The 119,387-nt window shown below is 43.5% G+C and overlaps 3 protein-coding genes across 19 annotated transcripts; 1 reads left to right on the forward strand and 2 right to left on the reverse strand.

Annotated features, from left to right (window-relative positions):
* Positions 1-7,306: 7,306 nt before the first annotated feature.
* SMC1A (structural maintenance of chromosomes 1A) lies at positions 7,307-55,375 on the reverse strand. Of its 16 annotated transcripts, none has more exons than XR_014075775.1 (27): positions 55,208-55,375; positions 46,937-47,125; positions 46,713-46,825; positions 45,410-45,613; positions 45,078-45,316; positions 44,260-44,518; positions 44,037-44,177; positions 42,340-42,422; positions 41,978-42,185; positions 40,828-41,013; positions 40,555-40,734; positions 40,310-40,456; positions 40,072-40,209; positions 38,964-39,084; positions 38,763-38,865; positions 35,651-35,792; positions 33,181-33,326; positions 32,936-33,089; positions 31,683-31,793; positions 23,160-23,316; positions 22,620-22,774; positions 22,357-22,508; positions 21,182-21,251; positions 20,786-20,896; positions 19,149-20,365; positions 8,523-8,655; positions 7,307-7,918 (listed from the first exon to the last, which is right to left on the reverse strand). XR_014075775.1 is itself a non-coding variant. In XM_081565438.1 (26 exons), the coding sequence occupies exons 1-25, from the start codon at positions 55,314-55,316 to the stop codon at positions 8,557-8,559; spliced, it is 3,717 nt and encodes a 1,238-aa protein (XP_081421564.1). In that variant the 5' UTR covers positions 55,317-55,375; the 3' UTR covers positions 7,307-7,918; positions 8,523-8,556. The 16 variants fall into 16 exon arrangements, 13 of the variants coding, with proteins under 13 accessions (XP_081421564.1, XP_081421565.1, XP_081421571.1 ...); XR_014075776.1 differs by having other exon boundaries at positions 41,978-42,181; positions 42,336-42,422; XM_081565438.1 differs by lacking the exon at positions 19,149-20,365.
* A 220-nt stretch (positions 55,376-55,595) lies between these two features.
* RIBC1 (RIB43A domain with coiled-coils 1) lies at positions 55,596-69,559 on the forward strand. The gene is made up of 8 exons (XM_081565450.1): positions 55,596-55,729; positions 56,061-56,132; positions 62,087-62,203; positions 63,270-63,351; positions 63,557-63,901; positions 68,297-68,415; positions 68,802-69,196; positions 69,313-69,559. Exons 2-8 carry the CDS (start codon positions 56,124-56,126, stop codon positions 69,392-69,394), a joined length of 1,149 nt encoding a protein of 382 aa, XP_081421576.1. The 5' UTR covers positions 55,596-55,729; positions 56,061-56,123; the 3' UTR covers positions 69,395-69,559.
* A 148-nt stretch (positions 69,560-69,707) lies between these two features.
* Positions 69,708-71,998, reverse strand: HSD17B10 (hydroxysteroid 17-beta dehydrogenase 10). 2 transcript variants are annotated; one of them, XM_081565453.1, is made up of 6 exons: positions 71,955-71,998; positions 71,456-71,620; positions 70,683-70,847; positions 70,434-70,562; positions 70,273-70,354; positions 69,708-70,046 (listed from the first exon to the last, which is right to left on the reverse strand). In XM_081565453.1, exons 1-6 carry the CDS (start codon positions 71,979-71,981, stop codon positions 69,856-69,858), a joined length of 759 nt encoding a protein of 252 aa, XP_081421579.1. In that variant the 5' UTR covers positions 71,982-71,998; the 3' UTR covers positions 69,708-69,855. The 2 variants fall into 2 exon arrangements, with proteins under 2 accessions (XP_081421579.1, XP_081421577.1); XM_081565451.1 differs by having other exon boundaries at positions 70,246-70,354.
* Positions 71,999-119,387: the final 47,389 nt, after the last annotated feature.

Here is a 119,387-nt window from a genome sequence, read left to right on the forward strand (position 1 = left end):
TATTAAATCGATGGGCTGAGAGGTTTAGGGAAATATGCTAATAGATTTATGAATGAACTGATGTAGCAAATATTAAGGCTGGGAGCTTTTCAAGTGAACAAAAAACCTAAGCAATTATTAAATACAGGAACACAAAAAAGGCCAAAATAATCCAGGTAATTATAGTACATTTCTTGGCTCTGTAGCAACTATGGATTTACTAGGAATTGGGATACAAACAAACTGGAAGGGAGGGAAAGTATGAATGTATGTGTGGAGAGGGATAAAACCCTTTTCTACCATAACGAGATGTCAAAACGTAATGTCTCCAATTGCTAAGAAATAGTAGCATATTATTAGAGAAATGAAGTCAAAACTACAATGAGGTATCACCTCACACCAGTCAGAATAGCCATCATCAAAAAATCTACAACCACTATGGAGAACAGTATGGAGATTTCTTAAAAATCTAGGAATGAAACTACCATGTGACCCAGCAATCCCACTACTGGGCAAATACCCTGAGAAAACCATAATTGAAAAAGACACATGTACCCCTATGTTCAATGCAGCACTATTTACAATAGCCAGGACATGGAAGCAACCTAGATGCTCATCAACAGATGAATGGATAAATAAGTTGTGGTACATATATACAATGGATTACTACTCAGCCATAAAAAGGAACAAATTAGAATCAGTTGAACTGAGTTGGATGGACCTAGAGCCTGTTATACAGAGTGCAGTAACTCATAAATACAAATACCATATATTAATGCACATAGATAGAATCTAGAAAAATCATACAGATGAACCTATCTGCAGGGCAGCAATGGAGACACAGACAAAGAGAACAGACTTGTGGACACAGTGGGGGAAGGAGAGAGTGGGACAAATTAAGAGAGTAGCATTGAAATATATACATAATTGTGTATAAAATAGGTAGCTAGTAGGAAGTTGCTACTAATATATAACACAAGGAGCCTAGCCTGGTGTTCTGTGATGACCTAAAGGGGAAGGATGGGGGTGGGGGAGGAAGGCTCAAAAGGGAGGGGATATATGTGTAATTATGGCTGATTTGTTTCATGGCAGAAATCAACACAACACTATAAAGCAATTATTCTCCAATTAAAATTTAAAAAAATAGTAGCATAAGTACCTTCCTTAGAAATGTGGTGGTCATTCAGTTAAAAATCCTTTCAGCTACAAGTAACAAAAAACCCAACTTATAGTGGCTTAAACAAATACATTATTTTAGTATTTTCACTTATTTATTTGGCTGTGCTACATCTTAGCTGTAGCATATGGGATGTTTGATCTTCGTTGCAGCATGTGGAATCTTTAGCTATGGCATGTGAACTCTTAGTTGGGACATGTGGAATCTAGTTCCTGGGCCAGGGCCCCCTGCATTGGGAGTGCAGAGTCTTAGCCACTGGACCACCAGAAAAGTTCCTATTTATTTATTTTTAAAGAAGTCAACTTATTATTAACAGAAGTGCCATGCCAGGGTTCAGCTGCTCAATGATGCCATCAAGGATCCAGGCTCTTTCTAACTTTTTCTTCCTTAACGTGTGGTGTCTACATTCTCATGTTCATCCTTTCATGATCACAAGATTGCTGTCACGGCTTCAAGCAGCACAATTATATTCAAGGTAGAAAAAAGAAGGGGACATTGTGTGTCTCAGGAAAACAAGAGCCTTTCAAAAGGCCGCCAGCAAATGTCATGGTCATAACTGGGACACATGGCCATCTCTCTAGCTGCAGGGGAGGCTAAGAAATTATCTGGCTCTTCAGCCTCTGAATGGGAGATGACAAGGGAGAAGAGGGGTTTGGAGTAGTAAATGCCAGAAGGAAAAGCCAAAGACTGGTAAAATAAAGTAGTTACCTCTAGGGAGCAGGACTTGAAGAAGGAAGGAGTGGGACAGGATATTGCTGGGTTTTTTTTATGAGATCTTTAGCATTGTTTTGTTTTTTAATTATGTAAAGTATTAATATTACTTTGATGAAAATAAAACCTTAGAAATAAAATGTTATGGTTTCTACAAAACAAAAACATTTGAGAAATAAAAGCTGGTAGTTGCTTTCTGTCTCCAGAGAGAAAAGGACATCAATTAGCCTTAGAAGCTAACGAGCCAGAATTGGCTCTTTATTGGACTAAGGTATCTTGGGTGTCCACCCACTGATCTGACAGAAAATTGTGCCATCACTATTAACCTGAATGTGGCTGTTGGAAATCACTACAGCACTATGTAGCAGTTACATGGGTTAACTGTGGTTAGACAGTCTTGGTGCAATTTCCTGTCTGCCATTTATTAGCTTTGTGACCTTGTGCAATAGACACCTGGGAAACTCACTTTCCTTCTTTATGAAATGAAGGTAATTCAAGAGCCTGGTACTGAGTAAGCACTCAGCAAATGTTATCTACTGCGATACAATGTTAAGTGTTCTGAGCAGTGATGTAATTTGGGTGTACTTTAACAGTATTATACTTCTACTGAGTTCATTTTTTTATCCTATTCATGGGCTTCGACTGGACTATCCCTGAAAATTATTATTTGTTCCTGAGAGATGTGTGTGCATAGCCTTTGCTCACAGAAGATATGTAGTATGAACTATCAAGAACTGTTCAGGCTTAGATTGCTGTTGGCTCCTGTTGGAAGAAAGACGGTAAAAAGGAACTAGGCTCGATTATTTCCACTACATATATTGTTATTTAACTTTAAAAACAACCCACCCTGTGAAATGTGCTGCTGACTACTGTGATTGCCTTGTATAGGCCACATGGATCAGGTCACCACTGCAGGAAGTAGGTGTGAGAATGTTCCATAAAGAAAAAGGATATGGGGAGTGCTATGCTGGCACAGGAAGTACGGTTGACCTGGGAGTGAGGAACAGAACAATGACCTCCTCTCTCTGATGTCAAGGTGAGAGCTGAAGATCTGGACTTCAGGAAGGGAGCATATGGCCAAAAATCATCCAGTTGGTGGATAATCTTTCCCACATGAGGTATCAGGTAGGGACATCCAATAAGTGGCTCCCTCCTGAGGGGCGTAGGTGACATTCTTTTGGAGAGGTAATATCTAGTATCCATTTAGTTTTCCTTTCTGGCTTGGTAATTATCATCTGTTATTCCCAAGATTCTGATAAAGTTCTATTAAGCACACATACAGAGAAGATATTGCATCCATTTAAAAAAAGATACTATGAAAAAGGCATCTTTGGAGACTAAGAAAGAGTACTTAGAAATTTTAAATGACTGCCAAAAATGAAAGAGTTCAATAGAAGATAAAGCCAGGAAAATGTCCCAGAATGCAGAACAAAAAAGGAAAGACACGGAAAATATGAGAGAAAATAAAGACAAAGACAATGACCCAGGAGGTCCAAAATCCAACTAACAGGACATCTAGGAAGGGAACAGGGAAAATAAACGAGAGAAAATTTGCAAAGAAATAAAGCTGATTTCTTGGAGGAGGGGCATATGAGTCTTCAGGTTGAAAAGGCCCAACTACCAGGTGCCCAGTAAAACAGATGGGGGAAAAAACACATTTTGGGGGTCATCATTGTAATATTTCAAAACACTAACGATGACCCTATATGTGAGACAGCAAAAGAGACACAGATGTAAAGAATAGACTTTTAGACTCTGTGGGAGAAGGTGAGGGCGGGATGATTTGAGAGAATAGCAGTGAAACATGTATATTACCATATGTGACACAGATCGCCAGTCCAGGTTTGATGCATGAGACAGGGTGCTCAGGGCCAGTGCACTGGGATGACCCTGAGGGATGGGATGGGGAGGGAAGTGGGAGGGGGGTTCAGGATGGGGGACACGTGTACACCCATGGCTGATTCATGTGAATGTATGGCAAAAACCACTATAATATTGTAAAGTAATTAGCCTCCAATTAAAATAAATTAATTTACAAAAAAAGATCAAAAGACAATTATAAGCAATTATATGCCAAAAAATAGCTTAACGTAGAAGAAATGAATACATTCCTAGAAACATACAACCTACCAAGATTAGATCTTGAAGAAATAGAAATTCTGAACAGATCTGTAACTACTGAGAAGACTGAATCAGTAATCAAAAACCTCCCAACAAAGAAAAACAGAGAACAACATGGCTCCAATGATGATTTCTACCAATATTTAAAAAACAAGTCAATATATCTCAAACAGTTCCAAAAAAACAGAAGAAGAGGGAGCACATCCAAATTATCAAAAACAAAACAAAATCAAAAGGAACAAATGTCATTGGAGAAATTGGAACTCATGCACACTGTTGATGGGAATGCAAAATGGTATAGCTGCTATGGGAAACAGTATGGACAGTCCTCAAAAATTCCAAAATAGAATTATCATATGATCCGGCAAGCTCACTACTGGGCACTTATCCAAAGAATTTCAGTCAACATCTTCAATAAATATTGGCACTCCAGCATTCATTGTAGCACTATTCACAATAGCCAAGGTATGGAAACAACCTAAATGTCCACTGATAGATAAGCCAATAAAGAAAATGCTGCATATACATACAGTGAATACTATTCAACCTTAAAAAAGTAAATCTGAAATATGTGACAGCATGGATGAACCTTGAGAACATTATTCTAAGTGAAATAAGCCATCACAGAAAAACAAATACTGCACAATTCTACTTATATGAGTATCAGAAATACTCAAATGCATAGAAACAAAGAGTGGAATTATGGTTTTCAGGGACTGGTGGGATGGGGGTAAACAGGGAATTATTAATCAATGGGCATAAAAGTTTTAGTCAAGTAAGAGAAATAAGCTCTAAATATATGGTTATACAACACTGTAATTATAGTCAACAATATATACTTCAAAATTTATCAAGAGGGTTGATCTCATGTTGTGTTGTTACCCCCCACACACACATACACACACACAGTAAAATAGAGGCTATACATACTCTGCAGCCCAGAAATCCCACTTCTAAGTATGTTTCCTAGTGAATTCTCCATGTATATGAAGAATCATTTACAAGAATGTTTACTGTAGCATTATTTATAGTAGTAAAAACCTATAAACAACCTGAATGATCACCAGGGAGAGAATGTCTATGGAATGCTGTGTGGCAATTCATATGAAAAAACTAGAAAATTTGTATTAGTATGAGTAGATTCTAAAATTAATGTTAATTTAAAGAATATTATTGCAATGTTTTGCACAAAAGTGTTTTCAAAAAAAAAAAAAAGTATGAAGGAAAAAAACATAAGCTTCCAGAATTAGGGAAAACAAGCCTTCAACAGAAATTGAGAACCCGACTTCCAATTAGCAACACTACATGCTAAAAGCAGTACTTACAAAATTTAGAGGTAAACTGTTTCTTAATATAGAATTCTAAAGACAAACTATCATTCAAATATAAAGGTAAAATAACGCTACATTTTCAGATATGCCAAGACCACAAAATTTACCTTCTTAGAAAGTTACTTGAGAATGTCTTCCAAGAAAATATATGACGTATCAGTCAGCATTGTTGAGTGCAAGTGACAGAAGCTGCCTCTAGTTAACTTAAGCAGAAGAGGGACTTATTGCAAGGTCATTTTTGTAGCTCACAGAAGTCTGGAGAATAGGGCAGGAGAAGCCACAGCTAAGGCCACACCGTGGGGACAACTGGGTCCGAATGCTATGGGCACTGCAAGCCTGGCTGCTCTGACCCCTGGACATCATCCTATCATCACATGCCACTGAAGACAAACTCTTATCATCTGTCTGTTCTCATTTATTTGTGGTCAACTTTAGGATTATGTTAATCATGTTCTTCAGTCCATGGCATATTATTTTCTTCAGTCCATTCAAGGCCCCTCTTTTGCTTGATTTCATTGTAGTATTATTTTTCCCTGTCAGTTCCCAACCCCGCCCCCATTCTCCTGCCCACCTCAGTAAGTGACTCTAGTGTATGTCACGTATACACACTTCCAACGCATCTTCCATAGATCTACTTACATACATGCACATCTATGATATTATAGTGTTGTTTTACATTTACACAAATGGTAAATTTGTGCTATAAACCTCATTCTCTTTATCTTTTCCATTCAACACTAGGTTTTAGAGACCTATGTGGCTACATGTAAATTCAACTATTTTCTTTTTATTGTTTTATGTATTCCACCCTATGAATATATCACAGTTTGCTTATCCAGTCCCATGGTAATGGTCACCTGGATTGCTTCCAATTCTTCATTACCATAAACAATGCTGGTTTCCTCGATGGCTTGGTGGTAAAGAGTCCTCCTGCAATGCAGGAGATGCAAAAGATGCAGTTCGATCTCTGGGTCGGGAAGATCCCCTGGAGAAGGAAATGGCAACCCACTCCAGTATTCTTGCCTGGGAAATCCCATGGACAGAGGAGCCTGGTAGACTACAGTCCATGGGTTGCAAGGAGTTGGACGTGACTGAGCGACTAAGCAAGCAAGCAAGCATAACAATGCTGCAACAAACCACCTCAACTATATTTCCCTAATGACCTGTGTTAAGTATTCTCTGGAATATATACCCAGGAGTCAAATTGCTGGGTTGTAGGGTATACACATCCTCTACAGGAGGTACTGCCAAACTACTCTCTGGAACACCTGTACCATTTTACACTCCACCCACAGTTTTCTTTTCCTCTCATCATCATCAGTGCTTTGATGATATCTGACTTTCTCCACGTTGCCATTCTTGTATTGATTTCTCAATGTTATTTTCATTTCTCTAATTATTTGCAGAGTTGAAAATCTCTTAATGTATTCAAGTTTCCCCTTGTGTTAATTCAAGTTTTTCCTTCTGTTAATTACTCATTTCCTTTTCCCATTTTCCTCTTGGATTTACCATCTTCTTTTTCTAGTTATTAATCTTTTGTCAGTTTTACATATTGCAAACATATTCTCCTAATATGTCATCCACTTGTTAATCTTATATATTCCTGTCTCCTTTGTGTTGTTCACGCTGGATTCAAAGCTATGAATAGAGTATTTGGTCCTTGCTGCCTGGTGGGCAGGGAAAGGAAGTCTAACCACCTTTGGTTTCCATAGAGGAAGTGGGGGCCTGCCTCTCATTGAGACTCACACCAAGAGGAATCCCCCCAAACAGGATGAAGATTTAAATACTAGGCAGCCAATAGAGTTCATTCCTTTGGTTATCCAACATCCACATATACCTTTCATCCCAGATTTACTCTAAAAGTATGCTTTCACAATATAGTGCCTCATATAACCAAAAAACACACATTCCTTCTCTAAAGGGAGACAGCAACAATATGTTATAATGCTTTCATGTGCAAGCAATATAAAACCCAACTCAAACTGGCTTAAATAATAAATGCAATTTATTGGCTCACTTAACTGACAGGTCCATAGGCAGGGAAGACTTCAGGCCTGGTATGATCAGGAATATGGATCCATTTCTCTGTAATTCTCTTGGCTCTGCCTTCTCCATTTGTCAGCTCCATTCTCAGGTAAGCCTTCCACATGCTCAAAAGATGGCTAACAACAGCAATCAGACTACATACTTCTTTGTTCATGTCCAAGGAAAGACAGCTATATCTTCCCTCAAAATCTGAACAAAAGTTTCAGTGATTGGATCATTTCTGAACCAATCATCACTGTGATAATGTGGGAGATTACTCAGATTGGTTTATATCAACAGTTCTATACCTAGAACTGGCAATGGGGTCAATTCCACTCAAATTGCACAGCTGTTAATACAATGGGGGAGGAGAGGAATGGATGGTGGAGAACAACTACAAAGGCCACTACAAAGGAGTAAACTAACAAAGAGGAAGATATAAGGTCCAGGAAAGATTGGGTCCAACCCAGAAGAGTAATGAAGGGACGTCCCAGGATGACAGTTGTGCTGCAGGCCTACAGAGCAACCAGTCCAAATTGGAGCAGGAAGACGGAGGGCTCCAGGAGGAAGGTATCTGGGGAAAAAGGGGATTCAAATGATTTTATACTTTCCTTAAGAATTTGGAACAACTTAAGAAGGAGATAAAGTCAGACAACGCAAGGAAAAAAGAAAGGCAATTAGAAACTCCAGGAAAAAACAAAAACTGTATAAGAAAAGAAATGTAATCCTAGGACACTGGAGCATTAGGAACAACATTTACATAATCATAACAACATAAACACTTTATTGACTTTAAACTTTTAGAATGACCTGTTAGCAAAGTATAGATGATTTAATTTTGGTTATAGAACAGAATGTAAATATTATTAATCTTGTTAATATAAAAGTATAAATGAGAGAATTTGAGAGATTGAAAGAGGGAGCATAAATCTATTATTTAAAGGTACAAAGGTAAGAAATAGAGGACATATAATTAATGACATGTCTATATATTGGGGGCATGGGAGGAGGGCAGTTGGTGGTATTAATAGCAGGAAGTAACAGATAATGTCTAAAAGTGGTAAGTTGCAAATAGAAAAAATTGTATATTATTTAAAGATATGAAGATTATCAGAAAAGTAAAAAATAAACAGTTATAAGTAGACTAGTAGATTTCTAGGACAAGATGGCAGACTTACCACATGTTTATCTCCACTCCCACCTGAAACCTTGCTAAAATAATAGTAAAGGAATAAAAAAAAGTATAAAAACACAATGATGAAGAGAATGTCCGTCAGGAGCAGGTCCATCAGCGAAAGAGATTCCAAATGTCTGGAAGATAGGAAGAAAATGGAGGATTGATGACTGATAAAGCATGGTGGAGGAAGCCACAGCCTGGAGTATGCATGGAGGTGATTCCACTGAGGAGGAGTTGATCTTTCTGTGCAGTAGCCTGGAGTGAGTCTTAACAATGCCAGGTATGATATAGAGTATGAGTGAGATGTTGGTACGAGTGAGATGTTGGTCTGAAAACAGGGTGATAAATTGGGAAGCTGTATATTGAACTGTTAACCCACCCCTCTGTGTACAATTCACAGTAGCTAGGTGTCTACCCATTAGGCAAAACCAGACATTTCTTATCTACAGCAATTGAACAAGCTCAGAGAAAGATCTTTGTGTTTTGGCGCAACATAGTAGTCAAGCTATTTTCCAATCATTCTAAAGGTAAGCCACCAGTCACGTAGCCCTGTACCCCATACACAGAGCTTTGAATCCAATTTTATTGCTGTGTTCTTAAATATGAGCAAACCACTATACATTACCAGGGATCTGAGAAAAGATTACAAATTGAAAGAGACCAAAATAAGCAAATGGGGAAAAAACAAATCCCAAAGGAAATAAATATTTCAAAGAACACAATGAAATATAAAAATACCTCTATTACTCCAAGAGAGATTCAAGATAATAGTACATCCATTAAACAAGTACAGGGTGCTATAAGAAAAGATAACATGAATGGATATTTGGACATTTTAAAATGTGATTGGAAAAATGAAGAGAAATGTAGGGCTTTCCTGGTGGTCCAGTGATTAAGAATCTGCCTGCCAATGCAGGGGACACAGGTTCCATCCCTAGTCTGGGAAGATCCCACATGCTGCGTGGCAACCAAGCCTATGCACCAAAATTGCTAAGCCTGTGCTCTAGAGCCGGTGAACCACAACTACTGAACCCACATGCCTAGAGAAGCCTGTGCGTTGCAACTAGAGAGCAGCCCCCATTTACAACAACTAGAGGAAGCCCACATGGGACAACAAAGACCCAATGCAAGAAGGAAGAAAGGGAGAGAAAAAAGAAGAAAGGAAGTAAGAAGAAGGAAAGAAAAGAAATGCAAGAGAAGAGTTGGAAAATAAAGTTAAATCTTCTTCCAGAAAGTAAACAAAAACAAAGGGAGAAAGAAAACTAGGTAGGGGAGAGGGAAGGAGGTAGGAAGTGTGGCAGCAGTAGAGAGAACAGATAAAAATACAAAAGATAAATTCAGAAGGTCTAACATTCCACTTTAATGAGTTCCAGGCGAGAACAACAAAAACAGAAAAGAGGAACGTATCAAAGAATTTGATCAAAGAATATGAGAATTTCCCAGAATTAAAGAATTTCAAAATGAAGAGGCCTAACCAATGACCAATGCAATGAATGACAAATCCCCAAACTTAAAACACCTAATTAGGAAATTTTAAAATACCACAAATACAGTTTTCAAAAAATTACTATTTAAAGAGGAGAGTGAACGGAGTAGAAGTACTTTTCCCTATTCCTCTCCTCAAGGATAGCTAAAATCCTGGGACATTACATATAAACATAAGACTGAGAGGTGAAGAGAAGGCCAACCTGCTGAGGACCTCAGTAGCAGAGGAGCAACGTGGTGATTTCCCTTGGTTTCCTTTTTGTCTCACATATCTTAGACTTGGTGCTGGATAAGATGGTAATTAGATAATAACCATTCTACTCCAGCCAAACACCACAGGAAAAACTGTAGTCCCACCAGCAAAGGCCAAGTGGGGAGCCTAGACTTCTACCTTTGCTAGCTATAAAGAGTAACTCTTCCCCTCCTCACTAGGGTAGTGTTTGGGAAGGCTGAGTGGGGAGCCAGAACTCCCACCCTCATCTAAGAGTAATGAGGAAACCCTCCCTCTGTGGTATGAACAGACACTGAGTGGGGATACTGGACTTCCATGCCCATCTGATAGTAACAAGTAACAAGACACTGCTGGAACAGTGTCTGAGGAGGCAAGGTAAAACAAGATATTTAAATAATCCTCATATTTAACACAATACCTAAAATTCCAAGGTTTCAACAGAAAATCACTCATCATACCATGAACCAAGAAAATCTCAATTTGAATGAGAAAAGACACTCAACAGACTCAACACCATTATGACAGAGATGTTAAAAATCATCTGACAAGGGTTTTTAAGGAGCCCCATCATAAAAATGCCTTAATGAACAATAAGGAATATGCTTAAAACAAGTGAAAAAATACAAATTGTCAGTAAAGAAATAGAAGATATAAAGAAGAATCAAATGGAAATTTTAGAACTGAAAAATACAATAACCCAAACCAAATGGATGGATGGCAAAAAAAGGGGGACAGAGGAGACAATCAGTTAACTGGAATATAGAACAACAGAAATTACCCAATCTGGAATAAGAGAGAAAATAGACTAGGAAAAAAGTGAACAGAGCCTCAGGGACCTGCGACACTATAAGAAAAAAATCTAACATTCATGTCTTTGAGGTCCCAGAAAGAAGAAATAAATGAGTTAATTTCATAAGAGCAACGAGACTTCAAAGTTCTGTGGGAAAATGGTGTTGAATCTCAAACTTTAGGGGACATCCCTGGTGATCCAGTGGTTAAGACTCTGTGCTTTCACTGCAGGGGGCATGAATTCAATCCCTGGTCAGGGAACTAATATCCTAATATCCTGCGAATGCCTCAAGGTACAGCCACAAAACCACAATCAATCAATCAAACAAACAAAAAAAGCCTAAAAGAAATGAAACTTTGTATCCAAGCATAAGAATGGAATACAGTATCCAGGAAGTCTATCTCCTATACAACCTTTCTGAGAAGTTACTTGAGGATGTATACTATCAAAACAATGGAAAAAAACAGACACAACAAAAACCCTGGGAACCACCAGTAAATAGTCATGTAACCAAGAAAAGCTGTGAAGGAAAGTTCCAAAATGACAGTCATGCATCAGGCCTGGAGAACAACTAGTCCAGATTTGAGAAAGGGATGGAGGGCTCCAAGAAGGTCTTTTATGTTTGGGGGGCGGTAGACTTTATGTACCTAATGTAATAGAGATTTTTGAAAAGAAAAAATGGAATATATGAAAAAGTAAAATAGTGAACGAGAAACAGAATTAGAAACTTCCAAAAAAATGAAAAACTGCTACAAGGAAAAAATTATAAAAGTACATTGATTGGCTCTGCAATGAACAATATTTACAGTCATATTAATAATAACTGTTTATTGCTTCTAAACTGTTAGGATCAAACTATAGACAACACACACAGAAAAAGCCTTAATCATGATTACAGAATAGAATTCAATGTTACCAACTTTGATATATAAAAGACCAGATGACAGAAGTTGAGAGGTTGAACAGTGGGGAAGAAGGCAAATAGGGAAGGTATTCTCATTTAACAAAGTTCTGGTTCAGAAAAATGGTCTCTCGCTCATGGAACAAGGAATCGGTGTTGCTTAAATTCAGAAAAGTTATCTAATAGAGAAACTAAATCATATTAAAAACAGGAAGGACAAGAGTTGAACTTGGTGTAAATTATCTAAATCCTCATCTGTCATAGCAGAACATAAAAGACACATCATATGGCATATTATTTTGAAGTGGAGATAACAATCAGAAGAAATAACTAAAAGTAGATGCTAATAACAAGATGGTAGATGTCCGACTCTTTGCAACCCCATGGACTATACAGCCCACGGAATTCTCCAAGCCAGAATACTGGAGTGGGTAGCCGTTCCCTTCTCCAGGGGATCTTCCCAACCCTGGTATCAAACCCAGGTCTCCAACATTGCAGGCGGATTCTTTACCAGCTGAGCCACAAGGGAAGCCCAAGAATACTGGAGTGGGTAGCCTATCCCTTCTCCAGGGTATCTTCCTGACCCAGGAATCGAACCAGGGTCTCCTGCATTGCAGGCAGATTTTTTACCAACTGAGCTGTCATGCAGGGAAGCCCCTCAGAAAAGTTATCTAACAGAGACACTAAATCATATTAGAAGTAGGAAAGACAAGTGTTGAACTTGATGTAAATTATCTAAATCCTCATCTGTCATAGCAGGACATGAAAGACACATCATATGGCATATTATTTAGATATGGAAATAACAATCAGAAGAAATAACTAAAAGTGGATGCTAATAACAAGATGGTGGAGTAGGGATGGGGGCATGTGGGTCAGTTCTCTTTTTTGGTACTGATTTATTGATTCATTTTCTGAACAATGTGTATGCATTACTTCTATTTTAAAATGAACATGTATTTAAAATCAATTTTTAAAGAACAGAAAAAGGACATTCCTGCCCACCACTTCCTCCCTCCCCCCCAAATCCCCTTGTTCCTGGCAGACCTAGTGGCAACAGAATATATAAATCTTTGAGAAACCTTGCAGTCACCCTTCCTACCTCTCCCTTAAATGTAGCTTTACTGCAGTCAAACTGGAATATTTGTTAACCCAGACTTGCCATACTTGCTTGGAAAAAATATTACTCCTTATCTCCATTAGTTGGAATCTTCCCTATTGATCAAGACTTAGCTCAAATTCCACCTCCTCCAAAATCTTCCTTGGTCCACTGGCAGAACTTCCTCCCTTCTCAGTAACTCCCAAGTATTCATTCATGCCTCTAATTATGACACATGCATGTTCTTTATTCAAATGTTATTTATGTCAATGTTTCATGCCCCCAACCATCCTTCATACCAGCTATTAGAGTCATCTTCCTAAAATACCAATCTGTCACTTCCCTGCTTCAATCCCTTCTTTGGTTTCCTATTGCCCATAGAATGAAAGCTAAGTTTGATTGCCTGGCTTCCACCATTTCTTCCACTGCTCCCCCCAAAATCCATGTGCTCTCACACTATTTATCTTTCTTAGGCAGTTCTGTTGGCAATATTCTTTCCTCCGTTTCTACATGGTAAACAGAAATTCTTCCTTTAAGACGTCAAGTGCCCCCTTCTCTATTAAGGCTTTCCTGAAAACTCCCTCCATCCCACCCCACCCCAGGAAGAACCACCTAATGGTCATATTCTCTACTCTGCCTCATCTACACTTGTCGATCATTTGTCACAGTTGGTGTACGTATCTGCTTAATTATCTGAGCCCCCAGAACTGAATTCCTGGAGTTTAGGGAATATATCTTATCTACAGAATCAAGCACAGAGCTTGACATGCTGCAGGAGCTCAATATATGCTGAATGAATGCATGGCAAAGTGATGACCAAGTGAATACTGGAAAGAACAAATGAGCAAATGCTTATACTATTGCATGAATGATAATAAGCGAATGAATGAGTTATCTAGGAAGTAATGAATAAATGAATGACTGGATGAGAAAAAGTAGCCAATGAGTAAGTGAATGAAAAGTTCCCGTGCCAGTGAGGGTGTGAGAAGAATGAATTTCCACCTGTGTTTTGGTTCAAACCTGCCTGTAAGACCTTCTGCCCTATTCTCCACCCATCTAAAGTGCACACCACAGTGTTAACCTTTTTTTAGATTACAAGGAACAGACACACTCAGCTTAGTGATGGAGATTTATTGAAGCATTCACAGGGAAATAAGGAAGACAAAAACAGCTACACAGGCAGCCTCACAGAACAGAAACTTGAAAATGGTTCATGATCCAAAGCAGCGCTAGAGCCTGGCTTATCTTGTCACCCCCTCAGCTGCAGGCATCTGTTGCTCCCTTCTCTAGTGCTTCTCAAAATGGTGACTCAACTTCTTTCTGGCAGTGTTTATACTCCTCCTACTGCCACTGACTACCTTCTCTCTGCTCCCCTCCACGCCAGCCCATGGCCTTTGGGGCACAGCTTCTGGGTCTCCTGGCTCCTGCAGCTTCCTGGCTTCTGGGGCTTCAGTTCCAATTAACTGGGGGCTTCTCTGTGCTGCAACTTCTGCTTGCCTGGTCTATCCTGCTGCCTCTTTGATTCTTGGTGCCTCACTGCCACACGGTTGCAGCTACCTTGGGGTTCTTGCAGTCTCATTGCTTCTGCTGCCTCATGGATCTTGTCTGTTCAAGCCTTCTGCTGCTTCGTGGATCTCACAGATTCAGGGTTTGGTCTCATGGTTTCTGTTCCTCTAGACTACTGCTACATCGTGGCTCCTATTGCTTCATGGCTTCTGTGTCTTTTTGGCCCATTGTCTTGCTGCTTCATGGCTTCTGCTACCTGTGGCCCCACATTCTCCCATGCCTCATGGTTTTTGCAGCTTTCTCCTTGTTTTTGCTATTCAGTTTCTGACATCCCTCATCCACCACGTCTGCCTTGCTCAATTCTAATTGTTCTCTTCTGAATGCCTCACCTTCAGCCTCCCTGCAAAAGGGTCTGATTGTTTCATACATTTGCCATCTCATACAGGCCATGGCTAGGAGGTAGAGTTCTTACATCAGTCCACCTAACAGGCCACCGTCCAGCTTAGAGACTGGCTGTCCATGAGTAAGATACTATCCCAACTTTGTCATCTGTGGCCATGATTGTGAGGTCACATGGTACAGAGCATGGCAACTCATGCTTAAGAAACCCCTTAAAAGGGACTGTGGTCACGGCAGGTTTGCTGAGGGCTTCCAAAAGGGAGCAGTGTAACTGGCAAGCTTCTTGTTCGCCTGTCCAGTACCAGTGACCTTCAAAGGCCAACCTTCTCCTTGGCCTTTTCTGCCTGTTCTGATCTGCAATGGGAGAAATCAAGGATCTAGGGGCAATGTGGAAAGGGAACTTAGGTTCCAGTTCTGGCTCCTACATTTCCTAGTAGTGGGGCCTTAGGCAAGTTCCTTCCCCACTGAGAGCCTCAGGAGGGGACTGGACGAAGTCTGTAGGTTCCCTTACAGGTCTGGTGTTTTGAGTATCTCCCTTTAGGTTACTGTATAAGGGATGTAAATCTTATCTGGGGAAGCCCTCAAAAACATCTGAGGTAGGAAAGAGGGAGTCAGAGTCCCACCTTGGAAGGGCACAGGAGGTGCTTAGCCAAGATTTATTGAACTCAATGAATGAATCAATGGCTGGGGAGGAGGGGGAGACCACACAGCACACAGAGAATGTTTACTTAACTTGAGGAATTTCAATTGCTGAGGAAGCTAGAAGGAGATTCTGATTCAGATGGATGATGATGAAGGAGAATGATTGGGACAGAGTAGGAATCTTGGCTATTAACAAGCATTCATTCTATCCTCCCAGTCACACTTCACATCCAATAATCAGTCACCAAGTCTGCTTCATTTCTTCCTTTAATGGCTCACACCTTATCATCTCCAATCCAGTCCCACTGCCCTTGTCCTTCAGTAGCCTAGTATTTTCAATAGTTCCCTAACTAATCTGTCTCCATTTTCTCTTTCACACATGCATTCATTCATTCAAAAACTATTTTTTGGATGCCTGTTTGGGGTCAGGCACTGTGCTTTTTGCCGGGGGTATACTAGTAGCAAGATAGCCCCACACCCACCCCTGTGGTGCTTACAGCTTATTTGGAGAGATAAAACAGGCAAATATAAAACAGTGTGAGAATTGAACTGGGAAAATAAGGGAGCATATAGCTTGAGCATCTAACCTAACCTGCTTCCACACTGGCTAGCCAGAAAGGGGTTTGTTTCTTATCTAGTCTCCCCTGCTCTCTCCAACCCACAGTTCCCAAACCTGGCTATACCTTAGTTACATCCTCACATTTATAAGCTCTCCAGATCCTGAGGCCCCCACTCAGTTATGGAAACTCACTTTTTAGGGGGGGGGTGTCGTCTAGGATGTACCATGTGTTTCTGGTATACAGCCAGTTAGGGAACCAAACTGTTCTATGAGGTAAATCTGTTCTATAGCCAGGCTCTTAGAACTCTCTTCAAATCTGCTTCCTGACTACCTCTCCAACTTCACTTTCTGCTACTTTTCCCCAGCCCAGGAAACCTTATGGCTCAGTATTTCTGAACTGGTGGGCTGTTTCTTGACCGCAGGTCTTGTGCATACTGTTCCCACTACCTGGAAATCCCTTCCAACTCAACTGGCTAATTCCTACCAGCCCTTCGACACTCAGCTCAGGTTTCATCTCCTAGACTAGAGGATGTCTTCCTTGAACCTCTACCTAAGCTCGATGCCGTTCCATGCTCCTGTCATAGCGCTGATCACACTGTTTTATGAATTGCCTCCCCAACTAGACACTGAGTTCCTCAAGAACAGGATAAAGATTTGATTCATGTTTGTGTCCCCAGACTAAGGCTACTAGGTCCAGAACATAAGGGAAACAACCTAGTGTCCTCCAACTAGCCCTAGGGATTTCACTCAGGTCCACCTGGCTCTTGGAAACACACCACAGTGTCCGCTCTTCTGGGCACAGCCTGCACTGAGCGTGTGTTGCCTTGTGATGATAGGAAGCAGTGTGACACAAGAGAAAGCACTGGGCAAACAGAGGAGATCCTAGTTGAAATCTAGGCTCTGCAATGTAACCACTGGGATCTCAGACAAGTCATCTCACCTCTCTGAGCCTCAGGATTTAAATCCTTTGTAACACTTGTGTTCCTATGTGCCAGGGCCTTAGCCTGAGGCAATTCATGTAATGCTTTCTACCTCATGAGGTAGGGATTAGTTACCCAGATTATCATCCACACCTACTGAATTAGATTTCCAGGCATGGGACATGGCAGTGCAGCAAGGAACTGCTGCTTTTTCTTTTCATTATAAGCCCTTCTGTATTATTTTCTAACTGGTGTATATATTGCTTTGATTCTTAAAAAGGAAAAAGAAGGAGTTCACTGGTGGCCTAGTGGTCAGGATTCCGGGCTTTCACTACCACGGCCCAGGTTCAATCCCTGGTTGGGGAACTGAGATCCTGAAAGCCACACAGTGCAGACAGAAAAAAAAAAGGAAAAGAAAAAGCTTCACAGGTGATTCCAGTGAACAGCCAAGGTTGATAACCACCCTCACAATGGAGAAAACACAAGACTGAATTGGAGGGCCTGGGTTCAAACTTTCACTGCTACCTGGCAGCTGGGTTACTTCACCTACCTGGGCCTCAGTCTCCTCATCTGTAAAGTGGGAAGAATAGCAATTACTACCTTTAAAGGTCTGTGATGACCTAGATGTCAGCCAAATTGCTTCAGAATAATCTTCCTTACATGGCTGCAAGGTAGGTGTATATTATCTCCTTTCCTTCGTGAGGAAACTGAGGCTCAGGGAGGTGAACTAACGGACTCAAGTTTCTGCAGCTAGGGTTTGAACCAGGGTGACTCCCAAATTGTGCTTTTCCACATATGCCAGCATTTCCCAAATTATGGCACACACACCACAACTGGTATGTGATTTCTTTGGTTGAACACAGATAAATTTATTTTGTTTTGATAGTTGTCCCTTTTAATAAGTATTAGAAAATACATACTTAGCACATAAAACCCATTGTTTCACGGTCATCGCTACTTAGGATGAAACTAAAGTAGATAATAATATTAGACCTAAGACAATCTCAAGAAAAATACTGGGTAAATAGTACAGGAGGGCAATTTGGAAGTATCTATTAAAAACAAAAGTATAAATAGCCTATGACTCTGCAGTTCAATTTCTAGGAATCGACCCTAGGTAAGTTTTCACACACACACACACACACACACACACACATGCTCCTGCTTAGCATCCTATAAAAGCAAAAACAGAAAACAGTCTATCACATGCTGCTGCTGCTGCGTCGCTTCAGTCGTGTCCGACTCTGTGCGACCCCATAGACGGAAGCCCACCAGGCTCCGCTGTCCCTGGGATTCTCCAGGCAAGAACACTGGAGTGGGTTGCCATTTCCTTCTCCAATGCATGAGAGTGAAAAGTGAAAGTGAAGTCGCTCAGTCGTGTCTGACTCTTCGCGACCCCATGGACTGCAGCCTACCAGGCTCTTCTGTCCATGGGATTTTCCAGGCAAGAGTACTGGAGTGGGGTGCCATTGCCTTCTCCCTATCACATGAGAAATGGGTAAATAAAATGTGGTAGAGTCACATAATGGCAATCTACCTAACAATTACAAAGGATGAACTGCTTCTACATTTAGCAACATGCATAGATCTCAAAAATATAGCTAAGCAAAGAAAGAAAACTGCAGAATGAGTCAATATATCATCTGCATAAAACACAATATATTCAATGAATTCACATGTACAAGTCTTAAAGTTAAGATGGATGTACAACAGACATTACAGCAATTAAGATGGGATGGGGGAATGGTAGTTGAATGACTACCATTATTTGCAACAATCTAATTTCTTAAAAACAAAATTCATTCATTATTTGGGTAATTACAATTGATTAAACTTTTAAAAAACAAAAATGTAGTATATAGATAAGGACACGGTGATGGTCTGATAGTATATGTGAAGAAACAAAGACTGATCTCATGGCAGCACAGAGCTGCCTCTGCAACTAACAGTTATTTCCCAAAGGGAACATCACATGCATTCAGCCAGGATGTGGCCCAGGCTACCTCTCCCCTACCTCCTCACAACCCAGGTTGAGATCTAGGCACTCAGTTATACGTGATTTAAGCTATAGGGTTCCTTAGGCCCTCCACTTACCAGGTAAACCCCATCAATGGCCTGGAACTTTTCCAATAACCAGAGCATTCAGCATCTCCCAAATCTGGAGGCTCCTTCTGTCCTTAACAATTGGGATCAGAAGCCGTCAGGCGTTAGGCATGTGAAGACTTGTATTCTGAGGTGTTGGCACACACTGGGCTCTAAGCAAGGATAAGGCCTCCAGTGAGGAGTTTGACATCATTAAATCCTATGAGGTAGGTAAATACTGTTAGCCCCCCGTTTTATAAATGAGGAAACTGAGGCACAGAAAGGTCAAATGACTTGCTCAGTGTCAAACTAGAAAGTAATAAAAAATGGGACTAGAACTGTCCCCAGAGCCCAGGCTCTGCTCCTAGTACCCAACCAAATCCTACCAACTTAAGGTCCAGCTCAAAAGTGACCTCCGGAAAGCCTGGAGGTGATCGTTCTCTTTTCAAATTCAAAGCACTCATACCTGATTCAGCTAACCACAGGAACTCATGAACTAGCATCTTCCTAGTAGGAGGGTAGAGATCATGTCTGACTCAGTTCTGTATTCCTAGCATAGTGTCTGACAAACAGGTGTTCAGTGTGTGTCTGATGAACACACAAAATGAATGAAAACATGAATGAGGGCGGTTTCACGTAACTGCCTGAATCATACGAGGTCCAGAATACTTCTGCCCAGTTCCGGGGTGCTGTCATACTAAGCTCTCTTGGAATCAAATTCAGCCTAGGCTCCTTCTAAAATGGGTCTCTAATATCTTTATTATTTTGCAAGCACATCCACATGCACACACATATACACACACATACATACCCACACACAAGCAAAATGCAAGGGGGCCCAAAGGACCCATGATTATGGATGATGGGAGGAGGTCTGGAAGGGAGGAAAGGGGGATGGACAGATGGCCCTGTTCAGCTCAGCTCAGCACCTCCTTCCAGAGGCCAGGATGCTCCCTGAAGCTCAGGAATTTTTTGCTCCAGAACTAACATCACTTCTGTTCCTCTTCGTGCTTGATAGCAGTGCCTAAATCCCATGATTATACCGAACAGGGACAGGAAGTAGGGGAAGGTTGGGAACCAAATATCCAGAGATTGGGAGAAGGGCAGCTTAAGGATCCAGACAGGGCAGGAGGGCAGAACTACTGCTACTGCTCATTGGGGTTGGGGTTGGCATCTGGGTACTTGGTGAGGTCGAAGGTCAGGACTTTGCTGATCACACAGTCCCCTTGCTGAAGGAGGAGGGAGAAAAAGAAAAATAAAATTGTAAGGAGAGAATTAAGAGGGGTCTAGTGCCCTAGGACTGGGGAGCCTCAAACCCTCCTCCCTACATACCTGCCCAAAGCCCAGGCTCTGGTTCTCTGGGTGTGAGATTTGCTCAGTCCCATGTGCCTTCTCTACCTGCCTATTTCTGCACTTTTGTCCTTTTCTCTGTCTGGGTGCCTCTGCCTTGCCTTTTTACCTCTCTCCAAATCCAATGGCCCTGCCCAGCTGGGCTGGTAAGCCTCCAGGACAGGGCTCCAACAAGGCTGTTCATGAACTGAGTCCCTATGCTCCCCCACCCTCCATGCCCCTCCACTGCAGCCTTCCCTTCCTGCCCTGGGGAGTCAGGCAGGGAGTGGGGGCTGGCTCCTGAGCCAGGCCCGCCCTACCTCAGGGTAGACTCCAATGAGGCTCTCAGCCTTGGTGTAGAACTCCTCCTTGAGAGAAATGACGATGGCCTGGAAGTTGCAAGTCGACTGCTCCTTGATGTAATTTGCCACCTGTGGGAGGGGCCGCCGAGCACTTAGTAGGGCTGAAGCCCTAACACTCCCTGGCTTATACAATCAGAACCAGAGGCAGGTGGGGTAGGGTAGGGGGTGGAAGGTTGGGGGAAGAGAGGCTGAGAGGAGGCTACTGACTAGTACAGTGTGGATGACCCTCGGCCCAGCCTCCCGGGCACAGAGAACAGGCGGCAGGAACGGCTAGGGCACACTCAGGAGTTGTTCCCTGAAACCCAGCCCCGACTTGGGGGCCTCTTTCCCGGGCCCCACTTTCCTTGCACCCACCTTGCCAATGTTGGTGTTATCCAGGGCAGCATCGATCTCATCCAGGACGAAGAAAGGGGCTGGCTTGTAGCTGGGAGGGAACCGGTAGGTAAGCTGATACTGATGGGAGCAGAGGCAGGGCATGACAGCCCTAGAGCCCATCACACAGGTTGGCACCCCCTTCCATTCCTTCAGAGACTAAAAACCCCAGGTCTGAATGTTGCCTGAGTCCCTAAAGGCCAGTACACCAACTGAACTCTCCTTTGTATCCATCTCTGCGCTCCACGATTCCGCAGAACCAAAAGACATGGTCCTCTCTGGAGTGTCCAGGTTGGTTGAGGAGATAAAGCTGTCCTAGGCTCTGGTCATACTGATCAAGCTACCTGGAGGTCGATCCCCATCTACCCACTCACACCATGTCTCCCTGTCTCTGTGCATGTTGTATCCTCTGCCTTGGAATGCCTACTGGTCTCCCTGGCTAACTTCTACTTATCCTTTGCATTTCCTGCTCAAGTGTCACCTGCCCTTGAAAGCCTTTCTTGGATACCCACACCCTCCCAGATTGGGTTGGTGGCTTTCCTCTGTGTGTCCAACAACACGCACGCTCACCCAGTTACAACATTTAGCTCACTGTCTGTTTATACATCTGGCTTCCACTAGACCATGAGCTCCTCGAGGACAGAAACCATGTCTGACTCATCTGTGTCCCTAATCCCCCAACAGGGTCTGGTAAATAGCAGCCATCAAGAAATGCTCACTGACTGACGCTGTACAATCAAGCACTAAGTTGTAGGGGGAGTCAGATTCAAGTACTGTTGTGATTTAGGAAGGAGAGGTCAGGGTATGCCATAGTGGTTGAAGCAGGCTTCCTAGAGGAACAGGAGGAGGAGAATGCAACGTGAAGGGGTGGTAGGTGATGGCCAAGCTAGATTTGCATGAAAAGGGCTTATGATCCAGCAATCATGTGAGCAAAAGCTTGGAGGTGGGACTGAATACATGCAGGGGAGGACATGCTGAATGGATGAAGGTGGATTGGGAAGACAAGTCCGGGAAACCAAGGACAGATATGCTGCAGTTGCAATCCAGTACACCAGATCATATTCACCTCTGCAGATCTATGCATATCCTTGGACCCCAGAGCACAGGTGGCCTCAGCACAGTCTCCATCAACTGCCCTGCAGGGGACACAGCCTTACCTGTGGATGGCAAAGAGCAGAGCCAGAGCTGCAACTGTTTTCTCCCCCCCTGACAAGTTGTCCATGGGTCGGAAGCGTTTGCCAGGAGCCACACAGTTGTAGTTTATGCCATCCAAGTAGGGCTCCTCAGGGTTCTCAGGGCCCAGGAATGCCTAGGGGGAAAGGAGATGGGTCAGGTCTAGATGGGGATGAGGACAGGAAGCCTAGAGGGAAGGTCAAATGAGGATGGGTAGGGGCCAGTTGGGCCAGGGGCTCCAGCCTACCTGAGCACTGCTGTTACGGGACAGGGCCTTGTAGATCTCATCAATGTTAGTGGCAACCGATTCAAAACAGGCATTGAAGCGGTCAAAGCGTTCCTTCTTGATCTGTTCAAATGCTTGCTTGGCTTTCTTGGCTCGCTTTCGGGCCGCCTCAAATTCTACCACAAGGGAAAGACAGGCGACCCCTCAGTACCCAGGCTCTGCCAAGGCTGAGAACCATGCTCCGGCAAAAACAAGTGACAATACACAGAGCAGGGACATCCCACAGGGAGAGGAATGCCTGGGGACGGGCCCAGGAAGACAATTCCACTATCACCTGTGTCCAGTGGGCTGGTCACATGCTGTGTGACCGCAGGCAGGTCATTCATTCTCTAAACCTCAGCAGTTGTCTACTCTAAAACAGATGTGATAATCCCTACTACTTGGGAGTTTTGAGTAGGAAAGCAGGTAAAAACAGGAGCTGTTGGTATGTACAATAGGCCCCTGCCATACCTCCAGACTCCTGCCTTCATCTTAGGCCTGAGTAAAAAAAGAAACTCTTACCGTCTGAGGTCTCTTGGAACTTGTCTCGGACACTTTCCAGCTTTTCCATGGCCTTCATGTTGGGGGCAGCAATACGCTGGAGCACACTCTGCTGCTCATTCAGCTTCTGCTGCAGCGTGTTCATCTCCTGCTTGATCTCCTCCTCAGCCTGGGCATCCTGCAAAGCCCAGGCCCAGCAGCATTAAGAAGGGCCAGGCCCCTACAGAGATACCTGATCCAGCGGGGGCCTGCTCCCATGCAGAAGGCAGGTTCTTTTTCCTAACCCTGCTCCTCTCATCAGATCCTGACCAAAGTAACCATTTTCCACTGTTGCTAGAAATTACAGGCTCATGAGAAAATCATCTCTAGCCCTTCCCCTTTGGACTGCAAGGGGATCAAACCAGTCAATGCTAAAGAAAATCAACCCTGAACATTCACTGGAAAGACTGATGCTGAAGCTGAGGCTCCAATACTTTGGCCACCTGATGCAAAGAGCTGACTCATTGGAAAAGATCCTGATGCTGGGAAAAATAGAAGGCAGGAGGAGAACGGGATGACAGAGGACAAGATGGCATCACCGACTCAATGGACATGAGTTTGAACAAGCTCCGGGAAATGGTGAAGGACAGGGAAGCCTGGCATGCTGCAATCCATGGGGATGCAAAGGAGTCGGACACAACTGAGCGTCTGAACAACAACAATAAAGCCCTTCTCCCAGGCCCTGTCAACCTCTCCATCTCTCAGCTGATGGTGCCCCTCTCTGGCTCTCAGCCAAGGTCATGAGTGAGCACCATCTCATGGTGACCTACAGGCTCCCACAGAGGCTGGTCTGGACTCCATTTACAGCTCTACAACGAATAACACAAGGCACATTTTCTGCTCAGATCACTACACCTGAGCAAATTCCACTTGAACTTGGTTTTAAGTCTTATGGATACTGCAATGCATATCTGGGCTTGTGCCTTTCTGTCACTTTTAGTCAACAAATATTACTAAATGCCTTCCAACACCAGGCACTGGCCCCTCATATCCCGTGAGCCTGGGCTCCTGTACTCATAGAGCTCATAGAGTAACAGAGGAATGTATATAAGTAAACTATCTCACATGGTAAGTACCCAAACAGTGATAAACGGACAGTGATGGGTCAGTGTGCACTTACTCAGACACGGGCTAGGGAAGGCCTTCAGGAATATTTTTAAGCTCAGGCCTATAGGATGAATGGTGAGAATGGAGAGAAGGAATAGTCTTCTATGCAGACATCACATGTAAAACCAGGCTTTATCCATGGGTTCATTCAAGGAAATCAAAGCAATTCAAAAGAGTAACCAACTTTAATGAACTTCAAAAGCCAAACGGGAATTCCCTGGTGGTCCAATGGTTAGGATTTGGTGTTTTCACCAAATATATATATATATATATATATATATATATATATTTTTTTTTTAAGAAAAGTCTTTGAACATCCCTTTCTCTATATATTGCTATGGAGTGATTCATGGATTCAGTAGAAATAAAATAGGAAAGGTACACAACAGAATGCTATCTTTTATCTAAGAGAGAGAATGTGAATATATTTGCATATAAGTATGTTTGTATTTTAAAAATACAACAACAAAATGATAATCCAAAAACTGAAATGGTCACACATAGAGGGAGGTGGAGTTAGACAAGAAAAGAAGCTAAACTTCTCTTTACATACTTTGTATTATACTTCTGGTTTTAGAATCAAATGAAGAATTTACATAATTATAAAACAAAATTAAGTTGAATCAAAATGTGAAAGCCACTGGGTTAAAAAAGAAATGTTAGGGAAACAAGATATTCACAAGATGCCAAAAAATCACCCTAAAGATTCCTTGTTACTTACAATGGTAAAAGTGTATGGTTAATATTGAGAAATCTGGCAATAGATACCTTAACTGAGGCTCAAACTTAGCATCATGCATAGCAGGACACTGACATGTGCCTCCTGGAATGATGCAATATAAAGTACACAGTAGGGAATTTCCTGGCGGTCTAGTGATTAGGACTCAGCACTTTCACTGGCGTGGCCCAGGTTCAATCCCTGGTCAGGGAACTAAGATTCCACAAATCACTTAGCACAGCCAGGGGCAGGGATGGGGCTGGGGGATAGTATGCAGTGAAATGTTCTTGCCAAAAAATTACTTAACCCAAACCTAACAAGCCTCTAAAACAGTTCAAACTTCCAATTTATAGGAAATACAAGGTTAGGAGGAACAAATTAAGCAGTCATGAAAAGGGAACTAACATATTCATAATGTACATATAACATATATTGTTCTTCAAGACAACATGCAAACTGTTCAAAAGATCAATGTCATGAAAAAGAGTAGGGAGACTGCTCTACATTAAAAGAAAATAACTAACTAAATAAAAGAAACTAAAGAGAATAATCAAAAGCAATGCATGGGTTTGACTGGATTATAGCTAAAAAACTACTACAAAAGATACTAACAACTAGGGAAATTTTAATATGGGTGGAATATTAGATAGCATATGGGTGTTCAACTGTACTATTCTTTCAATTTTCTGTAGGTTTGACAAGCTTCCAAATTAAACTTGGAAAAAATAAAGCAGAATGCTAAAAAGCAAAATCCTTTAAAAACTGAAAGCTAAACAAAAGAAATCTGACTATATACTAAGCTGGTTAAATGCTCAGAAGATCCTTTCAAATCACTTTAAAATATAGGAACAATGTATGCCAAAACAAATACAATATTGTAAAGTTAAAAAAGATAAATAAACTAATAAAAAAAAACAATTTAATGAGGGAAAAAAAAAACAACATAGGAACACACAAAAAAGCAAAAACCAAAAACACTGGAATACAACTGTGCAGCATGCTCAGTAAGCCTTTAGCTTAAGGACCAAAAGAACATCAAGGGAATCTTAAACAGCACTCAGTAATTGAACTGTTACTAATAATATCTTGGTGTGATTTTCTATATACAGGATACACTAAAGTATACTACTTGCTAGAAATCAAGATTTTTAGCAAGAATAATTGGAGACTCAAACATAAAATCAATATTAAACTGTAAAAACTACAAGTTCAATTGGAAGTATCAATATGAACTCATGATAGATTTTTCCTTCAAAATAAAAAGTGTATTTTGTAGCCCAGTCTACTGAAAAGTTCTAGAAACACTGAGCAAGCAGACATGAACATTCCAGTGTCCAGATGGTAGGTGATAAATAATAGCATTCCCCACAAAAAGTCACCGTGCTTATTTAACTTATATGCGGAGTACATCGTGAGAAACACTGGGAAAATACATCACTGACATGGAAAATGCATCAATGGACATGAGTTTGAGTAAACTCCGGGAGTTGGCGATGGACAGGGAGGCCTGGGGTGCTGCAGTCCATGAGGTCGCAAAGAGTCAGACACGACTGAGCAACTGAACTGACAAAAAGAAGTCAGAGCTTCTCAGAGAAATGGCTAATTCCATATCTGGGGTGGAAAAGGTAAAGGATGAGCCTGGATGGACACACCAGAAAGCAAGGAAGATATCAAACGAGTACAAGAGATGTGTCAAAATTATTCAGAAGCCAATTTGAATGAGTCCCCACGGGCCAAAGATGCCAACAACTTCATGCAACAAGAAGGATAATAATCATAAGAGTGCAACACATCAAAAGTTTAAATCTAAAAGTTCATAACAAGATGAAAACAATTCGGTGGCCATATCTTGAGAATGCCAAAGAACTAATTCATCATAAACTGATAAAGAGAAAGAATCCAGCACATATATCTTGCCTTTCCTATACAAAATGCCCCAGGGTAACCAAATAATTGATGAGAGAAAATCTCTCTTTACAGTGTTCTAGCTAATAAAGAAATGATAGAATAAGATGACCATTTTGCAACCCTCGACAAATTATATAATGGGTCTAGGCAATAATCATCATGGCTGCAAGCTACACAAAAAGAGCCACTGACCAGATGTTATAAACCTCTTGATGGAAGTAACGACCTCATTTGAAGCAGTCTTAACCAAATAAACCCCAAAACTTGAATCTAATCAAACCTCTAGATTTGAGCTGTCCAATATACCGGCCAGAAGCCACATATCACTACTGAGCATGAAAAATGCAGCTAGTGTGACTGAGGAACTAAAGTTTTTATTTTACTGAATGTTAGATAATTTAAACTTAAAAACTGATAATTCAGTTACTATGAAACTTCGTATGTGGTTCTCCATTTTCAATTGTAAATTTTAGGAGGTCTAAACACAGATCAAGTATTTTTGAAGAAAATTTAGCATCCAAATGGAGATGTGCTAGAAGCGTAAAACAGATAATGAATTCTGAAAACTCAGTACAGAGAGATGGTCAAATATCTCATCAATAAATTTTATAATGTTTACCATTGAAATGTTAATTCTTTTGTATATACTGGGTTAAACAAAATATAGTATTAAAATTAATTTCACTCTTTAAAAGTTACACATGTGAGTCATACTATATCTGTATTTAACAGCACTGATCAACATCTAACTACCCAGTTACAGGAACTACAGGGTCTAGCAGAACTCATTTTTTTGCTTTATTCTGGGGCGATATTTTAAAAACCACAGGACATAATCAACAGTATAGAACGCAGAAAATCCTTCAGGAGAAATAAGCAAATTTCTTCAACAATAATAAATATTGTAGAGAAAAATAAAAATAGACAGGAGGAACTTTTGGATTAAATGAGACTTAAGAGACATCATCAACCAATCACTAAATCAATTATCTGTTTCTTTCATTTTACTTGACTCTCAATTCAAACAAGCAAAGAGTGTGTGTGTGTGTATAACAATCCGGGAAATGTGAATACTAATCATATTAATATTAATGAATTATATAATATAACTCCAATGTTAAGCTATTGGGTTTTTGGTATGATAATTCTAAATATTTTTAAGAATTTTCTCTTATAGAGATATATTCTGAAATATTTACAATACAAATGAAATGACATGGTGTCCAGAATTTACTTTTAAATATCCTGGGGGTGGGGAGGGCAGAGAGGATGGCTTGTATGGGGGTGCACATGAAACAAGTTTGGCCATGAGTAGATAACTGCTGAAACTGGTGATGGCCATGAGGCAGCACTGTACTATTTTACTTATGCATATGAAGTTTTCCGTAATAAAAACCTAGAAATAAGAACAGCAAAAATCAACGTGAAGTGGCTCCCAATGGCCAAGAATGGGATAATACGAATATCAAAAAGAAAAATGACTCCAAATAGACTGAAAAATACCAAAATACATTTAAGCACTTAAGTTCATAAAAAATATAAATTAGAAACCTTACTGGTCACCTTTAAAGGTTGTAAGGACAACCAACTCTAAAAGCTGATAAATAAAGGCAAAGAATTAAGTATTTATCCTACCTTTTCTGTACTAACTGTATTTCAAAAGAACTAAACAGTTGATGTGAGAAAATTTTTAGAAATCCAATTAATAAACATAGGAGGAATGAAAAAAAGCAGAAAATTACCATTTTGCAGCCCTTAATAGATATAGGCAATGATCATTTGTTAATGACTACTAAAACCTGCTGTGAAAGGATAGGGAACTTTATAAAATTGATGGGGCTAAAAACACCTTAACCTGGTGATCATGATTGTTTTTCCTTTTTTAACTTTACATTATGTAAATCTTGAAACATTCACAAAAATGCAGATAATGATAAAATGAACCCCCATGTACCTATTATCAGCTTCAATAACTATCAACTCATGGCCAATACACTGCCATCTACACCCAATTCCTTTCTATATTCAATTATTTTCAAGTAAATCTCAGACATTTCATCCATAAATAATTTCAGTATGTATTTATAAAACAGGGATTCTGAATCTCAGCACTAATATTTTGGGCCAGATGATTTGTTGTGGGTAGTGTCCCTTGTATACTGTAGGATGTTTAGCAGCATCACTGGTGTCTACCCACTAGATACTGGTAGTAACCTCTGTCCTAATTGTGACAAGCAGGTATGAAAAGAATATCTCCAGACATTACCAAATGTCCCCTGGGTAAGCAAAATCTACCCCACCCATTGAGAACCACTGTTATAAAACTAAGAACACTTTTACCACAATACCATTATCACCTAGAAATATTAACAGCAATTCCTGAACATCCATCATAAACTATCTGGACAGTGTTCAAATCATCCTGATCATGCTATGTAAAAAAATTTTTTACAGGTTTTTCAAACCAGGTTCCAAATAAGGTGCCCACATTACACTTGGTTGTGTCTCTTACTTCTCATTTAATCTATAAATTCCCCTGCCTCTCTTTTCTTTGCAACGGATTCAAGGGAGAGAGACAAATTCTAACTGGTTGATTTGTCTCATAAGTCTATAAAAGTTCTCCCTTTCTGTTTATTTCTTTCTTCCCATTTATTTATGGAAGAGACCAGGCCTTTTGTCCTTTTGAGTTTCCCATAGTCTGGATTTAGTTAACTGTATCCCTGTGCTTTATTTAACATGCTCTTCTGGCATCAGTGTTTCATATAATTGGTGGATATAAAAGCTTAATATTTCATAGGTAATGTTGTGTATTCATCAAATCTTATCACTACAAAGACAGAACTGATATTCAATGTCTACTGATGTGATGCAAAAGGAAGTTTACAGGTACACAGCACCACCTATGATATATTCTTGCCAAAAATAAAAAATAAACCTGAATCCAATCAAACCATAGATTTACCAATCAGTTTATAGGAAACACAGGGATGGAAGAACATGTTAAATAACACCATGGGACACAATCAGTCAAATTCAGAGTATAGAAAAATTGTACAAGACCAATGACCCACTTTGTTTTTTTGGGCTCCAAAATCACTGCAGATGGTGACTGCAGCCATGAAATTAATGCTTACTCCTTGGAAGGAAAGTTATGACCAACCCAGACAGCATATTAAAAAGCAGAGACATTACTTTGTCCACAAAGGTCCGTCTAGTCAAGGCTATGGTTTTTCTGGTAGTCATGTATGGATGTGACAGTTGGACTATAAAGAAAGTTGAGCACCGAAGAACTGATGCTTTTGAACTGTGGTGTTGGAGAAGACTCTTGAGTCTCTTGGACTGTAAGGAGATCCAACTAGTCCATCCTAAAGGAGATCAGTCCTGGGTATTCATTGGAAGGACTGATGTTGAAGCTGAAACTCCAATACTTTGGCCACCTCATGCGAAGAGCTGACTCATTTGAAAAGACCCTGATGCTGGGAAAGATTGAGGGCAGGAGGAGAAGGGGACAAGAGAGGATGAGATGGTTGGATGGCATCACCGACTCAATGGACATGGGTTTGGGTAGACTCTGGCAGTTGGTGATAGACAGGGAGGCCTGGCGTGCTGCAGTTCATGGGGTCACAAAGAGTTGGACACGACTGAGTGACTGAACTGAACTGAATGACCCACTTTCTATCATAAAGTGGAAGAAAAAAATAAAAAGGGATAAAAAAATGTTATAGACCTTAAGAGACCAATTTTGGACCTCACTTGGACCTCACCTGAATCCTGATTTAAAAACACAAACATTTTTTAAAAAGATATTTATGGGACATTCCTGGAAATCTAAACATTTATTGACTATTGGATGACACTGCAGTCAGTGCTAATTTTTTGGTATGCTATTGTGGCTACATTTTTAAAAAAAGAATCCTGCCAGAGATATATACTGAGGTAATTATGAATGAAATACGTAGAATTTGATTTTAAATGTGCCAATTAGGAGGGGGAAGGGTATTAAAAACAGGATTGACCATATGCTGCTAATTATTGAAGCTGAATGATTGGTACCTGGGGTTCATTATATCTCTCTACTTCCGTATCTGTTTGAAAGTTTCCATAATAAATTTTTAAATATCAAGTTCCCCTGGCTATAATGATAGCTTGGAAAGCATCAGAAACTATTCAGGTGGCTCCTGTAGTAGCCCATGTGAGAGGTGAAAGCAGCCTGCAACAGATTACAGCACAAACAGAGAAAAGAAGAATTCAGTAGACATTTGGAAGGTAGAATCAACAAGGCTTGCTAATTCATTAAATATGCAAAGTGAGAGTCAAGGACATTGAAGAGGCAGATTTGGGGAGGAAGGCTGGGGTTTGAGTTACCTGTGGGACCTAGCATGGAGATAGCAGCCGAAGTCCTGGGAGAGGAGATATGAAGGATGAGAACCCCACATAAGGAAAGGATGCCTGGGATAGAGCCCTAAGGAATCCCCAAAGTTTATCTGTTCTCTGTACAGGAGCTTGTTCTCCATGTATCTAGGCTGAGTTGTGTACACAGGTGGAAGGGGAAGACTGGTAATAGGCAGGGACGGGGGCAGCTGGGAGGGGGGTAGAAGATGTGCCTGTGTCTGGTGTGCATATGAGGGGAGACCCTAGATCACAACTCCACCCCCCCTTGCCAGCTCGCCCTTCTTTCCAGACACGGTCTGTCTCCACAGGGCCCCCAGATGGGCTGACCCTCTCTCTGGACAGCTGGGAGGCTGTCCCCACCGCCCGAGGCTGAACCTCACCTTCAGATCCTCACACAGGTCGCCGTAGTCAATCTCGATGAGAGCCTCTCGTGCATAGATATTGGAAGTCCGTTGGGAGCCACTCACTGAATCCTCCCCTTGGGAGCTACCCTGCAATGGTGAGAGGGAGAGTCAAATGCAGCTGACTGGCTGTAAGAGTACTCCTCTAGAGGGGGCTGGAGAGGGGGGCTTCTTGGCAGCCTTTGAGAAGCACCTCGATAGAAAGCACTTGTCGCAGAAAGAAGAGCAGCTTTGATGGCAGAAAGACCTGAGTTCAAAACTGGGCTCTACCACTGACTAATGGTGTGACCCTGGGCAAGACATGCTGTTGCTTGAATCCTCATTTAAACACACAAACCCTCATCTGTAACATGAGACCATGCCTGCCTGGCAAGGCTGTGCTTAGGATTAGAAGTAGTTATATCGTGTGCTACCATGATGCCTGGCACACTGCCAGTGTTCAGAAGATTTTTCTGAATTAAATGGAAATGTTTGGGAAGAAAGGAGGGAGAAAGACATGTGGGACTGAGATACATGTTCAGGTCAAAGACAAGATATCCGAGACCTCCTCTCAGTTAACAGTCCAGCCCCCTTGCTATCAATCAAGCCTCACTTTCAGTGGATAAAATGCCTTGGCTCTTCTATTGGCTTGTGTCTTTCCCTTTCCCATAACTGTGCTTCATCACCTTTGCGGTGCTGCTGTCCCTTACCCAACCCTCTCCTGACCAACCTCTCTCACTGCAGCTAAGTTACCATCCTTCAGGGCCCACAACTTCCATCTTCTTTTGCTCTTGGGATGAGACGGTTAGGTAGCATCACCAACTCAATAGACATGAATCTGAGCGAACTCTGGGAGACAGTGAAGGACAGAGAAGCCTGACATGCTGCAGTCCATGGGGTCGCAAAGAGTCGGACATGACTGAGTGACTGAACAACAACCAATATCCATCACCTGCTGGAACTATCTTAGCTCAAGTCCCTGAGGTTCATGAATGATTTCCTCTTCTCCTGGCTTACCTCCTTCTCCACCTACTGACAAACACCCTACCCCCAACAACTGCCCTCTCACATCAAGGCTATCACCTTTCACCTCACCTGTCTTCACCCTGCCTCATCTCCTCTGCATCCCTCCTTTTGTCACTCACCACCCTCACCCACCATCCTTCTCTCTCTCACCTGCCCTCCCTGGCCACCTTCACCCCCCATCCCTGGTTATGTTGTTCACAGCCCACACCCACCACCATGATACTCACCTCTTCCTGACTAATATCATCCATGGTGCCCTTAGACAGTGGCAACTTGATGTCCTGCATCTTGCAGGCCTGTAGCAGGTTGTGGCGGTCACTGCGCTTCTGTTCAAGCTTGGTCTCAATGGCTGTCACCTCCTTCTGTAAATGGGTCATTTCCCTAAGAAGATTCAGGGAGATAGGTGAGATCCAAATCCGGCAAGCTGCCCATACTACGTACTTCCCCCAAGCCCAGACCTGAACCCACTCACTTGTTGGCGCCCCCCAGTTTCTTACGAATCTCCTCCATCTCGTGGTTCTTGTCATTCACCTCTGACTTCTTGGCCAGGTGCTGGTTCTTCAGGTCTTGTAGCTGGGCCATGGTCTCATCTATGATCTTCATATGTCTTTGCTCCTCCTAGGCCCAGCAGGGGGAACAGGACAAGAAGTGAAGGCTTTCCCTCCGCTCCCACTGGAATGGAATGGAATCTTCTCCCTCTGTGCCCACCCTTTCTACCAGGTAGTTTGTTGGAATCTATCTTCAATGAGCTCTGCTTTTACAAACCCCCATCACTCCTCTGGCTTCTTTTACCTTTTTCCAAATTATTTTGTTGACCTCTCCCCAACCCCAATATACAAACTGCCTGCTGTAGAAATGTTCAAAGTATAAAAAAGTATGAAGTAGGAGGGAAAAAAGAAATTACTTGAAATACCACCAGGCAGAGGTAACCAATTAACATTTAGCCTATCACCTCCCAATATTACTTATGGACAAAGTCAATATAGTTGAGACTAAATTATAATTAAAAGTCTATATTCTGACTTAATGTCATTTAAGCATCTTTTTCACATCAACACTACAGTCACGAGCGACAACAACATCAATGTTTTTAAAAAGCATAATACTGTATGTTTTCCATGAGTACACATATAAGAGGACTTCCTTTGTGGCTCAGCTGGTAAAGAATCTGCCTGCATTGAAGGAGACCTGGGTTCAATCCCTGGGTTCAGAAGGTCGCTGGAAAAGGGAAAGGTTACCACTCCAGTATTCTGACCTGGAGAATTCCATGGACTGTATAGTCCATGGGGTCACAAAGAGTCAGACATGACTGAATGACTTTCACTTTTCACACATATAAGAATGTAATTAATGCCTATAAAGTCTGGAAGAATATACTCTAGATGAGACTGGCCCTAGGAAGAGTAAAAGGACTGAGATTGAGAGTGGTCAGTCAATGGGGATTATAATCTTACTTATTATGTTGTTTTGTTTTTTAAGGAGAACGTTTTCACTTTGATCTGAAAGTCACAGAAGGGGATATATCTGCAATGCATTAAGAAATAATATGCATACAGAGAGTGCAAATGCTAATACAGCAAATAATGATTGATGAATCTTGGTGACAGGTAGATGGGAGTTCTTAGTACTAGTTTTGCAGCTTTCTGCTAAATTTAAAATGATTTCAAAATAGCCAAAAAGAAATATATGATTCTGGATCATCTACATGTCTACCTACTCCTGCCCCAGGATTTTACTACCCAATCTCTATTTGCATTGAAGATTGCAGTGACACCAACGAGGACTACTTCAATCATGAGGGTTTAATGGAGGAAAAAAACCCAACAAAACCATACAACCAACAACAAACAAAGGCAGACATAAAACTCAAATGATGTACTTAAGCCAAGTGAGAATCAAATCACCTCAGGTAGGGATGTTGCAAGGAACAAAAGTTTCACAGCATTTAGGGAATTCCCTGGTGGTCCAATGGTTGACTCCACACTGCCAGTGCAAGGGGCCCGGGTTCAATTCCTGGCCAGGGAACTAGATCCCAAGTGCCACAACTAAAGATCCTGCATGCCCTAACTAAGACCTGGTGTAGCCAAAGAAATTTTTTTAAAAATGTTCCACAGGAATTTAAAGAGAACGGGTGTGGGTAAATGAGTCATCAAATAACCAGTGGAACAGGCATGCTTGACTCAAAGAAACTGAGCCATGGCCGTCAGCACAGGCACACTGTGAAAAGGAACTCAGTTTCAGCAAAACACCATCACCTGTTGCAATGAGTTACTGTGGTTAATTATAAAATTAATTTGGAAGTTTGTCCTGGCTTTTTGGTTAAGTGGTACGTTTGTACATATTTAACATTAAGGATATTTTAAGCCAACATGAATCTTTAAAAGAGGTCAGTATATTACTCAAATTTGAAACTATTAAACTACACAAATACTTACATGAATGTAGCATAATTTGCTTCAATCCTAATTCCCAGGAGACACAGGACAGTTTCCTATATGGAACTATAAATATTTGTCACTAATTATCAACCTGTGTGCACAAAGCTATGCCAACACTTTGGATCTCCTTGGGTATTAGTGAGTTAGGAGAAATGTATTCTGAAGACTCTCAATGGATGCTGCCATATGGCCTAAGAATGCTGGTCTTGTGCAACATGGCTAGTATCCTTTTTTTTTTTTTAATCTTGAGTGACGTGATAAGAAACAAATTACATGTAATTATTGTTTTAATTTGCATTCCTTTGAGTTCTACTAAGGCTCAGTTATGGATATGTGTTTATGGGTTATTGGATCTCTCCTTTAACTGTTGATGCCACTCATTTTTTTTCTCCCTATTTAGGTCTTGGTGTTTTTCTTATTTAGAGGAGGGCTTTATAAATGATGGATATTATCTCTTCCAATTTTTTCTCCTAGTTTTTAGTTTTTCATGTTCTCCTTTCTTACCTTCTTGAGCTTTTCTATCTCATTTTCATCTTTTTTCACTGTCTGCTCCCACATGTGTACTTTATCCTGGTCCTCCTTCAGTTGGTTCTTTTCAAAATCCAACTGGATACCCAAACGAGTCTTCTGATTCTCAAACTCCAAACTGTGGGGAGAAAGGAGAACTAGGCCTAGGGCACAGGGACTCAGTTACTGCTGAATATAAGTCACCACTGAGCTCATCCACATAGATCCACATAAAACTGTCCCCTCAAGTTACAGAACTAAGTTCCCTGGCCTAGCTTTGTAGGTATGGCAGAAGGCAGAGGAGATAGGACCAAACTCTATTAATCTTCCTTTAAACACTGGAGCCCTCCCCCGACAAGTTCCTAGAAGCAGATATAAAAAGGTCCACCTCAATCCACCAGCTATGTTAATTCCTATTTATTAAGCTTCTGTGTAGTTTACATACATTACCTCTAATCCTCTAATGAATAGCTCTACAAGTAGGCATTATTATCCTAATTTCACAAAAAAAGGAAACTTGGGCCAAGAGGTAAAAGACTTTGCCCAAAGCCATACAGCTAGCAAATGTGAGATCAGATCCCAGTCTAAACACCAAAACCTGGGATTCTTCTCCTATGGCATCCTTACAATATAATGTGGTAGGATAAGAGGATTGGTATCCCAACTCTGCCATTTACTGGTAGTGAATCTCAAGACAAGTAATTATATCTCTTTACCTGTTTTCTCACCTGAAAAATGGAAATAACAATAGTACTTACCTCAGTTATTGGGAGTTAATATGTATAAAGTCTTTAGAACCTTGCCTGGTACACAGTAAGTACTCAATAAATTTTCGTTATCATCACCATCTCCAGGTTGACTGACTGTATTCAGTCCATGGGCTTTGACTCTTTCCAACTATCCCCAAACCCCTGCACATACCTCTGTCCCAAGAGTCCAGAACTTCTACGGGGGCAGAGGTTGGATAGTTAAAAAAAATATGGAGAAAACAGATCCCTGGTAGTTCCCTTCTCCCTAACTCTTTATAAACTAAAAAAGTATGCAACTGGCATACACAGATATTAGCAGGACAGGCAGGGCTAACTTCCAACTGCCCCTCTACCCCCCAATATGGTGTGACAGATGTTGCCAGATGTCATGGTAGCAGCTTAAACCTATTAGTCACTATAATCCAAATAGAATGTAATTAACTCTATAATTTTGAGCTATGCAATTTTAAGTTCAATCTCTTAAGAATGACTCATAAAGCCTTCTGTGATCTGGCCCCTGCTGACCTCTCCAACACCCCCACCTTCCTCCTGACCCCATTTTTCTGCTCCAGACATTCAACACTTTAGTTTACAGAACAAGGCATGCTCTCTCACACCTCTAAGCATGCTGTTCTCACTGCTTGGAACTCCCTTCTGTGTACTGCCTGGCTGGCTAAATCACTCTACAAGTCTCCAGTTCATCACTCCTTGTTCTGTAGAACTTTCCCTGAGGATTGCGAACAGGTTCTTCGTTTCTATTATACTTTGTTGGGTTCCTCCCTTTTGGGTGCAGTTGAGTTAATCATACCCCAGAGTCCACAAAACTTTTATGATCACTGTCTGTACAAGACGTTTCCCTTGTCTTCTTGGGTTCAATCAGGTTTCTACTCCTATTATGTTCCCTACAGTGAGCAAACACACTGAAGTGATGTACATTATATACAGATAGGTAGATGCATACATATGTATATAACCTTAAAGTGCATATACTTATAAAATGTCACTTTTAAATTTACACAAATGTACAGTGTTATAAATTTATCCTTGTTACCGCCTGTAAATCTAGTTCTTGTCTGAACAGAGTATTCCATAGTCTGTACAGTCATCACATTTAACTTGTATTTCCCTGCAGTGACAGCTGTCTACATTGCCATCAACATCCCACTACCACAAGTACGCCAAGATGAACTCTGAATCTGTCTCTTGGAGACCCGGTGGCCAAAACTCTCTGGGATACTGATGCAAGGAGCGGCTTTGCTAAGTCAAGGGGCTCATGCAGACTTATTTTCACCAAATGTTGCTAGGTTGTTTTAATTTGCATTTATCTGATTAGGAATGAGACTGAACATCAACTCACGGTTATCAGCCATTTGAGCTTCTCTTTCCATGAAATGCTATATACGAATACATCCTCGGTCCATTTTTCTACTGGATGTCTAGGTTTTTTTTCTTCTTGTTGATCTACAGTTCTTCGAACATTTTCCTCTGTACTTTCTATCTACCTAAAAAGTACAGCATCATTCTGAAATTGCTAATCTACTTGTTCGTCTCCTCCACTACTCCAAAACTCCCTGAGGACAGGGACAGTCTCTGATTCAATTCTATATCCCTTGAGCCTGGCTTGGGGGTAGGAGACCAATGAATTGTTACAATATGGGTGATGGGCTGACTGAAGCCCAGGATTCAAGGGGTGACCTCCTTCAGAGATACTGTCATGTTCATCTCTCTTACTCATATCTCCCCACTGTTTCCAATACCTAGCACAGGAAAACTTGGCACAAGGTTGGTTGAACAAATGAATAATTAAAGTGGGAAAGAAAAGAGAAACTTGCTTTGTTCTTACTATTCTTCCAACCTAGAACTTTGGCTCTCCTCTCACTCAACACCTATTAGGATAATGACAATAATAAAAGCTAGTATCTATTGGGAGTTCCCTGGGTGGTTCTAGTGGTTAGGCTTTCACTGCTGTAGCCTATTATCTACTGCTCTTAGTAGGTGCTAAGTATCATGCTAAATACTTTATAAGGATTAAGCCCAACCTCTGATCCACCTGACAATCTGAGATAGGTATCATTATTATCCCATCTGACACATAAGGCAATTGGGGCCTAGAGAGGTCACTACTCAAGATAAATGAACCTTGGAGCTGGGATTTTAATCCAGGTAAACCATGTTTAAAGCTGGCACTCTTAATCCCTATACTGCTTCCCTGATGTCCCTGTTCTTTAAAGGTGACTACAATAAAAGTCCATCATTCTAAAAGCTGCTGCTTACCTTATGATGGCATTTGACTCCCCAGATGTCAGGCTAGGGGCTCAAGGATACCTCAATCTCCCCCTTCTACCCAGACTTCCACCTACCGCTTCTTGGCGATTTCATTCTGCCGCTTCACCTTCTCTTCCTCAAACTCCCGGATATTGCGCACACCAATCTCCCGACAAAACTCTTCAAATACCTCATCCTCTACCTAAGAAGAGAAGCAAGGGAGAGAAAGGGCCCTTTGGGTCAGAGTACTGCTTCCAATCCTAGTCCTGCCCGTGCTGGGCAGGTCCATCCTCTACCAACCTGGTTCATCTTCTCCTTTAAGTCTTTCATTTCCCTCTCTCGGCTCTGGATGATTCTCTTGATATCATTGATTCGAGGCCCAAAGTTGGCTAGCTCACTCTCCAGTTTGGACTTTTCCTGTAAGAAATGGAGTTGAGAGGACAAAAGAGACCAGGATCCTTAGAGAAAAGGAGCCAGCCACCCTGTGTGTACCAGTCCCATGGACAAAAAGGGCTAACTCTCCACACACTGAGAACCTGACTTAGCACTGCTCCACTCAAGGCTGCATCATCTCTCACTTGAACCATCATATGGCTTCCTTCCCTGGCCTCCAGTCTGCCAGCTTCAATCCAAAAGGCTGGGCACACAATAAACATTGTTCTTTACAGGTCTACACTTCCCTCATCTATAACCCCTGGGGTCAGGCGTGTCCTGGAATTTAGACTTTTTGATTTTAGAAAAATGATATATATACCACATATTACATAACACCTCCAGAGTGGTCTAGGGAAGCACCCATAATCAAACACATTAATATAGCTAGAAAAGTACCTCCACTCACGGGGACTGAAATATCTGTAGCTCACTTTCAAAACTCAGAAGAAACTCAAATATTTGTTGAATGAATTAATTAGGTAAATAGCACCTAACATTTACTGAACATCCACTTGGTACAAGCAATCAGTCTAAATACTTCACATGTATTAACTCATTCAATCTGTGCAAGGACCCTATAATTCTAACTCCCACTTTACAGATTAAGGTGAAAAAAATGGACACTGAGAGGTTTGTTTTTGTTTGGTGTTTGTTTCGTTCTGTTTTTTGAGTATCTGTAATACATGCATTTGAAAAAGACGTTTCTGGAATATATTTTTCAAAAAACTCTTACAAACCAATATAAAAATGAGCAAAAGATTTGAACATTGAGAGGTTTAGTAACTTGCCTAACGTCATAGAGCCAAGACCTAAACCCCTGACTGTCTAACTCTATGCCATCTATTCCTGGTTTTCAGGAACAGACTGGGAGGAGAGAGGGAAGAGGGACAACTTCCCCACCCCTAGAAAAGCCTAGACCAGGAATGTGAGGATGGCCATTGGTGAACAGGGCTGAAGGTCAGGCCCCACCTGCAGATTAAGGGCCAGATGCCGTGTCTTGGTCTGTTCTAGGTCACTCTGTGAGTACTTGAGCCGCATCTGCAGTCCATGGGCCTGAGACTGCACCTGACGTAGTTCTGCCTCTTTTCGCTTTGCCTTCATCTGCTCCTGAAGTGGACAAGAGGGAAAGGCTAAGGTGGTAAGAAGGTGGCCGGCTGGCCTGGGCTTAGGACCCCCATTCCTAGGGACAGCCCTGCCTGTGGCTTACCTTCAGCTCTTCTGTCAACCGCTCCTTCTTCTCTTTCAACTTGTCTACTGCTTTCTCATCCCAGCGTCGGGCCTTGGCCTTCAGGTCACTGGCCCCACCAGAGATCACCCCTGACTTCTGGAACAGGGTCCCATCCAGTGCCACTGTCTAAATACAGCAGGGAAAAGAGAGAAGGGGGAGAAGCTGAACAAAGGAATCGCCAATACTAAGCCTATCCAGTTACAATGTGGTGAGGGAATCCATACCTTGTGGCGCTGGTGGCCTCCAAAGGCAATGCGGCGGGCATCCTCCACATTGTCACAGACAAGGGCATTGCCACAAGCATACTGCAGGGCCTTTTTGATGTGAGGTGGCTCATAGCGAATCACATCAATCACCAGCTTTGCCCCCTTCAGCTCCCGGAGTTTCTCATCTGTAGGTTTTACCTGTAAGAAAAAGCTTAGTTAAGTGGCTGAACATGGAGGACTAGGAGGAGCAGCCCTCTCACAATGCCCTGACCCCATCACCACCAGCCTCACCTCCAGGTAATCAAGAGGCAAGAAAGTCTCAGGCTCCCCACGCTGCTCCTTGATATACTGAATGCAGTCCCGGCCTGTCTTCTCTGAGTCCACAATAATGGCATCCATGTTCTTACCCAAAACCTTGGTTACTGCAATCTGATACTTCTTTTGTGTGGGCTGGCAGAGGTCAATGAGGCGGCCGTACTAAGGAAAGTCAGAAGAGTGAAGCATGAAGCTTTTGAGAGCTGGCTCAGGAATCCTAATTCCCAGCTTAGAAGGGGGATGGCAGGTCAGAATCTCTATCAGGAGCACAGCCCCCAAACTATGGAAAAAAGGCCTACTCTAGCCCCAGAGCAACAACAACTTCAGGCAGTCATGTCTGAATCCAGAATCATCTTTCTAAACCTCACTTTTACCATTTCACAGACCACTGCCACCGCAGGCATTATGCAACTTAATTGGGTTCCACAAATAAAGAGCACAATAAATGCAACGCACTTGAATCATCCCACACATTACATTTATTGTGTACTTTATTTCTACTATTATTACATCAGCTCCACCTCAGATCATCAGGCATTAGATCCTGGAGGTTGGGGACTCATGATCTATGGAAATCATGAAGAAATATTTGTAGAACCCAATTAAGTTGAACCCAGGGATGGAATTACGGCAACAGAGGGATAATATTCAGGGAATCTGGGAACTCAGGATTTCGTTCAAGAGGCCAAGAGATCTGATAAAACCTAGTAAATGAGCTGACTGTTATATGCCGAAGGAGCTCACACTGAAGCCTGCACAGAGCTATTGATACATTCTGGGAACTTATTCCTGCCCCGCAGCCCCTTCCCTTTCCCAAAGGCCTCCTCAGTTTCTCCACCTCCCATAGAAGAGTGGACACAAGCAAGACAAAACTTTCAGAAAGATACAACTGGTGTGACGAAAAGAACACAAGGTTAAGAGTCAGAACAAGTTGGGTTTGAATTGCAGTTCTTATACATATAAGCTATGCTGTTTTGAGCAAGTCATGTAATCTCTCTGACCCTCAGTTTTCCCCAGTTGTAAAAATGGGATTAGCAATCCTGTCCTCACGGGGCTGCTGGGAAAATTTTCTGACAGTGAGTATGAAAGAAACTGGTCAGGAAATGAGTTCCCTTTCCACTCTTACCACAGAACCAGGGTACAGGCGCTTGATGCTTTCCATAATTTCTGCCTTTCGCTGTTGGCGGCTGCTCTCCTGGCGGTCGATGCGAGCATCCCCCAGCTGCTCCATTACCTGGTTCAGCTCCTTATTGATCTCATCAATACGCCGCTTGGCCATCTCCACCTCCTCTGTCAGCTCCCCCTCTAGTTTCTTCTGTTCCTCTAGAGACTGCCTACAAAGTAAGGAAATACTGGGGTTATCCTGGCTGGCCAGAAAATATTCCTGGCCGAGAGGGACTATGAGGGTCCTTCCTAGGGAGGGGCAGGACAGGTAGGGTTCATAAGAACAGGCCTGGAGGTAAGAGGGGATGTTACAAAGCCACATACTTGCTGGTTGTGATGTATTCCTCTAGTTTCTCAATCCGTTTCTGATTCTCTTCAATCTCCCGAAGCTTTTGCTTGATCTTGGCCTGGGAGAGAGGCAAAGACACTACATCACCATAGGCTGAGCAAATTAAGGCCAAGACCATGGAGCCCTGGCTCATCCCCCATATGCCTACTCATCCTAAGAGCCTAACAATCACAGACAATCTGTCACTAGTATCACTATTAAAAATCGGATGCACAAAACAGCATTCAGTGTGTCTCTGCTAACTGATGGGGCCACCATGGGCCCTATGAGACCCTCTCACAGGTGTTCTACCCAGCCTGGAACACCTTCCTCACCAATCAGGGAGGCTCAAACCAAGACAAAGTAAGGCTTTCTCATCTATAAAACGCAGGTAACCTCCACTTCACAGAATACACATTAAGTGCTTAACATGTATTAGCCACTAATTCTATGTGTGTGTGCACTCAATTGCTCAGTCATTTCCTACTCTTTGCGGCCCCATGGACTCTAGCCTGCCAGGCTCCTCTGTCCATGGACTTTTCCAGGCAAGAATACTGGAGTGCTTTGCCATTTCCTACTCCAGAGGATCTTTCTGACCCAGGGATTGAACCCTTATCTCCTGAATTGGCAGGTGGATTCTTGGGAAGCGCCTAGCTATTAAATACTAATAAAATAGCTATTAATGCCTAATACCTTCTTTTAAACATTTAAAACTGCTTAGTACAATACCTGGAACATTGTAGGCTCTTGGAATATTATAATAATTTTCCATCCTTCCTATTATTTTACTATTATTGTTATTAGGAAGACAGTAAGTGAAGTATACTTGAAAGTGTGGGCTTCTGGGACTTCCCTGGTGGTCCAGTGGCTAGGACTCTATTCTTCCACTGCAGGGGGCGCAGATTCAACCCCTGGTCAGAGAACTAAGATTCCACATGCCACAAGGTGCAGCCAAAAAAAAACCCAAAAAAGTGTGGGCTACACTGCCCAGGTTCATATCCCAGTTCTGCCAGTTAATAACCCTAGGCAGGGACGTCCCTGGTAGTCCTGTGGTTAAGAATTCACCTGCCAATGCAGGGGACAGAGGTTCGATCCCTGGTCCAGAAGATCCCACATGCTGCAGAGCAACTAAGCCCATGTTCCACCGACTACTGAGCCAGCATTCTGGAGCCCAAGAGCCACAACTATTGAAGCCCGTGGGCCCTAGAGCCCGTGCACCGCAAAAAGAGAAGCCACTGCAATGAGAAGCCTGAGCACTGCAACTAGAGAAAGCCTGCAAGCAGCAACTAAGACCCAGGACAGCCAAAAATAAAATAGACAAATAAATAAATCTTTTAAAAGATGACTGCATATATGTAAAAAACAGTGCCTAGCACACAGTAGGAGCTTGCCTTTTGTTGTTTAGTCGCTATGTCCAACTCTTTTGAGATCCAATGGACTGTAGCCCGCCAGGCTCCTCTGTCCATGGAATTTCCCAGGCAAGAATACTAGAATGGGTTGCCATTTACTTCTCCAGGGGAATGTTCCTGACCCAGGGACCAAACCTGTGTCTCCTGCATTGGCAGGCAGATTCTTTACCACTTAGCCACCAGGGAAGCCCCATGCTAGATGTTAACTATGGTCATTACTGTTAAGACTATCGTCACTTCCTTTTGTCTGGACCATCACCTCTAATCCTGTAAGGCATGCCCACCTCTGTCTCTACTTTCTTCCGTTCTTCCAGATCTAGCCGGTCCTGGTCAGCCTTCTGGTCTCGATTGAACTTCTCCAGCTCCTGGGCCAGGGTAGCTGCTCTCTTACTGGCTTCTTCTTTCAAGCGGTGATATTTCTTCACCTGTGTCAGGGACAGGGATGACCAAATCAGTCCTGTCAGCCTAGCAATCTATTTGCCCATCCCCCTACCCCTCAGAGCTTACCTGATTCTCCTCCAGGGTCAAATCTCTGCCCTGACTCTGACTTTCCTCTTCCATCCGTTCCTCAAACTCCTGCCGAGCTTTCTCCACTGACAGCATCTCCTTTTCCAGCTCATCCATGTCACCTTTACGCTTCTTATAATGCTTCTGAGCATTCTGTAGTGACTTTTTGGCTGCTTCCAGCTTCTTGATTTTGTGAGAAGTATTTTCTTTGGCCTTGATGTACTGAGGCCGCTTCTGGTTCAGCTCTGAGTCCTTCTCCCTTTCACCAGAGGGGAGGGGGAACCAATTAGCTCAGTGGGAGAAGGGAGGGTTCCAAGGCTTTTTAATCCAAAGGGGGATTAGGCACTTCCCTTCCAAGCCTCAGGGAAGTGCCTAAAAGAACAGGGCTGATGCCCCACAGATCCTGTGATGGCTTCAGCCTGGCATTCCAGCCACTCTAGAAGGTAAAGCTACCACCCCTGCCTCAACCCTAGCCAGGCCAGACCTCTCGGTAAGAACTCCCAAGAGTACCCTGTGTTCACGTAACTGTTCCCCGTCTGATCTAACCTTTTCAAATTTCTGTCCTTTGAACTTCAAGCTCCAGTTGTCCTCTTCTAGGAAGGGACTATCAGTCACGAGTGGCTTCCCATCACTTCTTCTTGGCAAAGCCACCACCCTTTTCAAGTTCTCCTCTTCTGAGTACCTATCTACACGGAGTCTGAGTACTTAAATACTCTATTTGTCTAACATGCAAGTCAAGAAATGTGCCTGATTCTAGCCAAAGCCAAGTCAAGGGGAAGATGCTTTCCACAAGTCGCAGGCTCAGTCCTGCCACTTACTTGATCTCCTTCTCAATCTGCTGTTGTTCCCGCATCATTTTGCCCAGCTCCTTCTTCTTCTCCTTCAGCTCATCCTCTACCTTGTCCATCCGCTTCTTGTCCTTCTCTATCTCCTTGTTCTTAGAGGCCAGTTCTTTGTTGAGCTTCTCAATTTCCACTTCATTATGATAAAGTTTGAAAAGCTGCAACTGTACCTGAGCTCGCACCACCTCATCCTTCAGGCGCTGGTATCGGTCAGCCTGTGCAAATAGGGGTGTGGAGGCAGGGGTGCATCAGTGAGGCACTGGCTTCATCCTGGCCTCTCAGATCCCAGAGGCAACCTGGCCACCTACCTCTTCTTTTTCTTGTTTGGCCTCCTTGCGTTCAGCTGCGATGTTTTTTTTGCGATGGTAATTAAACTGTGTGTCCTCTTCAGCTTTTACCATTTCCTTTTTTCGCTTGTCATATTCCTGGGCCAGCTCCCCGGAGCGACTGATCTCTTCAAAAAGAGCTGTCCTCTCTTTGGGGTTTTTCATGGCAATAGATTCCACAGCACCCTAGTAAAGGTCAAAACACTCTCCCCACTTAGACACTACTCAGTTCAGTTCCCCTACCCACTCCATCATTCAGAAAATGTTCATTGATCCCTTCCCCACAGCGGGTGCCACATTTCACCACTGAGCTTTGAGGACATCCCCTGCCTTTTAAGGTACATGGGGAACAGAAGAAATAGAAGCAGAGACAACGCCATGTGTTATGTGCAGTGACAGCAGGAGCACATAAAAAGAACTAAATGAAGCTTGAGTGTAGATGGCTGGTAGGGGTATCTATGTGGGAAGGTTTCCCAAAGGTGACAACTGTGTCTGGAAGATGGGGAAAAAACTAAACAAAAAAGTAAGAGAGACGAGGTTATTCCACACAGAGGAAAATTAGTATTGCAAAGTCTGCAGGCCAAAGAAAGCAGGCAAATTTGGGGAACTGTAAAAAGTTTAATTAGGCTGGAGTGCAGGGCTAGAAGAGTATTGGCAGATGAGGGTAGTGAGGTGAGCAAGAGCCAAAGCGGGGCTGTTTCATGAATGACAGGAGTTGGATTTCATGCTAAGGCAATGGTTCTCAAATTTTAGTGTGCATCATAATAACCTGGAGCACCTGGAAAAACACAAACTGCTGGGCCTCACCCCACAGTCTCTGCCCCTATCGGTCTGGGGTAGGGCCTGAGAATGTGCAGTTCTAACATGTCCCCAGTCGATGCCAATCTGGAGACTACAATTTGAGAACTGCCATCAGAAGGCAGTGAGAAATCACTGACATGTTTTAAGAGGAAGGAATATTTGTGCTCTCATAAGATGAATTTTAGGGGATGAACAGGAGGGGGTCAGACTGGAGTCAGGAAGCCCAGTGAGGAAGCTGCTACATTAGTTCAGAGAGAGATGATGAAGCCAGAGATGGAGCAAGTCCAGTGGGGATAGGAAAAAAAGTAGATAACCAACAACTGTTTAAAGTGCCCATCTGAAGAGAAGCCACCACAATGAGAAGACTGCACACCACACAGGCACACACACACGGTAGGTCCTGCTTGCCCAACAAGAGAAAAGCCCAAACAGCAACAAACACCCAACACAGTCAAAAAAAAAAAAAAAAAAAAAAAACGCCCACCTGGAAGACGAGGAAGTTACGAGCTTTGATAAGAATGCCCAACTTCTCTAATTCCTCACTGTACTCATGTAGCTGGACCACTTTGTTGTTGATCTTGTACTCAGAGGAACCTCCTACAAGACAATACATGAGTTAGCCAAGGGTCAGGCCTCCCTCCTACCCCAACAAACTAGTCTAGCCACCCCTGTGGACCCAAGGAGAACCTTGTGGCCAGCCTCACCCACCAACAATGACACGGGCAAACGTGCGGTCCTCAGCACCCTCTTCAGAGTAGACCATGCTGACAAAGGCCCGGTTGGCTGCTGGTTTGCCCACAGGAGCTCCGTGGATCAGGTCCCTTAGGGTCTTTACCCGCAGGTTGCTGGTTTTCTCACCCAACACAAAGCTGATGGCATCCATAAGATTTGACTTACCTAAAGGAGGACATGACAAAGTAGAGGAGGGGAAATAAGGGGAGGGGGGAAAAGGAATAAAAGAGACACTGAGAACAGAAACGCCCTCTAATCACTCAGTGCTTAGACTATCAGGAGGACAAAATACTGCTTTGCCCCTGTAAAGACTAGGCCTGACCAAAGCCCTGGATCAAAGGCTTAGAAAAATAGCTCCTTTGAAGTTACTACTTACAATAGCCAAAAACTAGAACCCCAATTAAGGAAATGATATATTCACAAAATAGATCATTCTACATTTTTTTTTTTTTGGCCTTACTGCAAGGCATGTAGGATCTTAGTTCCCCAACCAGGAAATGAACCCACATTACCTGCATTGGAAGTGCAGGGTCCTAACCACTGGACCACCAGGGAAGTCCTCTACAACCTTTGATGACATGGGAAGATGCCCACAAACAGGAGAAACAAGCATGATACAAAACTCAACACAGTTTGATTTCAACCAAGTTTAAAAACAAACAAACAAAAACACGGGATGAGGGAAGGAGGAAAATGCAGAGCTGTTGTTGGACAAGTATAGTCTTTTGCAAGATAAAAAAGTTCAGAAGACTGGTTGCATAAAAATGTGAATATATTTAACACTACTGAATTGTACACTCAGAAACGGTGAAGATGGTAAATTTTACGTTATGTGTATTTTAACATTTTTAAAAAGGCATGTCTTTATAGTGATACATGAAGTACACAGCATAACTATGAAGTATCTTTCCAAAAATATTCAACCTGAATCTAAACAGACCTTTAGACCTACCCCTCAGTTTATAAGAAATACAGCAGTTAGAGAAACATGGTAAATGACAGCATGAGGAAAACTTTAAGGCAAACACAGAATGTGGAATGTTCTACAAGAAAACTAGTTTGGTCTTTTTAAAAAGTCAGTGTCTTTTGGAGAGGACCATTCCACTGGAGAAGGGCATGGCAAGCCACTTCAGTATTCTTGCCTTGAGAATCCCATGAACAGTATGAAAAGGCAAAAAGAAAGGACACTGAAAGATGAACTCCCCAGGTCGGTAGGTGCCCAATATGCTACTGGAGATCAGTGGAGAAATAACTCCAAAAAGAATGATGGGATGGAGCCAAAGCAAAAAGTATACCCAGCTATGGATGTGACTGGTGACAGAAGCAAAGTCCGATGCTATGAAGAGCAATATTGCATATGAACCTGGAATGTTAGGTCCATGAATCAAGGCAAATTGGAAGTGGTCAAACAGGAGATGGCAAGAGTGAACGTCGACATTCTAGGGATCAGCGAACTAAGATGGACTGGAATGGGTGAATTTAACTCAGATGACCATTATATCTACTACTGTGGGCAGGAATCCCTTAGAAGAAACGGAGTAGCCATGATGGTCAACAAAAGAGTCTGAAATGCAGTACTTGGGTGCAATCTCAAAAATGACAGAATGATCTCTGTTCGTTTCCAAGGCAAACCATTCAATATCACGGTAATCCAAGTTTATGCCCCAATCAGTAATACTGAAGAAGCTGAACTTGAACAGTTCTATGAAGACCTACAAGACCTTTCAGAACTAACACCCTCAAAAGATGTCCTTTTCATTATAGGCGACTGGAATGTAAAAGTAGGAAGTCAGGAAACACCTGGTGTAACAGGCAAATTTGGCCTTGGAGTACAGAATGAAGCAGGGCAAAGGCTAACAGAGTTTTGCCAAGAGAACACATTGGTCGTAGCACACACCCTCTTCCAACAACACAAGAGAAGACTCTACACATGGGCATCACCAGATGGTCAACACTGAAATCAGACTGATTATATTATTTGCAGCCAAAGATGGAGAAGCTCTATACAGTCAGCAAAAACAAGACCGGGAGCTGACTGTGGCTCAGATCGTGAACTCCTTATTGCCAAATTAAGACTTAAATTGAAGAAAGTAGGGAAAACCACTAGACCATTCAGGTATGACCTAAATCAAATCCCTTATGATTATACAGTGGAAGTGACAACTAGATTGAAGGGACTAGACCTGATAGAGTGCCTGATGAACTATGGACAGAGGTTGGCGACACTGTACAGGAGACAGGGATCAAGACCATCCCCATGGAAAAGAAATGCAAAAAAGCAAAACGGTTGTCTGAGGAGGCCTTACAAATAGCTGGGAAAAGAAGAGAAGCGAAAAGCAAAGGAAAAAAGGAAAGATATTCCCATTTGAATGTAGAGTTCCAAAGAATAGCAAGGAGAGATAAGAAAGACTTCCTTAGTGATCAATGCAAACAAATAGAGGAAAAAGACAGAATGGGAAAGACTAGAGATCTCTTCAAGAAAATTAGAGCTACCAAGGGAACATTTCATGCAAAGATGGGCTCAATAAAGGACAGAAATGGTATGGACCTAACAGAAGCAGAAGATATTAAGAAGAGGTGGCAAGAATACACAGAAGAACTGTACAAAAAAGATCTTCACGACCCAGATAATCACGATGGTGTGATCACTCACCTAGAGCCAGACATCCTGGAATGTGAAGTCAAGTGGGCCTTAGAAAGCATCACTACGAACAAAGCTAGTGGAGGTGATGGAATTCCAGTTGAGCTATTTCTGATTCTGAATGATGCTGTGAAAGTGCTGCACTCGATATGCCAGCAAATCTGGAAAACTCAGCAGTGGCCACAGAACTGGAAAAGGTCAGTTTTCATCCCAATCCCAAAGAAAGGCAATGCCAAACAATGCTCAAACTACCGCACAATTGCAGTCATCTCACACGCTAGTAAAGTAATACTCAAAATTTTCCAAGCCAGGCTTCAGCAATACGTGAACTGTGAACTTCCAGATGTTCAAGCTGGTTTTAGAAAAGGCAGAGGAACCGGATATCAAATTGCCAACATCCACTGGATCATTGAAAAAGCAAGAGAGTTCCAGAAAAGCATCTATTTCTGCTTTATTGACTATGCCAAAGCCTTTGACCGTGTGGATCACAATAAACTGTGGAAAATTCTGAAAGAGATGGGAATACCAGACCATCTGACCTGTCTCTTGAGAAACCTGTATGCAGGTCAGGAAGCAACAGTTAGAACTGGACATGGAACAACAGACTGGTTCCAAATAGGAAAAGGAGTACATCAAGGCTGTATATTGTCACCCTGCTTATTTAACTTCTATGCAGAGTACATCATTAGAAACGCTGGGCTGGAAGAAACACAAGCTGGAATCAAGATTGCCGGGAGAAATATCAATAACCTCAGATATGCAGATGACACCACCCTTATGGCAGAAAGTGAAGAAGAACTAAAGAGCCTCTTGATGAAAGTGAAAGAGGAGAGTAAAAAAGTTGGCTTAAAGCTCAACGTTCAGAAAACTAAGATCATGGCATCTGGTCCCATCACTTCATGGCAAATAGATGGGGAAACAGTGCAAACAGTGTCAGACTTTATTTTTTTGGGCTCCAAAATCACTTCAGATGGTGATTGCAGCCATGAAATTAAAAGATGCTTACTCCTTGGAAGGAAGGTTATGACCAACCTAGATAGCATATTTAAAAGCAGAGACATTACTTTGCCAACAAAGGTCCGTCTAGTCAAGGCTATGGTGTTTCCAGTGGTCACGTATGGATGTGAGAGCTGGACGGTAAAGAAAGCTGAGCGCTGCAGAATTGATGCTTTTGAACTGTGGTGTTGGAGAAGACTCTTGAGAGTCCCTTGGATTGTAAGGAGATCAGTACTGGGTGTTCATTGGAAGGACTGAAGTTGAAGCTGAAACTCCAATACTTTGGCCACCTGATGCGAAGAGTTGACTCACTGGAAAAGACCCTAATGCTGGGAAGGATTGGGGGCAGGAGGAGAAGGGGACGACAGAGGATGAGATGGCTAGATGGCATCACCGACCCGATGGACATGGGTTTGGGTATACTCCGGGAGTTGGTGATGGACAGGGAGGCTTGGCGTGCTGCAATTCATGGGGTCGCAAAGAATCGGACACGACTGAGCGACTGAACTGAACTGAGCTTCCCTGGTGGCAGAGTCGGTAAAGAATCTGCCTGCAATGCAGGAGACCTGGGTTTGATCCTTGGGTTGGGAAGATCCCTTAGAAAAGGGAATGGCAATCTAATCCACTATTCTTGCCTGAAAAGTCTATGGACAGAGGAGCCTGGCAGGCTACAGTCCATGGGGTTGCAAAGAGTCAGACACGACTGAGCAACTAACATTTAGTTGACTTTCCTTTCCCTCACCTGGAAAATCTTAAAAACATGACTCATGGGTAAGCAGTGCTTGGCACATAGTTCTCTGTGGGAGTGGTAGCAGCACACATGTGACAGGCACAGGTTGTGATCCTGGCTCTGAGAATTAAGTGTGCAGGTGATGACAAACTGTTGTGCCTCAGTATTCTCATCTATAAAACAAAGATAATGACCCTCCCTCCTAGGGTCACTGTGAGAATTTAAATGTAAAATGTCCCAATAAGTAAAGTACTGATACTTGTCACATAGTGGGTGCTCAATAAATGACAATCCTATCCTATCCAAACCAGGTCTGGACTCTTAGCTTGGTTTCCCTCATCACAGCAGGACTAGCACAACATGCAGATGAGGAGTCAGTCTTTTAGGCAACCCATTTCCAACCTTTGGGCTTCTCCCATGCTCTCCAAGGATGACAAGAACATTACACAATCAAAGGCCTCCCTACCTGCAACCATTCAATATTGTAAACATTTTTATAACATGCATTATGATCTTAACAATGATACAATGTTTCAAGGAATGTCTTCTTTGGGGAACTCCACAGGCCAATGGTGAAGATACCAAAATATATACCATGAATTCAAGACAGAATAAAAGTTAACATGTACCAGGTGTCTAGAGCAGAAATTCACTGAAGGGAATCAAGGAAAGTCTTGTGAGTTGCACACTAAAGAACAGGTAAGGGAGGGTCAGTCAGACCAAGGGTTTTTTTTGGAATACTTGCGCATACAAATTTACCCATGTTGAGGGGACTGAATGCCAAGAGGTGCATCCTGGCTCTTTCCACAGGGGCCACCACACCAAAACCCTAAGAAACTGCAATGGAACTTCAAGCATTAGCCATCTAAGAAGATGGGGGGGAGTGGAGTGGTTTTGCCCCTCCCCCCAGGGGACAATTTGGTAATGTCTAGAGACATTTTTGATTATCACACCTGAGTCATGGGGGGTGGTGCTGTCACCTAGTGGGTAAAAGCTTAGGAAGCCACTAAATATCTTACAATGCACAGGATGGACTCCAGAGCAAAGAATTATCTCACTGGAAATGCCAATAGTGCTGCTATAGAGAAACCCTGCTTAATTGAGAGCGAAATCTAGGCAAGGTCATCAGTTAGAGCTACTTCAACAAGGGCAGTCCCTCAGGCTAGGAAGTGATTTAGCTAGAACACCTCTGAGGTGGAGGAACACAGGAGGATTCCAAAGAGATAGCTAATGCAGGCAGACAGGAGGAATCCTTGGTGTATAATTTAGAGACAGGGAATTTAGGTATGAAATAGAGGCTTCACCTGACTGCCCTTTCTTCCTTTTTCCTTTCCCCCCCAGTTTTAACAAGATTGAACAGTTGAGATATTTCAAATCCTAAAAGATGATGCTGTTAAAGTGCTGCACTCAATATGCCAACAAATTTGGAAAACTCAGCAGGGGCCACGGGATTGGAAAAGGTCAGTTTTCATTCCAATCCCAAAGAAAGGCAATGCCAAAGAATGTGCAAACTACCGCACAATTGCACTCATCTCACATGCTAGCAAAGTAATGCTCAAAATTCTCCAAGCTAGGCTTTAACAGTACATGAATTGAGAACTTCCAGATGTTCAAGCTGGATTTAGAAAAGGCAAAAGGAACCAGAGATCAAATTGCCAACATCTGTTGGATCACAGAAAAAGCAAGAGACTTCCAGAAAAATATCTACCCTTCTTCACTGACTATGCCAAAGCCTTTGACTGTGTGAATCACAACAAACTGTGGAAAATTCTTCAAGAGATAGGAATACCAGACCACCTTATCTGCCTCCTGAGAAATCTGTATGCAGGTCAAGAAGCAACAGTCAGAACCGGAAATATAACAACAGACTGGTTCCAACTTGGGAAAGAGTATGTCAAGGCTGTATATTGTTACCCTGCTTATTTAACTTATATGCAAAGTACATCATGGGCAATACCAGGCTGGATGAAGCACAAGCTAGAATCAAGATTGCTAGGAGAAATATCAATAACCTTAGATACACAGATGACACCACCTTTATGGGAGAAAACGAAGAACTAAAGAGCCTTTTGATGAAAGTGAAAGAGAAAAGTGAAAAAGTTGGCTTAAAACTCAACATTCAAAAAACGAAGATCATGGCATCCGGTCCCATCACTTCATGGCAAATAGATGGGGAGACAATGGAAACAGTGACAGACTTTATTTTGGGGGGCTCCAAAATCACTGCAGATGGTGACTGCAGCGTGAAATTAAAACATGCTTGCTCCTTAGAAGTAAAGCTATGACCAACCTAGACAGCATATTAAAAAGTAGAGACATTATTTGCCAACGTGTAGTCAAAGCTATGTTTCCTGTTAGTACGGTATGGATGCAAGAATAGGGCCATAAAGAAAGCTGAGCACTGAAGAATTGATGCTTTTGAACTGTGGTGTTGGAGAAGACTCTTGAGAGTCCCCTGGACTGCAAGGAGATCAAACCAGTCAATCCTAAAGGAGATCAGTCCTTAATATTCATTGGAAGGACTGATGCTGAGGCTGAAACTCCAATACTTTGGCCACCTGATGCGAAGAACTGACTCACTGGAAAAGACCCAGACCCTGATGCTGGGAAAGATTGAAGGCAAGAGGAGAAGAGGATGACAGAGGATAAGATGGTTGGATAGCATCACCAACTTGATGGACATGAGTTTGAGCAAGCTCAGGGAGTTAGTGATAGACAGGTAAGCCTGGCGTGCTGCAGTCCATGGGGTTGCAAAGAGTCAACAACGACTGAGCGACTGAACTGAACTGACATACAACACTGTATTAGTTTCAGGTGTACAATATGATTCCGTATTTGTAGATATTGCAAAATGGCTGCCCCAGTAAGTTAACATCCGTCACCTCACAGTTAATATTTTTCTTGTGACTTTTTTAAGATCTACTCTTAGCAATTTTGAAATATACAATACAGTACTGTTAACTAAATGACCACTCTTCCTAAAGAGCCGTTCGAGTCACTTATCACATCATCACTTTATTACATCAATCTAATTTCCTGCACAGCACTTATCACAGCCAAAAAATAACTTACTTTTCTCCTTTATTATCGTCTATCCCCTCGAAATATAAGTTCTCTGAAAGCATGGCTTATTCTATTCTCCGCTGTTTCCACAGCACCTTGATTGAATAAATTCTAATAAAGCAGTAAACATTCAATAAATTTGACAAGCTAAAGAGTTCTGACTTTTGACGGTCTCAGAGGTAGGAAAGGGGCGAATTCGAGGCATCCCCACTTCTCAGTTGAGGATGGGGGGTTCAAGACCCCAAGCACTACCGAGACTGGAGCACGGAGTTCGAAATTAAAAAGTGCCCCCTCCAGAGAAGTTTTTAAAAGACAAAAGAAAAAAAAAAAAGGAATTGGAGTGTACCAACGCGAGGCGGGAGGAGGCGCTGGGATGAAGCAGAAGTATACTATTTGGCCCAGAGGCCAGGAGAGGGCCACGAGCGGTCCCACATCTTCCCGATGGTTCAAACAATGTGTGGGAGCCGGATGCAGCTGCGCCGGCGAGGAAATGCGTGGCCCGCGACTGGAAGCCTGCTCCGGACGCGCCACTTCTGGAAGCAGGGGGCAGTGGGCGGGGTAACGTACGCGGCTCGGCCCGTACCACTCAGGCCGGGACGGGGGTCACGCAAAGAGCGGGCAACTGACACCTGGGGAAGAGGTTCGCATCAGAGCACCCGAGGGGGAAAAGCGGGTCCGCATCGAACCCCTTAGAAGGGCAAGGAACCTGCTAGGGTTCGCGACATTTCAGGTTGCAAAGGCTGGGTTGTACTACTCTGCTGCCGGATAGGGGGTCCAGGCTGGGACGTGCGCAGGGCCGCAGCCGGGCTTATCTCACCAGAGCCATTGGGTCCAATGATGGCGGTGAACCTCTGAAATGGTCCGATAATCTGCCGACCCTTGTACGATTTAAAGTTCTCGATCTCAATCAGCTTCAGGAACCCCATGACTGCGGCAGCGCCGCCGGCGCTAAGAAAGGCCGCACCGTTCGCCCGCCAACTGGGATAGCCGGCGCGGGAAACACCGCAGTGCAGGCCGGGCGGACAGCAAACCTCGCGAGAATAAGTCCAGGCCTAACGGGATTTTCGACTTCCGGCGCGGGCGGGAATCAAGGGGCGGGGCATTCGGACTGATGTGGCGGTTTTGATGATCGGTTGCCAAGGCGCGAGGTTACGACTGGCGTTCGGTCCCCGCCTCCTTTTCTTGTTGCTTGGCAATGCAACCTCGTAGTTGAGGAGGCAAGCAGTGCAGTGAGGTGTCTGCAGGTTTGGGGATCCCGGAAAGCTGGCTGACGAGGCCGACCCTTGCTGAGACAAGTCAGAAGTCACAGGAGGGTTATGCCCTCCAGGGCAAGAGGAAGGTGGGAGCTCGGCTGCGGCTTTTGCCTGGCCGGCGGGAAGGGTTCAAACAAGAAAAGGGTCGGGAATTGGAGTGATCCCAGGGAGGGGAGGAAGGAGGGGCCAGCAGGAGGATTCCGTGTTAGAGGAGCTCAAATCTTGCTGAGGGCAGAGTAGGTTGGAATTGGAGTGGGGTGGAGTTATACATGGGATAGGGTGTTAAGGGGGATGGGGTGTGAATGGAGACGAGGGAACTCTGGAGCGACGGGGATGGGATGCAGGCTGGGGAAAACTGTGGCCAGAGGTACTACCCCTATCCCCCCACCCCCGCCTCCCTCCTTTTTCTCCAAGCAGAGTTCAGATACTGCCGCTATAGTCTTGGACCTAACCTGGGAGCTTCACAATTAGGACTCCTTGATGAGAAAGGTATTTTGTGTGAACCCCTGGGAGTCAGGGTCCCTAAGCCTGTGCTCTCCACCTCTTATCCTTCTTCCCTTCCCCCTCTTCTTCTCTCTCTTTTCATGCTTCACTCCCATCCCATTCCCTCCTCTTCATCCCCCCTCTGCCTAGTCCCTTGCTTCCCTTCCTTTGCTCTGTTCTGTCCTCCACCCCTATCAACCGCCCTGTTGCCCTCCTTCCTCTTTCCCCCTCCCCGCCCCTGACCTTTCTGTCCCTTTCCCCTGTTTCCCATCTTTTCTATCCCTCTGCTCCATCCCATCATCCCCCATCACCTTATTACCTGCTCATTACTAAGCCATGACGTTAGCAGTTCAAGAAGCTGTCTGTGGAATCTTCCCCTTCAGTTTGACCTTATATTGTGGTGACAGATGGAATGTAAGCAAGCTGGCGTCAGTGCTTAGACTTAGACATGGAAAGGGTCTGGTGGCTGCTACAGCCATTCCTGTAACTATTTTTTAAACGATGTCTGGAGGCTGGGAAGAGTCTTAGGACAAGTCCAGAAAAGTGAGAAAGCCTGGTTGATGGAATCGAGTAAATGAAGTTCAGTTGGGAGAAACTGGCGTGATCAAGCTGAGGGGATAAAATGACCAAAGGACAGCAATCTCATAATGGACAGGAACTAGAAATCCCATAAATGGAGGAGCCTGGCAGGCTACACCTTGGGGTGGCAAAACAGTCGGACAGGACTTAGCAACTAAACAACAACAGTAACTTCCATTTAAGACGATGAAAGGTAGCTTTTTGGAGAGAAAATCTAATTGTATCCCTACTTCTCACACCATATACAAAATGCAATTCCCAAATAGATTAAAAACTTAAATGAGAAAAGCGAAACTTTAGAAATTTTAGGAGATTATCTTTATCACCTCAGGGGATTTCTTAAATGATAAAAACTTCTGAACTTAAAGGAAAAGATTGGTAAATTTGACTGCATTCAAATTCCTCCAAATTATAACATAAAGTGAAAAGATGATAAGTACACACAAAAAGCTTCTAAAGTATCAATCTGGGTTCTGTGGAGGGTTTGCAGGTGTTCATTTTGTTGTTGTACTTCATAACTTATATGTGTTAACCATTTTCCTCTGTATGTATCGGTTAACATAAATTATTATAAAATAAAGTGAAAACACAGGCCACAAATTGAAGATGTTTGCCACAGGTAAACTAAGAAATGATTGGTGTGCAGAATACATAAGAAACTCTTAAAATTAATAAGAAAAGGACAAACTTTTTTAATGAACAAAAGATATGAATGGGTACTTCACAGAAGAGAAAGAAAAAATGCCCAAAACACACATGAAAAGATGTTGCAACCTCATCAGCAATAAGGAAAATGCCAATTAAAATTGATAATTATAACTTTATACCCACAAGTTGGCAAAAATTGAAAAGTCTGTAACATAAAGTGTTGCTGAGGATGTAGGGTAGCTAGAGTTTATATACGCTATAGTGAAAGTATAAATTGGTGCAGTCTTCTTGGAAAACAACGTTATCTTGTAAAGTTTAAATAGGCTGATGCCCTATGATCCAGCACTTCCACTTCTAGGCATATGCTAGGGACACTTTTCCAGCTGTATATATATCTCTCTTAATCTACAAGTTCCTCTTTTTTTGGCAATTAAACAAACTGGATTGTTTGTGCTGCAGAGTCCTAGTCTCTTGAACCCACTTCAGTCAGGCCCCACCAAAAATGTTCTCATCAAGGTCAGAAGCAACCCTCCCCTTCAAATCAGTCAGTTCTCAGTCCTCATCTTATTTAACCCATCATCAGTTGCCCACTCTCTCCTCCCAAAAGCACTTTCTTCTTTTTAAAGAATAGTTTTTTTAATTTTTTTATTATTTTTTTTATTAAATAAATTTATTTATTTTAGTTGGGGGCTAATTACTTTACAGTATTGTAGTAGTTTTTGCCATACATTGACATGAATCAGCCATGGGTTTACATGTGTTCCCCTTCCTGGACCCCCCTCCCACCTCCCTCCCCATCCCATCCCTCTGGGTCATCCCATTGCCCCAGCCCTGAGCATTTGTCTCATGCATCGAACATGGAATGGTGTTCTGTTTCACACATGACAATATACATGTTTCAATGCTATTCTCCCAGAACGTCCCACCCTCACCTTCTCCCTCAGAGTCCATAAGACTGTTCTATGCATCTGTATCTCTTATTCTGTCTCGCATATAGGGTTATCATTGCCATTTTTCAAATTCCATATATATGCATTAGTATACTGTATTGGTGTTTTTCTTTCTGGCTTACTTCACTCTGTATAATGGGCTCCAGTTTCATCCATCTCAATAGGACCGATTCAAATGTATTTTTTTTTTAATGGCTGAGTAATATTCCATTGTGTATATGTACCACCAAAAGCACTTTCTTCACTCAGCTTGTCAGACAGGGAACTCCAGTTTTTAGCCCATTCCACCTCACAGAGCCTGAAGCAACTGAGCGACTTTCACACTTCACTTCACTTCACTGGCCACTCAGCCTCCAGTGCTGGCTCCTCCTCTCCCCTGAGGCATTCTTATCCACCTAGAGTACCTTAGAGATCTCTTACTGCCTCATAGCTTTAGATTCCTTGTATCAGTCAGGACGGGCTGAATTATGCTGAGGTTACAAACAACCTCAAAATCTTAGCGGCTATATGTGGAAGCTAATACATACAACAAACTAGTGAATATAATATAAAAGGAGCAGACTTACAGATACAAACTAGTGGTTACCAGTGATGGGGGCAGGGTACTATAGGGGTAAGAGAGTGGGAGGTACAAACTATTGGGTGTAAGATAGGCTCAGCCTATGTATTGTACATCAGGGGGAATAAAACCAATACTTTGTACTAATGGTAAATGGGAAGTAACCTTTAAAAACTATTAAAAAAAAAAAACAAACCCTAAGGACAACCAATCCAAACACAGTCAACTAGGCCTTCTCAAATAAAACAAGCACTTCAGCTATAGCCAATCAAATAATTTCCTTGTTTTCCATCTCTTTAAACATCTTTCCTTAAGCTCTTAACCACTTCTGGTTTGGCAGTGCCCAATTTGTTTTTTGCCCAAATAAACTCTTAAAAAATGTTTCTAAGTCTCAGCAGCTCATAAAGACAGGTTTCTCACTCTTGCTTCTTGTCCATTGTGGGTTGGCTACATCTCTGCTCTGTCTTCACTCCAGGACCAAGGCTGAAGGGACAGCCCTCACCTGGGACATTGCTGGTCTCACGGCAGTAAAGCGAGAACATGGCCATCACTTAATGGCTCTTAGTTCTGCTTAGGAATGACACTGTCAATTCTCACTTTCCAGAGGGCAAAGCAGATTATGTGGCTAATTGTGAGGGCAATATGATAAGAATATAGAATCCTATAAGGAGGAACAGCAAAAAAAACTTTTTTGGGGCCTTGTGAGATCTTAGTTCCCCACCAGGGATCAAACCTATGCCCCCTGCAGTGGAAGTGCAGAGTCCTAACCACTGGACAGCAAGAGAATTCCCAATAGCAAATCTTTTTGAAAAATAACAAAATTTTCCATACTATCTGTATCTATCAATGGGTATCGACCTCTCAAACTCAACACTTCCAAAACCAATCTCCAGATTCTCATCCTATTGTATTCTCCCCATACAGACTATTTAGTTGATAGCAACACATTTGACTGCCGCAGCCCAAATCCTTGAAGTCATTCTTAACACTGCTTCCTCACAGGACACCCAATCCATCAGGAAGCCCTGTTGGCTCTGCCTTCAAAATATATCCAGAATCTGACCACTTCTCCCTACATCTGCTGCTACTAACCTGGCGTGATCATCATCGCTTGCCTGAACAACTGCAATAGCCTCCTGTCTGGTCTCCCTGCCTCTAGCCTCCCCTTCCATCCCCTCCAGTCTATTCTTAACACAGCAGCCAGAGCAATCCTTTACAAATCAGACAGGACACATTACTCCCACTGCTCAAAATCCCCCAATGGCTGCCCATTTCTCTGAGTAGAAGCTGCAGCCTTTACAATGGTCTGTGAAGTCCTACATGCTCTGCATCTCCCCACCCAATCGAATGTTATTTCCCACTCCTCCTTCATTCACACACTTGCCTCCCTGTTGTCCCCTTGAATGTGTGTGTATCTCTTGTGTTCATCTTAAGGCCTCTGCATTTGTTCCCTCTGCCTGCAGTGCACTCCTCCTAGTTATCGCATAGGAGACTCCCTCACCTTCTTCAAGTATTTCTTTCCCAGTTATGCCTCCCCTGACTTCCATATTTAAAATTGCAACACTCTCCCCATTTCCTTAGCACTTCCAATTCCCCTTATCCTGCTCTATATTTTTTCCCAAAGCACTGATCATCTTCTTACAAACTATTTAATGTACTCTCTCTAGTCTTGTCTCTCCCCACTAGAAGGTAACTTTCACAAGGACTCAGATTTTGTCACTTTTGCTCCTTGATGTCTCTCAAACGCTTAAGGGAGGCACTTCATGTGTCAGTAGGCACTTCATGAATATTTGTTAATTGATAAATGAACATAGGTGAAAAAAGCAAGATGCAGAAGAATGCATACTGTGTGATACTCCATCAAGTTTCAAGACAAAATGTTTTAAAATATTGTTTAGGGAATCATACACACATAGGGTATATTAGTGCATATTACTAAGGGAATGGTGACATTTTTGGATAGTGGTTATTCTTAGGGTAAGGATGAGGGAGAACAGACATTAGACACTTAAATAGTATTGATCATGTTCTATTTCTTAACTGGGGAGTTGGTTCATGGGTCTCTTTTATCATGCATGGCTTATATATAATTCCCCTGTGTGCATCAAATATTTTCGTTACAAAATGGTTAGACAATGAACGAGCGAGGTTGGAACTAGCTGTTGGAGGAGTTGAGGAATGGTGTTCCAAACAAAGGAATGCAGTGTACAAAGGCCCTGAGGTGGGAACAGTTGTAGTGTTGGAGGACTTGATAGGAAGCCAGCATACCTGGAGAACAGTAAACAAGGAAGAGGGAGGCATGAGATGAACTGGAGAGGTGTGCAGGAACCGGATCTTGAAAGCCCACAGTAAGGGGTTTGGATCTAATTCTAAGCGTGGTAGGAAGCCAGTGGTGGATTTTAAGCAGGTGCAAGACGTGATCAGAGTTATGTTAGCAAAAGAGATTTTGGCTGTGGCTTTGGCTGGGCTTCCCAAAATACAAAGGAATACAGGCAAATTTAAGCCTTTAATTTGACTACAGCATAAGGAATAAAAATAAAGGGGGAATGGTGGTGGCATTTACTGAAACAGAAAAAACGAAATAGAGCATAATGCAAAAGGGATGTTGTAAATCAGTTTGAGACTTGGAAAAGTGAGCAGGAATCAGATAATGAAGACTCATAAATCAAAAACATTGGGGAACCATTTGCTTTATGCCATGCGTGTGTGCTCAATTGTGTTCAACTCATTGTAGCCCACCAGGCTCCACCATCCATTGGATTCTCCAGGCAAGAATACTGGAGCAGGCTGCCATTTCCTCCTCCAGGGGATCTTCCCTCCTGCATATCCTGCACTGGCAGGTGGATTCTTAACCACTGAGTCACCTGGGAAGCCCACTTGCTTTACAGATGCTTTCAAAGGTTTTAAGCTGAGGTGTGCCATGGTCAGATTTGCTTTCAGAAAAATCACTTTGGTAGCCAAGGCAGAGAAGCAGTAGAGAGCCTAACACTGGAGTAAGGGAGGCTAGTGAGGTTCCTGGGAACATTATCTGGCACCAGCTTGTGAGGCCTGATTTAGGGTTGCGACAGCAGAGATGGAGAACACAGATATGAAATATGTCAGGAAGTAAAATCAGTAGGAATCAATAACTGGTAAGATACTGTGGGGAGAAAGGAATGGGGGTGGGGGTATAGTCAAGTATGATGGTTAGCACTGATTGGCCATCCAATTCGCCCTTGCTCCAGATGTATAAGGGAGATGTACAACCAGATCCCAAGGAGGTGGCAGCCATCGAAGCTAGAAGAAATCGAGAAAAGGAGCGACAGAGTCGATTCTTCAATGTGCGGACCAGAGTCATAGGGGTGAGTGGGCAGTGGGGACTTTCTCTGGACCAGGGGTCACCTCATTCTTACACCAGGAGAGGAATATAGCCGTGCCCATCACAGCTCCTCCTTGACTCGAGCAGACTGCAGGGTTATAAAGGAAGGAGGAAGGGAAAAAGGCACCCACCCCCACGTGTGGTGAGGGCCTGATAAAGGGGCCTAGAGGTGCAGGGGAAGAGGAGCCAGTGACAGCTGACTCTTTTCCAGTCAACTCTGGGCCAAGTGGTCTGGTTCTCAAGAGACAAGTAAATGGAGCCAAAAGAAGTCTATAAAAAATATTTGGTATCTCATACATATGCCGAAACTCTCTGGAAGGCTACATAAGAAACTGGTAACTGATGGGAGGGACACTTACTCTTCACTAAACTGTATTCCCTTTTGCACTATTTTGAAATGTTTTAAATGAATTATAATCAAAATAAAGAGAAAATATTGATAGTTTAAGAAAAAAATAGATTGCTGGGTGGGTGAATGAGTGGTGTGACTTGAGATCTAGTTGGCAAACGTTTCAAGGCCTGTTCTGTGCCAAGCACTGGGTTAGGCAATAGGGACACAAAGCTGACTAAGGCCCAGTCTCTGCCCTTAGCAAGCTCACAGCCTAGGAGACAATAGAGGCAAAGTTCAAGGTAATGTGGATAGTGGGTCCTAGGTTCTATGGGAGTAGCATCTGCTGGAGGGATCAGGAAAGTCTCAGCTGGTCTTAAGGGATGAATAGGAGTTTGGGTAAGGGGAGGAAAGAGTGTTCCAAGTGGAGGGAGCTGCTGGAGCAAAGGCTATCAGTATGAAACAGCATAAGATATGTAGAGAACTGTAAGCAGAGCTCCTGAGGGTGGGAGAAGGGAAGAGGGTGAGATGAGGCTGGAGGCAGAGGCTAGACCACTGAGGGATTTACAAACCATAGTGAGATGGTGGGACATTGTCCAGTAGATACTGGGGATCCTATAGGAGGATTTTGAGGCAGGTAAATTCTGAGCAGTCTGTGTTAGAGCATTCAAGGCCCACTGCTGGGCTCCTACCTTGATTTAGCCTATTTCTTTGGGATCAGGTGGATGTTGAAGCCCTGAACAACCAGGTGGAAGAACGAAAGCTTCAGGAGGCAACAGAACGGAGCAAGGAGGCAGCTTATGGTAAAAAGCCCAAGGCCAGAGGCCAGCCAAGGGGGAAAAGCAAGGACCTGAGTGGGCTAAGGCAGGGCAGTTCTGCTCTGGAGTGCGGCCTGAGGTCTAGGGGGTGTGGTAAGACAAACCAGATGGGCCTTTGGGAGCAGTGGCTGTGCTGAATAGGCTCTCTCTCCTGTGCGGCCTTCTCCATGCCCCTACCCACCACCCCCAGGTACCAACCAGGTGCAGTATGATCTGGTGGCTCAAATGCTAGAGAAGGAACAGGCAGAACGGACACGTCGGCTGGCCAAGAAAATCCAAAACTTTAGAGAACAGAGGCAGCAACTCAAGAACAGGCGTGAATTTGACTTCTGGGATTCAGACCAACTCTGGAGGGGGTTTCCAGCTTATCTTGGTGACAGTGCTCCCTACTGTGGCCTACCCAGCCTGCAGTACTTCCCTGGGGAAGATCTGGAGAGGGCCGCATGTCTGAGAATGCAGCAGGAGCAGTTCCAATACAGCCTGCAGAGGCAGCTACAAGAGCAACAGCAAGCCAGAGTTGATGAGAACTGTGCAGGTAAGCAGCGAGGCCCTCCAGGCTATGGCCTGAGGCCTAGTGGGGAGCCATCCTGAGCTGAAGACCAGAACTGTGTGAGCAGGTCCAGTTTCACATAAGGGCTGACGCTGAAAGGTTAGACTGAGCAGGTCCCAACCTCCTTCATCAACTGACAGTGTAGCCATTGATCCCTGATCAGCCTGGCACTCCATTACCTGGAGACAGGAGAGTAAAGACAAACCTAATGATCCTGCCACTTACTAGCTAGTTTGGGCAAATGAATCCTCCTCTCTGTGCTTCAGTTTGCTTATCTTTAAAATGAGGAAATTATCCATACCACACAGCTCATGTGAGAATGAAATGAGACGCTGTAAGTAAAGCACAAGCATCAGTACAATAGTTGCTACAATACCCAGTGGCTACTGTTACTCTGACATCTGTGGCCATGTTCCCCTCTTCCATTAGAGTAAGGGCAAGGACCATCTCTTACCTACTCACACTACTCACCTTTAAAACCACCCCTATTGTAGCACGCTGTTTTGTTATACCACTTACCATAGAGGTATTTGTGGAATATCTTTCTCCCCCAAAATGTCAGCTCACTGAAGATGAACCACGCCTCTCGTTTCCACCTCTATATCCCAGTTACCTAGTACATTGCCTGCCAGTGTCAGGAGTTCAATCAAATCATCACTGAATGAACAACTGAAGACCAAAATAAACAACACAGGCACCCTGCCCTCCAGGAACCCACAGAACCATGACTTCCAGAAAATCAGTTTAGAGTAAAAGGAAAAAATACATGCACAAGTTATTTACCAGCAAATATCTATGCTTTAACATTGTGTTAGGTACTACGACAGGTACTGTGATAGAGATATATATTTAGGACATCACTCAGTTGTGTCTGACTCTTTGCAACCCCATGGACTATACAGTCCATGGAATTCTCCAAGCCAGAACACTGGAGTGGGTAGCCTTTCCCTTCTCCAGGGGATCTTCCCAACCCAAGGATCGAACCCAGGTCTCCCACATTAAAGACGGATTCTTTACCAGCTGAGCCACAAGGGAAGTCCAAGAATACTGGAGTGGGTAGCCTATCCCTTCTCCAGAGGATCTTCCCAACCCAGGAATTGAACCGGGGTCTCCTGCATTGCAGCCGGATTCTTTATCAACTGAGCTATGAGGGAAGCCCATAGGACATGGAGGGAACATCAAGATGGGAGTGTCAGTTCTCACAGAGGAAGGGAGGGACGGTAGGGGGTTGGCACAGGCCAGCTGTCAGGAACCAAATTTTAGAAAGCTGGGTACAATTTTGGCAAGGCAGAGAATGAGAATGAGAAAAGGCCATTCTAGGCAGAGTGGGTAGCAAGAGGAAGAGCTAACCTTTATTGAGTACTTACTGTGTACCAGACACTGTGCCAAGCTTTCTACCATGTATTAACTCATTTCATCTTCAACAACCCTATGAGGCAAGTACTAGTAATATCCCTATTTTCTGTGGAGGAAACTGAAAGAACTGAAGAACAGAGATATTAAATAAGTTGCCCAAAGTCATACAGCTAGTGGGTCATGGAGGGGGGAAGTGAACTCAGGTGGCAGGTTGGCTCCAGAGCCCACACTTTTGATTGCTACACCATACTTGTTCTGTAACCATGAGAAAATGGGGACTCAGGGGCCAAGGGAGAAGTTTCAGAGAGGGAGTCATCAATAATGTCAAATGCCCTCAGAGAAGTTCAGATAGGAAAAGAAACCTATTAGATTGAGAAATTAGGAGTATTTGGTGATTTTTGTCAAAGTAGCTGCAGTGGCACCAGGGGCCAGCTACCTAGTGACAGCAGGCAGGTGTACAAGAAAGTAGAGTTAGGCAACAGAACAGCAGAATGCTGGGGGAGAGTCTGTATAGTGTCATGGAAGGAGCATGAGCTGATTCCTTGAGAGAGCTGGATTCTAACTTACTACGTGCTGGCTATGTAACCTTAGGCATTTTACTTCACCTCTGGACCTCATCTGGAAACATGGGGTGACCTTTCCTCTTTGAGTTGCTATGAAGACCGAAATGAAACCAGGCGCCCCTATCCTCCCTTCCCCTGCCGTTGTCTCCAAAGTCTGTCCTTGTGCCTCTCCAGAGCCAAGCCTTCAGCCTATGCTCTGGACCCCTTTCCCCCTGCCTCCCATGCAGGCTGTGCTCCCTCAGGTACACCCTGGCCCTGAGGTTCTCAACACTTTCCACTGGCCATATTCTGTGAAGGCTGTAAACATGCTTATGTCTAACCCTTCTTTTTAAAAACTTTTTAAAATTTTTATTTCTTTTTGGCTGTGCTGGGTCTTTATTGCTGTGCGAGCACTTTTTCTTGTTGCAGAGCATGGGCTCTAGGGTGCACGGCTTCAGTAGTTGTGGCACATGGGCCCAGTTGCCCTGAGGCACGTGGAATCTTCCCAGACCAGGGATTGAACCTGTGTCCCCTGCACTGGCAAGATTCTTAACCACTGGACCAACAGGGAAGTCCCTGTTTAACCCTCCTTAAGAATAAAACAAAAGCCTCTCTCCATTCTGATTCCTCTAGATGCTATAAGCTAGCTCTTTTCCTTTACAGCCATACTTTTTGAAAAATCTGTCTCCACTTGCTGTCATTCCTTCCTAACTTTCCAGTCACACTTCAACTCCTGAGATCTCATTTCTCCCCACACACCTGCACTGACACTACTCTTACAAAAATCATCAATGCCCTTTGTGTTATCAGGTACAAGAGGCTCTGTTCAGTCTTTTCTCCTTTACTTGGACTTTCTTGCTACACTTGACTCTTATCACATCTTCCTTATTTTTTTTTATTTTTTTTAAATTAGTTTATTTTTTAACTTTACAATATTGCATTTGTTTCTTCTTAAACCTCTCTCTTCCTTGGCTTCTGTGACAGCATATTCTGCTATAGCTCTCCGATCATTCCTCTTCTGTCTACACTTTGTGGATTCCTCCTCTTTCTAGAGACTTTGTCCTTGGCACACTACTCTCTTTACCCTGCATAACTGCCTCAGGTACCCTCGACCCTCATTCTGGTTTCGGCTACCACATCACCACTAATATGCTGAGGACTCTTTACCTGCACAGTCAGATATCCAGGTGGCTGCTGACCACTTCCAATTCAGCTTCCAAAAGAGAATTCATCAGTGCTCCCTAACCTGCTCTGCATTCTGTATCCTCTAGTTCCAGAGGTGGCCACATCATGCACGGAGTCATCCCAGCCAGGACCCTGGGAAGCATCCAAGTCTTTTGCTCTCCCTTACTCCCTAATCCAATCCATCAAATTCTGCTGATGAAACCTCCATGTATTTCCCCTGCATCCTTTGCATCACTGGCCTGGTTTCAGCCCTCTCAGCCGGCCTACTGCCATAGCCTCCAAGATGGCTTTCCTACCTCCACTGTCTCCCACTAGCCTCACTGTCCTCTATACTGGCACCAAAAGGAGCCTTCTAAAATGCAAATCTAACCATGTCACCCCCCTTACTTAAAATCCTTCCATATTTGCCATCACCTTCAGGGTCAAGTTTCCAGTCCTTAGCCTGGCCCCTGTAGAGCTCCCTAGCCACTTGTATTTTATGCTCCAGCAAGAGCAGACTACTTGTAATTTAAGATACAAATCATGCTGTTTCTTCACTTCCTTATTTGATATTTACCGAGCACCCACTATGTACCAGGCTCTGATATAAGTGCTAGTGTATGGTAGTGGATAAAACAGACAAACGTCCCCACTTTTACAAAGGTTACCTTGTAGTGAGGAGAGAGACAGGCAATAGACAAAAATAATTAAGTAAAATGTAAGGTATATTGGATGGTGATAAATGCTAGGGAGAAAAATAAATCAGAGGAGGAGGATAAATGTTGGGGTCAGGCAGGTGGCAATTTTAGGTAGGAAAGACAGAAGGCCTCACTGAGGAGCAAAGTGAGCAAAGACCTGAAGGAAGCAAAAGAACATGAGACAAGAGCAACATTTATTACAAATCCCTAAGGCAGAAATGTCTGGCATGTTCTAGTAACAGCATGGAGACCACTGTAGCTGGACTGAAGCACTTTGAATACTTTCGCTCATGCTATGCCTGCAGCCTGGTCCTTAGTCTGAAGCTCAAAGATGAAATAATTTCCCCAGATCACACAGCTCTGAAGCAACAGAGCTGGCATTGAGACCCAGGTCCATTGGAGACATCTTTCAGTGAGGCACCTGAGAAATCCTTGTGGCTGTCACTTTTATTATCCCTAGCCCCAAAGAGTAGCTGCTTCCACACATCCCTGCAATGAGGACATTACCCCACTCCCAAACATACATAAACATAGCTTGCACATACATAAAAGCATACATTCACAAAGCTTGCTGAACAGATGGCTGAATGACAGTGCCCTGGCCATATTTCTTTGTGTAGACATGCTCGATGACCAGCTACGCCAAGCTATAAACATGCGGGCCGCTCAACTGGCCAAGCTGGAGGAGTCCTGCCGCATAGCCATGATGGCTGCCACGGCCAATGCCAACAAAGCCCAGGTATGTACGGCATAAGAGCCATCCAGGGCACCAGGCTCTCCCCAATCTACTGATCAAACCAGCCCTCTCATCTACCTGGGGACTTCCCCCTTCACTCTAGGGCCCTCTTAGGGCAGGAGGTCCCCTTCCCCACCTCCAGGCTCAGGATGACCTGAGAACAGAACACTGCTCTCCCTTCCCCAGCCTCAGTCTAAGGGCTTCCAGAGGGCAGAGGAGTTCCCTGCCCATTCCACCCCTTCCCCCACCTTAAGTCACTCAAAGGCCATGCAGTATCTCTTCCTTCTCTCCCTGAGATGGGGGAGAGTAGGGCCATGTCTCCCCCTCCCCGTGACTGAGAGCTCCCTGAGGTTGGGCATCCAAAAGCTCACATTCGGGGACCCCACCAGGCAGCTGAGCTGGCTAAGCAGCGGCGCCATGAGCATCAGCGCCAACAGGAGGCGAACCTCGTGGAGGTCCAGAACCAGATCACAAGTGACCTACTGACTGAGAACCCCCAGGTTGCCCAAAACCCTGTGGCTCCCCAGAGGGTCCTGCCCTATTGCTGGAAGGGCATGACTCCAGAGCAGAGAGCCACCATCAAGAAAGTACAGGAGACACAGCGCCATGAAAAGGAAGCACAGCGCCAAGCTGAACAAGCACTGGATGCCAAATGGGAAAGCCAGGCCATGAACTTGGCCCAGGCAGCAATGGAGCTAGAAGAGCAGGAAAGGGAGCTGTGTGCTGAATTTCGGAGGGGACTGGGCTCCTTCAACCAGCAGCTGGCTATGGAGCAAAAAGCCCAGTGAGTTCTAGGGGGTGGCAGCAAGGATGAATGCCAAGGGAGGGTAGGGAGAGATGGCAAGGGCCAGGGAGAGAGGGAAAGCCCATTAACTGAGGGCCTCTGTATTTCTTTCACAGGCAGAATTATCTGAATTCAGTAATCTATACCAATCAACCTACAGCCCAATATCATCTGCAATTCAATACCAACAGCCGCTGAGCTCAGGATGGTCCTCTCCCACCTCCACCATCAAGCTCACAGAAGCTAACAGTCAGAGAGAAAAATGCTGCAGACCCCCTCTCCCCAATCCATTTCCCAGTGGGAGAGAGCTGAGCCAGTACCCCACCTCTGACCCTGGGTAATAAAGTTATTCATTAAAATCAAGGTTACATGTTGTAATAGAACACAAAAGGTTTAAGGTACTGCCATTCCCACCCCACCCATGGGTTCTGAGCGTCCACCCCTGTCAGTCTTCACCCATTCACATTTCTTCCCCATGCCACCTCCCCCAGCACACAGTGCTACTCACTCCTCCGTGAGAAACAGAGACTTTATTAGGCACACAGGGTGACTGATAGGCAGAGGTTACAAAATGGCTACTGGGCTTCCTTCCAAGCTGGAGTAGAGCACTCCAGGAGGGGGAGGGACAGAGGAGCCTGTGTTCTCTCTGCCTTCCCCCTTCAAGGCTGCATGCGGATGGCCCCATCCAGCCGGATGACTTCTCCATTGAGGAATGAGTTCTCGATGATGGCCTGTACCAGATGAGCATACTCAGCAGGGTCACCAAGTCGGCTGGGGAAGGGCACCTGGCTGGCCAGGAAGTTGCGCACTTTATCTGGGAGGGTGGTCAACAGCGGGGTGCCAAATAGGCCTAGATAAGACAGCAAGAATCAGAGACCCACCCTCACCTTCATATTTACCTGGTCCCTCCTCACCGTAACTCTACTTGTGGTGCTTCCCTATGTCCAGAGATAGAAGGCTACCGCTGTTTAGATGGTAGATACTTTCCCTGCTCAATTGCCCACAGATCCCACCCAATCCCAGGTGTGGCAGGGAGGGGATATGTCTACCTGGAGCAATGGTCATCACCCGGATACCCATGGGAGCCAGATCCCGAGCAATGGGCAGTGTCATGCCCACTATGCCCCCCTTGGAAGCAGAGTATGCAGCTTGTCCAACCTGGAGAGGGAGTGGAGGTCATAGGGAGCAGGACCCCCAACAAGTCACCAAGGTACAAGCCTTGCCCCTACTCACACACCTGGCCCTCAAAGGCAGCTACGCTGGCCGTGTTGATGATGACACCACGTTGGCCTCCCTGGTCTGGTTCATTCTGGCCCATCTCACCAGCCACCAAGCGGATCACATTGAAGGTGCCTATGAGATTCACCTGGAGGACCAGTAGAGACATGGTATAGGACTTGAAGCAGAGGTAGCCTTTTGTGGGTGTGGGGACACTCACAGTCAGATACTTTTTACTACTACCCCTGGATAACCTCTAAGGCCTTACATTGATAACTCGCTGAAAGTCCTCCAAGGTATGGGCCTGGCTCTTCTTTAAGTTATATGTCTTGCTGGCCACTGCAATGCCTGCACAGTTGACTGCCACATCCACACGGCCAAACTTTTCTCTTGCTAGAGTCAGGGCTGCTTGCACATCCTTCTCTGAGGTCACCTTCAAAGAGAAAAGTGGAGAAGGTATTCATCTACCATCATACACACAACACTAAATCTTGTGGGGGGGGCGGGGAGCAGGGCAAGTCCAGTCTTTGAGTGACAACAGAATTGTGTAAGCAAGGTGAAAATGTTAGGTATTACAGATCAGTGTTTCAAAACATTTTTGAAATCTATACCCTCTTTTGATAAACTTACATACCCCTGGAGATTCTCAACTGCTGTGGATCAGATAAGTTATGAGAATTATTGATATGAAGATAAACTAGCTTTTTTGGTACCCCTACTTGCTAACATGATTTCATCAAGCTTTACTTTCTGTAGTTTGTTTCATGATAAGTTTTTTGACTTCGTAAATATTAAAATTACAGGGCACAGTATGCATTTTCAAACTCTACATATCTCCTTGAGGAGATTCTGATATGGCTAATCCCTAACCTCCCTCCCCGCCCTCTCCCTGTTGTGAATCACAGCTTCAGAAATTCTTTATCCAGAGGCTTATGAAAACAGCTCAGACCAAAAGGGAAAAGGAGATGGGTCCACTGTCCACATAGACAGGCACCCTTATGAAAAGGAACCCCATGGGAGAGGTGAGGTAACCCCACTTACGTCGGCTGGGACAAAGGCGCAGCTCTTCCCTAACTTCTTGGCCTGGGCCTCCCCATCTGACTTGGGCAGGTCCAAAAGTACAGCAGTGGCCCCCTGCCCCACCAGTCGCTCCGCTGTGGCCAAGCCTAGGCCTGAGGCTCCACCGGTTATTAAGGCAACCAGACCCTGTGAAGAAGAGCTCGGTCAACAACTACACTGTACGGACCACCTTCACCCATTCTCCAGGCTTCTGCGAGGGAGGCTCCCGGTCACCGCCGCGACTTGACCCAGATATGCCTCCTCATCTTAACGATGGGACCCTCTGGGTGTCTCATCCCCAGACAGCCATTCAGTCACCCCACATGCACGTGCCCCGGAGAGTTGACTTTCACCTCCCGGGCCCCACCGTCGCAATAACAGGCCTAGATAAGAGTGACGCTTTCTCCCAGCACCGATATCTCCCCCCTGGGTCTACGGCTGCGCCGTCCCAGTGGGTGCAAAGGGGCGAAAACCCGTTTACCTTCACGCTCCGACATGCAGCCGCCATCTTGCTCAGGCCTCTCTACCGGCTGGACTGCCAGGCACTCGCTGATTGGCCGGGGCGGAGCCGCGGGACGGGGCCGGCGAGGCGGGCGGTTCGCCGCTCAGCCAAACAAGTGGGCGCCGGCCTCATGCGTCACCCGCCTCGGGGGCAAGGCCGGCCGGGGCAAAATCCAGGCAGAGAGTCTTTACACCCGCGGAAAAACAACGAATAACCGCGTCGCAACACTACCACACCCCCGGGCGTTTGGTCAGGCCTGCAGCTGTGCTGGGGGGAGGGGGACAGGAGATTGAGAATGTGTTTCTTACTCCTCGGAAATAGCCTCCATTCAAGTGTAAACATATCGGAGAGACTCCTATGTGCCAGTCTCTGTGCGGAGCACTAGGGATGATAGAGGAATAATAAAATAATCAGAGGAGTAATAAAAGGTTCATGCCTTCCGAGAGGAAAGTTGGAAAGTTCAGTTGGAAAAAGAAATAATTTCAGTACAGACACAGACAAAGGAAGGGACAAAGAACCAGATTCTAGAACCCAGGCATGGATATCCAAAGGTGGTGATTGTGAGAGCCACATACAGAGAAATATGTTAAGGAAGAGACTGAGAAGAACAGAGATGACCGACAGGTTCTCAGAGATACAGATGTGGAAAGCCATAACAAGCGAAACTAGAAAACGACATTCTGAGAGAGCTGCTGAGAAACACAAACCCAAAGAGGCATAAGCAGAGAAGCAAAGAACATCTTTGAGCCTTTGGTACTGTCTTCTATGTCTAACACCTATTTTAAACCCCAAAGCCCAGATCACACATTTCACATTGAACCTCAACCAGAGACTGTCGTTTAAGACCCAGAACACCCTAAAACATCTTTTCACCAGTATCCTAATTATAATTCTGAGCCTACCTAATCTGACTTCTTTATATACTTCTCCCCAAACAAAGGTCTTCAGACCATAACCTTAGTCTACATTTTCAGCCTCATTGAGCTGTGTATTTCCTTTATTTTAAGTACCTCCCTACGTGGGTTCCCACCCAGGAAGACTTCCCTCTGGGCTTCCTAAATGTTGACTTACTACCACACTCATGGTCACTACACCATATCCATGAAAGGATTTAGTACCAGATTCACAGTCTTTCAGACAACATGAAGCGCCCCCATCCCTCAGTGATAGCACTCTTAACGGAGCCAAATATTGTCCAACCACAGTGCCCTCTTTGTGTTCATTTCTTTTGTTTTTAATTTTTATTGAAGTATAGTCTATTTTCAATATTGTGTTAGTTGCGGGTGTACAGCAAAGTGAATCAATTATATATAAACATATATCCACACCTTTTTAGATTCTTTTCCCATATAGGCGATTACAGAGTATTGAGTTTCCTGTGCTATACTGTAGTTTCTTATTGGTTGTCTATTTTATACAAGTTGTTGTTTAGTCACTCGGTCTGTCCAACTCTTTTGCGACCCCATGAACTGGAGCCCACCAGGCTCCTCTGTCTGTGGGATTTCTCAGGCAAGAGTAAGTATTGGAGTGGGTTGCCATTGCCTTCTCCCAGGATCTAAGACCCAGGGATCGAACCTGCATCTCCTGCTTGGCTGGTGGATTCTTCACCATTGAGCCACCAGGGAAGCTATTTTATATATAGTAGTTTGTATATATTAATCCCAATCTCCCAATTTATCCTTCCGCCCCAGCTGTGTTCATCTTTGAATTAGCTATTCTCTCTGCCTGGAATGCTCTCCTGATCTTTGCATGATTGTATTTGTTGCTGCTGTTGTTGGTATTGTTTGGTCATTCAGAACTAAGCTTCAATGTCGCCTCCTCTCCCTCACCTCTCAAGCTGTGAGCCACTTAGTTGCTATTCCATTGTGTTGGAAGATGTCATCAAGAGGACGTAACCTCAGGTTGACCACAGAGCTGGACCCAGGCATTGGGACACTCCATACTCCTCTTCTGTCCCTGGAATATGCTCACTATTCCCACAGTTAGAGCTGTTTCAAGGACATAGCCTTGAGAGAGTAAGGTGTTGTTGAGACCATCTGGACTGAATACAACCTAACAGAATCCCATAAACACCTCTATATAACCTTTTAAGATTCTGGCAGATGGGTGTGGAGATCTACTAGTCTTTTGGTCACCCAGAACAAACCTTAGAAGTTCCGTTGCTCATTAAATCTGCCACCTACCAATCTGGAATGGCCTGCCTCTTTCTTCAGTGTCTCCTTGCCCTTCCTTTCAGGGGCCAGTTTTTGAATCAACACACTGCATATATGAATTCTCTGCATAGTACTTACAGGTCCACCATCTTTTTCCAAACTTGGGGCCAGATATGCTTTGGAATTCGAAATTTTTTCAATTCTGAAGACACATACCCTATATTACATGATTTAATATACTGCATATACTCTATACATAACTACTGAGAAAAGTCTGAAGTGTTGCTTATAATTAAACATTAATAGTTCTAGAGGCAAAAATATGAAAATTTACATTGAGTGAATCAAGACTACAAATAGCCTTATGCTATTTCAGGTCAGGTTTTGTCACCTAATGAGTTTGGGCTCCAAAGTATGAAAAAACAGCCTGATACTTCCCAGAAATTTTGGCATTGTGGAATTGTGCTGTAAGGATTTTGAGTCTTGTCTAACCTGGCCTTGTTTGTGTGAGTGTTTGTGTTGTTCTCCGTGTGCTGGAAGGTAAACCCTATGGCAGCCGAGTCTTGTCCTTTACCTCTTGGCTACCTCATGCTAAGAATACTGCCTGACGTGTACTACACACTCAATACGAATTAAGGAGTAATCAGTCAATCTTGGGAAAATTTGCAGGCCCAGCTTCATGATTCTTTCATGAAGAATTATGCTCAGCTCCAAGGACCTTCATTCACCTCCTTTCAACTTTAACCACCTCTGTCTAAACCACACTGTTAACCTTGTCATGTCCTGGAATGATTCCCCCAGGTCTACAAACCACTGCCTTTGACTCTGACCATGTTCTCCCAGTCACCTCGGGTCTTCTCTCCACCACTTCTTTTATATCCTTGAACCCTGTTGATCTGTGGGCCTTTCTATTTTCTCCAGCCCAGCAGCTTCTTCCTACTTTTCTTCTGGACAGTATAGACCCTCTCTCATTCCTCCTCTCTCTTTACCCATTCCCACCAGTATCCTCAACCCACTTATCCCTTGGCATCCTACCAATTCAACTCCTTGAATTTTCAGCACAGACTCTGATACCAGAGGTCTGGGTTTGAATCTCAGCTTCATCATTTGCTAGCTGGATGATCTTGGGAAAGCTACTTGAATGTGCCTCTTTATTCTCTTCCATAAAATGGATATAATCAAAGTACCTCCTTTGTAGGGTTGTTAGGAATATGGTGCCGTTTCTCGGATTTAACCTGGCTGAAACAACTTCAGCTCGGCCCCCACAAGGCGGAGCCCAAGCACAGCAGAAGCCCAACTCAGCGAAAGCTCCCTTGGTGGAAGCTGAACTCAAGAAAACCCAGCGCAGCGGAAGTGACAAGAAGCCCAGCGTGCTGGAAACTGGGACAACAAAAAAAAACTCGGCAGAAAGCTCACACAGCTCAGTCTCAGATTCCAGAAGACCTCCGATTAAGGAAGGAGGTCCTCGCTCCTATGGCTGGAAGGACATATGGCTAACAAAATCGTAATTTCTTTACAGTCTCTCGTTTCTTGTTTCCTCGACACCCGCCCACCCCCACCCCCCCCCTACGAACAGGCGAGCGGCAGTGGGTGCAACTGAGGGACTCTGGCAAGGGCTACTCTACTCCCCAGTGTGTCCCAAAGGTTGCACCATCTTCTATGCCCTAGTAGCTGTTGCCCAAGTGGGTGAGGGTTCTTCTGTCCTTAATCTCCTTTGTGCCAAGGATCAGGCCAATGAAAATTGTGGGCACAGGTTGGGTATTTAGCAGATTTTCCGGCAGGTTATGAAGGGGATTCCTCGGCACATTTTTCCCACTGCTTTTTCCTCCCATCCTCCAGCTCCTCTCTCCATCTATGCCACTGCTTACAAAATATTAGGCAGGTCATCATCTTTCCATTTCTGAAAGTTGTGCTTGAAACCGTTTACCTAAGATTGGGACTCAAACCCACGTGGCAGGGACTCTGTGCTATGCTTAGTCACTCAGTCACATCCAACTGGGACTTGAGCCCGGCCAAAACCCACAGTGCCTGGTTTCAGGACCTAATGAAGCTCAGGTTCTTGATGTCTCATTGAAAAAAAAAATTCAGTGAGAGACACAGCGATAGGTAAGAGGTAGATTTGTATGGATTCAGAGAGAAGCATTCTACAAAAGTGTGGGCCATCACAGAGGGCAAGTGCAGTGGCCATGGAATGTGGTGTGGTTAGTTTTCATAAGCTGGGTGATTTCATACCCTAGTGAGTGGGAGGGTCATTCCAACAATTGGGGACCCACCCACTCCTCGGTCTTTTGACAGTGTCTTGGAACTGTCCTGTCACCTCTGGGTGTGTCATTCAGCTTGTAGATTGAGGATCAAGGTTTAGTTGAATTTGATTTGTCATCTTGGACCCATTTTGATTTAATCAGTTTATGTCATGCCCTTGGGCTATGTCATTCTTTCAAAAGTGGTGCCCTGCCCCCTTCCCTCCTGTTTCATGCTCTTTTCCTGAGCCCACAATGTTGCCTCTACAGTCTTCTGGAGGGACAACCAGAAAATAGCTGGCCCTTGGGAGAGATATACCGTATAATATCCAATCTCTCTAGATATTTAGGCCTTCATCTTCCATGTTTCCTACAACATGTGCAACAACATTTCTCAGTGAACCCGCTAGGGCTCGTGACAGGCACACAATGCTTGCTAGAAGTCCATCTATTGGTGGCATCACTTCAAGGGCAATTGGGTTTCCAGGGATAAGTTTGCCACTTTGGGAGTTGGCCCTGCAGGCTGTTTGGGCTCAAACTCTTACCGCCATTTTCCTAAAGTTACAAACATACCCCTGGATCAAATCTTCACTCCACTTTTATAGAACATCTGGTCTATTGCCTCTTATCAATTTGTTCTTAAGCCACTTACTAACTCCTACAACCAGGACCCTACCCCCTTATAGGCAACATCACTCCACCCTGCTTATTATTAAAATACTCTAATGCCCCTAACAGAACCAGATAGCCCACTCCTTTGTCATTACTTCTGTTATTGCCTAAAGTGGGTCTATGACAATGAAATGTTTACCATTGGAAACACCCTAAATTGCTCTTATGGGGGACTAGGGGAGGAAATCAGTGACTTACATTCCCTCAGAGCAATAAGAAGATAAGGCTTATGGCTGTTTTGCCAGGTTCCCAGTCTCAGGGAACAGGCTTGGATTGGTTTGCATCATGATATCTATTCCCATCCTCAGAGGACAAACCAGCAATGAGTTAAGATTACAACCTCTTAATCCTACCCAGCCCCTTAATCCTACCCAGCACTGGTCACGCTGGCGACCTTGGGGACGCCCAACTCCAGTCCATGGGTCCCAGGAGGTCGACCTGCCTTGACCTGCCTAGGGATCTGGTCCTCGGAAGGTTGTCATGCGTCAACCTGCTCAGGGATCCACCAGTCTGGGGGTCCCAGGAGATTGACATGCCTTGACCTGCCCAGGGACACAATTCTCGGGAGGCCGACATGCCTTGACCTGCCTGGGGATTCAATCTCCAGGAGGCTGACACGCCTCAGCCTGCCTGGGGACCTGCACCCTGACCCGGGGACGCCCGGCTCTCAGGTTGCAACAGTACTGGGTAGGGTAAGCTTCAGAAAGACTTACCCCTAAGGAAGTCCACCCATGGAAATAGAAGGAAGCCTACTAGTTGTGGGACTGTGCCTGGTCTCAGCAATAACTCAGGAGTCCAACAAGAACCCCAATGCCTTTCTGGAAAGGCTAAAAGAGGCCCTCCAAAAGTTTACCAATCTGGACTTAGACTCTTACGAAGGACAGGTGATTTTAAAGGACAAATTCCTGTCTCAATGTGCATCAGACATCAGGATAAAGTTACAACAGCTACAGCAGCAGGACCCTGCTGCCTCTTTAGATGAGATGGTCCAGACAGCCACCAATACCTGTCATAACAGAGAACAGGAGAGGGAGGCCAAGGCCCAGGAAAGGGAGAAAAGGAAAGAGACAAGGCATGCCCAGATGCTGGCTGCCCTCCAGGGAAGCCCTGTGGCAAACCCTGAGTCCTTGAAGGACAAGGCACAAGGCAAATGCCCAATCTGTAGACAGGCAGGACATTGGGCCAAAGAGTGTCCAAACTGTATCAGGTCTCCTAAAACAGCTTGCTACAAATGCCATCAACTGGGACACTGGGCAGCACTGTGCCCTCGGGACCCAAGAGCCTCAAGGTCAAGTGCCAAGCCTTCCCTCATGATGGTTCAACAGGACTGAAGCAGCCCGCTCCAGCCAGCCTGCCTGTCACAGATAACCATCACGGGGCTGGAGCCAAGGGTGCAACTGGATGGGGCAGGTAGGTCCAAGAATTTCTTGGTTGACACAGGGGCTAACTACTCTGTCCTGACCTCCTACTCCTGAGCCTTCTCCTCCCAAACCTGTACCATTTTGGGTGCTATAGGAAAAGAAATTACAAAAAGATTCATCTGAGCACTTGGCTGTTGGGATGGACAAATATTTTCCCACCAGTTTTTGGTGGTCCCTGAGTGTCCTACTCCCTTATTGGGAAGAGATCTTTCCCTGCCTTCAAAATCTTGCAGCTATTGCAGTCCTGATAGAAGATGCTTTAAAACTCTCTCTTGGGGGCAAACTAACTATTTTTACCAGCCACCAAGTGAAACAACTCCTGAATGGGAGAGGCCATTTATGGATGTCTGATCAAAGGATCCTCAGATATCAAGTAGTGCTGATGGAAAACCCAGGCCTCACTATATCCCCTTGTGAGGTTCTTAACCCAGCTACCCTCCTGCCTACCCCTGAGGGTTCTCTCCCCTTTCACTCTTGCCTAGAAACCTTGGACCACTGGACAAAACCCCGAGAGGGATTGTCAGAAGATTTTCTGACCAATCCTGAGGAAATCTGGTACACTGATGGAAGCAGCTTTGTCTTTGATGGAAAAAGAAGAGCCAGATATGCAGTAGTCTCCAATTTTGAGACCATAGAGGCTAAACACTTGCCACCAGGTACTTCAGCCCAATTAGCTGAGGTCATAGCCCTGACTTGAGCTTTAGAGCTGGGAAAAAGAAAAAGAGTAGCCATTTACACTGACTCCAAGCATTCCTTTCTGGTGCTACATGCACATGCTGCTATTTGGAAAGAAAGAGGCCACTTGACCACCCGAGGGTCCCCAATCAAATATGGTGATCAAATCCTTAGGCTCTTGGAGGCAGTCCATCTGCCCACTGAGGTTTCAGTCTCCTATTATAAAGGACACCAAAAAGGGAGCACAGAAGTGGCACGAGGGAACCAAGCAGCCGATCAGGCAGCTAAGAGAGCAGTATTACAGAACAATGACCTAATAGGGGTTGCCACCTTAGTTCCACAGACTAATTTGCCAGAAACTCCTTCATATACTGAAGGTGAGACTCTTAAAGCTAAGAGTGAGGGCTTTCAAGAAGATCATGTAGGGTGGTTCCACAAGGAAGGACTCCTTTTTCTGCCTGGGAACCTCCAATGGAAGTTGGTTAACTCCTTACATGCCACCACTCATGTAGGGGAGAAGGCCCTCCAAAGATTACTAGAAAGGTCCTTCAGAGGAACAGGCCTCCAAATGACTATAAGGTAAGTGATCTCCTCTTGTCCCACTGCCAATTAAACAACCCCAAGGAGCTCGAAGACCCCAGCTGGCCCAGTCTGTCCAATGGCATGGGACCTACCCAGGAGAGGACTGGCAGATGGACTTCACCCAGATGCCTGTTTCTCAAGGGTATAAATACCTATTAGTCATGGTAGATACATTCACAGAATGGATTAAAGGCTTTCCTACCTGGACTGAGAAGGCTGAGGAGGTGGTAAAAAAAACCTGCTCCCTGAAACCATTCTGAGATTTGGTCTGCCCAGGTCATTACAAAGTGACAATGGGACATCATTTACTTCTAAGGTCACCCAAGGGGTCTCTAAAGCATTGGGCATTACTTATTATCTCCATTGTGCCTGGAGGCCTCAGTCTTTAGGAAAAGTAGAAAGAGCCAACCAATTCTTAAAATCAGCGATAAAAAAGATAAACCAGGAGACCTCCCTTGGGTGGAAGGAGAGTGAAGTCGCTCAGTCGTGTCCGACTCTTTGAGACCCCATGGACTGTTGCCTACCAGGCTCCTCCGTCCATGGGATTCTCCAGGCAAGAATACTGGAGTGGGTTGCCATTTCCTTCTCCAGGGGATCTTCCCGACCCAGGGATCGAACCCGGGTCTCCTGCATTGGAGGCAGACGCTTTAAGCTCTGAGCCACCAGGGAAGTCCTTTGGGTGGAAGGAGGCTTTACCAATAGCTCTCTGCTGCACCCGTGTTGCCCCTAAGGAACAGGTTGGTCTTAGTTCTTATGAGATGCTATACGGGAGACCTTTTGTTTATGTCAATGACCTCTTCCTAGATCCAGAGGCTCAGACTCTCTGGTCTTATACCATGGCCATTGGGCAATTCCAACAAAATATATGTTTGTGGGGTGTCAACCAGGACTCAAAAGATTCTAAAGAGCCACCACTATATGTTCCAGGGACTCAAGTCCTAATTGAAGTCTGGAAAGATGGGTCCCCAAAGACTCAACTCCAGCCCACACGGAAGGGCCCCTACCCTATAATACTTTCTACCCCCACAGCAGTCAAGGTACCAGGACACAACTCCTGGATTCACTACTTACAAGTCAAGTCATGGAAGAAAACAGAAGAGGACACTCAATACACCTGTGAGCCCCTGGGAGATCTCAGATACCCATTCAGGACTACAAATGAGTGCCATTCTAATGAACACCCCCAAAATTAAGTTTCTGGGGATAAGATTTCTCAGGATAGCTCTAAAAAGCCAACACAGCTTGGCAGGGGTTGTACTCCAAAACAGACAGGAGATAGATCTCTTGATCCCTAAACAAGGAGGGACTCCAGCCATCTTTAATGAGACGTGTTGTTTCTGGGTAAATATCACCAGCTAAGTTACAGAAAGTTTCAGAGTCCTCAAGAAAAACATTCAGATCCTACAGGATCTCAAAGAATGAGCTGGAGAGTTCTCGGGGTGGCTACAATATCTCTTTGGGGGATCCTTCTCCTGACGGGAGGGAATTTGGAGTTGGCTAATGCCCCTACTAATCCTTGTTATCACCATATTGATGCTGCTTATGATTGCTCCATGTATTATCGATTGTCTAACCCGTTTTGTCTCTGCCCAGGTCAACAAGCTACAACATGCAGTGCCAGTTCAACAAGGATGTATAAAACTACAGCCAACCGCAGAAAAAAATATCACTCACCCTTAGATGGACACCGCTATAAGGACTCTGAGGCTTGAGACTAGCAAGAGGGGGAGGCCCAATGCCCCTCGCTGTCCCAGTTCAACAGGAAGTAGCCAGAGAGACCTTGATGCCCCATTCCCAAAAAATTGGGCCTCCCATCTCTTGAGGGGGGAATGTTAGGTAGTTAGAATAGGAAAAAGGAGTCCATAATGGCTGTGGCTAAAAGACAAAGAAAGGAAAAAGCCCATGAAAATAGAACAAAGGAAGTTCCAAGGACCAGAGTGAGAACCTCAGGTGAAACAAATAGCCCTCCTGGCTAGCCCAATTTACATAGGGCAGGCTCAGGAGGAGGAGAAAAAACATATAAAAAGAGGAGCCAAAATTGAGCTGGCTTCTCTTGTCTTTGTGTCTTTTGGGTTGGCCTGCCCTCATGCCTCAAGGATGTATTTTCCTTTGCTTGCCAAATAAAACTGAGCTGTAACACTGATCTGTCCATTACTTCAAATTTTTGCTGCAGCAAGACAGAACCGAAGAAATGACACACTCCCCCAACAGTAACAAATAATATTAGTGTAAAAAGAGGTGAAAGTGTTACTTGCTCAGTCGTTTCCGACTCTGCCACTCTATGGACTGTAACCCATCAGGCTCCCCTGTCTATGGGATTCTCTAGGCAAGAATAGTGGAGTGGGTAGCCGTTCCCTTCTCCAGGGGAGGTTCACAACCCAGGGGTTGAACCTGGGTCTCCTGCTTTGCAGGCAGATTCTTTACCATCTGAGGCACCAGGGAAACCACAATATTAGTATAAGTATGTCCCTAATACTGCCTGGGAGATATTTATACTAAAAATTATTTGTTGTTTATCTGAAATTCAAATTTCATTACTGAGCATCTTTTATCTCACCTGGTAGCACTACTGTGGGGAGTTATAAAGTCACATGTTGTTGCTGAAAAGTAGTGTTGTACAGGCTGAAGTCAGACAGTCATAATGCAGCAACTTATGATGGAGAGGCCTAGAAGTGAGAGAGAACCAGTCAAAGGGTTTAAAGCAAGGAGGGGGTAACATATTAAAATTTTAGCTTTAGGAAGAGGTTCCTTCTGGCTTCTTGGCGGCTTCTGTTAAGAGAGACGACAGGGAGATCTCACTAGTTATAATAGTACAGACGAGATTTTGGGTTGTGACAGGAGGAAGATAGAGAGGATATGCCAAATTTAAGGAGGATGTAGACGTTAGATCATCATGATTTGGCAGCTGGTTAGATGGAGTGAAGAGGGCATCATTCCCAGGGTCCAGTTTGGGTGTCTGGGAAGATGGTATTGCTACCAACTGAGATAGAACAGATGTTGGAGGCAATGATTTAGTTTAGGATATGTGTGGGAGATGCCTAAGGAACATCTGTTGTAGGGGGACAGAAAATGATTGGCTGTCTCATTCTGAAATTCAGTGGAAAAAATGAGCCTAGAGAGTGGAAAGTCCTCAGCAGAGAGGCACTATTGAAACCAGGAGATAGATGGGCTCCCCAGAAAAGGAACTCAGGAAGAAAGCCAAGAAGAAACAGGGAAGCAGGGAGAACCAGGAAAAAGAGGTGTCATGGAAGCTAAGGGGTAGTTTCTAAGAGAGAGAGTTGGTCAACCATGTCAAGTGCAGTCAGAAAGTTCTGATTACACAAAGGCTGATCAATGGCCATTGATTTGGGCAAAGGTAAAGTCATCATGACCTTAGGCTGGCATCACACAGGCTCATTTAGACATCAGTTCCATTTATACAAATGATGAACACTTGGTAAGCATGCATCCTCAGCATGCTCTCAGATATTTACTACAGTCATTCTCACAACCCACACACTCCTTCAGAATTTAAACCATTCATTTGAATTGTGCCCCAACTCACTCAAATTATAGGCACACGTTCAGTTGCTCTCCACACTCATCTGCTGGGGTCCTTTATATTTGTCAATGTCATCTCAGAGTCAGAGCTAGTGCCTTTGCCAGGATAACTGCAGGCACCCACAAGGGTTAAATGGGTTATCCTGTGGTTTTTATCTCCCAGGAGTAAAGAAAAACCTTTGGTCTTCTCTCACCTCCTGGTAGAGTTAACCCTAACCTTAACTCTGGGTAATGCTGGATGTTGCTGGTTCTGGTATCCTTGACATGCCTCTTGGCTCACCTCTGGTCCTCATGCACCCTAACTGATGAGTATCTATTGTGTGCAAAAGTTGAGTTCACTCTGTTCCCTATTTTCTAATTATCTTGAGACAGAGGTTCAAACAATAAAGAGAGGAGATGCTCAATGGCACAATTCCCCAAGGAAGTGGGAGAGGTTGAGACCAAGAGCCCAGTGGGAAGGGCAAGCCCCAGATAGGACTTCTCTTCTCTGAGACCCGAGGAAAGAGAGTAGGGGCAGAGACAAGGTTGGAGGTGACAAAAGAGGAAATGTTCACCTAATGGCTCCGTTTACTTTAAATGCAGCAGTTCTTAACCCAGGGTCCAGGGCCCTTTCAGAGTCTCTAGAGAGAATTTAAGGACCCCATGGATTTGGGCGGTGGGGGAGGGGAGGTTGCATCTTTAGTTTCACTATCACTAACAGATATGTAGCATGTCATTATAGGAAATGTGGGTAACAAACTACAGTAGTATTAGCAGTACCTGTGGCTTTGTCACCAATAGAAATCAGATTTTCATAGCACATCATAGTTGTTTCAGATCTCTCAAATTATATCACTATTTTGAAATTATGTTAGTCACTAGACCTGTTGATAGAGTTTGGTATTTAATATATTAATAAAGAAGTACTTATATGACTATGTTACAGATATCTTTCTTATTTTAGTATTTGTATTTCTTTTGTAATCCTTATATATCTTATGCACACATTATTCTGGGAAGGGTTTCTTTAGACTTCACCAGATTGCCAGAAGTGTCCTTAGCATAAAAAAAGGCTAAGAGACACCACTCTGAAGAGTAACAGTAGCTAATACTTACATAGCTCTTCCTAAAGGCCAGGTACAGTTTTAAGTATATTTTTCTTTTCCTTATGTAGTTGTTAACTCATTTATTCCTGTTAGGTAGTTAGAATAGGAAAAAGGAGTCCATAATGGCTGTGGCTAAAAGACAAAGAAAGGAAAAAGCCGGTGAAAACAGAACAAAGGAAGGTCCAAGGAGTGGAGTGAGAACCTCAGGTGAAACAAACAGCCCTCCTGGCTAGCCCAATTTACATAGGACAGGCTCAAGGGGAGGAGAAAAAACATAAAAAGAGGAGCCAGAATTGAACTTCTGGCTTCTCTTCTCTTCGTGTCTTTTGGGTCAGTCCACCCTCATGCCTGGAGGATGTATTTTCCTTTGCTTTCCAAATAAAACTGGGCTGTAACACTGATTCGTCCATCGATTCAAATTTTTGCTGTGGTGAGACAGAACTGAGGAAATTTTACACACTTCCCCAACATCACTAATGAAAATTATTTGTTATTTAACTGAAATTCATATCGGAGTGGGGCTCTCTATTTTTTATTTTCTAAATATGGCAACCCTACCGCATGGATAACCCCCCAGATGGTGAGATATTCCTCCTCAGGCTCCCATGGCTCTCTATGCTCACCTCTGCACCAATACCTACCCCGATCCCTGAGAGTTCAGGGCTGTATTCTGATCTCTGTATCCTTCATTTGACATTCAGGGCCTGGCAAAGAACACAGTTTGTTGAGTGAATGAATGCATATGTGTGACATCCCAATAAACCTGCATCATTTGGTGGAATCAATGTCTTGTGATCAGTACACTGCCTCAGTTCCACTTGTATCCACCTTGTCTTCACATGATTGACGTATCGACCCAGCAGGCAAGCTGGTAGGAAAGCAGGAAAGCGAGCAGGCAGGCATGAAGGCTGAGAACAAGGAGCCAGCTGGCGCCGAAGAAGCTGGGAGGAGTGACAGCCACTGCCCTCAGGGGGTGGGAGCCTGGGAGGAGGGAGGTAATGCGGGTGGAAGCATTCTTCTCCCTTGGGGCTCCTCATCACCCCTCCTCCAGGAGGTGCAAAGCACCCCCGCCCTGCACCTGGCCAGAGGCCAACCCAGGGCTGGCCCTCTCCAGGCCTTCCAGCTCTCCAGCCCTGGACCTAGATTAGTTTCTCTAACGATTCTGGTGGAGAATTCTCCAACAATTCTGGTGGTTTAGTTGCTAAGTCTTGTCCGACTCTTGCGACCCCATGGACTGTAGCCCACCAGGGTCCTCTGTCCATGGGATTTCCAGGCAAGAATACTGGAGTGGGTTGCCATTTCCTTCTCCAGGGGATCTTCCCAACCCAGGAATCGATCCCAGGTCTCTTGCATTGCAGGCAGATTCTTAACCTACTGAGCTATGAGGAAAGCCCCGGCCCTCAAATCCCCTCAGTGACCGCTCAGGTTGAGTTAGGAAAGACTGAACAGAATAAACAGGTGCAAGGGAGATGAGTCAGCCCAGGCGAGGCGGAAGTGCCAGTGAAACTCCTGCCAGTGTGACTGGGCAACAACCAGAAGTGGGGGTCCCACAGGGCGGAGGTTCCTATTCCAAGTGTGAGGATTTAGAGGCACTGTCTGTGATAAGTCTTGATCATGCACCCACTGAAGGGGTGGCTGTGTGATCTGGGTCGTCTTCCTCTTCTGGCCTCAGTTTCCTCCTCAGTGAAGTGGGTCGAATACTCACTCTATCCTAGTGCATCATATCTAGTATAAAAGGTGGTGGGTCAGTAGCAACTGTCATGTGCAGTGCTTGTGCCCTCCACCCTAGGCCACTTGCGCCATGTGAAACTGTCCCATTGGCGGGGATGTGGGACACAGTGAGGAGACCTTGATCCGTCATCACAGGGAGCCCAAAGATGGCTCAGGCCCTCGAAGAGACTGGCAAAGGTGCTCAGAAGGAGGCATAGCAAAGAGTCCAGTGAAGGGGCTCGGCAGGGGGCAAGTTCCCCTTTTATTTCTGCCACTCCCAGGTAAGGAAGAAGAGTCGCCTGCTCTGGAACCAAGGACTGGGCGGTGATATACAGGCTGCACCCATTCTAAGCAAGTCAACAGATTAAATATGCTTTTTATTAACTCAGTCTTCTTTTTTTAGAGGGGTTGCTAGCTAAACGGAAGGATTCACAGTAAGATTCCGATACGCGGCTGTCCTATAGTCCTGATCGAGTGTGGGAAGATAAGACTCAGAGAGAAGGAGGGCAGCAGGGGCGCGGAGATGAACAGGTCTGGCTTTGCCAATACCTTCCCACTCAGCCCATCTTCCCTTCCCGAGCGGTTCGCGGCATCTGCGCATGCTCCTTCAGCCCAGGCTCTCCAAGGGGGTCGCGCTGTGCTCTGTGGAGGTGCGATCCGCGCATGCGCGTCCTGCTCGCCCTGTTCTGCCAGTGGGGTGAGAGAGTCCGTTGTGGAGCTGGCAGTGCGATTGAGGGGAGGACTGCGGCCCGACCCATAGGAAGTGACTGTTAGGGGATGTGGACAAAGCGGCGTGCGACAGCAACAGGTCACAGAGAGGAGGGGTGCGGCCGCCCGGGGCAGTTTAGGCAGGCGCAGAGTCCTCGAGCGTAGACAAGCGCTTGTGGGTCCTCCTTTCTTCCGGATTGCAGTTTGTGGTGCCCGCAGGAGGCAGAAAACCAGAGAACGGAACGGAGTGGGTGTGTTAGACCCAGAGGAAACCCCTCTCGACCCCGTCCTCACATCTCCAAGGCCTAGAGAGGACTCAATCTTAGGTCCATTGGACCCCATGTCATCCCCCTGAAGAAAAGCTAAATTTGCACAGTAACCGCGCCGGACCCCACCCTCAGTCTTTCAGTCAGTTCCAAAGGGCTCACCCACACTCCAGGGGACTCTGAGTCAAAAAGGGGGTCCGTGGAGCAGGGTGGGACCACAGCAATTGAAAAATTGCTCTGGAGCCATCTCTGGCCTGGGAAAACCGCTGCTTCAGCAGATAAGCGGAGGGGAGAGGAAAGCAGGTGCAGGGTGCAGAAGAGTGGCTTCAGACTACAGACAGGTAGTGAAGACTGAATGAGGTACGAATTGGCCCAGTGAAGACGGAATTAGGTGCTAACTGGCCCAATCTGAGACTGGGTTAATAACTGACTTCTGACCCCCTGGCCCCTGTAAGGACAGCGAAGGGCGCCTTTGATTGCTCCAGCTACAGGTGTGAAGTCACAGAGGAACCGGGGGCTCTTGAAGCTTGATGCTTCTTCTGAATGAAGACGGCCCAATCATACTATGTAACATGTATATATGAGGTGCTGTTTTGAGTATATTTACTTTGTTAGGCCTCAGGACAACCCTATGAGGTAGGGATTACCATCACCCTCAGTTTCCAGATAAGAATGTGAGTGCTTCTCTAGTAATGAGTAAAGCAGGACTTCACATTCAAGGCGTCTGGCTCCAGAGTCTGCACTCCTCTAAGAGCACAACCTACAGGCTCTGTGTAAGAGACCAGATAAGGGAGACCCACTAAAAGGTCAAACTTGGAACTTATTTCCTGAGCACCTACTCTCACACTGCTGTGTTTCTCATACACCATTTCAGCCTTCCCAATAATCCTGTGCAGAAGGAATTGCTTGGATACAGAGACAAAGAGATGTTCCATATGCTGCCCCAGATTACACAGATAGTAGTTGAACCAAGTTGATGAAGCAACTTGACTCACGTAACAAGTTATCCAAGACAAATGACGAGACTAAAATCTAGGCCTCTTATCTCCCAATCTTGGGGTCTGTATGGTCAAGACCACTCAAGATGGCTCTTCTCTTGCTCTCTGTACATCCCCTGCTGGACCAGTGCCTGCTTCACCTATACCCTACTCACATGACTGACTTTCCCACATACTTGCCCCAGGCCCCAGCTACTGACGAATGTTCTTATCAGTGGGGCAGAGAGGGGCGTGCTCCTCTGCTAGTTTCCCTGGTAACCAATGAGCCAACCTGACGTCAATTCCCCCTATAACTGGCAGTCTCCCCTTCCCCAGAGCAAAGAGTGCTGCCATGTCCTGCCTGCCATCCACAACACACAGTGAGATGTCGCTCCAGGACCTTGCTTCAGACATGTAAGATCCCCCATCCATTAAACCACTGATGTCTCTGTCTTGGGCTCTGGGCTCTTTCTTTGGTCTTGAAGCTGGGCGTGCACAGGCCTTGTAGTCCTGCAGGGTAGCAGCCCAACAGGGTTGTTTTACTACATGCATTTTAAAAAAACATTTTTATTTTATCTATTTATGGCTGTGCTGGGTCTTTGTTGCTATGCACTTTCTCTAGTTGTGTCGAGCGGGGGCTACTCTCTAGTTGCCATGCGTGGACTTCTCATTGCAGTGGCTTCTCGGCTCTAGAATGCACAGGCTCAGTAGTTGTGGTGCACGGGCTTATTTGCCCCATGGCATGTGGAGTCTTCCCAGAACAGGGATTGAACCTGTGTGCCCTGCATTGGCAGGCAGATTCTTAACCACAGGACCACCAGGGAAGTCTCCTACTATATGCATTTTAACAAACATTTATTTGTTCATTCAGCAAATGTTTGTTGTGCCAGTCATTCTTGGAGGCACTTGGGACTCAGCAGTGAACAAAACAAACATGGTCCCTTCCCTCTGAGGGAGGGTGAAGGTAGAGAGTGTAAAATATCAACAAAGCTAGACTTTAAAGCTAGACAATAAAGCTAGACAGAGGATGAGATGGTTGGATGGCATCACCGACTCAATTGACATGAGTTTTGAGCAAGCTCCGGAAGTTGGTGATGGACAGGGAAGCTTGGCATGCTGCAGTACATGGGGTCGCAAAGAGTCGGACATGACTGAGTGACTGAACTGAACTGAGACTCTAAAGCAGTGAAAACAGATTTTGTTCAGTAAGTACTGACAGTGGGGGAAAAATCTGGGCTCCATTCCAATTTGTGCAGGGTGTTTTAAAGGGAGAATGAGAGAGGGAGAGGAGGAACAAGCAGGGGCTCAAGTAGAGTGAGGGAAGTGAAAAACTTTAAAAAGACAGTTGGTCAGTGTAAGAGCGATTATATTGCTCAAAAACTGGGTTTGCTTCCTGGTGGGTGTCGAGCCAAAAGATATAACTAAGGCAAAGAGTGGGAGAAAGAAGGATTTATTATTACTTGAAGCAAGTAAGGAGAACAGTGGAGATTTTTCCCAAAGCAGTGTCTCCATGAACAGCAAAATTGGGGAAGTTTTAAGCTGAGGGCACATAAATATTCTATTAGGAGATTGTGTGGTGTATATATATCCATGGTGGGGTTGGGGTGGGGGGAGCTTGAGCAGTGGAAAATTCAGCATAGAACTGGGGCAAAGGTTGTCCAAGTCCAAGCTATAGTTGAAGCCATGACAGTCAGCAAAGGTCAACATCATCATCCTTTAGATTCCAGTTGATCTGGTGGTTGAGTACTGGAGGTAGGTTTGAATTCTGCAAAACAGCTCAAGAAAGTGCTTCAGGCTAATCTTTACCTTTGAAACAGAACTGAGAGTCTTTACAGCTGATTCATTATCTTTGCTATTATTACTTCTCTTGCCTGACAACAGTTTGTTCTTTTGTTTCCTTAAGACATGTTCAAGGGTACGTGTTCAAGGGCCATCATTGTGGCCAGGCTTAGATCAAGAAATGGCTTAGGTCTAAAATGGCCTCTGTCTCTCTTTTTAAAATTGAAGTATAGTTGATTTACAGTGTTGTGTTAGTTTCTGGTGTACAGCAAAGTGATTCAGTTATACATATATATATATATGGCATATTCTTTTCTATTATGGTTTATTACAGAATATTGACTATAGCTCTCTGTGCCATACAGTAGGACCTTGTTGTTTATCCATCCTATGTATAATAGGTTGCTTTCGCTAATCCCAAACTCCTAGTCTGTCTTTCCCCTACCTCTCCCCCCGCTTGACAACCATAAGTCTGTTTTCTAAGTCTGTGAGTCTGTTTCTGTTTCGTAGATAAGCTCATTTGTGTCATATTTTAGATTCCACATATAAGTGATATCATATGGTATTTGTCTTTCTCTTTCTCTCTTTTTTTTTTTGGCATGCCTTGCGGCTTTTGGGATCTTCATTCCCAGACCAAGGAACTGGGCTCCAGTGGTGAAAGTGCTGAGTCCTAACCACTGGTCCAGCAGAGAATTCCCTTCTTTCTCTTTCTTGATTTACTTCACTTAATATGATAATCTCTAGGTCCATCCATGTTGCTGCAAGTGGCATTATTTCATTCTTTTTTATCACTGAGTAATATTACATTGTATACATTTACTACATCTTTGTCCATTCATCTGTCAATGGACGTTTAGGTTGCTTCCATGTCTTGGCTATTGTAAATAGTGCTGCTATTTCTCTGAATATATGTCTGGGAGTGGGATTACTGGATCATATGACAACTCTTTTTAGTTTTTTGACTGAAAGCAGATTTACTCAGGGAAATACATACTCCATTGACAGAGTAGGCCATTTGAGAAGGTGAGAGACCTTTTTAGTTTTTTAAGAAAACTCCATACTGTTTTCCATAGTGGCTGCACAAATTTACATTCCCACCAACAGTGTAGGAGAGTTCCCTTTTCTCCACACCCTTTCCAGCATTTGTTATTTGTAGACTTTTTAATGGTGGCCATTCTGACCGGTGTGATAAAATGGCTTCTCTTATGTCAAAAAGCTGTATCTGGTTCTTTTCTTCTGGGGACTCCCCCCACCCTATTGGCTTACAATTAGGCCAGCTGTGTCTGTTAGCTGGCAATTGTTGAAGTTAGGATTATTCTATTCTCTCATAGTTACTGGGAAGGAAATGGGGGCCCTATTCTTTTTTTTTTTTTAATTAGTTTATTTATCTATTTTTTAACTTTACAATATTGCATTTGTTTTGCCATACATTGACATAAATCCACCATGGATGTACATGATTTCCCCTTCCAGAACCCCCCTCCCACCTCCCTCCCCATCCCATCCCTCCAGGTCATCCTGGTGCACCAGCCCCGAGCACTCTGTATCATGCATCCAACGGCCCTATTCTTCCTTGATGATTATATTTGAAAGGACTGGCTCTCAGGACCTTGAGAAAGATGTTTCTGAGTCCTAGGATACACACACACACACACACACACACACACACACACACACACACATATATATATATATATATATATATACACATATATATATGTATATATATGGGCTTCAGTGGTAAAGAACCTGCCTGCCAATGCAGGAGACATAAGAGACTCAGGTTCAACCCCTGGGTCAGGAAGATTCCCCTGGAGGTGGGCATGGCAACCCACTCCAGTATTCTTGTCTGGAGAATCCCATGGACAGAGGAACTTGGCAGGCTACAGTCCATAGGGTCGCAAAGAGTACATCTCAAAAAGGCAGGAATTCACAATTGTAAGCCCTTTTTAGTAAATGGTAGAACAAATGGTAGCTTGTTTCGACAATCCTGAACTTTTTCAGACGGGAACTCAAAAGGGGGCTATGTCATCCAGGCACCCAGCCTTAGGCCGTTAGAAGTCAGGCTAAAATTTGGGCAAGTCCCTTAGTACAGGGTTTGGGTGGGAGGGGTGGTGATGTTTGAATGGAGTGTTCCCTGCGGAGAGATTTCACAGTTCTCTAGGGAGATGAAATCAACAATAAACTTGTAAATAAGACTTTTAGGGGGTAGTGAGGGTACTGAAGGCCTAGGAGACTTGGAGAAAGGATTGGCTGTATTGGTGAGCTGAAAACCCTGATCTGCAAAGGTTTGAGAAGTAAAGAAAGGCGGGGAGAGCAAGTGAAAAGCCCTGAGGCAGGACCAGGCTTCTCTCAGCCAGGGCCAGAGTAAAGGCCAGTGTCTTGGGAATGCAGATAAGATGCAGTGAAAGCAGTGCATGAAAGCAGGAGAGGGTGGGACAATTGAAGTCTGAGATCTTGGGGATAGTCACAAATCACAAGTACTTATTTTATGTGTCAGCAGTACTGCCCTATAAAGTCATGCAAGTTTTCCCTGTACAGAGGACATCTTGTGCTGAGGGGTTGAGGATGGAGGATCATTTTTTTTTAACTGTCTCACTTTATTTATTTTAAAATTTTATTGCAGTGTAGTTGATTTGCAATATTGTATTTAGTTCCTGCTGTATAGCAAAGTGTATATATTCTTTTCGTATTCTTTTCCATTATGGTTTATCACAGGATATTAACTATCATCTTATATAGTAGGACTTTGTTTTTTATCCATATAATAGTTTGCATCTGTTAATCCCAAACTCCCATTCCTTCCCTCCCCTAACCACCTTCCCCTTGGCAACCACAAATCTGCTTTCTATATCTGTGAGTCTGTTTTTGTTTCATAAACATATTGATTTATATCATATTTTAGATTCCACATATAAATGATATCATATAGTATTTGTCTTTCTCTTTCTGACTTTGCTTCGTATGATAATCTCTAGGTCCATCCATGTTGTTGCAAATGGTATTATTTCATTCTTTTTTTTATGGCTGAGTAATATTCCAGTGTGTGTGTGTGTGTGTGTGTGTGTGTGGACTGTATTCCATAGTGGCTGCACCAATTTACATTCCTACCAATAGTGTGAGAGGGCTGCCTTCTCACTACATCTTCTCCAGCATTTATTTGTAGACTTTTTAATAATGGCCATTCTAGCTGGTATGAGATGGTACCTCATTGTAGTTTTGATTTTCATTTCTCTGATAATTAGTGATATTGAACATCTTTTCATGTGCCTAAAAAGCAGAGACATTACCAACAAAGGTCCATATAGTCAAAGCTGTGGTTTTTCCAGTAGTCATGTATGCATGTGAGAGTTGGACTATAAAGAAAGCTGAGCAACTGAAGAACTGATGCTTTTGAACTGAGTGTTGGAGAAGACTCTTGAGAGCCCCTTGGACAGCAAGGAGATCAAACTAGTCAATCCTAAAGGAAATCAGCCCTGAATATTCATTGGAAGTACTGATGCTGAAGCTGAAGCTCCAATACTTTGTCCACCTGACGTGAAGAACTGACTCATTGAAAATGATCCTGATGCTGGGAAAAATTGAAGGTAGGAGGAGAAGGGAAAGACAGAGGATGAGATGGTTGGTTCGATGGACATGAGTTTGTGCAGGCCCCAGGAGTTGGTGATAGTGAAGCCTGGTGTGCTGCAGTCCATGGGGTCGCAAAGAGTCGGACATGACTGAGTGGCTTAACTGAACTGAATTGGCCATATGTGTGTCTTCTTTGGAGAAATGTCTATTTAGGTCTTCTGCCCATTTTTCGACTGGGTTATTTGGTTTTTTTTGTGTTATTGAATTGTAGGGGCTATTTGTATATTTTGGAAATTAAAGCCCTTGTCAGTCACATCATTTGCAAATATTTTCTCCAAGTTCATAGAATGTCATTTTGTTTTGTTTATGACTTTCTTTGCTGTGCAAAAGCTTATGTTTGATTAGGTCTTGATTGTTTGTTTTTGCTTTTATTTCTATTGCCTTGGGAGACTGACCTAAGGAAACCTTGGTATAATTTATGTCAGAGACTGTTTTGCCTATATTCTCTTCTAGGAATTTGTGGTGTCTTGTCTTATATTTAAGTCTTTAAGCCATTGTGAGTTTATTTTTGTGTATAATGTGAGGGTGTATTCTAGCTTCATTGATTTATATGCAGCTACCCAACTTCCCAACACCACTTGCTGAAGAGACGGTCTTCTCAGGATGAGGGATCTTAAAGTCAACTGTTTCTGTGTTCACCTAGCTGTGCTGTGGATCTTGGTGCAAGGCTGTGCCAGCCAGGAGAGAGGGGGGCTTTTTCTTTGCTTTTTGGCTTTGCAGAATGTGGGATCTTAGTTCCCCCACCAGGGATTGAACCCTAGTCCCCTGAACTGGAAGCGTGGAGTCAACCACCAGGGACCACCAGGGAAGTTCCAGGCGCCTTTTTCAAAATCCACAGGCTAGCCACACTGAACCCAGAGGAGCTGCCTCTGCCCAGAAGGGTGCCCGTGTCTGAATCGAATGCAAGTGCTACACGGGCAAACTGTAGCTTGTTTGCCGGGCCCGTGTTGTCCAAGTAGCAGATCAGTTCTGAGGTTGTTGAAAAAGCTGAGCAACTGTCTTAAAAAGCATTATAGGGACTTCCTTGGTGGTCCACTGGCACTCCCATTGCAAGGGGCCCAGATTCCATCCCTGGTCAGGGAACTAGATCCCACATGCCACAACTAAGAGCTCACATGCCACAACTATAGATCCTGCAGTAAAAAAAAATAACGAGGATCGAAGATCTATGTGCTGTGACTAAGACCTGGCACAGCCAAATAAATAAATACATAATTAAAAAAAAAGAGCACCATGAACTGTGACTTTGTTACCTTATTACAGAGCCCTTAGTGACTGCACAGTGGAATTGTTCAACCCCTCTACAAGAAACTGCAGCGGCAATTGAACAAGGGAGAGGATAATAGTTGGGTACCCACTGACACCTGAGGGTGACTTCATCCAGGTGAAGGAACCCCTATTCTCTCTCCCGCTTCAGGCTCTTCCTGGGTCTCTCCCATTCCTTTTGTTTTCTTCAAGGGAACATATTGGGCATTCATTACTTGGTGGAGTACATGCAAAAATGTCCTCAGCAACATGTCTGAAATCAGATAGAGGAGACAGACAAGTTTTAAAAAATTTATTGTTATTGATTTATACATCTCTGTCTTACAAAAAGGATTTGAAGCAGCTGTCAATTCCAAGATATATCATTTCCTGACACTATACCACGGCTGACAATAGAGTTAAGCTAGGACAAGATGATGATAAAAATCCCTTTGATTTATTTTGCTTTAAAAGTGTTTGTATCTTGGAACTTCCCTGGTGGTCCAGTGGTTAAGAATCCCCCTTGCAATGTAGGGAACACAGATTCTATCCCTGGTTCGAGAACCAAGATCGCACATGGTGTGGGACAACTAAGCCCATGTGCCACAAGTACTGAGCCTGCACTCTACAGCCTAAGAGCTGCTACTACTGAAGCCCGTGCACCTAGAGCCTGTACTCTGCAACAAGAGAAGCTATTGCAATGAGAAGCCCGCAACTAGAGAGTAGCCCCCGCTCACTGTAACTAGAGAAAGCCCGTGCACAGCAACAAATAGCCCATGCACCACAAGGAGGACTTAGTGCAGCCAAAAAAAGTTTGTCTTTCTCTTGTATAGTTATTTTATCATCTTTTCAAGTGTGCAGAAAAGTAGAGAATAATATAAAACACCGCTAGTTTTATCAAACCTTCACATTTTGTCATAGCGCTGACAAAATGCTTCACCTTCAAATTTGGTTTTTAATTTATTTTATTTTATTATTTTGGCCACACTATGCAGCTTGTGTGATCTCAGCTTCCTGACCAGGAATTGAATCCAGACCATGGCAATGAAAGCACAAATCCTAAACCCTGAACCACCAGGAATCTCCCCAGGTTGTGTGTGTGTGTGTGTGTGTGTGTGTGTGTGTGTGTGTGTGTGTGTGTATTTGACTGCAGTGGGTCTTCATTGCAGTGCTCTGGCTCTTCGTTGTGGTAGGAGGGCTTTCTCTAGTTGTGGTGTGTGGGCTTAGTTACCTTGCAGCATGTGGGATCTTAGTTCCCTGACCAGGGATTGAACCCATGCCCCTCTGCAGTGAAAGCACAGAGTCCTAACCACTGGTTTACCAGGGAATTCCTGATATGGTCTTGTATTGCATGAGTGGTATTAACACTGTGTGGCCCTTATGCTGGTTGTGCAGCTCTAGATACTCCCTACATCTTCACAGTGCTCTCCAGCACCCAAAGAACTTTAGGGTCTGTTATTTCCTGTGCACCTCACACAAGCCTCTTAAAGAAGGCAGAACAAGTGGCATGATCCCCCATTCAACTCAAGAGGAAACAAACATCCAGAATGAAGGGCTAAGACCACAAAGGGGCAGAGACCCAGGCTCAATGCAGGCTTTCCCAGCTCAGTGCTGTTTCCACTACTCAGTTTCCATTCAGGTCATATCAAGGCAATAAATGTGAACGACTGGAGAACAAGCCAGTGGGAGTGAGAGAAGAGGAGCATGGAGACAGGGTATGAAGAAAGGGTAGAGTCAGGAGGAAAAAATAAGAGCAGAGCCAGGGGCAGTATCTGTATAGCTTTAAATCTACCAGTGACTGTCAAGCTTGACGGCTCTTTGGGATCACCTGGATAGCTTCAAAAAGCACTGATGCCTGAGGCCCACCCCCAGAGATTCTAAAGTAACCGACCTGCCAGGCCTCCTGAGCAGCAGGATGTTGAAAAGCTCCCCAGCTGATTTTTGAATGTATAGCCTAGGTGAGGACCATTGACTAAGCAGAGCTATTTGTCAGGCAGTGAGTTGGTTGAGGGGGCAGTACTCAACGGCTGGCTTGTTAACCTTAATAAGATCTTAGACCTCAAAGCCTGGCTTGTAAATAAGGTATTGAGATCTTAGCCCTAGATCTAAGGGCTATGGACAAAAATGGGCTAAAATGAAAGGTGATAATCCAGTTTCCTCAGTGCTGTTCATACTAACCTTAAACTATTTTGTTCAGTTATCAGGGCTTTAACTTGAAGGGGAGACTAGCAATTTTCAGGATGAATACCAGTAAACCCCAGCAGAGCAATAGAATTTGTCAAATGTTCTCTAAGTACTTCTTTTGTGCAGGTTCTGTGCTATAGGGAAGTTTGAGAGATGGCAAAATCACAATCCTTGCCCTCCAGAAGCTAAGACTAACTGGCAACCCAGACAAATATATGACAACACCCTGTGCTAAGTGTTAGAAATAAGTCCAAAGTGCGAGGGAATAGAGGGCAGAGAATACCTAGCTCTACCTCATGGGGACTAGCAGAGGGGCTCAGAGTAAGCTTCACAGGAGTGCTGTATGAGCTGGGTCTTGAAGGATGAGTAGTAGTTGGTTAAGGGTATGGTTGAGGCTAGGGGTTTGGAAGAGCATGTGCAGAGGCTCAGGCATAAGTGTGGCTGCAAAAGAACAAGTACTTTGCAATGATACAAGCACAGGGACTAAATATGTGGTGGAGAAGAACTTTAGCCAGCAGCAGGGAATCATCAAAGGGAGAAGTGTGTGGAAAACAGCAAGGTCCTTATGGAGGACAGGGCATCTAAACTAGGTCTTGGAAGATGAGTAGAAATTTAACAAGCATGGATGTGGGATGGAGAAGTCTTCCCAAATCAGAGAGTGGGAGGGGGAATAATGTGGGCAAAAGTGCAGAGACAGGAATGAGCATGACATGTGTCAGGTGCATTGAGGGAATCAATAATCTGGGTCAGTTCAGTTCAGTCGCTCAGTTGTGTCTGACTCTGCAACTCCGTGAACCGCAGCACGCCAGGCCTCCCTGTCCATCACTAACTCCTGGAGTCCACCCAAACCCATGTCCACTGAGTCAGTGATGCCATCCAACCATCTCATCCTCTGTCATCCCCTTCTCCTCCTGCCTTCAATCTTTCCCAGCATCAGGGTCTTTTCAAATGAGTCAGCTCTTCGCATCAGGTGGCCAAAGTATTGGAGTTTCAGCTTCAACATCAGTCCTTCCAATGTAGACACGATCAAAATCATCTGGGGTGCTGTTTATTGTTTTAATATAAATTTATTTATTTTAATTGGAGGCTAATTACAATATTGTAGTGGTTTTGTCATACAGTGACATGGATCCGCCATGGGTGTACATGTGTTCCCCATCCTGAACCTCCCTCCCCATCCCATCCCTCTGGGTCATCCCAGTGCACCAGCCCCGAGCACTTGGTCTCATGCATTGAACCTGGACTGGTGATCCATTTCACATATGATAATATACATGTTTCAATGCCATTCTCCCAAATCATCCCACCCACAGAGTCCAAAAGACTGTTCTATACATCTGTGTCTCTTTCTCTGTCTCGCATGTAGGGTTATAGTTACCATCTTTCTAAATTCCACATATATGTGTTAGTATACTGTATTGGTGTTTTTCTTTCTGGCTTACTTCACTCTGTATAATAGGCTCCAGTTTCATCCACCTCATTAGAACTGATTCAAATGTATTATTTTTAATGGCTGAGTAATATTCCATTGTGTATATGTATATGGGTTGCTGTTTAAAAATGTCAGTGCCTGGGCTCCACTAACCCCCTTCCCTGCTGCTACTGCTGCTGCTGCTAAGTCGCTTCAGTCGTGTCCAACTTTGTGCGACCCCATAGACAGCAGCCCACCAGGCTCCCCCGTCCCTGGGATTCTCCAGGCAAGAACACTGGAGTGGGTTGCCAGTGCCTTCTCCGACCCCCTTCCCTAGAGACTCGGATTTATATTGCCTCGGAAGTGGGTCCAGGCCTCAGTATTTAAAAAAAAAAAAAAAAAAAGTCTCCCAGGTGATCTTAATGTGCAGCTGGGCTTGAAAGCCACAGCTGTAAGGAAGTTGTTGAGGACATGGATGAGAAGGTAGGCTAGAGCCAGGTAAATTATGATGATAACTGAGCTAAGATTTATTGAATGTTAAGTATATGCCAGACACTCCATTAATCCATTTAATCCTCATAACCCTATGAGGATAGATACTGTTATCTTGTGTTGAGGTGAAGAAACAGTAATTTGACCAAAGTCTTATACCAAAGTGTCAGGCAAACTGACTTCAAAGCATTTCCTAGAAGGACTTGTATTCCAAGCTAATAAACTTGTGTTTTCTTCAGTAACCATCTTTGTTAGTTTACGGTGTATCTCTCCAGAATATCTTTATGCATGTACAAGCAATTATGATTAGATATCACCCCCCCTTTCTTACACAAAATGTAGCATACTAGATATACTGTTTTGCATCTTGCTTTATTAACCATATATCCTGGAAATCTTTACAAATCAATACACAGAGAACTTCCTCATTTTTTTTAACACTTCCTGAGCAGGCCTCAGCAATACGTGAACCGTGAACTTCCAGATGTTCAAGCTGGTTTTAGAAAAGGCAGAGGAACCAGAGATCAAATTGCCAACATCCGCTGGATCATCGAAAAAGCAAGAGAGTTCCAGAAAAACATCTATTTCTGCTTTATTGACTACGCCAAAGCCTTTGACTGTGTTCAGTTCAGTTCAGTCACTCAGTCATGTCCGACTCTTTGCGACCCCATGAATTGCAGCACCCCAGGCCTCTCTGTCCATCACCAACTCCCGGAGTCTACCCAAACCCATGTCCATCGAGTCGGTGATGCCATCCAACCATCTCATCCTCTGTCATCCCCTTCTCCTCCCGCCCCCAATCCTACCCAGCATTAGGGTCTTTTCCAATGAGTCAGCCCTTCCCATGAGATGGCCAAAGTATTGGAGTTTCAGCTTCAACATCAGACCTTCCAATGAACACCCAGGATTGATCTCTTTTAGGATGGATTGATTGGATCTCCTTGCAGTCCAAGGGACTCTCAAGAGTCTTCTCCAATACCACAGTTCAAAAGCATCAATTCTTTGGCGCTCAGCTTTCTTCACTGTCCAACTCTCACAACCATACATGACCACTGGAAAAACCAGAGCCTTGACTAGATGGACTTTTGTTGGCAAAGTAGTGTCTCTGCTTTTAAATATGCTATCTAGGTTGGCCATAACCTTCCTTCCAAGGAGTAAGCGTCTTTTAATTTCATGGCTGCAGTTTGACTATGTAGATCACAATAAACTGTGGAAAATTCTGAAAGAGATGGGAACACCAGACCATCTGATCTGTCTCTTGAGAAACCTGTATGCAGGTCAGGAAGCAACAGTTAGAACTGGACATGGAACAACAGACTGGTTCCAAATAGGAAAAGGAGTACGCCAAGGCTGTATATTGTCACCCTGCTTATTTAACTTCTATGCAGAGTACATCATGAGAAACGCTGGGCTTGAAGAAGCACAAGCTGGAATCAAGATTGCTGGGAAAAATATCAATAACCTCAGATATGCAGATGACACCACCCTTATGGCAGAAAGTGAAGAAGAACTAAAGAGCCTCTTGATGAAAGTGAAAGAGGAGGGTGAAAAAGTTGGCTTAAAGCTCAACGTTCAGAAAACTAAGATCATGGCATCTGGTCCCATCACTTCATGGCAAATAGATGGGGAAACAATGCAAACAGTGTCAGACTTTATTTTTGGGGGCTCCAAAATCAGTGCAGATGGTGATTGCAGCCATGAAATTAAAAGACGCTTACTCCTTGGAAGGAAGGTTATGACCAACCTAGATAGCATATTTATAAGGAGAGACATTATTTTGCCAACAAAGGTCCGTCTAGTCAAGGCTATGGTTTTTCCAGTGGTCATGTATGGATGTGAGAGTTGGACGATGAAGAAAGCTGAGCACCGAAGAATTGATGATTTTGAACTGTGGTGTTGGAGAAGACTCTTGAGAGTCCCTTGGACTGCAAGGAGATCCAACCAGTCCATCCTAAAGGAGATCAGTCCTGGATGTTCGTTGGAAGGACTGATGTTGAAGCTGAAACTCCAATACTTTGGCCACCTGATGCGAAGAGTTGACTCATTGGAAAAGACTCTAATGCTGGGAAGGATTGAGGGCAGGAGGAGAAGGGGACGACAGAGGATGAGATGGTTGGATGGCATCACTAACTTGATGGACATGTGTTTGGGTAAACTCTGAGAGTTGGTGATGGACAGGGAGGCCTGGTGTGCTGCAATTCATGGGGTCGCAAAGAGTCGGACATGACTGAGCAACTGAACTGAACTGAACTGAGCATTTGTTTGTGTGTATGTACCATAATGTATTTATTCTTGGATTGTCTTTCAGTTTCTAATTATGAAAATGCTGTAATGAATAATCATTTATGCATTGTTTTGCACATTTCCAGAAATGTAATTACTGGGTCAAGGGGTATATGTGCATTTGTAGTTTCAGTGAACACTGCCAAATTGTTCTCCATAGGTCTTATATTATTTTGCATTCCTACCTGCAGTACATGACAGTTCAGTTCAGTTCAGTTGCTCAGTCGTGTCTGACTCTTTGTGACCCCATGAATCGCAGCACGCCAGGCCTCCCTGTCCATCACCAACTCCCGGAGTCTACCCATACCCATGTCCATCAAGTCAGTGATGCCATCCAACCATCTCCTCCTCTGTCGTCCCCTTCTCCTCCTGCCCTCAATCCTTCCCAGCATTAGGGTCTTTTCCAATGAGTCAACTCTTCACATGAGGTGGCCAAAGTATTGGAGTTTAAGCTTCAACTTCAGTCCTTCCAATGAACACCCAGGACTGATCTCCTTTAGGATGGACTGGTTGGATCTCCTTGCAGTCCAAGGGACTCTCAAGAGTCTTCTCCAACACCACAGTTCAAAAGCATCAATTCTTTGGTGCTCAGCTTTCTTCACAGTCCAACTCTCACATCCATACATGACTACTGGGAAAACCATAGCCTTGACTAGACGGACCTTTGTTGGCAGAGTAATGTCTCTGCTTTTAAATATGCTATCTACGTTGGTCATAATCTTCCTTCCAAGGAGTAAGCGTGTTTTAATTTCATGGCTGCAATCACCATCTGCACTGATTTTGGAGCCCAAAAAAATAAAGTCTGACACTGTTTGCACTGTTTCTCCATCTATTTCCCATGAAGTGATGGGACCAGATGCCATAATCTTTGTTTTCTGAATGTTAAGCTTTAAGCCAACTTTTTTACTCTCCTCTTTCACTTTCATCAAGAGGCTCTTTAGTTCTTCTTCACTTTCTGCCATAAGGGTGGTGTCATCTGCATATCTGAGGTTATTGTATGTAGGGGCATTTTTTTTTCATGAAGTTTTGCTAATCATTTCAAAGGTCTGTAGAATTGAAATTTTCTAGCAGGACTGTTCAAGAGAAAAAAAGTGAAAATTCAAATTACTAACACCAGGGATAAAAATTAGGACATCACTACATATCCTACAGATATATGAAGGATAATAAGTAAATATAATAAATGAACAATTTGATATCTTACATAAAATGGGCAAGTTCTCCGAAAATAAAATGGCTAAGAATGACATTAGAAGAAATAGCTACTCTTAATTGTTCCATAACTATTAAAGTAATTGGATTCAACAACATTCCCCTACAAAAAAACTCCAGGCCCAGATGACTTCACCAATGAATGCCATCTAACCTCTAAAGAGGAAGTATCAATTCTACATGCTTTTTTACAGAAAATAGAGAATGAGGGGATATTTCTTATCTCATTTTATTTCAGCTTACCATGATCAAAACTTGACTGTCTATATCTTCTTGTGTTCATTTGGAGAGCTTTGTTTCTCAAGGAATTTGAATATTTTCATCTAAATTGTGAAATTTATTTGCATAAAATTGTTCATAACTCTTTTTTTTGTTTTTTAAGTTTTTTAATTGGTGGAAAATTGCTTTACAATGTTGTGTTGGATTCTGCTATACAACAACACAAATCAGTCATAATTATATACAAATCCCCTCCCTCTTGATCCTCCCTCCGCTCCCCCAACCCCACCCCTCTAAGTCATCACAGAGTGCCAGGACAGGCTCCCTGTGTTATATAGCAACTTCCTACTCACTGTTTTACACATGATAGTGTATATATGTCAATGCTACTTTCCCAATTTGTCCCACCCTCACCTTCTCCCACTGTGTCCACTAGTTTGTTCTCTACTAGGTTCATTAGTGCCATTTTTCTATATATCAGTGCCATTTTCCACATATATCATTAATATACAATACTTTTTTTCCTCTTTCTGACTTATTTCACTCTGTATAAGAGGCTCTAGGTTCATCCACTTCACTAGAACTGATTTAAATTCATTCTTTTTTATGGCTGAGTTATATTTCGCTGTATATATGTACCACATTTCTTTATCCATTCATCTGTTGATGGACATCTAGGTTGCTTCCATGTCCTGGCTATTGTAAATATTGCTGCAGTGAACACTGGGGTACATGTGTCTTTTAGAATGGTGGTTTTCTCAGGGTATTTGCCCAGCAGTGGGATTGCTGGGTCATATGGTAGATTTATTCCTAGTTTTTTAAGGAATCTCCATACTGTTTTCCATAATGGTATCAATTTACATTCCCGCCAACAGTGCAGAAAGGCATTCTTGTTCAGTCCCTCAGTCATGTCCGACTGTTGTGACCCCTTGGACTGTAGCATGCCAGGCTTCCCTGTCCTTCACAATCTCCCAGAGCTTGCTCAAACTCATGTCTATTGAGTCGGTGATGCCATCCAACCATCTCATCTTCTGTCACCCCTTCTTCTCCCGCCCTCAGTCTCTCCCAACATCAAGGTCTTTTCCAGTGAGTCAGCTCTTCACATCAGGTGGCCAAAGTATTGGATCTTCAGCTTCAGCATCAGTCCTGCCAGTGAATATTCAGGGCTGATTTCCTTTAGAATTGACTGGTTTAATCTCCTTGCAGTCCAAGGGACTATCAAGAGTCTTCTCCAGCACCACATTTCAAAAGCATCAATTCTTTGGTGCTCAACTTTCTTATGGTCCAACTCTCACATCAGTACACGACTACTGGCAAAACCATAGCTTTGACTATACAGACCTTTGTTGGCAAAGTGATGTCTTTGCTTTTGAATATGCTGTCTAGGTTTGTCATAGCTTTTCTTCCAAGGAGCAAATGTCTTTTAATTTCGTGGCTGCAATCACCATCTGCAGTGATTTTGGAGCCCAATAAAATAAAGTCTATCACCATTTCCATTTTCCCCCATCTATTTGCCATAAAGTGATGAGACTGGATGCCACGATCTTAGTTTTCTGAATGTTGAGTTTTAAGCCAACTTTTTCATTCTCTTCTTTCACCTTTATCAAGAGACTCTTTAGTTCCTCTTCACTTTCTGCCATTAGGGTGGTGTCATCTGAATATCTGAGGTTATTGATATTTCTCCTGGCAATCTTGATTCCCATGTGTGCTTCATCCAGCCCTGCATTTCATATGATGTACTCTGCATAGAAATTACATAAGCAGGATGACAATGTACAGCCTTGATGTACTCCTTTCCCAATTTGGACCTTTCTGTTGTTCAACAACCAGTCTGCTGTTCCATGTCCAGTTCTAATTGTTGCTTCTTGACCTGCATACAGGTTTCTCAAGAGGCAAATAAGGTGGTCTGGTATTTCATCTCTTCAAGAATTTTCCACATTTTGTTGTAATCTACACAGTCAAAGGCTTTGGCGTAGTCAATGAAACAGAAGTAGATGTTTTCTGGAATTCCCTTGCTTTTTCTATGAGCCAACAGATGTTAGCAATTCCCCTGTTTTAATACTTGCAATGTCTATAAGACCTGTAGTGATAACCTTGTTTAAAAAAAAAGTTATTTGGGACTTCCCTGGTGGTTCAGTGGTTAAGACTTTGCCTTCCAATGCAGGGGGTGTGGGTTCAGTCCATGGCTGGAGAGCTAAGATCCTATGTGCCTTGCAGCCAAAAGACCAAATCATAAAAAGCAGAAACAATATTGTAATACATTCAATAAAGACTTTAAAAATGGTCCATATCAAAAAAATATATATCTCAGGACTTCCCTGGTGGTCCAGTGGTTAAGAATCTGCCTTCCAATGTAGGAAACATGGGTTTGATCCCTGGTCCAGTAAGATTTCACATGCCAAGGAGCAACTAAGCCCATGTGCCAGAACTACTGAAGCTCACGCACCTAGAGCCTGTGCTCCATGAGGGAAGCCACCATGATAAGAAGCCCATGCACTGTAATGAAAAGTAGGTCCCACTTGCCACAACTAGTGAAAGTTTGAGGGCAGCAATGAAGACCCAGCATGGCCAAAAAAATATATATGAATAAATAAATAAATAAAAATTTAAAAAAACCCAAAGCAATAGCAAAAAGGGAAAAAAAAGGAAGTACAGAAATCAAATACATAGGAAACAAATATATAAAAAAATATATTAATAACCAAGAGTTGGTAGTTAGAAAACTTATTTAAAAGGAGATCAAACCAGTCAATCCTAAATGAAATCAATTCTGAATATTCATTGGAAGGACTGATACTGAAGATCCAATGCTTTGGCCACATGATGCGAAGAGCCAACTCATTAGAAAAGACCCTGATGCTGGGAAGGATTGAAGGCAGGAGGAGAAGGGGACTACAGAGGATGAGATGGTTGGATGGCATCACTGACTCAATGGATAGGAGTTTGAGCCAGCTCTGGGAGATGGTGAAGGACAGGGAAGCCTGGCATGCTACAGTCCATGGGGTCACAAAGTCGGACACAACTGAGAGGCTGAACAACAGCAACAAATGATTGGTTGAGGTATTAGACAAAATGAGCTGACGCAATGGGAAGAAATTGTCTGAGAGTGGGATACATGAACTTAATATTGTACATGTTCCACTTTGGGTGATGATGTCAAGGTTATTTCTGTGGGAGTGAGTGAGTAACTGAATAGATCACTGGAGGAGAGAAGGTCAAGGAAGGGAGGGCAGGTCTCTGTGCATAGGTGGAAGTGTCATTTAAACAGAAATCAAATCAGCAAGGTTCAAAGGAGGGTTGGGATTGGAGACAGGGATAGCAATCTAGAAACTAAAGTTCTAGAGAAATGAAAGTTGGTAGATAACTTCAACCAAATTGGGACTCTTATAACATGAGCATTAAAACTGAAGGGTTTTAATGGGGAGCTATGAAATCATGTATCTGAAACTTTTGAAAATAGACAGAGTGCCTGAAGAACTATGGATGGAGGTTCCTGACATTGTACAGGAAGCGGTAACCAAGACCATACCCAAGAAAAAGAAATGCAAAAGGGCGAAATGGCTCTCTGAGGAGGCCTTACAAATAGCTGAGGGAAGAAAAGAAGTGAAAGTCAAAGGAGAAAAGGAAAGACATACCCATTTGAATGCAGAGTTCCAAAGAATAGCAAGGAGAGATAAGAAAGCCTTCCTCAGTGATCAATGCAAAGAAATAGAGGAAAACAACAGAATGGGAAAGACTAGAGATCTCTTCAAGAAAATTACAGATTCCAAGGGAACATTTCATGCAAAGATGGGCACAATAAAGGACAGAAATGGTATGGACCTAACAGAGGCAGAAGATATTAAGAAGAGGTGGCAAGAATACACAGAAGAACTATACAAAATAGGTCTTAATGACCCAGATAACCATGATGGTGTGATCACTCACCTACAGCCAGACATCCTGGACTGTGAAGTCAAGTGGGCCTTAGGAAGCATCACTACAAACAAAGCTAGTGGAGGTGATGAAATTCCAGCTGAGCTATTTCAAGTCCTGAGAGATGATGCTGTGAAAGTGCTGCACTCAATATACCAGCAATTTGGAAAACTCAGCAGTGGCCCTGAGACTGGAAAAGGTCAGTTTTCATTCCAATCCCAAAGAAAAGCAATGCCAAAGAATGCTCAGACCACCACACAATTGCACTCATCTCACACACTAGCAAAGTAATGCTCAAAATTCTCTAAGCCAGGCTTCAACAGTACGTGAACTTCAGATGTTCAAGCTGGATATAGAAAAGGTAGAGGAACCAGAGATCAAATTGCCAACATCCATTGGATCATAGAAAAAACAAGAGAATTCCAGAGAAACATCTATTTCTGCTTCATTGACTACACCAAAGTCTTTGACTGTGTGAATCGCAACAAACCGTGGAAAATTCTTAAAGAGATGGGAATACCAGACTACCTTACCTGCTCCTGAGAAATCTGTACCCAGGTCAAGAAGCAACAGTTAGAACTGGACATGGAACAACAGACTGGTTCCAAATTGAGAAAGGAGTACATCAAGGCTGCATATTGTCACTCTGCTTATTTAACTTACATGAAGAGTACTGCATGCAAAATGCCAGGCTGGGTGAAGAACAAGCTGGAATCAAGATTGCTGGGAGAAATATAAAAAACCACAGATACGCAGATGATACCACCCTTATGGCAGAAAGCGAAGAAGAACTAAAGAGCCTCTTGATGAAAGTGAAAGAGGGGAGTGAGAAAGATGGCTTAAAACTGAACATTGAAAAAACAAAGATCATGGCATCTGGTCCCATCACTTCATGGCAAATAGATTGGGAAACAATGGGAACAGTGACAGACTTTATTTTTTTGGCCTCCAAAATCACTGCAGATGAAATTAAAAGACGTTTGGTCCTTAGAAGGAAAGCTATGACCAACCTAGACAGCATATTAAAAAGCAGAGACATTACTTTGCTGACAAAGGTCCATCTAGTCAAAGCTATGTTTTTTTTTTTTTCTAGTAGTCATGTATGGATGTGAGAGTTGGACCATAAAAGAAGCTGAATGCCGAAGAATTGATGCTTTTGAGCTGTGATTTTTGAGAAAACTCTTGAGAGTCCCTTGGACTGCAAGATCAAACCAGTCAATCCTAAAGGAAATCCTGAATATTCATTGGAAGGACTGAGGCTGACACTGAAGCTCCAATACTTTGGTCACCTGATGCAAAGAACTGACTCATTGGCAAAGACTTGATGCTGGGAAACGTTGAAGGCAGGAGGAGAAGGGGATGTCAGAGGATGAGATGGTTGGATGGCATCACTGACTCGATGGACATGAATTTGAGCAGGTTCTGGGAGTTGGTGATGGACAGGGAAGCCTGGCATGCTGCAGTCTATGGGGTTGCAAAGAGTCAGACACAACTGACTGAACTGAACTGATAGACTTTAAAGAATTATTCAATAATGTTTTTAAACTGAGGGACTTTAGGATAAGGGAGGGAGAATTGTTTGAAAGTAATCTCTATGTAACAAGAATTTTAAAAATAACTTATATTGAACAAGGAATGGTGGACTCTCATCACTTGCATACCCCTAAATGAAATAGTGGATCCAGGCAATGGCTATCTAGGGACACAAAGTCATGAGACCTGGATGTACATGCTTCTTGATGGAAGACCTGACAGCACCATGTAGGAAGGATTCTTTCCCCCAAACTGAATGTGTAGCAGGTCAACTTATAGATCCAACTACCAGTTTAGAGATATCCAGGCATCAGAGGAACATGTCGAACAGGACCGTGGGAAGCAATCAGCCTAATAATCCAGGCTTCATTCAGGTCTCTGATTGAATGTCATCTCCTCAGTGAGGACTGCCTTGACCATCTCATATAAAATAGCATGACCTCCTTGTCTCAGTCACCCAACACTCCCTTTCCCATTGCTCTGACTTGCACTCAGTATCACCATCTGAGTTTCTTATTTTTATTCAGTTCAGTTCAGTCCCTCAGTTGTGTCTGACTCTTTGCAACCCCATGGACTGCAGCACGCCAGGCTTCCCTATCCATCACCAACTCCCAGAGCTAGCTCAAACTCATGTCCATCAAGTTGGTGATGCCATCCAACCATCTCATTCTCTGTCGTCCCCTTCTCCTTCAATCTTTCCCAGCATCAGGGTCTTTGCCAATGAGTCAGTTCTTCACATCAGGTGGCCAAAGTATTGGAGTTTCAGCTTCAGCATCAGTCCTTCCAATGAATATTCAGGACTGATTTCCTTTAGGATGGACTGGTTTGATCTCCTTGCAGTCCAAGGGACTCTCAAGAGTCTTCTCCAACACCACAGTTCAAAAGTATCAATTCTTTGGCATTCAGCTTTCTTTATGGTCCAACTCTCACATCCATATGTGACTACTGGAAAAACTGTAGCTTTGACTGCATGGACCTTTGTCAACATAGTAACGTTTCTGCTTTTGAATATGCTGTCTAGGTTTGTCTTAGCTTTTCTTCCAAAGAGCAAGTGTCTTCATTTCATGGCTGCAGTGATTTTGGAGCCCAAGAAAATAGTTTGTCACTGATTCCATTGTTTCCCTGTCCATTTTCCATGAAGTGATGGGACTGGATGCCGTGATCTTTGTTTTTTGAATGTTCAGTTTTAAGCCATCTTTTTCATACTCCTCTTTCATTTTCATCAAGAGGCTCTTTAGTTTCTCTTCACTTTCTGCCATAAGTGTGTTATCATCTGCGTATCTGTGGTTTTTGATATTTCTCCAGGCAATCTTGATTCCAGCTTGTGCTTCATCCAGCCTGACATTTCACATCATGTACTCTGCATATAAGTTAAATAAGCAGGGTGACAATATACAGCCTTGACATATTCCTTTCTCAATTTGGAACTGGTCCGTTGTTCCATGTCCTAACTGTTGCTTCTTGACCTGCATACAGATTTCTCAGGAGCAGGTAAGGTGGCCTGGTATCCCCATCCCTTTAAGGATTTTCCACAGTTTGTTGTAATCTACACAGTCAAAGGCTTTGGCGTAGACAATGAAACAGAAGTAGATGTTTTCTGGAATTCTCTTGCTTTTTCTTATTTTTTTAAAATAATTAATTAATTAATTTTAATTGGAGGCTAATTACTTTACAATATTGTAGTGGTTTTTGCAATACATTGACATGAATCAGCCATGGGTGTACATGTGTGCTCCATCCTGAACCCTCCTCCAACCTCCCTCCCCATCCCATCCCTCTGGGTTGTCCCAGTGCACTGGCTTTGAGTGCCCTGTTTCATGCGTTGAACTTGGACTAGTGATCTATTTCACATATTGTAATATACATGTTTCAATGCTATTCTTTCAAATCATCCCACCCTCGCCTTCTCCCATAGAGTCCAAAAATCTGTTCTTAGTATCTGTGTTTCTTTTGCTGTCTCACATATAGGGTCATTGTTACCATCTTTCTAAATTCCATATATGTGCATTAATATACTGTATTGGTGTTTTTCTCTCTGACTTACTTCACTTTGTATAATAGGCTCTAGTTTCATCTAGCTTGTTAGAACTGATTCAAATGCGTTCTTTTTAATGGCTGATTAATATTCCATCGTGTATATGTACCACAGCTTTCTTATCCATTCGTCCGCCAATGGACATCTAGGTTGCTTCCACATCCTAGCTATTGTAAACTGTGCTGTGATGAACACTGGGGTACACGTGTCTCTTTCAATTCTGGTTTCCTCGGTGTGTATGCCCAGCAGTGGGATTGCTGGGTCGTATGGCAGTTCTATTGAGAGTTTTTTAAGGAATCTCCACACTGTTCTCCATAGTGGCTTTACTAGTTTGCATCCCCACCAACAGTGTAAGAGGGTTCCCTTTTCTCTGCACCATCTCCATCATTTATTGTTTGTAGACTTTTTGATAGCAGCCATTCTGATGGGTTGAGATGGTACCTCATTGTGGTTTTGATTTGCATTTATCTGATAATGAGTGATGTTGAGCATCTTTTCATGTGTTTGTTAGCCATCTGTATGTCTTCTTTGGAGAAGTGTCTGTTTAGTTTTTTGGCCCATTTTTTGATTGGGTTGTTTATTTTTCTGGAATTGAACTGCAGGAGTTGCCTGTATATTTTTGAGATTAATTCTTTGTCAGTTGCTTCATTTACTATTATTTTCTCCCATTCTGAAGGCTGTCATTTCACCTTGCTTATAGTTTCCTTCATTTTGCAAAAGCTTTTAATTTTAACTAGGTCCCATTTGTTTATTTTTTTGCTTTTATTTCCATTACTCTGGGAGGTGGGTCATAGAGGATCCTGCTGTGATTTATGCCAGAGAGTGTTTTGCCTGTGTTTTCCTCTAGGAGTTTTATAGTTTCTGGTTTTACATTTAGATCTTTAATCCATTTTGAGTTTATTTTTGTGTATGGTGTTAGAAAGTGTTCCAGTTTCATTCTTTGACAAGTGGTTGACCAGTTTTCCCAGCACCACTTGTTAAAGAGATTGTCTTTTCTCTATTGTTTACTCTTGCCTCCTCCTTTGTCAAAGATAAGGTGTCCATAGGTGTGCGGATTTATTTCTGGGCTTTCTATTTTGTTCCATTGATCTATATTTCTGTCTTTGTGCCAGTACCATACTGTCTTGATGACTGTGGCTTTGTAGTATAGATTGAAGTCAGGCAGGTTGATTCCTCCAGTTCCATTCTTCTTTCTCAAGATTGCTTTGAATATTCGAGGTTTTTTTATTTCCACACAAATTGTGAAATTATTTGTTCTAGTTCTCTGAAAAAATGCCATTGGTAGCTTGCTAAGGATTGCATTGAATCTATAGATTGCTTTGGGTATTATACTCATTTTCACTATATTGATTTTTCTGATCCATGAACATGATATATTTTACCATCTATTTATGTCCTCTTTGATTTCTTTCACCAGTGTTTTATAGTTTTCTATATATAGGTCTTTTGTTTCTTTAGGTAGATTTATTCCTAAGTATTTTACTGTTTTCATTGCAATGGTGAATGGCATTGTTTCCTTAATTTCTCTTTCTGTTTTCTCATTGTTAGTGTATAGGCATGCAAGGGATTTCTGTGTATTAATTTTATATCCTGAAATTTTACTATATTCATTGATTCTGGACTCTCTAGGCCAGAATACTGGAGTGGGTAGCCTTTGCCCTTCTCCAGGGGATCTTCCCAACCCAGGAATCGAATCGGGGTCTCCTGCATTTCAGGTGGTTTCTTTACCGACTGAGCTATGAGGGAAGCCCTATATTCATTGATTAGCTCTAGTAATTTTCTGATGCTGTCTTTAGGGCTTTCTATGAAGAGGATCATGTCATCTGCAAACAGTGAGAGTTTTACTTCTTCTTTTCCAATCTGGATTCCTTTTGTTTCTTTTTCTTCTCTGATTGCTGTGGCTAAAACTTCCCAAACTATGTTGAATAGGAGTGGTGAGGGTGGGCACTGTTGTCTTGTTCCTGACTTTAGGGGAAATACTTTCAATTTTTCACCATTGAGGATAATGTTTGCTGTGGATTTATCATATATGGGTTTTATTATGTTGAGGTATGTTCCTTCTATGCCTGCTTTCTGGAGGTTTTTTATCATAAATGGATGTTGAATTTTGCCAAAGGCTTTCTCAGCATCTATTGAGGTAATCATATGGTTTTTATCTTTCAATTTGTTAATTTGGTGTATCACATTGATTGATTTGCGAATATTGAAGAATCCTTGCATCCCTGGGATAAAGCCCACTTGGTCATGATGTATGATCTTTTTAATATGTTGTTGGATTCTGTTAGGTAGAATTTTGTTGAGGATTTTTGCATCTATGTTCATCAGTGATATTGGCCTATAGTTTTCTTTTTTGGTGGCATCTTTGTTTGGTTTTGGTATTAGAGTGATGGTGGTCTCATAGAATGAGTTTGGCAGTTTACCTTCCTCTGCAGTTTTCTGGAAGAGTTTGAGTAGGATAGGTGTTAGCTCGTGTCTAAATTTTTGGTAGAATTCACCTGTGAAGCCATCTGGTCCTGGGGTTTTGTTTGCTGGACGATTTTTGATTACAGTTTTGATTTCTGTGCTTGTGATGGGTCTGTTAAGATTTTCTATTTCTTCCTGATTTGGTTTTGGAAGGTTATACTTTTCTAAGAATTTGTCCATTTCTTCCAAGTTGTCCATTTTATTGGCATATAGTTGCTAATAGTAGTCTCTTATGATCCTTTGTATTTCTGTGTTGTCTGTTGTGATTTCTCCATTTTCATTTCTAATTTTGTTGATTTGATTCTTCTCCCTTTTTTTCTTGATGAATTTGGTTAATGGTTTGTCTATTTTATTTATTTTCTTAAATAACCACTTTTAGTTTTTTGAATTTTGCTAAGATTGCAGGGAGAACTATCAGTAACCTCAGATATGCAGATGACACCACCCTTATGGCAGAAAGTGAAGAGGAACTAAAGAGCCTTTTGATGAAAGTGAAAGAGGAGAGTGAAAAAGTTGGCTTAAAGCTCAACATTCAGAAAACTAAGATCATGGCATCTGGCCCCATCACTTCATGGGAAATAGATGGGGAAACAGTGCAAACAGTGGCTGACTGTATTTTGGGGGGCTTCAAAATCAGTGCAGATGGTGATTGCAGCCATGAAATTAAAAGACGCTTACTCCTTGGAAGGAAAGTTATGACCAACCTAGACAGCATATTAAAAAGCAGAGATATTACTTTGTCAACAAAGGTCCGTCTAGTCAAGGCTATGGTTTTCCCGGTAGTCATGTATGGATGTGAGAGTTGGACTGTGAAGAAAGCTTAGCACTGAAGAATTGATGCTTTTGAACTGTGGTGTTGGAGAAGACTCTTGAGAGTCCCTTGGACTGCAAGGAGATCCAACCAGTCCATCCTAAAGCAGATCAGTCCTGGGTGTTCATTGTAAGGTCTGAGGTTGAAGCTGAAACTCCAGTACTTTGGCCACCTCATGCAAAGAGTTGACTCATTGGAAAAGACCCTGATCCTGGGAAGGATTGGGGGCAGGAGGAGAAGGGGACGACAGAGGATGAGATGGCTGGATGGCATCACTGACTCAATGGACATGAGTTTGGGTAGACTCCGGGAGCTGGTGATGGACAGGGAGGCCTAGCATGCTGTGACTCATGGGGTCGCAAAGAGTCAAACACGACTGAGTGACTGAACTGAACTGATGGTCTCCTTTGTTTGTTTTTCATTTATTTTTGCCCTAATTTTTATGATTTCTTTCCTTCTACTAACCCTGGGGTTCTTCATTTCTTCTTTTTCTAGTTGCTTTAGGTGTAAGGTTAGGTTATTTATGTGATTTTTCTCTTGTTTCTTGAAGTAAGCTTGTATTGCTTACCTTCCCCTTAGCACTCCTTTTACTGAATCCCATGGGTTTTGGGTTGTCGTGTTTTCATTTTCATTTGTTTCTATGTATATTTTGATTTCTTTTTGGATTTCTTCTGTGACTTGTTGGTTTTTCAGAAGTGTGTTGTTTAGCCTCCATATGTTTGTATTTTTAATAGTTTTTTTTTTCCTGTAGTTGACATCTAATCTTACCACATTGTGATCAGAAAAGATGCTTGAAATTATTTCAAATTTTTTGAATTTACCAAGGCTAGATTTATGGCCCAGCATGTGATCTATCCTGGAGAATGTTCTGTGTGCACTTGTGACATTCTCTTAATTTTTCTACAATCTAGTGGATGTTGGCAATTTGATCTGGTTCCTTTGCCTTTTCTAAATCCAGATTGAACATCTGGGAGTTCACAATTCACATACTGTTGAAGCCTGGCTTGGAGAATTTTGAGCATTACTTTGCTAGTGTGTGAGATGAGTGCAATTGTGTGGTAGTTTGAACATTCTTTGGCATTGCCTTTCTTTGGGATTGGAATGAAAACTGACCTTTTCCAGTCCTGGGGCCACTGCTGAGTTTTCCAAATTTGCTGGTATATTGAGTGCAGCACTTTCAGCATCATCTTTTAGGACTTGAAATAGCTCAGCTGAAATTCCATCACTTCCACTAGCTTTGTTCATAGTGATGCTTTTCTAAGGCCCACTTGACTTCACAGTCCAGGATGTCTGGCTGTAGGTGAGTGATCACACCATCATGGTTATCTGGGTCATGAAGATCTTTTTTGTATAGTTCTTCTGTGTATTTTTGCCACCTCTTCTTAATATCTTCTGCTTCTGTTAGGTCTATACCATTTCTGTCCTTTATGGTACCCATCTTTGCATGAAATGTTTCCTTGGTATCTCTAATTTTCTTGAAGAGATCTCTAGTTTTTCCCATTCTGTTGTTTTCCTCTATTTCTTTGCATTGATCACTGAGGAAGGCTTTCTTATCTCTCCTTGCTATTCTTTGGAACTCTACATTCAGATGGGTATATCTTTCCTTCTTCCTTTGGCTTTCACTTCTTTTCTTTTCTCAGCTATTTGTAAGGCCTCCTCAGATAACCATTTTGCCATTTTGCATTTCTTTTTCTTGGGGATGATCTTGATCACTGCCTTCTGTACAGTGTCACGAACCTCTGTCCATAGTTCTTCAGGCAGTTTATCAGATCTAATCCCTTGAATCTATTTGTCACTTCCAGTTTGTAATCGTAAAGGATGCGATTTAGGTTATATCTGAATGGTCTAGTGGTTTTCCCTACTTTCTTCAATTTAAGTCTGAATTTTATAATAAGGAGTTCATGATCTGAGCCACAATCAGCTCCTGGTCTTTTTTTTTTTTTTTTTGCTGACTCTATAGACTTTCTCCATCTTTGGCTGCAAAGAATGTAATCAGTCTGATTTCAGTATTGACCATCTGGAGATTTCCATGTGTAGTCTTCTTTTGTGTTGTTGGAAGATGGTGTTTGCTATGACCAGTGCATTCTCTTGGCAAAACTCTATTAGCCTTTTCCCTTCTTCATTTTGTACTCCCAGGCTAAACTTGCCTGTTACTCCAAGTATCTCTTGGCTTCCTACTTTTGCATTCCAGTCCCCTGTGATGAAAAGGACATCTTTTTTTGGTGTTAGTTCTAGAAGGTCTTGTCGGTCATCATAGAACTGTTCAGCTACTTCGGCGTTAGTGGTTGGGGCATGTACTTGGATTACTGTGATACTGAATGGTTTGCCTTGGAAATGAACAGAGATCCTTCTGTTGTTTTTGAGATTGCACCCAGGTCCTGCATTTCGGACTCTTTTGTTGACTATGAGGGTTACTCCATTTTTTCTAAGGGATTCTTGCCACAGTAGTAGATATAATCGTCACCTGAATTAAATTTGCCCATTCCAGACCATTTTACTTTACTGATTCCTAAAACTCTTGGCATCTCCTGTTTGACCACTTCTAATTTACCTTGATTCATGGACCTAACATTCCAGGTTCCTACACAGTATTGTTCTTTACAGCATTGGACTTTACTTCCAGCACTAGTCACATCCACAGCTGGGCATTGTTTTCGCTTTGGTTCTGTCTCTTCATTCTTTCTGGAGTTATTTTTCCACTCTTCTCCAGTAGCATACTGGGCACCTACTGACCTGGGGAGTTAATCTTTCAGTGTTGTATCTTTTTGCCTTTTCATTCTGTTCATGGGGTTCTCAAGGCAAGAATACTGTAGTGGTTTGCCATTCCCTTCTCCAGTGGACCACGTTTTGTCAGAACTGTCCACCATGACCTGTCCATCTTGTGTGGCCCTACATGGCATGGCTCATAGTTTCATTGAGTTAGACAAGGCCGTGGTCCATGTGATCAGTCTTTATTCATATAGCATAATGTTTTCAAAATTCATCAACATTGTAATATATATCATATAGCATGACTTCATAACTTTTTATGACCGAGTAATAGTCTGTAGTATGTATATACTCCATTTTGTTTATCCATTCATCTGCTGATGAATATATGGGCTATTTCCATATTTTGACTATTGTGAATGCTGTTAACACACATGTGTATGTATTTGTTGAGTACCAGTTTTCAGTTATTTTGGGTGTTTACCTAGGAGTGGAATTGCTGGATTAGGTGGTAATTCTTGTTTTTTGAGGTGGCAGGGGCTGTGCTATGTGGCATGTGGGATCTTAGTTCCCCAACAAGGGATCAAACCTGTGTTCCCTGGCTTGGGAGCATGGAATCTTAACCACTGGTCTTCCAGGGAAGTCCCTGAATCAGATGATAATTCTATGTTTAGCTTTTTATTTGTTTAGGTTTTTGAGGAACTGCCAGACTGTTTCCACTGTGCTGAACCATTTTATAGTTCCATTAGCTGTGTATGTGAAAGTTGCTCAGTTGTGTCTGACTCTTTGCGACCACATGGAGTCAATTGCAATCCTATACAGTTCATGGAATTCTCCAGGCCAGAATACTGGAGTGGGTAGCCATTCCCTTCTCCAGGGGATCTTCCCAACCCAGAGATTGAACCCAGGTCTCCCGTGTTACAGGCGGATTCTTTACCAGCTGAACCACCAGGGAAGCCTAGCAGTGTATGAGGGTTCCAATTTCTCCACATCCTCACCAACACTTACTTTCTGTTTTTGTCTTTTTTTAATTATAACAGTCCCATTGGGAATGGTACCTCATTGTGGGTTTGATTTGCATTTTCCTAATTATGAGTGATGTTGAGCATCATTTCGTGGGCTTTCTAGCCGTTTGAATATCTTCTTCAGAGAAATGGCTGTTCAAGTCCTTTGCCCATTTTATTTTATTTTTTTTTCCTTTGCCCATTTTAAAAATCATATTTTTTTTTATTTTTGTTGTTGAGTTGTAAGACTTTTAAAAAATATATTCTGAATGCTAGACCCTTATCAGACACATGATTTGCAAACACTTTCTCCTATTCCATAGGTTGTCTTTTTGCTTTCCTGATAATGTTCTTTGGTGCATAAAATTTTTTATTATCGATGAAGTCCAATTCATCTATTTTGTCTTTTGTTGTGTGTACTTTTGGTTTTATACCTAAGAATCCATTTTCTGTTTTTAAAAATGTATTTTATTGAAGTATAGTTAATTTATAGTGTGATAACTTCTGCTGTATAACAAAATGATTCAGATATACATATACATATATTTGTTTGTTTGTTTTTTGTTTTGGACACACAACATGGCTTGCAGTATTTTCCTCAACCAGGGATTGAACCTGAGCCATGGCAGTGAAAGTCATGTCTGATGGTTTGCAACCCCATGGACTGTAGCCCATGAGGCTCCTCTGTCCATGAGATTTTCCCAGCAAGAATACTGTAAGTGGGTTGCCATTTCCCCCTCCAGGGGATCTTCCTAACCCAGAGATTGAACCCATGTCTCCTGCACTGCAGGCAGATTCTTTACTACCGAGCCACCAGGGAAGCCCCAGGCCACTTTGGAGCTCTCTATACATTCTTTTCATATTCTTTTCCATTATGATTTATCACAGGATATTGGATAGTAGGACCTTGTTGTTTATCCATTCTCTATATAACAGTTTGCATCGGCTAATCCCAAACTTCCAACCCATCCCTCCCCCATCCCCTCTCCCCAAACCCCTCTCCCCCTTGGCAACCACAAGTCTGTTCTCTGTGGGTCTGTTTCTGTTTCGTGTATATGTTGATTAGTATCATATTTTAGATTCCACATAAGTGATATCATATGGTACTTGTCTTTCTCTTTATGACTTGCTTTACTTACTGTGGTAATCTCTAGGTCCATCCATGTTGTTGCAAATGGCATTATTTCATTCTTTTTTGTGCCCAAGTAGTATTCCACTGTATACATGTATCCCATTTTCTAAGAATCCATTTTTTAAATATTTAGTTAAATTAATTTATTTAGGCTGTGCTGTGTTTTTGTTGCTGCATTGGCTTTTCTCTAGTTGTGGCAAGTAGGAGCTACTCTCTATTGCAGTGTGTGGGCTTCTTATTTTGGTGGTTTCTCTTGTAGCAGAGCATGGACTCTAGGGCACATGGACTCAGTAGTTGTGGTTCGAGGGCTTCAGAGTACAGGCTCAGTAGTTGTGGAGCATAGGCTTAGTTGGGCTTCCCAGGTGGCTCAGATGGTAAAGAATCTGCCCGCAGTGCAGGAGACCAGGGTTTGATCCCTGGGTCGAGAAGATCCCCTGGAGGAGGAAATGACTACCCACTCCAGTGTTCTTGCCTGGGAAATCCCATGGACAGTGGAGCCTGACAAGTTACAGTCCATGGGGCCACAAAGAGTTGGACACAACTGAGTGACTAACACACACACATGCACACGTGCGTGCACACACACCACACGCGCGCGTGCGCATGCGCACACACACACACACACACACATATTGGCTTAGTTGCTCCATGGCATGTGGGATATTCTCAGACCAGGGATCGAACTTGTGCCTCCTACATTGGCAGGTGGTTTCTTTACCACTGAGCCACCAGGGAAGCCCTAAGAATCCATTTTTAAATCTAAGGTCATGAAGATTTACTAGAGCCTCTTGGGGTGGGGCTTATCTCATGGCTCTTGGTATGTTGATACCTACTCCTCATGGTCACTTTCTAACCCAACTCTACCCCCTATCCTAGGTCTCAGTGGAAGAGGCTACTTTGCCACCCAGGATCCTCTCCTTGATGCTCAATTGCTAAGTGATCAAGGTAACACATGCCTAGGGATTCCCCCCTCAAGATTTTGCTTTATTATCATCCATGCTGCTGCCTCTGGCTTTAGAACAACTGCAGTGAATTGACCTAGACTTGATTAAAGGTGTTTTTCTGGTACCACCGAGAACTAGTGTGTGTGTGCTAAGTCGCTTCTAAATTCAAATTATTTCCAAATCATCAAGAATTCAACACGTTGATTTTTCAGCAAATTAGCTTTCATCAGTTGAGTTCTAGGAGATTTGATGGTTTGGTGAGTTGGCCAGCTAGTCTGTTGGTTTGTGTGTGTGTGTGTGTGTGTGTGTGTGTGTGTGTGTGTGTGTGTGTGTGTGTATAAACACATTTGTTTTGTAAGGAGCTGGGTCATGCCGTTATGGA

Source organism: Giraffa tippelskirchi, chromosome X (genome assembly GCF_054371585.1).
Source record: "Giraffa tippelskirchi isolate mGirTip1 chromosome X, T2T-mGirTip1v1.2.pri, whole genome shotgun sequence".
In the NCBI taxonomy this organism is placed as follows: Eukaryota; Metazoa; Chordata; class Mammalia; order Artiodactyla; family Giraffidae; genus Giraffa; species Giraffa tippelskirchi.

Coding starts and splice junctions, on each gene's coding strand:
- SMC1A (XM_081565436.1), bottom strand. CDS start 55,316: ATGGGGTTCCTGAAGCTGATTGAGATCGAGAACTTTAAATCGTACAAG. Junction 31,794..32,935: donor ATGATATTAGTCAGGAAGAG/GTGAGTATCATG, acceptor TCACCATTGCAG/GGTAGCTCCCAAGGGGAGGA. Junction 8,656..22,356: donor CTGCTCTTTGCCATCCACAG/GTAAGGCTGTGT, acceptor CCTATCTTCCAG/ACATTTGGAATCTCTTTCGC.
- RIBC1 (XM_081565450.1), top strand. Junction 63,352..63,556: donor GAGCAAGGAGGCAGCTTATG/GTAAAAAGCCCA, acceptor CACCACCCCCAG/GTACCAACCAGGTGCAGTAT. Junction 69,197..69,312: donor GCTATGGAGCAAAAAGCCCA/GTGAGTTCTAGG, acceptor TTTCTTTCACAG/GCAGAATTATCTGAATTCAG.
- HSD17B10 (XM_081565451.1), bottom strand. CDS start 71,981: ATGGCGGCTGCATGTCGGAGCGTGAAG. Junction 71,621..71,954: donor CTGCATGTCGGAGCGTGAAG/GTAAACGGGTTT, acceptor TCTTCTTCACAG/GGTCTGGTTGCCTTAATAAC. Junction 70,848..71,455: donor GCGCCTTTGTCCCAGCCGAC/GTAAGTGGGGTT, acceptor TTCTCTTTGAAG/GTGACCTCAGAGAAGGATGT.